General features: G+C 40.3%; 7 protein-coding genes across 14 annotated transcripts; 2 read left to right on the forward strand and 5 right to left on the reverse strand.

Moving 5' to 3' along the window:
• Positions 1–35,000: 35,000 nt before the first annotated feature.
• LOC115764306 (sodium channel protein Nach) lies at positions 35,001–38,028 on the reverse strand. The gene is made up of 8 exons (XM_030707244.1): positions 37,606–38,028; positions 37,251–37,550; positions 37,114–37,195; positions 36,775–37,057; positions 35,994–36,132; positions 35,728–35,938; positions 35,472–35,660; positions 35,001–35,412 (listed from the first exon to the last, which is right to left on the reverse strand). The coding sequence occupies exons 1-8, from the start codon at positions 38,013–38,015 to the stop codon at positions 35,299–35,301; spliced, it is 1,728 nt and encodes a 575-aa protein (XP_030563104.1). The 5' UTR covers positions 38,016–38,028; the 3' UTR covers positions 35,001–35,298.
• Positions 38,029–41,662: 3,634 nt separating this feature from the next.
• On the reverse strand, positions 41,663–42,905 carry LOC115764318 (malate dehydrogenase-like). The gene is made up of 2 exons (XM_030707258.1): positions 42,748–42,905; positions 41,663–42,668 (listed from the first exon to the last, which is right to left on the reverse strand). The coding sequence occupies exons 1-2, from the start codon at positions 42,835–42,837 to the stop codon at positions 41,727–41,729; spliced, it is 1,032 nt and encodes a 343-aa protein (XP_030563118.1). The 5' UTR covers positions 42,838–42,905; the 3' UTR covers positions 41,663–41,726.
• A 986-nt stretch (positions 42,906–43,891) lies between these two features.
• LOC115764403 lies at positions 43,892–52,147 on the reverse strand. 2 transcript variants are annotated; one of them, XM_030707394.1, is made up of 9 exons: positions 51,999–52,147; positions 51,652–51,827; positions 48,710–48,889; positions 47,887–48,626; positions 47,456–47,608; positions 45,860–47,392; positions 45,673–45,794; positions 44,616–44,747; positions 43,892–44,546 (listed from the first exon to the last, which is right to left on the reverse strand). In XM_030707394.1, the coding sequence occupies exons 2-9, from the start codon at positions 51,812–51,814 to the stop codon at positions 44,012–44,014; spliced, it is 3,558 nt and encodes a 1,185-aa protein (XP_030563254.1). In that variant the 5' UTR covers positions 51,815–51,827; positions 51,999–52,147; the 3' UTR covers positions 43,892–44,011. The 2 variants fall into 2 exon arrangements, with proteins under 2 accessions (XP_030563254.1, XP_030563255.1); XM_030707395.1 differs by lacking the exons at positions 51,652–51,827; positions 51,999–52,147 and adding an exon at positions 50,226–50,357.
• Positions 52,148–52,422: 275 nt separating this feature from the next.
• On the reverse strand, positions 52,423–84,044 carry LOC115764407 (integumentary mucin C.1). Of its 3 annotated transcripts, none has more exons than XM_030707403.1 (8): positions 83,899–84,044; positions 83,321–83,412; positions 67,378–67,477; positions 55,063–55,154; positions 54,482–55,004; positions 53,924–54,422; positions 53,678–53,857; positions 52,423–53,597 (listed from the first exon to the last, which is right to left on the reverse strand). In XM_030707403.1, exons 4-8 carry the CDS (start codon positions 55,109–55,111, stop codon positions 53,487–53,489), a joined length of 1,362 nt encoding a protein of 453 aa, XP_030563263.1. In that variant the 5' UTR covers positions 55,112–55,154; positions 67,378–67,477; positions 83,321–83,412; positions 83,899–84,044; the 3' UTR covers positions 52,423–53,486. The 3 variants fall into 3 exon arrangements, with proteins under 3 accessions (XP_030563263.1, XP_030563264.1, XP_030563265.1); XM_030707405.1 differs by having other exon boundaries at positions 52,424–53,597; positions 53,684–53,857; XM_030707404.1 differs by lacking the exon at positions 83,321–83,412.
• LOC115764406 lies at positions 60,344–62,558 on the forward strand. Of its 2 annotated transcripts, none has more exons than XM_030707400.1 (2): positions 60,344–61,742; positions 62,187–62,558. In XM_030707400.1, the coding sequence occupies exons 1-2, from the start codon at positions 60,462–60,464 to the stop codon at positions 62,301–62,303; spliced, it is 1,398 nt and encodes a 465-aa protein (XP_030563260.1). In that variant the 5' UTR covers positions 60,344–60,461; the 3' UTR covers positions 62,304–62,558. The 2 variants fall into 2 exon arrangements, with proteins under 2 accessions (XP_030563260.1, XP_030563261.1); XM_030707401.1 differs by lacking the exon at positions 62,187–62,558 and adding an exon at positions 61,800–62,059.
• Positions 64,477–66,623, reverse strand: LOC115764408. Its single transcript, XM_030707406.1, has 2 exons — positions 66,194–66,623; positions 64,477–66,123 (listed from the first exon to the last, which is right to left on the reverse strand). Exons 1-2 carry the CDS (start codon positions 66,557–66,559, stop codon positions 65,164–65,166), a joined length of 1,326 nt encoding a protein of 441 aa, XP_030563266.1. The 5' UTR covers positions 66,560–66,623; the 3' UTR covers positions 64,477–65,163.
• Positions 84,045–84,221: 177 nt separating the features above from the next.
• On the forward strand, positions 84,222–94,291 carry LOC115764404. 4 transcript variants are annotated; one of them, XM_030707396.1, is made up of 11 exons: positions 84,222–84,278; positions 85,664–86,173; positions 86,235–86,765; positions 86,827–86,946; positions 87,606–88,568; positions 88,638–88,950; positions 90,439–90,578; positions 90,743–90,748; positions 90,843–91,709; positions 92,244–92,384; positions 92,453–94,291. In XM_030707396.1, exons 2-11 carry the CDS (start codon positions 85,784–85,786, stop codon positions 92,522–92,524), a joined length of 3,543 nt encoding a protein of 1,180 aa, XP_030563256.1. In that variant the 5' UTR covers positions 84,222–84,278; positions 85,664–85,783; the 3' UTR covers positions 92,525–94,291. The 4 variants fall into 4 exon arrangements, with proteins under 4 accessions (XP_030563256.1, XP_030563258.1, XP_030563257.1 ...); XM_030707398.1 differs by having other exon boundaries at positions 90,457–90,578; XM_030707397.1 differs by lacking the exon at positions 90,743–90,748.
• Positions 94,292–103,419: the final 9,128 nt, after the last annotated feature.

Consider the following 103,419-nt stretch of genomic DNA (forward strand, 5'->3'; position numbering starts at 1 on the left):
GATTCGTATATAGACATGGGTCAAAAATGACCACCCCCATATCTCGTTCAAATCTCATCCGATTTTCACGAAGTTTGGCTTTTTCTTCATGGTTTTCCCTCTAGATTAATGTGGCATTCAAATCTCGACACCGATTTTTTGGTCGAAATTCATGTCCAAATCTTACCCGAAAATTCGTATATAGACATGGGTCAACAATTACCACCCCCATAACTCTGTCAAATCTCATCAAATTTCCACGAAGTTTGGATTTTTCTTCATGGTTTTCCCTCTAGATTAATGTGGCATTCAAATCTCGACACCGATTTTTTGGTCGAAATTCATGTCCAAATCTTACCCCAAAATTCGTATATAGACATGGGTCAACAATTACCACCCCCATAGCTCGGTCAAATCTCATCAGATTTCCACGAAGTTTGGATTTTTCTTCATGGTTTTCCCTCTAGATTAATGTGACATTCAAATCTCGACACCGATTTTTTGGTCGAAATTCATGTCCAAATCTTACCCCAATATTCGTATATAGACATGGGTCAAAAATGACCACCCCCATATCTCGGTCAAATCTCATCCGATTTTCACAAAGTTTGGATTTTTCTTCATGGTTTTCCCTCTAGATTAATCTGGCATTCAAATCTCGACATCGATGTTTTGGTCGAAATTCATGTCCAAATCTTACCCCAAAATTCGTATACAGACATGGGTCAACAATTACCACCCCCATAACTCGGTCAAATCTCATCAGATTTCCACGAAGTTTGGATTTTTCTTCATGGTTTTCCCTCTAGATTAATGTGGCATTCAAATCTCGACACCGATATTTTGGTCGAAATTCATGTCCAAATCTTACCCCAATATTCGTATATAGACATGGGTCAACAATTACCACCCCCATATCTCGGTCAAATCTCATCCGATTTTCACAAAGTTTGGATTTTTCTTCATGGTTTTCCCTCTAGATTAATGTGGCATTCAAATCTCGACACCGATTTTTTGGTCGAAATTCATGTCCAAATCTTACCCCAAAATTCGTATATAGACATGGGTCAACAATTACCAACCCCATAACTCGGTCAAATCTCATCAGATATCCACGAAGTTTGGATTTTTCTTCATGGTTTTCCCTCTAGATTAATGTGGAATTCAAATCTCGACACCGATTTTTTGTTCGAAATTCATGTCCAAAACTTACCCCAATATTCGTATATAGACATGGGTCAACAATTACCACCCCCATAACTCGGTCAAATCTCATCCGATTTTCACGAAGCTTGGCTTTTTCTTCATGGTTTTCCCTCTTGATTCATCTGGCATTCAAATTTCGACACTGATTTTTTGGTCGAAATTCATGTCCAAATCTTACCCCACGATTCGTAAATAGACATGGGTCAAAAATGACCACCCCCATATCTCGGCCAAGTCTCATCCGATTTTCACGAAGTTTGGCCTTTTCTTCATGGTTTTCCCTCTAGATTAATCTGGCATTCAAATCTCGACACCGATTTTTTGGTCGAAATTCATGTCCAAATCTTACCCCAAAATTCGTATATAGACATGGGTCAAAAATGACCACCCCCATATCTCGGTCAAATCTCATCAGATTTCCACGAAGTTTGGATTTTTCTTCATGGTTTTCCCTCTAGATTAATGTGGCATTCAAATCTCGACACCGATTTTTTGGTCGAAATTCATGTCCAAATCTTACCCCAAGATTCGTATATAGACATGGGTCAAAAATGACCACCCCATATCTCGGCCAAGTCTCATCCGATTTTCACGAAGTTTGTCTTTTTCTTCATTGCATTCCCTCTAGATTAATGTGGCATTCAAATCTCGACACCGATTTTTTGGTCGAAATTCATGTCCAAAACTTACCCCAAGATTCGTATATAGACATGGGTCAAAAATTACCACCCCCATAACTTGTTCAAATCTCATCCGCTTCTCACGAAGTTTGGATTTTTCTTCATGGTTTTCCCTCTAGATTAATCTGGCATTCAAATCTGAACACCGATTTTTTAGTCGAAATGCATGTCCAAATCTTACCCCAAGATTCGTACATGGACATGGGTCAACAATTACCAACCCCATAACTCGGTCAAATCTCATCAGATTTCCACGAAGTTTGGATTTTTCTTCATGGTTTTCCCTCTAGATTAATGTGGCATTCAAATCTCGACACCGATTTTTTAGTCGAAATTCATGTCCAAATCTTACCCCAAAATTCGTATATAGACATGGGTCAAAAATGACCACCCCCATAACTCGGTCAAATCACATCAGATTTCCATGAAGTTTGGATATTTCTTCATGGTTTTCCCTCTAGATTAATGTGGCATTCAAATCTAGACACCGATTTTTTGGTCGAAATTCATGTCCAAATCTTACCCCAAGATTCGTACATGGACATGGGTCAAAAATGACCACCCCCATATCTCGGTCAAATCTCATCAGATTTCCACGAAGTTTGGATTTTTCTTCATGGTTTTCCCTCTAGATTAATGTGGCATTCAAATCTCAACACCGATTTTTTGGTCGAAATTCATGTCCAAATCTTACCCCAAAATTCGTATATAGACATGGGTCAACAATTACCACCCCCATAACTCGGTCAAATCTCATCAGATTTCCACGAAGTTTGGATTTTTCTTCATGGTTTTCCCTCTAGATTAATGTGGCATTCAAATCTGAACACCGATTTTTTAGTCGAAATGCATGTCCAAATCTTACCCCAAGATTCGTACATTGACATGGGTCAAAAATGACCACCCCCATATCTCGGTCAAATCTCATCAGATTTCCACGAAGTTTGGATTTTTCTTCATGGTTTTCCCTCTAGATTAATGTGGCATTCAAATCTCGACACCGATTTTTTGGTCGAAATTCATGTCCAAATCTTACCCCAAGATTCGTATATAGACATGGGTCAAAAATGACCACCCCATATCTCGGCCAAGTCTCATCCGATTTTCACGAAGTTTGTCTTTTTCTTCATGGCATTCCCTCTAGATTAATGTGGCATTCAAATCTCGACACCGATTTTTTGGTCGAAATTCATGTCCAAAACTTACCCCAAGATTCGTATATAGACATGGGTCAAAAATTACCACCCCCATAACTTGTTCAAATCTCATCCGCTTCTCACGAAGTTTGGATTTTTCTTCATGGTTTTCCCTCTAGATTAATCTGGCATTCAAATCTGAACACCGATTTTTTAGTCGAAATGCATGTCCAAATCTTACCCCAAGATTCGTACATGGACATGGGTCAACAATTACCAACCCCATAACTCGGTCAAATCTCATCAGATTTCCACGAAGTTTGGATTTTTCTTCATGGTTTTCCCTCTAGATTAATGTGGCATTCAAATCTCGACACCGATTTTTTGGTCGAAATTCATGTCCAAATCTTACCCCAAAATTCGTATATAGACATGGGTCAAAAATGACCACCCCCATAACTCGGTCAAATCACATCAGATTTCCATGAAGTTTGGATATTTCTTCATGGTTTTCCCTCTAGATTAATGTGGCATTCAAATCTAGACACCGATTTTTTGGTCGAAATTCATGTCCAAATCTTACCCCAAGATTCGTATATAAACATGGGTCAAAAATGACCACCCCCATATCTCGGCCAAATCTCATCCGATTTTCACGAAGTTTGGCGTTTTCTTCATGGTTTACCCTCTAGATTAATCTGGCATTCAAATCTCGACACCGATTTTTTTGTCGAAATTCATGTCCAAATCTTACCCCAAGATTCGTACATGGACATGGGTCAAAAATGACCACCCCCATATCTCGGTCAAATCTCATCAGATTTCCACGAAGTTTGGATTTTTCTTCATGGTTTTCCCTCTAGATTAATGTGGCATTCAAATCTCAACACCGATTTTTTGGTCGAAATTCATGTCCAAATCTTACCCCAAAATTCGTATATAGACATGGGTCAACAATTACCACCCCCATAACTCGGTCAAATCTCATCAGATTTCCACGAAGTTTGGATTTTTCTTCATGGTGTTCCCTCTAGATTAATGTGGCATTCAAATCTGAACACCGATTTTTTAGTCGAAATGCATGTCCAAATCTTACCCCAAGATTCGTACATTGACATGGGTCAAAAATGACCACCCCTATATCTCGGTCAAATCTCATCAGATTTCCACGAAGTTTGGATTTTTCTTCATGGTTTTCCCTCTAGATTAATGTGGCATTCAAATCTCGACACCGATTTTTTGGTCGAAATTCATGTCCAAATCTTACCCCAAAATTCGTATATAGACATGGGTCAACAATTACCACCCCCATAACTCGGTCAAATCTCATCAGATTTCCACGAAGTTTGGATTTTTCTTCATGGTTTTCCCTCTAGATTAATGTGGCATTCAAATCTCGACACCGATTTTTTGGTCGAAATTCATGTCCAAATCTTACCCCAAGATTCGTATATAGACATGTGTCAAAAATGACCACCCCCATAACTCGGCCAAATCTCATCCGATTTTCAAGAAGTTTGCCTTTTTCTTCGTGGTTTTCCCTCTAGATTAATGTGGCATTCAAATCTCGACACCGATTTTTTGGTCGAAATTCATGTCCAAATCTTACCCCAAGATTCGTATATAGACATGTGTCAAAAATGACCACCCCCATAACTCGGCCAAATCTCATCCGATTTTCAAGAAGTTTGCCTTTTTCTTCATGGTTTTCCCTCTAGATTAATGTGGCATTCAAATCTCGACACCGATTTTTTGGTCGAAATTCATGTCCAAATCTTACCCCAAGATTCGTATATAGACATGGGTCAAAAATTACCACCCCCATAACTCGTTCAAATCTCATCCGCTTCTCACGAAGTTTGGATTTTTCTTCATGGTTTTCCCTCTAGATTAATGTGGCATTCAAATCTCGACACCGATTTTTTGGTCGAAATTCATGTCCAAATCTTACCCCAAGATTCATATATAGACATGGGTCAACAATTACCACCCCCATATCTCGGCCAAATCTCATCCGATTTTCAAGAAGTTTGGCTTTGTCCTCATGGTTTTCCCTCTAGATTAATCTGGCATTCAAATCTGAGCACCGATTTTTTAGTCGAAATGCATGTCCGAATCTTACCCCAAGATTCGTATATAGACATGGGTCAAAAATGACCACCCCCATATCTCGGCCAAATCTCATCCGATTTTCACGAAGTTTGGCTTTTTCTTCATGGTTTTCCCTCTAGATTAATGTGGCATTCAAATCTCGACACTGATTTTTTGGTCGAAATTCATAGACATGGGTCAACATTTACCAACCCCATAACTCGGTCAAATCTCATCAGATTTCCACGAAGTTTGGATTTTTCTTCATGGTTTTCCCTCTAGATTAATGTGGCATTCAAATCTTGACACCGATTTTTTGGTCGAAATTCATGTCCAAATCTTACCCCAAGATTCGTATATAGACATGGGTCAAAAATGACCCCCATATCTCGGCCAAATCTCATCCGATTTTCACGAAGTTTGGCTTTTTCTTCATGGTTTTCCCTCTAGATTAATCTGGCATTCAAATCTCGACACGGATTTTTTGGTCGAAATTCATGTCCAAATCTTACCCCAAGATTCGTATATAGACATGGGTCAAAAATTACCACCCCCTTAACTAGTTTAAATCTCATCCGCTTCTCACGAAGCTTGGCTTTTTCTTCATGGTTTTCCCTCTAGATTAATCTGGCATTCAAATCTGAACACCGATTTTTTAGTCGGAATGCATGTCCGAATCTTACCCCAAGATTCGTATATAGACATGGGTCAAAATTTACCACCCCCATATCTCGGCCAAATCTCATCCGATTTTCACGAAGTTTGGCTTTTTATACCCTGAACTCATTAAAAATGGGTGTAAGGGTATATTGTATTTTTGCGAAAGCCAAATGTATGTAACAGGCAGAAGGAAGCAACTTCGACCCCATAAAGTATATATATTCTTGATCAGCATAAATAGCTGAGTCGATCTAGCCATGTCCGTCTGTCTGCCCGTCCGTATGTATGAACGCAAGGATCTCAGAACCTATAAGAGCTAAAAAATTGAAATTAGATGTAGATGCTCCTAGTTCCCGCGCAGATCGAGTTTGTTTCCGATAATCGATAACTTACTCCGTTTCCAAGCAATCGATAAAAATCGATATCGATATCCTTTTTTTTTTGGCAATTTTGGTAAAAAATAAGAACTAGAGTCACCAAACTTGACATATAGCTTCTAAAATAGAATATATATATGCATTTGATGTTGGAAGAAGAGGGTTCTGGGTATCCCCTAGTCGAGAGCTCCCGACTAGAACCTCTTACTTGTTTATATTTCTTTTTTCCGCTACACAAACTCGATTGCCGCCAGCAGCAGCAGTAGTCATACTGCAATTGAATATGTCAGAAAATGCTGCAACAAATCGGAGCCAAGTTTTGTAGCGTCATCTTGAAGCGTTTGCGGCAGTTGTTAGATGCAGTGTCAAAGTCATCGCCAGGAGCGATCATTAAACATAAAGTCTGCCAGTTGAGGTTGGCTGACTCTTCAGCTGTCTGCGCGGCGCAGCTACTGGGCAAAGTGTTTATTAAAATTCTTAAAGGCGGCAGTGAAATTATGGTAATTGTATGGAAATTGCGCATGCGCCGCGTTGCACGCGAATGACAATGACAAATTGTTTGGCTTATGGCAGTGTGGCCAGCCAACTGGTTAAATGTCTAACTGCTTGACTGCTGGCCAAGTTGGCCCATTGCCAAACACCTAATGCCAATTATGTAGCTGTGCGGGCAACAACGGCCAGGTGAATACTTATGAAATGCAAAGGCGCCCAAAATCATCAACATTGCTTTCCCACAAGCGCATTTTGGTTGCAACATCGCCTTTGTTGCAACGTTATTGTTGCCCAAGCCGGTCACATAAATTAGCAAACGCTAAGCGAGTCAATTTCACTGCACATTATGGCCCAAATTATCAATGCCCATAAAGTATTTCCTCTTGAGCCGCAAGCAAAAAGAAAGAAAAACCAAAACAACAAAAAACAAATATCAAAGAAATAAAGGTGCTCAACTCGGGTTTACCCTGTCTGCCTACAGGGTAGCTAAAAATCCTGCGTATCAATACCTTAATGGGGACAGACGTACTTAATATCATACTCAAATATTGATAGTACGTATATATGCATGTATATATTTTTACAAATAATAAAAATATGAAGATTAGCTAATGAAGCTACATGATTTTCTTTTCATCGTCCTTCAAAATCGTTATGTTTTCTTATTTCACCGAGTTTTGGGGTTTTCCGCTATTCTCTTTCTTTTTGATATAATTCCTAATCTGGTTACTTCCACTGCCGAGCACAACTTTATTTTGTCACACCAGTCTACCCACTTAGAGTTTGTACAGGGTATAATAAGATGCAGAACCGCTTGAGAGGCGCACAAAATGCGTTCATCACGTTTCTGGCCGTTTAGTACAAAATAAATTTAAAGCCAGTTTCAGGCAGACGGTTCCTAAAGACCGCGATGGGCACAAATGCTAAAATAATAAAGTACGAGCTGCGCCGGTGTAGCAACAAACGCCCACAAAATGCTAACAAGTAAGGAGGGTAACTGCAACACACACACACACACACACTCACACACACACACACACACACACATACATGTTACTAAACGCATCCCAGGGCCCAGGTATTCGGAACTGGACTTGGACTTCGAGTGAAGTGAAGACTTTAGCTGCATGTTGCCAATGTTGCAGATGCATTGCGGCTCTGGCTAAATAAAATCCGTTATAAATAAATGCACGTATTGCCATTACATTTCATTGTCTGGCAGCCAGCCACCCGGTCACAGCTGGGCCCCCTCGCCCTCTGCACCACTGGCATCGCTTACACAAACGCCAGCGGTCACAACAACAACAACAACTACAACAAAAGCGAACGCTGGGTTTGGGGCTAGAACTGAGACTCGGCACTGGTTGGATTTGGAGTTTGGGCATCCAGCTGCCTAAATGGCGTTAAATAAGGCGTTGATGATCATTATCAGGGGAACGACTCGGCGAATGAGACGAGGATCGCGTCCAGCATGTCCACAGCCGAGTCGACATCGAAGCTGGACTTCCACGACGAACGCGTCTGTAATCCAATAGCCACATCACGTCGGCGTCGTCATCGTCATCGTCGTTGCGAGGAGGTGTTAAATTTGCCAGGCGCTAATGAAGTCGGCCCCGGCGTTCACAATTCAAATCGCAACAAACGAAAGCTGCCATACAAAACAAAACAAAAACACAAGCACAAAAAAAAAAATTAAGTAACTTTCTGCCAGATATCATCCTCACGAATTAATATTTGCAATGCAGGGAACCCGCTTACCCCGCCCGCCATGCAGACGACCTCATCGGCACAATCCTCGCCAGCATCTCTCGCTCTGAGTCTAATGAATGCCTCCAACGCCTCCTCGTATTGCTGCGGCTGCTTCATTCGCTTCGATATTGGGCAACGCCTACCCAAAAGTCATTTATAATTTTACGCGAATTGCCCCAGCCCCCATACTCAGTCAATGTTGTAGTCGTAGTCGCATCCTCCAATTGCCATGTGCTGGTGGTGCTTGGCTTCGATCTTTCCCAGTTTACCAGTTGCCAGTTGTCAGTTGCCTCTGCCAAGTTCACGATCGTGCTGCACGTTTTGCGGCATTATTTACGGGCACACAGCCTCAATCGTTGCCTTCTGCCACTCTCTTGGTCCCTTCCCTTTCACAGTTGCCTGCTTCCGTCTCTAAGAGGCATCTTGTGCCCACTAACAAGTTACCGATTGGTCGCTGCCTGCTGCATGCCCCTCTTCCTCTTCATATTCCACTCCGCAGCCCAAGCCCCCACCACAGCGCATTCTTGTTGCTCTTGCACATTCACTCCTTTGCCAATAATCATAATAATTTACGACCACCCAACAGTGGTTGGGGGCAGAGCGCTCGGATGTGGAAGCTGACAGCATTTTGTAAGCATTTTGTATTGTTTTATAACACTGTTGTTGTTGCCACAAGTGTTCTGTTCCGTTCCGTTTCGTTTCGTTCCGTTGACCGGTGCGTGAGTCAATTCCGTTTACGCGCTCTTCCAGGACAGCGCTAGAGCCCCTTGAGCCTAGCCAAAAACTAAAATCAAACCCTGCAAATTCAATTCAGGACGTAGTTTTGCCTGGCCGAGAGGGGGCGAGGGGCACCGTCTAGACGTGTAGCACATTGAGAGTTTGCCGGCCACAAACTTTCGCCAATTTTTGATTAATTCATAGCAGTCTTGCGTTTATATTGCACAATTCTTGAAATACCTTATAGTGAATTTATCTTTTTATTTGTACATTGGACCTCATAGACAGCTCAGTTTGCGATGTAAGAAACTTGATTATAAGTACTATGATTGAATTTTTCGTTAATATTTAGATAAAATCGCTTAAGCCCTATCGATTCAATACAACGAAACACAAGAAGCAAAATCTTTATAAATATTTCACAGCCGAGACAACCCAGTCGCATGCGCCTATTCGCGTAGGGTATCTGCTACTCAAGCATTCTCTAGAGTAAAGCATTCGTAGTTGTGGTAAGTGGATATTGTTTGCTTTGGTGTGGAATAAATCGCTTCATTGGCTCTGCAGTCGGCTATGTTGTTAACGTTCAATGGGTCTATTAATATTATTTAAAACATGACCGCTTTGTTGTCCATATCACTAACATGAGTTTTCTCTTTGCTGCACACTTGTTTAATTGCGCATAATAAATGAAATTATGAAACCCTTCGGGACGATGCAATTACCATTGTTTATTGTTTGGTTTCGTTATACGATGCAGAAATAAGCTCGTGAATATATACTAGAATTTAAGTGCTGTAATGAAGAGATTTGACGACGACATACCTAGTAAACGTGTCAGGAGCTTATTAGAATATTTGCAATTGGTTGCATTTGTACACTTTTTTTTACATTTCCTTCTACACTGAAACGTAGATATAACGCATTCGCGCCTTACTATTCGATTCTCATATAATGTTCAGGATAGAAACGGCAAAGAAGTTTAGGTTTAATCAATCTGTTTACTAGGAAACTTATCCTAACCGTTTTACATAGTGTATATACCCTTTCTTCTGGCTCGGATACAAGCAAACCAAAACCGCAAAGTTAATTTCAATTTGTAATTGTCTGCGGTGTGCAATCCCCTCGGAGATATTGACTTTAGCTGCAACTGGGCGAAGGCATAACATGGCAGCAAGGTGCTTCGGATTTTGCCACAAATTGCGGTTAATTTCGAAGCTGTAATTAATACCAATTATGGGGGACAGGGAATAGCAAACATAATTGAATATTCTTTTCACGCGTCATTTAGACTCGCGGTCACTTGGGAGCTGAGGGAGTCTGAGCAGAAATCGCAAGGCAGCAGTTGATCCTCTAGAAATATGATACTACGCTATCTTTTGTTTATTGTTCGTAAATTTATCCAAAATATGGCGGAGTAAGCATTTAGGAATGCTGTTGTATATTGAATACTCTTGGATTGCATTTTTGTGAAAGTTTTTCAAATGTATTTTGCAGCAGTTACCCGCGCGTTTTCCGACAATTGGAGTGCATTTTTCAACTTGGCTAAAGAATATTTATTATTATTTTTCAAATATGGTTTTAAGGTCCATAGCATGAAACAATTTTGCACCGATTTTCCACGCTTGGGGGTGAAACTTCCCAAGCTTCCTGCGGATTGAGCTGTTAGTTCACCAATCGAATATAATATATTATCAACAATGAAAATATTGCTATTGAAAATTTAAAAAAATATCTTACAATTTCAAAAGTCCCTAGAATTTCTTTCTTTTTTTTTTTGGTAAGGGGCGTGATAATGGATCACAAACACCGCCTGGGCGGGCAAAGCCGTCGCGAATCGCTCCGCAGCAGAATTCATTTCAAATGCAACATTGTGGAGCAGTCATTGAACTGTCAAAGGAGCCAAAAAGCCGCCAGCTTGCTTTGTTGCCAAAAGAGTTTTAAGGCTGGACCAGCAAGAATTACAAACGAATTGTATGTGTCTGTGTATGTGTATGTGTGTATGTGTGTGTGTTCGTGGGTGAATACATGTCAGACCTACAATGAATTTTTTATTTCAATGTTTGTAATTCCCCGAGAACATGCTTAAAATGTACGAACCACAAACCAAAAGTTCGTTTAACAGTAAACGAAAAATAATGATATACCGAAGAGAACAGTTATCTGCGGGCAGCAGCAGCTAAAATACTTTAAAAAGTGTTTCAAATATTGGTTGAAAATTTAGACGTAAAAGAAATTGTGCACACTGAATAATGCTAAAATTCCAAATTGAAAAAAATATATGTTTTAAAAAATTCCACCTTCAAGGGTTGGATGGCAATTGGGCGAATGATTAATTTTTTGCAAGGATATTTAATTTTTGTACAGGGTATGAATGCACACAGATTTATGTATGTAATCGAATACATATAGTATGTATGCTAAATACATATGTATATTGTCTCCGAATGTATGCTATGCTATGCGAAAAGTGTTGACAAACAGGCTGATGATCACGAGGACAACGAGGACTCTTGCCAAAGGCGTTACGCGTAACAAACAGATGATAACATCGACAATAACAACATGCAGAGAGAAATCAAAATAAAACACGGCTTGCAACAAAAACACGAAGAGACGATTACATAAATTCATTAAAATGTTTGCAAAATGGAAGTCAAGCAAACAGCAGCCACAAACAGTAGCCAGGAGGCAGGCGGCAGGCGGCAGGAGCCGAGAGTGAAGAGTCGATATGGACGGTGACATGAAAGCGGCAGATAGACAGGACAGCGCTAGAGGCAAAGCAGAGGCCATAGCAGGCGGTAGAGGGCAAATGCTGGAGGCTCTATATATAGCCTGGTCAAACGTTGCCATATGCCAGATGTCAGTTGTCAGCGCAGGACAAGGATGAACGGCAACGGCAACAGCAATAGCATTGATTGCAATAATACCGCGTGTTTATACCCTGTAGCTGCTTCAAACAGGGGTTTATTCGTTTGCTGCTATAAAGATTTCAAGCTCTCGAATACTTTCAGTTAAATCATGCGTGCTTGTGTGCGTGTTGTGTATGTATGTATGTGTATAAAAGAAAGCTCGAATATATATATATATATATGCATGTTATGGCAGCTCGAAACCGAATACAGGGTGTCTTCTAGTCGTGAATATTCGACTAGAGCACTCTTACTTGTTTTTACTACAAAGGTTGATCATGCACACACATTGGACGTGCAACATGCACCATGTATGTCTCTCCTCATCTGCGTGTGTGTGCGCGTATATGTATGTGTGTGTGTGTGCGATTGTGTGTGTGTATGTGTATAAATCTGCGTACGTGGCGGCATTCGGGCAGAAGATTGCTTAGCCAGTCATCGTCATTCAGAAGGCAGTCACACAATGGCCAGCCTGAGATTGAGGCTGTTGCTGTTGCTGCTGCTGCTGCTCCTGCTGGTGATGGCTGACGATAATGTTGCATGACAATGCCAGCTAGGCTTATTGCAGCAGCAGCAGTGAAAAATAAAAAATAAAAACGGCAACAGCAGTAACAATAATACACAGAGAATGACAGACGGAGAAGTTCACAAGTTCAAACGCGGACGCAACGGTTTGGACGTGCACCAAATTGCTATGCCATGCCCACAGCCCAGCTCCAGCTGCGGACGCAGCTCGAGTCACCTTCGTTTCAAATGTTGCGTATAAAATGCGCATAAATAAAATGCTTGGTAGCTGGCGACCAGCTCCAGTCCACCACAAACGTGGCAAAAACCATCGAAAGCGAGCCACAACTCTAAACGGTACTTTTGTTTTTTGTTTTCTGTTTTTTTGTGTTTTTGCAAAAATGACTTCACCTTACTATATGCACACATGCACAACCCCTCGTCAACCAGCCCATCCCTTTACAGGATTGGACGCTGTGTGCATCGCTGCCGTTGCCGCTGCGCATGCGTGTCGGACCCTAAATGCCTTTGGCATACGCCAAGTGCAAGTCGAGTCTGTGCGTCTGTCTCCGCCTGTCCGTGTCCATGGCCATCAGCTGAAATGACGTCTTCTGTTAGCTTGGCTAAGAGTATCACAACTATCTCGCTATACTTGGACGCACTTGGACCACATTGTTATCCCTGATAATTGGTATTTTACCGTTCAATTAAATAGAATAGATATCATAATTGTAATTGGGTTATAATATGTGGCCAATTCTGCATTGCCTTAATATATAAAACGTATTTATATATCCGATATTTATATAAGATAAAAAGAACTTACCCAAAAATGCACATTCAATCGCACGTTTTTTTTATTTCCATCTATTTGTAGGACAGGGACAGTCTTTTATATATAAACATCACTAAAAGAGAGAAATAGAGAGCAGGTTAGAACAAAAGTAGGAGAAAGAAAAGGCAGACAAAGGAGAAAGCAAGAGATACAGAGAGAGAGAGAGAGAGAGAGAGAGAGAGAGAGAGAGAGAGAGAGAGAGAGAGAGAGAGCGAGAGAGAGAGAGAGAGAGAGAGGAGAGAGATATATTGCAAATAATATAGTAGTTTAAACAGTCGCAACATAAAAGACTTGAATTCATGAGAATCGCATAGTAGGGCAATTTTTTAAAATACGTTTTTCTTTTAATTTTCAACGCAGCGGGAAGTAAACTTTGTCCGTGCTTTGCAGAAAACATGCGAGCATGCATACATGCATACATACATGAAGGCATACATACATACATAAATGCATGCATACATACTTAAACACAAACATGCATACACACACAAAAAAAGTTAATTAGATTGCTTATAAAGCTTAAGGCATAAGACTTACATAAATTCATGAGAGTCGCTTAGTAAGGCAATATTTAAATTAAATATTTCTTTTTTTATTTTTAATTTGTAGCTCAGCGGGAGTTGTCAAAAACTTAATCTTGGGTTATGTATAAAGTAACATATTGAGCAGGGATATTACCCGGCCTTGCTCGGAAAAAGGTTTTTTCATTAAATTTAAGTCATCATCCGAAGAATCTCATTTTAAATAACATTTTACACACTTCAAAGCTCTAGATCTTGTAATTTCCAAGACCGATGCGTTTATACAGACAGGCGAGCTAGATTGAAGTTGTCCTGATTAGGATATATACACCATATAAGGTCGGAGATGCTACCCTCTGCGTGTTATATGTCATTTTTCTACACATGATTGCATCGTTTTCAAAAAATCAGTTTAAAAAATGCTTCTTTCCCAGTTTACATTCACATCTAGCAACAATATTAATGAACCGATGCTTTTTCAGCATTTTGTTGCATGAGAAGCTCGTGAAGTATTTGATGCACCTAGAATTTCTCTTGAATGCTTGCTAGACTTGCAATTGTCTTGAGTGGCATTGCATGTGGCAAATGCATTAATTAACACACTGCATGGCAGCAGCAGGAGTAGCTAAGCTTGCCACAATATCATTATTATTGTCAACATTATTAACATCAACAACATCAGCAGCAGCTGCAGCATTTGAAATGAAGCCATTGCCGTTGTTAATGATAATTTTGTCAGCCAAGCGACATCATCCACGCAATTTGATGATGATAATTTCATTAATTAAAACGCGCACATCAATTGACACCAACAGCAACAGCAACATAAACAGACGACTGGAATCTGTGTGCAAGTGTTGGAAATTGAGCGACGAATTGAAGTTTCATGGCGTTCCATACGGGTTGTACGGAATCTACTTGTCTCGACTTGAATTAAGTAACTAACTCGACTGGATGCTGTTGCTGCTGCTGCTGTTGTTGCTGCTGTCAATAAGCCGACTGCCAACAATAAAGCACCATTAAAATGCTGATGAAGTGGAAATGCAATCTGCCAGCCGCGCCTTTACGCCTCCTTTGCAAATGTGCCGGGAAGTTTTTATGGCGGAAATACGAGTAGTTGATTAATTTTGCATCCCCAGTACCCCAGGCGTCACCACCAGGCTCCACCAGGCTCCAGCATGCCGTCTCCCTAGCTAAACTCTTAAATGTTATTAGCCTAGCTGCTGCCAATGCTGGGATTAGATTGCCAGACGGTCCTCCAACGTGCCAACAACAGCAACAACAACAACAATGTTGTTACATAGCTAGTTTGGCATTAACAGAATTCGCAAATTGCCGGAGCTGTTGTTGTTGTTGGCCCATTTAATGGGTTCTATGACCAAGTACAAATTGATAATATCGATAGCAGGCATGACATAATCAGCTGACCCATAAAATGCTGGGTGCGGAGAGTGTGACGGTAAAGGAGTTCTAGCTAAAATGGCACTGCGAATAGATATGGTAATAGAAAATACAGCAGGGTGCAATATTTGTAAAGCAATTAAAGGCAACATTCGTAGAAAGACCAACAGCATCATATACGTAGATATACATAAAAATCAGCATAGAGTGTTCAACCTTGCGATACCCTTAACCAAATATTTATCTATATAAGTAATTGACTTTAATACATAGCTAGATGTCGTGAGAATTGCGTAGAAGGGCGATGTCTACGAGAGAGCAAGAAAGTTAGTTCAATATCAATACAAGCGTTTTTTTATCCAATATAAGTAAATAGTTAGGAAACGCACAGAAAGACGATGTTTACAATTGTGTAGCTTGATGTCACGAGAATCGCGTAGAAAGGAGACTAAACGTAAAAGAGCAAGTACGACGTATGACGCTAACGAATGGGATAAACTGAATAAATCAACTTAGCAGTCGTGAAATTATTATTTGATAACCAAGGAGAAAGTCTGATATTATATGACTACAATAACTACAATAACTCAGACTCTTCTCAAATATATTCATGTATCCTTTACATTGTCGGAGATGTCTACCTCTCTCCTTTTTGCATAGTTGATTATACCTTTTATACCCATCTATCGTGGATATAAGGTATTAAAAAACGAAAAGCGGAGAATGGAACGGCAGCGGCAAAGTAGTAATAAAAAGCCATACAAGTCAACTCTTGTGAAAAAGTCAAGAAACTACGGCAAAAAGCGACAACTTTTATTGCCGCTGTCCAAAGCCCGAAGCTAAGCCGAATGTCCCAACCCCTGCGACACAAACTTATGAATTAAGAGAGAAAGGTGGCTACGTTCCTTGACAGGTTACCCCCACAAAGGAAGTGCAGCAAACAAACTTTTGTTGCACGCATAAGTGGCACAAAGAAAAGTTAGGCATGCAACCTGAGCAACTACATTCAAGCAGAAGGGCATCCTGCGATTACAAAGCTGAAAAAAGGTGAAACCGATTACGGGCTTATTACTACTGCTACAGGGGAATCATCTAAGCAGAAGTAACAGCGGCAGTGGGCTAACTTAGCATTAACAAGCCAATCATAGGCTAAACAGTTACTTTTTTAATGTGACTTTTCAATGATTAGTTTATCGTGTTCAGGCAATTGCTGGGAGATGCAGCAACCCTTTGAATACCATCGCAAGCCTATGCACAGATTAACTATAACTATGCATGAAAATGCAAATGAAATTTAATGAAAATGGGAAATTTAATTGCTACTAGATTTGAGCCAGCGACCTACCGCTTGTCAGTTCTACGCTCAGGCATCTAAGAAACACGCAGAATATTATGATATTAAAAAAGCGATAGAAAAACTTCAATAAAGAATACTTGATAGATAAGCTGTCCAAATGATTCATTCATTTGATCAACATACCAGAAAGAATTCCATTTCAAAGTGTAAGTGTGTGCCTTAGTGGGCTTGCTCTTTAATTAAAGCCGATGTCCCATACTATATAATAATAAAAACAATCATAATAATAATTACAAAAGCTAACTCCAAATAGACAATTTCCAAATGAAGTAGTTAATGTCTTGTATAAATTACGCTTGAATGCATAAGGAAATACTTAAGCACTACATAAAAAAGGAATTTCATTTTCGATTAACATTAAACTCACCAGAAATTAATAAGGCCCAGGCATAGGGAAAGCTCTTCACTGGTTCGATTAAACTTGTTGAGGTTGGTTGAGGACTCCGCTTGTTTTGACGATGTGGGAGTTGCCGGCCGAATGGGGTTGGGGGGAGAGAGAGTGGAAATCGTCTATAGACCAGAGCAATTTAAATGCGTAATTAAACTGTATGCATTTAGCGTTGTCGCAGTTGATCTCTCCTGGGTATTAAAAACTTGACCTCTGCTGTTGTCATTGATATTTGGTGTGCACAGCGGGAGCATTAACAAACTTTTGACAGTTTGGCAGTTGTTGCTGGTATTGATTACAATTTTTGTTGCCAAACTAAGCCGTTGTTGTCTCTGTCGCTGTGAAATGCCCAACGGACTCCTGGTTTAGATTTCAGTTTGTTTTAGTTTCAAATAAATACGATTAGTTTTCAATGAGTTTATGTCATACTCAATCCAATAATAAACCAATTCACATATTTATATGGCACTTTGACAATTATTTAATAATTGCTCGTCGGATTCACTCTGTAAAGCATTTAGCTGCGCTGTGACAAGTGTCTATTTACCAGCATAACAGCATATACATGCATATTTAATTGCTCAATCCAACGAGTTGCGCTGCAATGATAAAATAATATGCTAACCGTGTTATCGATATTGGGTTCAATTTAATGCCTTTAATATACCGGTTCTGAGGTGTCAATGTTTCGGTCAAATTATTATCCCAAACATGCATAAAGATGTCGACTAAACTTAGTCGAGTTTTTATTTGAAATTTCAAGCTTAGCTTACAAAGAAGAACCGACGGACAAGGTTAGATCGACTCAGCTCGTCTTCGTAATCCAGAATAAATATATACTTTATGGAGTGGGAGATGCTTCCTTCTGACTGTTACATACATTAACACAAAGCTATTATACCCCTTTTACCTATTTGAAATGGATTCAGGGTATTAAAATGGCAATTGAATAGCCGAAGCGGCGGCGTTGATAAGACCACAACTTAAAAAACTTAAGGGCCACTTAAGCGTTTGAGTTTGCCACGCTGCAGCACGGACACGCCTACCGCCAAGCCGTTCGTCGGCTTTTAACAAATCAACATTGTAATTTTTCTTAGGGTTCAGTTAACAGCAACGCAAGGAAGAAGGCGCAGCAGCAGCAGCAGCAGCAGCAACAGCATCAAACGGCAACGATCCAAGTCGCCAAGTGAATCTCGAGAGCAAATTTTATTACGCCCAGGGTGTGAGGATGAGGCCAAACATAAGGACCCAAGTGCCTGTGAGAGGGCACAGGAGTATCCCGCAGCTGTGCCAAGCGCACTTTCACGGAGAGCAGCTGAAATAAAATGCGGCAGAAATAACTATGTTGAAATCACTTAGCTCACAAAATGCAATAATATGTATAACGTCGACGTCGCCGTCGACGTCGCAGTTGCCGTCGCAGTCGCCGTCGACATCCAATGCAACTGCAACATTAGTAAATTTTACTGCTTTGTTGCGGCTCTTGTGGTAGTTGCCTTGTAGCTGCTGTGTTCTGTGCTGTTGTCGTTGATGCCAAGCCGGAGCCAAAGGGCATGTGTATGCAAAAAAAAAAAACGAGAAGGAGCGCAGCCATCGGCGCTAGCTCGACTACGAGTATACCCTGTAGTCAAGTGTAAAGTTAATTTCAAATGATCTGTAATATATATTTATGCCCCTTGATAACTTAATAAAGTTAAGAAATGTATAACGCATAGAATTCATCAGGGTTATATAGTCCTGATTAGTAGGAATAACCGATTCGATTTATCTATATCTGTTCAACTGTTTCGAGTTACTCGCAAAATTTAACTCAATTTACTTTTACGAATCTATAGAGATGGGATTTCTTATAAATTGTAAAACCTATTCGGATTCGTATTAGAAATACAAATATACACAGTGAAAACATAAATTCATTTTTCAAGAGAAAACAATATGAGTGGACATGTTTCTATGCCGCTTGATTAAGTGCAGTGCATACCCGCCATAATATCAATTTGAACAGGGTATAAAACAGACTGCCTGTGCAGAAGTTGCGGAAATACAAAGCCATAGTTAAAGTTAAAGCCAAAGCGGATTGCCATTACTTGAGAGCGTTTGTGCGCTTTTTCAGCGCATTTCAAGCTTCATTGAGCCCCCTCTCCCCCTTCCCCTCCCCCTACACCAACCACTTCTGCCATATTAGAGTCGTTTCGAGGTTGAGGTGGAGCTGGGGTGTCACACTGTCTAGGGGAATTGTAATGAACAATTTCTGTAACAAATGCCAACAAGCATAAAACCGAAATTAACCGAACCGCTTCGAGCCCGCAATTCAAATATGTTGTTTGCCCTGCATCGAACCTCAAACGGGAGTACTTGGATAAGGCGCAGCTGAACCTCAACCTGAATCGAACCGTAGATTTTCATTATGTGCTTGTTGACAGTACTCTGAATATGAGAAATTAAAAGCCAAGTTCATAAAATGAACCTACAACATGTTGCTGCAGCCATGAATTATTAATGCATAGGAAAAGAAGAAGTAATCAGATTGACTTAATCTTATTCAATATAATAACAATTTCACCGAGGAAAGGTATTCATTGATCTATAGATTGACATATAGATATAACAATATTTGACTTATGTACAGGCAGGATGGCTAATTAACAGTTTCTATAGAGCATCTAATATGCGACTTTATGCGCTCGACAACTGCTACCGAGAGGTGGCGCATATATTTTGGCCTTAGGATGGCCCACAGTTGTAATAATGTCTGAGAGGTCGGTGTGTCCGTAACTTGGTAGGTGTTTTCTGCAGTTTTCCTTGTGTAAAAAGTCAAATGCGCTTATAACACTACAACTGCAAAGCTGCAAAACTACAGAGCCACAGCAATAGACAAAATACCGATGACAGCAAACGATGACAGCGACTGCAGTTGCATTCCTACATTGGACTTGTTAGTTACTGCTATTATATTCCGTTAATACCCTGTGCCCAAATGCGAATGGCCAAAAAGTGGGTCTTATAGCTTTGTGCAACAGGCAGACGAAGGCATCGTCAATATCGGAGTCGATCTAGCCATGTCTCTTTGCCTGTTTGTCGTTCCGTCTGTAACAGACTATACAGCTAGAGAAGCACGCACAGATCAAGATTGTTTTAAAATAATCGATAAATGTCAATCTACAGATTAGTTTTTCCGTATAATATATAAGCTGATAAGAGCTGGAGAGATCAAATTTAGTATGTAGACTCTTGCCTTCTATACACATATCCAGAATATTGAAGTTTTTGGGGTATCTCGCCAACAAAAAATGTGGTATAAAATTCAGACGCATAAACTTTAGACTTTACCCACATTTGGAGGCTATGCTAATGAGCTGAAAGTTTCATTAGGATCGGAAAATAAACACCGAAGTTATTCAAGGAGCTATTTTTCAAAGCTTGGCGCTTGGTGCAGGGCATCTCTGAGTCGGGCATTTCCGACTCTAACTCGTTCGTTGTGTATAGTTGTTACTGGCGTTGAAAACCCAACCGTGTGAGTCGAACAGGCTGACGACTAATTGGTTTATTTATGGCCTTTATGTTAGAGCTAGCCCAAAAGTCGCGGCCGGGTTGCAGAGCTGCGCCTGCATCGTTGTCGCTTGCCACTGACCTGTGGACGCTTTTGGCCATAATTGCTGGCAAGCTAATTAGGAGCCAGTTTGCTTGGCACACATGCTATACGCGATACCAATATTTGCCCAACAACATTTTGCCAACACACGAGTCAACAATCAATTATGTCGTCTGGCCAAAAAGGCAGCCCCCTTGGCCCAGCCCCGTTAAATCCCAATTGGGATTTCATCCGTGTCGCCGCTTTGTGGTGGCCCCGTCCAAATTCTTTTCCCATTGCAACAGCATCAACAATTGATTAGTTATTTAAAAACTCCATTAGAACATGCTCATTTGCATGGCAAGCGGGCGGGTGGGGCGGGGCGGGTAATACCAATGAAGGGGACCCGCTACGGGGCTGGCTAACTCATTTCTCATTTTCCCATTAACTTGGACAAATACCATGTCATCATCAAACAAGCCATGGCCAAAGCCGAAGTTTCAAGCCGGAAATGTACTTAGTCAATAAATAAAAAAAAAAAAAAAAAAAACAGGCGCCAGCAGCAGGAGCTGGAGAAAATTGAATTCAACTTGGCTACATTTTGTAGCGCGGAAATTAATTTTCGTGCACGGAGACGAAGGCTTAGATGGCTTTTGCCTTTTGGCTCAACGGCAAAGGGTTTTCATATTGTTTCCAGGCTGGACAGATCGCTGTGCCGTTGATGGATGCAATTAGTATTCCCTGTTTGCTTGTTTGCCAGAGCAAGCGCCAGTAGCGGGCAGCATTTTGGGCGCCTGGCGAATAAGCACAAAGAGGATCCTCAACTACAAGGACCATCAGCAGCAGAGCCGCGGAGCGTCAGCAACTGTGGCGCAGTTTATTAGCCAGCGGTCGACCCCAGACGGCGTCAACCAGACAGCACTTACCAAGCCTTGGAGTATGAACACCCTTTCACCGACACACTTGCATATCACTAGGATGGAGATGGGTTTCGCAAACTTTCTTGTTTTTCTCGCAGCTTGACGCGCTAATATTCGCAAATAGTTTAAGCTACGAACGCGTGGTAAGCAGTATTTGAAAACTTTAAGTCGATAGCATAGTTTGCTAATGATAGAACAGGAAATAAAAAATATCTGTGCAGGAATCTGTTCACTTTTTCGTGATGATATTGACCAACATGGATCTAACGCCCGCCAACTTCATATAAATATTGGTAATGCCAATAATACTTAGAGAAGTTCAATTAGAGTGAAATTATAATTAGACTGCTTTACAGTCAGATAATGTAGCACCTAAAATCAAAGCATGAAACACCATTAGGCTTAGTTGGATTCATGAGAATCGCAAAGTGGGGCACTGTGTAAAATACTTGTCTTTTTCTCTCAGCGTTGCGGGCAACACATTTTGTCTGTGATTGATATTACAGATATCGATACACCCATATATATGAAAGCAATCATATATTACTACTCAGTTTCCACCCATGAATGAATCTTAAAAAAACTGAAAAGTATTCGAGTATGTTGAGTAGAAAATCGAACATAAATTATTATCATATATGCTGTCTTAAAAGAAAGTTCAATTACTACGGTAGCTCGGCGGTAGGTACAGGGTATCCACCAGTCTACCCCACTTTCGACTCGAGCACGCTTACTTTATATACGTATGTATGCATATTAATGCCTCTACTTAATGCACAAATGAAATTGACATGTTCTATTTTGCGTGTTTACAGAGTATCTGTTTGTCGAGCATGCTCAATACAGGACTCTTATTGCCTTTTATTTGTGATTTGTGAGCTAGTCAGGCCCTAAGTGGTGCCTATGCAAGCGGCAGCGGGCGGCGGTAGCAAACAGCTTTAGACACTTTAACACATTCCACTGGGAATCCACACACTGAGGTACCAAAAGCTACACCAAAACACAAAACACAACACACACACACACACACACACACACACACACATACACATACAGTCAAATACGCACACTGGCATCAAGACATCCAGTCAACAGGCTGGGATAAGCATTTAGACGACTTTTGAGACCGGTTTTCGGCGCTATGAAATCACCAGCACCTAACTAGAACTTGCGTCCGAAAAGGCCAAGCTGCAGCTGGAGCAGCAGCCTTCCAGCCCAGGCCAGTCCAGGCCAGTCCAGGCCAGGCCAAGCGAGCCCCACTAGTGAGAGAGGCAGTCAGGCAGTCAGGCAGCCAAGAGGCGCTTCAATCCACATTGACAAGCATCAAATGGCAATGGCAGTCGAGCAGGGAGCTGGGGGTCAGTGCTAGCAGGAGCTTGACTTTGTGGAACCTGGCCTTGGCCAGCTCCTCTCAGCTATGTAGTTGTCTAATAGGCTAATTCGTTAATGGCCAGGGCCAAAATGTTTGTTGGCTAATCATTGTTTAGCCAAGTATTGCTAACATATAATAGCAACCAACAAAAAGTTCGAACCAGCTCCCTGTCTTGAGGTACGGTTCGTGAAGCTGGTTTGTCACATACATGAAGCCAGGTCTGGGGCTTAAAATCTGTATGCTTTGGGTTTGCGTACTATCCCTAAAAAGTTTTTGGTTTGAACCAAAATAATCTTTTAAGAAAATATGGTACGGAACTAGCAAATATTTATTTGGAATTCCGGTTGCGTACCGGTTCGGCTTAAAACCGGTTTGCAGCCTTTGTAGCAGCTACTGGACGCAGGGCAACAACCTGGTCAACATGGGCAACCCACTAAGAACAAGAAGGAGCCTGCAGCTGCTGCTGCTGCTGCCGCTTCTGGTCAACTGACATCCTTGACGTCGTCGTTCAAGTGACAGCTTCAAAATTGCAAGCAAACACAGCAGCGCGCACAGATGGGGGATGGCTGCCCAACGACGGACAACATTCACTCAACTTTCACACACACGAGCACAAGCACACGCTTATGGGATGAAACCAGGCGGCAAAATACATTTTATAGCGGATATTTGGTAACAAGAGCCCAGACCCCAGCAAGGCCTAAGTCAAGTCCAAAGTCAGAGCCTCAGTTTTTTCGCTTTGGTTTTTTTTTTTTTTTTTTTTTTGTGGCTCTTCCTCTGCCTGTGCCATATGTGCTCATGTATGTCACATGATTACCCAGCCGGCCAACAATAGCGTTGACTTTGAGTGGCGGCCATTCGCAGTGTTGGCGGATAAACAAAAAATATAAAAACAAACAAGAAAAAAAAAGCAATCAGAAACGTTAGCGCTTCGGCCTCTACGCCACGGATTTCAGACTCGACTTTGACGCGGCTTTTACTTTGAATCAGCCCTTTGTCTGTCACCCCTAACATTCGGTCACCGGAGTCGCCTACCGGGCGTATGCAAAGTGGGCGGTATTCATGGTTCCGGGCTGAACATAGGTTAGGATCAAATGGCTTCGGGCTTACGAATGGTGCGCATATCAACAATGTGTGCTCCCAATTGACCAAGTGTTCACAAAATGCTTATGAGGATCGGACTAGTGTCTAGACACCTAAAGAAAGCTTCCAGTGACTGACATCATGCCAGATAGTAAATATAGCATCTTTCTATATATATTCCTCTACGATCTATCCAGAAAAAACTACAACTTCAACTAAACCTTAAAGAGCCTTAACATTATAGAACAGCTCCATTTGGGTTAAACTTCAGCTTTATAATACATGCCAATATTTAGAAACTTAACTTTAACTGAAATGACTTTCAAATGGGGTTAAAATAGTAACTTGTTTGGCATGCTTTAGGCCATCTAATCACCCAATATTATCCTATTTGAAATGACTTTCAAATGGGGTTAAAATAGTAACATGTTTGGCATGCTTTAGGCCATCTAATCACCCAATATTATCCTTTAGCGGATACTTTGCGTCCACATTTCTTAGCAGCAGTTGAAATTTCGCATATATTATTTATGCATAAAGCAAAGAATAGATTGTACTTTAACATCCAAATAAGCCACCAAAACTTTATCTACAATTTATGTGCCTTATACCAAAATGTTAAACCTATTGCTACGAAAATATACGAATAGATTTATTTAATTACTCGCCTAAAATTCTCAAGAATAAGCAGCAATAATTATATCCCGAAATGGTTATGCAATCAAGAACTGAAAACTAAACTCCAAATTAATGGAAAGTTCTCCTTGATAAATTAAAGCTAACTTTAACTTAGACAAACGCTAGTTAGCAGCCGCGACAGACAAAACACATTGGCTCTCGACCCCAACCCTAGAACTGATTGCGACACATCCAGTGGATGCGACTCCTACGCCCAGGAAACCAAACAACAATGCAATGGAGCAGTTGCATTCGCAGAGCTAAACTGAGCTCAGTTGAGGCATTTACTGGGTGACAGTTATTATTTTATGACGACACTCGGAGCGGACACTCTGGCCGACGGACCAGACAGGCGGGCAGGCAGGATGGCAGGTTGGCAGGGTGGCAGGTTGGCAGGGTGGCAGGGTGGTCGCTAGCCAGCTGTCGCCATGTCTGTCTAGTTGGGCATGCCATCTGCCGCTTGCCGCAAAGTTTGCCCCAAAAATTATTATTCAAGTTTTGTTTGAGAATCTGCCACAGGGCCACACGTCCTGCGGCTGTCAAACTGATAAGCAACAGCAAAACGGCCAAGCTGTTGCCAGCCCGAAACAAAATGCGCTAAAAGCAAAAAAAAACAAGTAAGAGGTTCTAGTCAGGAGCTCCCGACTAGGGGATACCCTGAACCCTCTTCTTCCAACATCAAATGCATATAGATATTCTATTTTAGAAGTTATATGTCAAGTTTGGTGACTCTAGCTCTTATTATTTACCAAAATTGCCCAAAAAACAGGATATCGATATCGATTTGAATCGATTGCTTGGAAACGGAGTAAGTTATCGAGTAAGTTATCGATTATCGGAAACAAACTCGATCTGCGCGGGAACTTGGAGCACCTACATCTTAAATTTCAAGTCTCTAGCTCTTATAGGTTCTGAGATCCTTGCGTTCATACATACGTACGGACGGACGGACATGGCTAGATCGACTCGGCTATTGATGCTGATCAAGAATATATATACTTTATGGGGTCGGAGAAGCTTCCTTCTGCCTGTTACATACATTTGGCTTTCGCACAAATACAATATACCCTTATACCCATTTTTAATGGGTATAAAAAACGCGTGAAATAGGTGGGCGCCCAACTTCAAAGTCCTCTTTTGAAATTTGTCAACGTAGCATTAAGCTATTTTACTAGCTAGTTGATCGATCTGAGCACAGCCCGAGCTGTCTGCATCCATCCCGATTATGGACGTCAAAATTGTAGATAAGATAGATTAGGCTATGCATTCTTATAGGTTGAGTACATTTTTGAACAAAAACAACAACATTCTTAACCCATATCTATATCAACGCTATGTCAAATAGATATGTGATAGGATGGAGGGTATCCTGAGGTCCACATGTTCCAACCAACGGGTAGGGGCTTACCTTGCCGGACAAGCTAAGAATCTTCTGGCAGCATGATTTTGCATTGCTGTCTTTCTATCATTTTCTATTGAATTCTATTTTTATTCATATTTGCTTTCCACTGTTTCTCAATTTTTTTTTCCAGTCAGCAGCTTTTTAATGCTCTCTCATTTTGTCTTTCACTTTAAACCTTTATCAGAATACAGTTATAAATAATGAATATAGGCATAATGCATGTAATTAACTAGAATAATTTACTAACTTTTACTCTTAAGAATATTTCTTTCATTTCACCTTCTTCCTATTTACATGTCGATTCTACAGATTAAACAGTTAGGCCAGAACTAACTGAACGTGTTAAAAAAATTATCTCTCTCTCTCTCTCTCTCTCCCCCCCCCCCTCGCTCATTTACTGTTTTGATAATATTTAATGAGCTTTTAAGTGATTTCTCTAGACCTTTAGCTTCTAATTTATTTATTATAAATCGTCATTTACTTCTGTTGACACTCTTTGTGTACTTAGCCTGAATAAATAACTTAATAATTTTTACTTACATTGGCCTTTCCTAATTTTCGGCTCGTCTCTTGCTGCTGTTGCTTCGGTTCTCCTGCTGCTGCTGCTGCTGCTGGCGATTCTTGGGCGCAAGAGACGATTTTAACTCACGAGAGCCGATCAAACAGCATTTGCAAATTAGCTGCTGCACCGTCGGCAAGGCAAAAAATTCAATTAACTCGAAACTAGTTTGGCACATAAACAAAAATCGGGAGGGAAAAAAAAAAACAAAAAACAAGGAAAGCAGCAAGAGCATAAAATTGCAGCAGTTGTTGGCGGGCGGGGGTTAGCGGGAATACAGGCTAGTACACACACACGCACGCACGCACACGTACGCCACCGGGGGCGGTGGGGTGCAGAGGGGTAGGGCACAAAATTAAAATATAATATTTCACTTTATGCTAAGATGAAGCCGAAAGGCAATGCAAGCGCAACTGAAGAGAACGTTCGATGTTATTGGCGCTGCTGTCGCACGAAGATCGCGCCGATAGCGAAGCAGGCTCTGGCCCTAGATCTGGCCAAACTATGAGCCGAAACAAAAACAACACTTAACTACGAGTCTCGACTACACGAATACGACTGCGAGTGTTCGTACGATTACGACTTTGATTGCGTTTTCCGATTAGTGTGCGGCGGCTGGTTATGGCACGTCCTCACGCGAGCAGCACACAAATCCAACTGACTCCAACGAGGACGCCAGGCAGCAGCAGCAGCAGCAGCAGCAACAGCAGCAGTAGCAAGCATGCAATTCATTTGCCGCTGTGTTAGTGGCCAGGCTTGCTTCTATGTGTGTGCGTGTGACTGTGTAAGTGTGTACGAACAGAGTGCAAAAGGAACAAGAACAAGCAAACTAAAGCTAAAGCTGAAGCTGGCAAACAAACGAGCAAACGAACAAACAACATTAACGAGCTTGAAGAGAAGCCATCCGCTGAGCCAACGACTAGTTAGCTAGTGACGCGCGCGCGCTGCTCTCCTCGGCAAACAAAATGTGCCAGCCACGAGTGAAGCGTGAGAGAGCGAGAGAGAAATGGTGTGCAGCGGGGAGTGGGCGGCATATTACGTATACGTTTAACGCCGCCAAATGCAATACAACGTAAAAGTTAAACCGGCATTTTGTTAGGCGTATATTTTAGCCGCTGCAAGTCAACAGGAGCGGTTTAGCCTGCTGCGGTATTGGGCCAGGGCGTCCTACCAAATTAAGCATCAACCATTATGCTATGCTTTGCTATTTATTTTTAACAATGACTGAAGTTTCTAAAAAGCATTGAACGTTGTTACGTAAAGAATTAACTATTAATCATAGAATTAACTATAGAATCATAGAATTCTCTATAAATGTATGATTTTTGATTTTTTGTGATCCGCAAAAAAAATGTATGGCCAATAAACTTTTAGTTGAATGGATTGATCAATCTAAAATTTAGATATCTAAACTCCCTTACGTTTTTTGAGTACCCGCAGTAGATCTGAAACATCACTGAATTTTAGGCATGCTCACGTTTAGCTTTGGCCTGGGGGCGGGACAGGGGACGTGCCAATGTTACGTTACAACAACCCCACCAAATGTAACGTGCTCCTGTATGCGGCTGTGTGCATCACAGAGTGAAAGAAAGAGCGAAAGAGAGTATGTGGGTGTGTGCGTGTGTCTGTGTGTGGATGACTGTGTGTATATTGCAGCTGGCAACGCTTCCTACTTTATTACTGGTTTCCAACTTCATAAAATATGTTAAGCGTCGTCGTCGTCGTTGGCGTCGGACTCAATGTTGATGTCGCCTGCTTGATTTACCTTCAATGCACAAGGCGCAGCAAACAGTGCCAACTCTCTCTCTCTCTCTCTCTCGCTCTGTCTCGCTCTCCTTTGGCTGCCAATGCCAGCTGTTTGTGCGATTTTCGCGCCTTTTGTGTTTCCCGCGAATTCGCCGGCTTTATCATTTGTAACTCTTGCTCTCTCCCTACCCATTCGCTCTTACAGCTGTTTCCAGCCTCATTGCCGAAACAGCTCTAATGCAGCCTAACAGTCTATGATGGAAAGCATGCTAATCAGCCTGCGATCATGCATAATAGGGCCAAAGCTAAATTAGCAAACAACATTTAGGCAATCCTTGCCACAGCGGCAAATGTTAGATTAGACTTAGTTCAATATTGAATCAGTTCAGTGGAACGAAAATCTGGTTCATCCCAGTTCATTCGTGCGCCTTACAAAACTACACTCTAATCTAAATTATGTTTGGGTCTTGAGTGAACATTTAAAATTACATTGAATTTACTTTGTATTTGCCAGACAACAATTTGAACAGTTTTAAACCGCGCTTAAAACTGGCCTCAAACTGGATTTTAAATTGAAAATGTTATCAGATTCACAACAAGTTTAATAATTATATTTTAAAAGTGACTTCAATAAACTGTAAAATGTTTGCCAAAAAATTAATATGAAACTTAATTTATATTAAATGTAATTATATGCATTCGATGCTTATTTACATATATTAATATTTGTCAATATATAATTCCGATTTAAAGGAATTTATGATTTGAATATTTGTCTTGAATCTGATATGTAATTAATTTTGTGAATGACAACTGAAAACTCACAAATTACTGCCGCAGAAAATGCTCTCTGATCGATTTGTTTTTTTTTTTTTTCGGTGCATAACGCTTGCAATTCTCAACAAGTTAATGCTTCAAAAATACAACAAAGCGTTTGCAGTCACAGGGTCGGAAGCTTCGCTACAGATGAGATAAAAGATACCAAGATATTAACTAAAATATCAGCATGAATTATATATTTAATTAAAGAAATGCATTTAAAAGCGCATTTCAAGCTTGGCTAACTTCTATTATTTTAGAACATGATGAACTTTCGGCTTAAGTTCCAGCCTGTTAGCCAAAGACTATGGCAGCAAGGTTCATGTCGTTGTCGTTGTAGTTTATTGCAATTTCTTATTAATAAGCGCCTTTTATGTGGAGCTGGTAGTCGCAAGTTGCAAGCTGCAAGTTGCAAGTTGCAAGTCGGTTGCCGGGAGCCGCCGCCAGTTGGCAGCGGGCGTCAGAGCCGTCCCATGGGCGACATTAACGTTAATAATAATAAAATGTGTAATTGCATAGAACGAGAACTGCGCAGCATGTCCAACTCCCGAGACAGTCCAGGTCTGTCCGGGCCTGTGCCCGGTCTGCGCTGGCCAGTCGATGCCGTCGAAGCCGTCGAAACCGACGAAGCCTCTCTGCCGCTTGCCGCAGCCGCCTGTTTCCAGCATACCAAAAGGTGTAAATCATTTTCTAATCGCAGCAAGCAGATCACATGCACGCACACACGCACACTCGCACACACGCACACACCATTTACTTTTGTTTTTAGCATTCGCATTCGGCTTTTGGCATTGCATTGCAGTTTATTCTGTTGCAATGGTCAAAAAGACAATGTGCGTCGTCGTGGCCGACGTGGCGTCGCAGCCAATCAATGCATGAAAGGCAATAGAGAAATCATTGGTCACGTCCTCGTCCTCGTCCTCGTCCTCCTTCTCCTTCTCGTTCTCTTTCTCGTCCTCGTCTTCCGCATCGGATGCATGGCATCCATAGCAACTTGGCCCCCAGTGCCGTCTCGGCACCAGCCTCTTGCCCGCACTCTCGGCCAGCCACGGATGCGAGGCACTTGCCATGTTGTCTGTTCCAAATGGATTTTGTTGGCTTTGTCTGGACGCTGCTTGCAGTTGCCGGCCGCAGCACGAGGGTCGTTTTTGTGCATCCTAAGCGGCTCATGTTAACACATTTTTTTTTTATTTATATTTAGTTAAGTTGGTTTATCATCCATAGTTAAAGCGTTTTTATGCAACTATTGTGGTCTTTGGCAATAAGTCGTACTGTTTCCATCTAACTTTAAGCATATTTAATGAGCGTGTACATTTAATGACGTAAACACATTCATCCCATTACAATATCCAAAGGAATTTGAATATCCAATCAAAAATGCGAATCGCCCTTCTATGCGATTTTCATTATTCATTCATAGCAGATAGGCTGATGCCTTGTTTGATGCTTATGTCTTTGACATTCTCTCCGTCTTACTCGCTACTTTTCATAATCCTTTTTCTCTCTCCCTCTCTGTCTCTCATTCCATCTATCTCTTCCTCTCTCTGACTTACTTTCATTCTTTCTTACGCGCATGATCACTCACCAAAATGTATGAAAATCGCACAGAAGGGCGATAGCTAATATACTTTTGATACACAATGGGCAAGCCATTTGAGTAATTTTATGGATGTGTCTATATGGACAATCGAGAGCTGGAATAAGAGAGAGTATTCACCAGTTTCTCTTACATAGCAGCATAAAAACCTAATGCATGTACATTTCAGGCTGCCCTCGCAAATGCTATTGATGCTGTTGTTGCAGTTACAGTTGATACAATAGTTGTTGTTGTTGTTGTTGCTGTTGACTTTGAGCTGACTTCAGATTGTGCTAGTCTCTCGCTCTGCTTGTGGCTTTATTGCTGCACAAAATTTAATTCAATAAAATCAACGAAAATTATGTGCACTTTTTGGGCTGCTGTGGCAGTCGCAGCAGCGATTGGCATTCGTGTAACCAAAGTGTGCATAATATAATACGGAACTGACCCATTATTGAATGCACTTGGAGGCAAGGCAAAAAAAAAGGAGCATAACTTTTGCCAGATTTTATGGAAAGTTGTGGAAACTTTTAAGTTTCTTGCGTCTTAATTTGCGCATTATCCTTGTAATCTTAATTAAGCTGTCTATCAGGCAAGGCAATCCCTTATCAGCCCTACCAGCCCTACCAGCCCTTGCCTGTGAGCCACATCCGCAGTCGCTTGTGGTTTGCTCATCTGTTAGTCGCCATTTTCTTGCATTTTCCTTTGTTGTTGTTGTTGTTGTTGCTTTTGCTGAGTGTTTCACACAAGTGCAATTTTTTTCATACCCACTGCACACTGTATTCAACATCCGTGCCGTTTCCGCATCCGTTAACACTTATGCCGGCAACGCGTATACGCCCCGTCGGCCGGGCGCGGGAAAAATGAAAACCACCAAATGGAGTGAACGCTCGCAACTTCCTTGAGCAACAGCGTAGCATGGGCAAGGCTTGTGGCATATTACCATTGTCATTGCCACAAGTTGCAAGTTCATTTGCCAAACAACGCAATACCCGCACCCAGATCGAGGCATTACATTTATTACAGATGTACAGAAGGCACTCATCCTAGACTTTACAAGATTCCCTTTTATATTGAAAAATTAAGTTCTTTTAAAGTGTGTGAAATAATCCAGAAGTCTATCTTTTTATTGTTTTTGTTTCTAAGCATTCGAGCTCTTCTTTTAAATATGTAAAAACCTTGAGGTGGGAAGTTGAGATTAAAGCTTCTAGCTTTAGCCTTAATCCAATCAAAGAGCAAATACTATAAAAAATATTTCTAAGAAAAGATCAAATTCAAGATATACAAAAGCTGGGTGTCTTGATAGCCGGGCGAATTTGCGACATGTTCTTTTTATACTCATTAACAAGATAAAAACAGGTATATTGGTCTCGTGCAACGTTCATCAGTCTGTTCATATGAAGTTAGAGACTTGAACTGGGCATATCCCGCGAGTAATATAAATTGTTATGACTTTATGGCATAAATCGGGAAAATCGACACAGTTCATGAACTTTTCTAGAGATCGACCGAGAATCATTTTGACTAATCAATTTTGTTTTTAGCTGTTATTGGACGGTGCGCGAGTATTATGCAGTCGGTTGCATGCGACTACAACATTCCCACTCTATTTTTTATACCCTTGCAGAGGGTATTATAAATTTGTCGTGAAATGTGTAATGCATAGAAGGAGACATCTCCGACCCCATAAAGTATATATATTCTTGATCAGCATCAACAGCCGTGTCGATATAGCCATGTCCGTCTGTCCGTCTGTCTGTTTCTATGCGAACTAGTCCCTCAGTTTTAAAGCTATCTTAATGAAACTTTGCAGAACTCCCTCTTTCTGTTGCACGCAGCATATATGTGAAAACCAGCTGGATCGGACCACTATATCATATAGCTGCCATAGGAAAGATCGGTCGAAAATGAAGTTTTTGTATGAATAAAAATTTGATTAAAAACCTTTTTTTGTTTTTCAAGATATCTTGCCCAAAATCGGCATTAACTACTTATTTTTTATGGGCTTTTTAGATACGGGCAAATCACTATAAGCATTATGAAAAGGTTGGGTCTGCAAGGGTATTAGATCTTCGGCATGCCGAAGATAGCCTTTCTTTCTCTTTTTTTTTTATTGTTGTGTGCAGCCACAGACACTCGGCACTCGGAACAACGAACTGAACCAGAACCAAACGTAATTATTTCAATTAACTTTGCTAAATTTATTTATGCATGCGTTTGCCCCTGTGCGTGTGTGTTTGTGTGCGGGGGCGTCTACATGCTTCTGACGGGGGGGCGTGTGCACATTGTCAACATGCCCGTTAACATCCTTTAATTGTTGTCGTTTGCAGACGCAATTGCTCCATTGGATTTTGTTTGTGCTCTGAAATGCTTTTAACCCTTCTGCATAGCGGATGATGTGCACTTAAGGTAAAGGTATTTCGAATCATCAACAGACGAGCCCGGCCGGAGCGAGCCTCTCTCTTACAGAGATGCTATAATAATCTTCAGCTGAAGATTGGGTTCTTCTAGTCGATTTTCAATCATTTTATATAGATTCTTATCTATTTATATGAGTGTGTGGTTCACAGAGATCGGACGCAAATTAAGAGCTTAGTTTTTAGTTATATTGACCCATCTTGACATTAACGAGCTTCTCTATGCAACTTACATATGACTTGGATCTTTCCGCATTCGAAAATTGGCTTTTATATGCAACATTTTTCTCTTTTCCAAGTTCTCAGAAATTACGCGCTTCATCAGCCTCACAACATGATTGCAAAACCAATCCAAAAGAATTTCTGAATTATATGAACAATTAACAATATAAAATCAGTTTTAGTGCCACCTGTCTGCAAGGGTATTCAATCTTCGGCGTGGCCAAGCAGCCGCTCCTACGTGTTTTGAGTTGTGAAAAGCTTTTGTTTTTCCAAAATTTGCAGCGCTTGGACTAAATACGAGATCGTGTCTTAGGGCCGCGGACTGGACCACTGCCGTTGCGGTCTGGCCCAGAGATTGGGATTGCGGGGCGGGTGTTGGCTTTAAGGGAGTGCGGCACGCGGAACTGTAAATAAGCCGCCATTCATGCACATATAAACAAATAAACTATGCGGCGACTTTGGCTTTCATTCATTCCCAGGCATGCTATTGCGACAGCAGAGCCAGTGGGCAGAAGGGGGGCGGCTGGCATGCAATTGAATGCCAGGCCGGGTACGTCAACGTCAACGTCGACGGCGACGTCGACGTCAACGCTGGCGTACAGTGAGTACTACGCGACTTACAACTGCAATTACAACTACAACCGAACGTTGCCCCGCTGCCCGCTGCCCCTCCACCTGTTGGCGCTACTCTGTGTGCAGCCGGCAGGCACAGAAGGGCATTGCCTGGCAGGGGTGGGGAAAGGGGTTTGTGTTGGGGGTGGTTGGAGGTTTGCGTACAATGAGCCAGCAACGATGTTAACTGAAAAATGCTGTTCGCTTTGCCTGTTGACGGGAAGTTGGGTTAGCATTTGTGCCGGCGCTTGGGGTTGCCACACAGCAAAAAATAGCCTGGAGCCCACGTTAAATTCAATTTAAATTTAGCAGGAATATTATTTAATGTCTAATTAAAATTGGAAGCAAAAAAAAGTTGGCATTAAAATAAAACCGAAATAGCTATTACAATAAAACAAGTAGCGACTTTTTTTTTAAATATAAAAAGTTCAGAGCATAAAAATCGGTGTTTATTGTCCGATCATTTTGAAATTTGTAGGTCAAATGTGTTTTAACCATATTTAATTTTAGAGAAAACGCGGGAGATATCCAAAAAATGATGTATTCATAAAAAAATATATTAAAATGGTAGTTTAAATCATGTAACTCACCATTTTAGGCAAAAGAGAATATAAACTTGTAGAAACTATTCAAGTCTAGAAAAAAAGATTTTCTAAATACATAAATCAATTCCTTATAATATTAAATGGGAAATAAAATGTATAAAATCTAATTGATGAAATAAAATGTATTTTCATTCAATAATGGCATACAACTAAAGCCATGAGGAATTAAATGTACTGCGACACTTTTCACTGTGCATTTGGTGGCTTGGCGGGTTGTAGGGTCTGCGCTGGAGCTGCCGCTGCTGGTGGTGGTGGTAAGTTGTTGCTGTTGTTGCTGCCACCGCGGCACTGTGGGGGCACATAGTGCAGTGAACTTGCCACCAACTAAGTATGCTATACGAAACTCATTTAATTGGGAAAGCATACACCATAAGTAATTCATTAGACAAAAAAGAGAAAGGTTGTTGAATATTTATTGTTGTGGTGCACATAAGTATATAGAACCCATTTAAATATATATATGTATTGTATGTAAATCAATTCATGTAGCGGCTTGTACATTGGTATTTGGTAAACAGTTTTTAACTCGAAAGCATTTTGGGTAGTGCATTAACGCGCTTACATTAAATATATGTATGTTATATTGAATTTGGAAAATATTTTTGTGTTGGATTTTTGGATATCGTAATATCGTTTGCTCTACAATTCAGTTGTCGTTTAAACAATGTTATCGTGGGGTCGTCATTCGGTTTTGTTTCACTTTCATTTTCAATTTCAGGGTAAATATTGTCCATGATCATATTGCCAATTATCCTTCTTGCTTCCATAGCCATGGTCGGGCAGAACTTTCGGGGTGCGATACAAGCTTTTTGAGTAGTTCAAGTACTCCTGGAAAAAGTTAAAGACTTTAGCAGCTGCCTTTCTCACTTAGTTTAGATTCAGCGCACTTTCTCGTTTTTTCGCTGGCGCGACATATGGTACAGATCCAAGTTTTGCGTATCTGCCGGTTGCACCTGGAGCACGGCCGAGGAGGGCGAGCCATTCGTGGGCTTGGCGTGCGACTTGAGCTTCAGCTGTAGATCAATGGCCGGTGGCGGCTCGTGACGGATGCGCTGCTCAATCTCGTACAGCTCTTGCTAAATACAGAATGCGGACAGAGCTCAATGGTCAAAACGTATTGATTGTTCTGTTCGATCGCCCTACCCGATTCTTGTAGACCATGCAACAGGCGCGCAGCGTGAAATAGTATATGATCTCCACGCCGGAGAGCAGCGAGAAGCCCAGAAACAAACTGGCAATGCCGCCAAAGGATACAAGCAAATCCACCCAGCCAAAGAGAACCTCGCGCTTGTAGCGTATGATGGGCCATGTAAGGAACTCCACCAGCACGCCAGGAGTATCCGTGCGATCCAGGCTTTTGGTAAACAAATATTTGAAAAAGCAGAAAATCAAACGAATCTTTCGCTTACAATTTCATGAGCTTGTCTATGTTAAAGACGGTCTTCGAACAGCTCAGCTCGCACTGAAGGCAGTCCTTGATGTTGGTTATGTTCAGCCTGTATTCGTTGAGGCAGACGAAGTCCTTGACCGCGCACATGGGCACATTAGCTAATACGAATAGACGAACAAGCGAGATGTATTGCCGACGATTTAATACCCTTGCGAAAGCTGTTTTAGACCCCGACTTCCAATTTATTATTTACTATGATCCAAAAACAAACAAATTCAAAACACGAACAAGAAGGCAAACCAAAACCCAAACCGAACCATATTTTTTCTAAAATATAGTTCGAAAGCATTAATAGCTTGAAGCCCAACTGTTGGATTCATATAGCCAATTTTGGGTAAGAATCGGATTGTAAATTGATTTGTTTCTATGAAGTTTTTAAAATATATGAGAAACCTCTGTTTGAAAAGAGACTTGGTCTTATAATTATGGGAAACCAGGTGCACAAGCAGAGCTTAAAGGCAGGAAGCTGGTTCAAACTGAACTAGCTTGTTAAGGACTATAATAAAGATCTCACTTGGTGAGCTAGGTTAAGGTTTGTTGGCAGAAGAAATGTTTTCATCAAAAAAAATTCCTATGTTAGATATATCACAAGGCTCCCGATCCGGCCAACTTCGACTGTGTGCACCAAACAATGACGAATCTATGTAAAGTTACATAAAATATCTTTTAAAACTAGTTTGCATATAAAGCAAGGCGCAACTATAATAGCCAACCGGCATTAGCATATCGAAGGCACTTACCTATGGGCTTGTAGAAGGGCGGATTACACTTGCATAGCTTGATGGCCTTGTTCATGCGACACTGCTTCATGCAGGATGAGAAGGTATAGGCATCCGGAAAATAGTTCAACTTGACCTCATCGCTGAAGATGCACTTGCGCTGGCCAATTGAGAGCTGGCGTGCATCATCTGTGGTGTAGGTGTTCTTCTTGGAGATGCGCACTTCGACCAGTTGTTCCTCGGTCCAGTCGATTTGGGCATTGAAATCCGAGCCAAAGTACTCTTCGTTCGAGAAGATAAATATCTGCGTGGCAGCAACCATAGTATCCATGATGCATATATAAGGATTTACTGGCTTACCCGGGAGGTGCTGTTGGGCAGAAAGAAGAGAGCCCACTTCTTGTCCGTTTCGTAGAGATCGTGAGGTGCACCCGTCTTAGAGCTTAAACGCAGAGTTAATGGAATTGTTGAAGGTGTGTTTAATGTGGCTGACTTACTCCTCGGTTGCCGTCGACATGAAGCGACTGTTGAAGGCGTAACAAAATCCATGTTCCGTGTAAATCGGCTGAAAGTGATCACAGCAGACAATATCCTCGTCACGATACTTGCACGATATAAGCGTACTCTCGCATGGGATATGCGCCCGGAAGGCCCAATCCCGTATGCTGCGCTCCGAGAGCAGCTCGGTTGGTATTGCCTCCGCCAGCATTTCGGCATCCCGAATATTATCAAAGTTAAGTGACGTAAGCAGATCCAGAAAGGGGGTAAACAGCTGCGCCTTATCCGCATCATAGTTCCTGTGGTGGTGCAAATGACAATAGGAGCAAGCTGTAGACGACAGTTAACACTCACGCCAGGGACTTGTAGACCTCATTGTAGGATGTTTCATGATCAAAGGCTGCCTCTGGACAGACGACCGTGGTGGGAAAGACCACGTTTTGATTGTGAAAGTCTGTGTCCAGGCCGGTAATGGTCGGATTCGTTTGGAATTTCTCCCACAGGCTCATGATGATGACCAAGGCGGTCACCGCACCAATTGAGGTGAAGCAGAACCACATGAACTTCTCGCCAATGGGTCGACCCGTCTCCGCAATATAACGCACGCCATGCAGTGTGGAGTTTTGGAAGAACTCCTTCGTCTGGTAAATGAGACTGCGCCGAAAGATGACCAGCGTCTCAAGCAGCCGCTGCCGCCTGGTCATCACAACGATTGTCTGCTCTGGTTTCTCTTGCGGCATTTTCGTTTCAGGAACATAGCTCATGGAACAGTCCTGCAACGTGCCACGGAACTTTTGCAACTAATCATTAGGGGCTCAATGCAATCGCCATTGGTCACCGTCCAGCGCCTTCTGTTGTGGCCATTCGGGCCATTGTGGCACTAAAAGCCTTTCATTGTTTATGCATTAGTTACCCCCGACTTTGATTGAGACCCGGGATTGACCCCGTTGATGACAAAAGATAATTAAACGCAAACGCCGGCAAATGCTGGCCAGCGCTTATCTTGATGCCTCATTATCGTATAGCGTAATGTCCTGTTACCTATTACGTCTGGCCTGGGTTTGGTCTGGCCGCATCTGGTCACGGCATAGCTTGGTTGGCAGTCGAGCTGGTCGCGAGCCGGGGTTGTTTTATTTTTTCGAGCACGATACGAACACGCAACAAACTTTTTTCTGTACCTATAATTTATATATTGCCCATCATTTCATATAGAACTTAGTCCAGTTAAAAGAGACCTCAGCATATAAGAAGTCTAGTCGTTGACTAGCTGGCTCTGGACTGGTCCAAGCTTTGGAAACTTGATTAGGCGATCCGTAGTCCAGTCCAGAGTTCTACAGCACGGGTCTGTCGTGCCTCGGGGTTGAGCACGGCCCACGCCCACCTCTAGTTAGAAGGGTGGCTCAACGCCTGCGGCACGTTGGCTGCATTTTGTTGCTCCTTCAAAATGGCGCCAGCCGCTTTGGTCGCGATCGTGGTTAGTGCTTGGAACTGCTATTAGTGAGCCGCTAGAAGCAGCTGCCAGCTAATTGGTCGCTAGTCTGTACAATTTCCGGCGGCGCCGTAGTTTGCCAATCAAAGGCAAAAATAAAATAAAAACGAAAAACAAGTACGGTTTGAATGAATAAACTGAACTCAGCCAAACACTCGCACAGCAACCGGCAAGAAGTTCACAAGTTTTGTGTGAACTTCTGACACGGCGAATGGTACGACGCGACGGCGCTTTGTTTGCCTGGCCAAGTGGCTACAGCCAAAGCTCCGGCTCCAAGCAGAACAAATGAAGTGGTTTCAAGTTTCAAGTTGCCCAGCATCGCAGACAGGCGGCAGACTACCGAACGCTGAACGCCGAACAAAAGGGCTGGCGATCACGAGCTGATGCTGACCCCGATTCCATACACCAGATAAGTGCAACAGCCTGGCTGAAAAGGACCTCCGCATTTGCAATTCTCTGTCATCTTGAGTTTCAAGCTGGCGCCAGAGCGCAGCACTCCTCCTGCTCCTCCCGCTCCACAGTAGCGGTCCCAGTTTGTCCAACATTTTAAGCAATCATGTCCCTGGCGCTGCTGCTTCAACCACATCAATTATGCACTAATACCAATTTGCAATTTCCCAGCTCTATTACAGGTGCTGCAGGTGCTTCACTCGCGCTCTAGGACACTTCGACAAGCATGAACACCAATCTTTGCCTGCGTCTGCAACTGCCGACTGGCAAACGAATGCAATTGCGCGATCGCGACCCACTTAAACAGAATACCGCTACATACTCACATATAGCTATACTCTTGTAATGGGTATTGTCGCTTTGTTACCGACTATTCATTAGTAATACAGAGTATTACTATTATAAATATAGGATATAGTTAGAATTTATCAACCAAACTTGGCCTAGGGCTAAGACAAGACGACACTCACACGGAATACATAAAATATACGGAATCTATATTTTTCTAATGGCTTTTATAAATGTCATACTTCATAACTAGCGGATATTATCCGGCTTTTCTCGAGCATCATGTTTTTCTTAACTTTCCATACATGGGCGAGCACCATCAGAAAATTCAAAGCATATTCATAGCAAATTTTCACATAGTTCGATTTAAGAAAGAAATGAGTTTGCAGCTGATCTGCTGAGCATACTTTCATAGTACAGATGCCCACACATATTCCGAACTTTGTGGCGGACATATCATCTAATGGAAATATAGTTGGTGTGCTTTGCTGTAACACCTAATTCAATATCGAAATAACAAAATTGTACTATCCCATATACGAACTGTAAGCCCAATTTGATTAAAATCGAGCAACTAGTATATCATATGGCTTACAGCTCCAAGTTGACAAATATCAACATATAAGTTAATACTTAGACTCAATATTAATTAATTAAGTTGCTGCATAAAAGTCAGATAAATGTAAAGAGTGCATTGAATAATGAAAACTGATCTTAAGATTTGATCTTTACCCAAGTTGGGCATCTACCAAATATGATTAGATAAACTCAATGGCTGGGGCAAAAGTTATTGATGTTTTGGGACTGTTTCTCCCTCAAAAGTATTGTGCTTCAACTAAAATACCTTGAAGACAAATATGATTTGATCTCTTATCAAAATAGGCACCTAACAAATATGTTTAGATAAATGCCCAACAAATGCAGTCAAAGTTATTTAAGTTTTGGAACTGTGTCTCGTTCAGAAGCTGTCTTCTAATCAAACTACTTTGATGATGTTTTTGCAATAGGATAATAAATAATAGTATATAGGGTATAAAATCTTCGGCAACCCGTTTAGAACAGTTTTTGTATTTTCAAGTAATTTTTTTTGTTTAGTTTCTTTAGTTTTTTATTCAATGACTGAACTGTTTCTTATCAGCGATCGTTTGTCAAACCGTTGCGAGAGCCTGCCTGGCCACGAAGTTCCACGAGTAAAACTAAAAAGAAAAAAAGAGAACACACAAGACGACGTGGAGGGAAGGGCAATTGCAACAATTTGTTGGCTCCAGTGCCGCGTCGGTTGACAAAAATCAACGCCACCGCCATCTGCACGCTTATAAATAAGAAATCCAGAGTCCACGCAACTGAAACCGAATCCCGAGCCATTACCTTAAACCAAGTCCGAAGTCAAAGTCGAACCTGCCAAGTGAAATTCGTTGTAGCCTCGCAAGACGGGGGGCGAAGTTGCGAATACACGGCCAGAAAAAGTCAAGTGTAAGAATTCTACTTTTAAGTTACTTCTGAAGTGCGTAAAGAACTAAAATCAGGCTTTGCTTGATATTTTTTGCCGCCTAATTGAAAGCATAAGAGGAACAATAGATTTAAGATTTAATCACTCTTAAACTAAGCTCAACGATTACTTTCAACTGGAAAAAAGCTAATATCATTTTAAATTAAGCCCAATTTGTTCTTAAAACAATCTCTGTTTGGGCTTAAAACAAGCTTATATTTATATATTAAAAAAAGACGGTTTATAGCTTACGTATAATACTTAATTTAATTCTCTGCAGCTTGATACGCGCTTAAAACATTAAGAATTTGCAATTAACGCATTAAGTGCCCAATTTTTCTCTCTGTGTGCATATGCATACATGTGTGCAGCAAGAACAACATGAAGCTTCGCAGCCCAATTCTCCTTCTGTGAATGTTCTACACGATCCGGCTGAGAAATAAGCCCCTGCGTGTGTGCGTGCGCTTGTATGTGCATGTGTGTGTGTGTGTGTGTGTGTGATTAATGGTAATTGGTTTTATGGCTTACCGCCAGCAATTTGTTGTTGTAATTTCGCTTTTAGTCGGAAAAGCTGCCGCCGAGCAAAGTCTTAGTCACAGCCACCCAAACCCCTCCCCCCACCCGCTACACCGTCCTGCTTAACCCTGAGCTGTATGAAATATTTAACCCCGTTTATAGATATGTGCCCGTTCAGAGTTTATGTATATGCTTATATATTCGATATTCGAAATACACTATTAAAATCGGTGCTCTACTCAACTACACGAAGTTGATGCCCTTTTCAATGGACTTCTTTAAGTCCCTAACCGCCGACTTTAATGCCAGCATTTCCACGTCATTGAGCTCGGGTAGGCCATGGTTCTGCTCGATGCCCTTGGGGCCAAAGCTAAGCGGAGTGGCGAAAAAGCATGCCTCGGTCAAATCGGATTGCACATAGGCACTCTCGATCGGTGCTTTGTCGCCCTTCAGGCCCTTCAGAAGGGCATCTGCAAAACGATGGGTGGCATATGCTATCGAAAGGGTGGCCGACCCTTTGCCCTCTTTGGCCAAAACAATCTCATCGCCGGCCATCTGGATGCGCTGGACAAGAGCGGCTAGGCACTCCTTATTGGCATTTAAGGCGGGCTTGCACTGCGAAAGGATGGGCATTATGGTGAGACCAGAGTGTCCACCGATAACAGGGACTTTTACTTCCTTGGGATTAATGTTCAAATAATCGCCAATAAATCGTTCGGCACGCACACAATCCAATGTTGTGACACCAAACAAACGATTCGGATCATATACCTCATTCCTTTTGAGAACCTCGGCGGCCAAGGGCACCAGCGTATTAATTGGGTTCGTAACGATCGCAATTAGCGCATGCGCCGAGTTTTTGGCAATTGCATTAACCGTTTGGATAATAATGTTAGCATTTATCTCGAACAACTGTTCACGTTTCATGCCCGGTCCACGTCCCATTCCGGCTGTGATGATAACCAGATCGGATCCTTTGACAGCTTTCTCTAGCTGTTCGGGACCCTGCAAGCCTTTCACATCAATCGCTGTGGAAATGTGAGACAAATCGGCACGAACACCATTAATATTAACCACATCGTGCAGAACCAGCTCCGTAATCATCGAGTTATTCATTAGCAGCAGGGACAGCGGCTGACCAATGCCGCCGGCAGCTCCAACAAGGGATACCTTAAAGTTACGCCGCTGATCGATTCAAACCGGAGACATATATTATTATTATTATCATCGAAAGGCCTCTTTCCCATTCTATTAGCTGGCTTACCACTTGCAGGCGGCAGGCTAACGGACTAAGGCCAGCCCAACAGATGTGACGTGATGCTAATAATGAGCTCCTAATTTGGCCACCGAACATGATCAATTTTTAAAATGAACAAAATAAAACAAACTAAAATTTTAAAAATATTGTTAAAAATTTTAAAAACTGTCAACTTATGAAGTTTTTCGACTCTTCCCAGACATTACTTTGTTCTGTTTGTAAATGTATCCGTAAATGAGAAAAATAAATTTGAGCCCAGGAGATAAACAACAGATTTTTGCCTTAAAATACATGCGTTTAGAAGAAATTTTAAAATCCAAAATATTTGATTATTAAACAATTATAATAATTAATTAAAAGTAAGTAAAAGTAAAATTTGAAATTGTTTTATGAATAGTACACTTTTTATAGTTCCTTAGCCGAATAAATAGAATACGTTTCTAATTAACTTCGGTGTATTTTGACCAATCTTAGTGGAAATTGGCATTGAAAATTGTATTTGTATACAAGCCAAAACCATACACCGTCAGGAAATAATTACGTTTTCTTAATTTGAAGGGAAATGGGAGTGGTATCTACGTGGACCCTACATTCCAAATAGATCTATACTCTTATAAGCTTCGAGTTATGGTAAAAATAAGTAATCGAAAAATCTATACTTATCGACACCGAGAAACAATTTGAAATAAGATTGGGTTTCACAAAAAATAGTTCAAATAGTCCGAGTTTCTAGTTCATAGTCTCTAAGATTGACAAACAGTTCAAGTCTCTAAGATTGATGCATTTATACAAGCGGACGGACATACTGATAAAAAACATAGAGACCATAATGGCGGATATGCCTCAATGTTACAAATATTTCATGGCTACAGAGTATACAAATATTATAAAATAGTCTAGTATAATGGGGACCAAAATGAACTCAGAGGACTGCGATTAGAATTTATATGATAAGTTGTTTGCCATTGCAATCACAGTTTAAAAATGCGATGCTTATGATTTAAATACATTGTTTTATTTCACACATGATATAAAAAACTTTTTACTTAAGATTCATTTTCTTTTGCTTTTAAGAAACTCAAAAAAAAAAAGTAATACCTTAATAAATATATATATAATTTTTTTTTTTTTTTTACTTTGTTTTGTTAATTTAACACTTCATAATTGTTTTTTTTAAACAGGCAACATACAAGTTTAATAATAACATAATCATAATAGGCAGTTCAACATGCATCTGCTCGGGTGCTGCTTTTAAACCTTGTTCCAATTATCAGTCGCTCTCGTCCACGGAGAGCGACCGGCTGAGCCGACTACTGATGAAGTCCGGCGAGACTGGCATCGGACTGGCCTCCTGGCGCGTCTCGCGGTATTTGCTGAAAAGGCCGCGCATTTTGTTGAGCGGCGTTTGGAATGACTGCGATACAGCGGCCACAGTAAGTTTCTGATGCACGGTGGCCACAGCAAGAGATGTGAACGACGGAAGGGGGGACGCTGTTTGTTTTGGGGATGAGGTCGTCAATGGCCACGGATTATCTTGTACAACTCCATTTTGACCCGCAACCCGTTGCACACGTGTCGACTTCGGTGGCGTCGTCGGTGTTCCTGAGTGACGACGCAATGCTGCTGCGTTCAGCTTGGGCGTGGCAAATAGCCTTTTTGGATGCACCAGTGGAACGCTATCGGCAAGAATACTGCTGGAAGATTTATTTTGGCCAGCGCCGCTGGCGCTGCTTGGCGTTTTGGGTGTGCTGCCAACGAAGTACGCTGGCTTATGCGTCTTCTGTACGTTCTTCGGTGAGGGGAAGCTATTAACGAATAAGGTATTTGGATAAATTTGGTTTTGATGATCCTGTTAAACGCTGGCAGCTACTCACAGATCCATCTCGGCAGTAGAAAAGTTCTCCATGGCTGTCCGCCAGGCATGTACAAATGGCAATGATTCCTTCTCAGTGTCTACATGAAAAATAGCGTTCAGTACATCCAAATCCCGCTTTGTCGGCTCCTTGCTGCAATTGATTGGGCAACGCATTGAAGGAATTCGTTGAAATAAGATATTAATTCCCAGATTGCAAACAGATTTAAGCAATTATCCTACGCCTTGGTCAAGCACAAATATCCTCCACGGTCAATTCTGCAACTCGGTCGGACAAACAACACTGAACACACACTTTTGGCACGTTTACTTAAGAGCTTGCATATCTCTTACCGAAAGCCGGCTTCCTAACTTTTTGCAAGTCCCACCACAAAAAAAGAAAAAGAAAAAACAAAGCCAAAACCACTTTCTAAAAGCAGTTAATCACCTGCTATAACCTTTAGCATATCTTCAGCAGATTAAATACTCTTGAGGAAATATGGCTTCGAGGTGCCTTTATGCAAAAGCTTTATTTCCAATTGATTGCTTCCATAGGAAAATATTTTGGAATGATAATAAGATCAATTGGTCAGATTTGTTCAGATATGTTGAAAAACGGAAACAGTTTTCAATTTAAAAACCAATCTTCCTATATAGTTATGTACATATGTGTAGGAAGCATGGAAAAATTCGCAAATGCCAAATGTGGTCAAGATATATTGAAAAGCTAAAAAGTATTTCATATAAAAACACATTTTCCGATAGCTTCTGCCTGACAGCTTCTGCCTGAAATAAAAAGACGAACCTATGCAAAAAGCTATAAAACTGAGAGCTATACCGACTCGGCCGTTAATACTGATCAAGAATAAAGGTACAAAGAAGTCCCTTCCTATGTCGTGACCAAATTCTCATACCCTCTACAAGGATACTCAATTAGGATTTTAAATGATATACGTTATGTTGAACGTACAATAATGTTTACTTATTGATCTATGATATGCCCTAGAATTCATTCCCAAACAAGACATGGCTGTACGCAATTTGTAAGCAAATAAATAAATTTATTTTTGATGACGTACCCGAAAATAAATAGTTCGTAACGAGGATCCAAATCACACGACAACCTTGGTGAACGGCTCTCTGGTGGGGTCATGAATATCTCCTCATCTTCGCTGCTGTCGCTACCACCGCCGCAGTCGAACTGCAAGAGAATTGAGAAGTTTGGTTAGCACATATATACATATGTATATGTGTATGGACACTTACAAAGAAGGATTCATCGTCGCTGTCCTCATCGTCATCGTCGCTCTGATTTTCGTTGCTACGCCAGGCGTTAGCTTTGAGAATGGGCGTGACGACCGCAACATTGGAAGCGCCAGAGCTGCGTAAGGTAGCGGCGGCATTGGCCAAGTCTTGGGCCTGTGCCCGCATCGATTCGGTACGCTTGCGCCTACTCGTCTTGCGACTGAGATTTCCATCCCAAAGACAATTGCAGCACTGCTCCAATTCCCAGGCGGCTGAGCACAGTTCCTCGGTCTTGAGTGCGTCCGGCAGGCTAACAGTTGGTGCCTGCTCCAGCATATGCAGCATGCTGGCGCATACACAATATAAATGTTCTCGCCGTTCGCCATTCAGTTGCAACATCTTGCGCATCATTTGCATCAGCTGATTGCGCAGTACGGCGCTAACCTCCTGTGAGTGTGCAATGTAGCTGGCCACAAGATGGGCGATGCGTGAGTGCACTCTACTAAAGTCCACACTAATGAAGCGTGCATCATCCTTAAAGCTCACAATGAGAGATTTCAGTCTTTTGAGCTCGGAGAGCAGCGTATCGTTAATGGATACCATGTTGCCAATGTTATTCATGAGCGTCTTGGTAATGCGTTTCGCAAACACCTGCAGTGACTTCTCTACACATGTGTAGGGCGTCATTACCTGGGTGATGCCTCCACCAGAGGCTGACAAACTGTTGGATTTGCCTCGGTCGGCGACCAAATCGATATACTGATTCATTTGAGAAAAGTTCCATGCTTGATCTGATTTTTCTGCCAGCATCGAGGCCTGCGCCTTCTCGAACTTGGCAGACAGATAACTCTCCAGCCGCGTGAGTCCACTGATAGAGGCCATGTCCACAAAAGCATCGAGAAAATCCCAATATTCGCGCCACTCCAACTGCTCCTGCCGGGCCAGCTGACGACCCACCACCTCAAGGCCTTTTTCAATGTCCGAGTTCTTGATGTGGCGCTCACGGAAACTATCATTTAGGGTCGATACGGACATGTTTATGCTGAACTCCGACGACAAGTCGAACGATGTTTCGTCTAGAAGCGGCGATGAGCTGTTGCTGCGATATTTCAAAAACAAATCCGGCTTCATTTGACGCATGGGCGTTGTGGGCATATCCAGCATGCGCTTGGGCAAACACGATGGGAAATTATTGTTGTGCTCTATGTTATCCAATTCGGAATTGTGGAGCACCACCTCTTGCTGTGACTTGTGATTACCGTTGAGTTCGCTGAGCGATTTATTTGGCGTTGCTGCCCGCGGGCTGAATAGCGTGCGCCGCCCGCTCGACACATGACCTGTGCTCTTGTTGAAAACTGACTTGTTGTGTGTCTTCATGGGCGAGATGTAGGGCGAGCTGGCCAACGGTGACATCACATTGCTGCCAACACGCGGCGGCGTCTTCCAGCGACGAAAGAAACTCAGTGCCTGCTCACGTGGCATCGGGCCAGCCAAAGCGCTGATCTTAAGGTCCACATTTAGCCGATCTGATTCATCTGTCTTGTGCTGCAAAATCTAACAAATTCAAGCATGATTACCAACATGTTCTTAGCTGAAAAAAAAACCCATCTCACTTACCGGCGGATCGTTGGGCGTAAAGGGTTGTCCAATTTGCGGCGGCAGCTCGTTGCCCACAGCGCGTAGAACGGGCACATAGTGTGGCTCTGATAGCAACAGCTCTAACTTCTTAAACAGCTCCGGGCTGGCGTTGGGCGCTCGCTGGCATATTATCTGATTTGGGGAAGAAAAAACCAAGTTGAAACCAAGTAAGAGTGCTCTAGTCGGAAGTTACCGAAACAAAACATTCCAGCTTACTTAAAACTTACATAGTAAACTTAGGTAATTAGTTTTAAGCTCGGAAATATGATTGAAAAACTGGATTTCAGGTTCATACAAACGGGCAGAGGGACGGACGATATCTGACCGTCTCAATCAGTCTGATCTGAGCTACTGATCACTATCCAATCAAGCGGACAGACGGATGTTAGTTATCAATGAGCTGCACTTACATCCTTGGGATACATGCCCTCCGTGTTCTTTAGCGACTTGCATTGCGGATAGGAAATGAGGACTTCAACAACGGCTACGTGACCGTTCTTGGCTGCAAAATGGAGTGGCGTCTCGCCACGACCCTTATCGGGCATGTTTAGATAATAATCGAGCAGATTCACATTTAGGGCGGCGCACATTTCGCCGCTGCTCTTCTTGCCCGCATACAGCTGGGTAAATTCACGATCCGAGATTATCTTCAATATTAATTCGGCGACGCGTGCCTGATTGACCTGGGCGCAAATGTGCATGGCATTGTAGCGATAGCCTTCCTTCAAACTGGTGGGCGTGTCGCCGCTGCTGATCAGAAAACGCGGATTGTCCCAAACAACACGCTTGACCCGCTCATAATTGCCAGCTTCAATTTGTTTGCGAAATTCGACAAGCTCCTGTTTGGTGGGCGCCCGAAACGGCGGACGCTCTGCATTCAATGAATTTGTGCTGCCGCTGCTGCCGCTGCTGCAGCTGGCTGACATGCTGCCAACAGTGACGACACTGATGCTGCTGCTGCAGTTGTTGTTACTGTTGCTGTTGCTGTTGCTGCTCGGCATGGTTAATAACATATTTGACATGGACACAGTGAGTGTTGAACAGGGCGAGCCACTGACGTTGTTGGTGGGCGACGAGGAAAAGAGACTGTCAGTGGTGCCAGAGGTTGCCCTAAAGCCACCGCTCGGCGTCGTAGGTAATTGCACCGGCTCTGCAAAGGCAAATTAAAAGAGAATATATATATTTAATGCATCTTGTTGCTAAATATACATAGGTATGTATATAAGTACTTACTGCTGGCGGGTTTGGCCTTGCCGTAGCGTTTTAACGACTGGATGCTCTCAAAACCAAATTGTACATAACTTTCGGCCTGTTCGCGATTGGGAAACTCGCGCAGACGCGCCTCCTTATAATGGCGCAGCACGTCCAGCGCCTTGGCCTTTTCCTTGAATATCAACCAGAGCGGTGAGTCGGCTGCAAAGGATTGTGATAAATGAACAAATGAGTGAGCAGCTTGGCAAATGTGTGCGAGCGAATAGGACAGACACAACAGACTTGTCAGCAGTTGTCACTCGCTCGCTACTGGGCCGTCTGGTCACGCCATATGTGTGAATGGGGCGATGCCAGACAGCGCAAGAAAAGCGTTGAGCAAAACAAACAATATGCTAAAAGGCAAGAGAAACGACGAGGTCGCGTGCGGACAGCGGACGGCGGACAGTGAACAGTGGGCGGAAAAAGAACATAGCCAACAGTAAAGGGGGAGAACAACAGCAACAGCAGACGTGCGTATGACGCAGTTATTGGCACGCAATTTTTATTCGCTCGCTCGCTCGCTGGCTCTGTCCCTCTCTGAACTGGTGCTGGGCAAACGGATCGAGATGCTCAGAACAGCCGCCTAGGCTAGCCTGGTCGGTTTAAATATGGAAACAACAACACCGTTGCCACCGCGTACTCTTTCTGCTCTGCCCATGTCGGTCAAGTCGGCAGCTCATACTTATTTTAAATAGATATTTAAATAAATATATACAAGTGTACATGGTATACACATATGTGTATAGAATACAATAAATCAAAGCTATTCTGTGGGAACACACTTTATGCATTATCAAACATATAACTACTTTAAAATAAATCTATCACATATCCAGATATGTACTTTACCAAAGCATATTGTGTATGTTAAAAACTTACATGCGAGTCGGATAGATATTTGTTTTGCACAATTTGTTTATATTAGCCTATGTCAATTAACCTCTGACCGATAAAGTAAACTATTTTTTACTGACAAAAAAAAAAACCAGGAGGAAATATTTGTATTTGGACTTGAAGACATTGTTCATATAAACAATTCCAATGTCTATATAATTCAATTTTAACGGACAATTCTTGACAGAGGGGACAGAGTCAAGGGACTTTTTTGGAGAAAATATGAAAAATCCATGCCGGAGACAGGTTGGCTCAGAAGCATAGACGGATTAAAGTCGGACATGGCTCTATGTACTTGGCCTTTCATAGGGCGGTCCTTTAATGTGCACTGCCCATTCGGGGCCAACAACATCCTGTATATACTCTCCAGCTGATTGACAACTTGTAACGTGCATTGGTTGACTTATTTTCTTAAACGTATTCTATTTTTTATATATATTGTTTTTTATTTATGCAATTTGTTTCTATTTTGCGACCAACAAAGCGCATTTTAATTAGATTACGTTATGCCAGAGAGAGGTGCGGCAAAACCCATCCAATTCACGGCTGTAATCGTACGTTACCCGTATTTGTTTAGAACTCGTGCATCGATGACGCTACTAACCCCACGCCCACTGCCCGGTGCCCATTGTGGCCGCAGAATTGATGAGATGGCGATAATGCAGGCGGCATTCAACACTCGATTGCCGACATGAAATTGGATTTAGCCTTGTTTCTAATATGAATTTATGTAAGAGTCTGATCAATTTGATAGCTAACATTCATTTTATCACCTATGTTTTCATGGCCTACGGCGCAGGAGCAAAATGGAGCAGTGGCCCCTTTGATACGCCGACGATTTAATGCCCTTATATGGTGTTTTATATAGACGAAATCATTCCGACTTAATAAGGTTCTGCAATTGTGTTGGGAGAAACGTGAGGCTCGACAGAAACTGAGAGAGCGAAGATTGATCAAGATTTCTTGAAAATCAAACGATTTTCTCATTCAAGAACTCATTTTTTAATCCAATTTTCGGATAACGCTATATGATATTGTAAGCCGATATTAATAGGTTTCTGCTCACTAGGCTTGCTTAAACAAAGTTTAGTGAGGATAGCCTGAGAAACAAATGAATGTGTGAAGCATTTTAAAATAAAAAGCCAAAATGTTTATGACAAAATCTTTAAAATAAAGAACTATATCGAACCGGCTGTTTATACAGATCAAGATACATACAGTATGCACATACGTATATGCTCTATGGGGTCAGATACCTCTCTGCTATGCGCTGCACATTTCGTGACAATTAATAATACTCTTTACTCTTTACATAGGTACAAAATCAACAAGTCGAAGCAATTGTTTTTGGCCTGGCAACTAGTCAATACTCTTTCAGATTATCCAAAAAGTAGCTACTTTCAAAGCTAAACACTTATAATAACAATAAATATAATAGCAAAGTGTTTAGCTTTTCATAAACAAGTCTTTCATACACCACAAACGATAAGAGAGCAACAAGTAGGCGAATTATCTTTGGTTTGCCGAAAATTGAGTATGTTTGAATGCAATGCAATATGGGCGGAACTTTTAAAATGCAAATGAATAATGTGTAATATTGATTTTAATTTGTATAAGCACTGCTTTATTCAAGATCCAAGATATTTTCGACTTGCAATAAATCTTCGATGGATTCTCTCTCAACTCAGCTCGCCTTCTTCAATGAGTTACATATTTCTTGACAACTTGTGATACAATATGTATGTAAGTGTATAACAAACGGTAACTGCGATGCGCAACAAATGGCACTTCCTTGAAAAACGCGCGCTTTGATTACGTTATGGCATGAAACAACAAGCATGTGTTGAGTTTGTTGTTTCATGCCATAACAAAATCAAAGCGCGCCTTTTTCGAGGAAGCGTACATGCATGCGTGTATGTGTGTGCGTGTGCACATATTCGCAGGGCATGCTTGTATATACATGTATGTACGCATGTATATACGTATTCCGTTGTACAAATATGGCGACGCCTTACTCACACGCTACTTACGTGGATATTCGGGATCCTCATATTTGGATGCTTCCTCCGCCGCGCTGGCCGGATATTCTGGCGAAATCTTTATATTGTCTGCCGCTATGGAGCCCGCACATTGGGCCAAGGTGCCCTCAAAGCCTGCCTTAGACGGCGGTATATAGACGCCAAAGTAAGCCATGGATGCAGGAATACTAGCAAAACACACAAAAAAAAAGGAAGTTCTCAAATTGAATACACTGCATTGCAAATGTACATGTATGTATGTAGCTGAGCAAGACTCTGCGAATCGCAAACAAAATGACGTCGAACGCGCGACGGACCACGACGCCAATGGAGTTTAAGTGCTAGCACTGGCGTCTCACCTTTAACGAAACACTACGGGATACTCCTGACCTAATTTCACATTTAATTTTTAGTTTTTATTTTATTTATTTCACTATACACAGGGAATTTACATATAACTGCAGCGAATGAATGTGCTTATGTTTGCGTTCGAAATGCGATGCAGTGTCGTGTAGAGATGGCAAAAGGGAACGATATCAAAATATCGTATGCATGGTCAACGATGTAATCGATAAGAAAACAGATATTTTCCCATTCAATAGTGTGTTTCGATATATTGACAACCTAAAATAAATATATCATCGATTACAATGCTGCGCAACATTTTGTAACCGCGCCGACAATGCGTTATCGGCCATTTTTAAATTCTTTTATTCAAATACTTACGCATAAATATTCGAATACGAGTATCTTACGGATATACATATAAGATTGTATGATTATTACATTTTATTATTTCCAACGGATTGTCTACATTAAAAAGAAAAAATTTGTATTGTTTGTAATAGTGCGTAGAGTAAGAACTTAACAAAGTTAGGTACAGCTGCTTCAATGTTTGCAATTTTAGCCAATAAGCCGATGGCAACAGTTATTTGAAATGTTCGTTATATATTTACCATTCTAACGTTTAATAATGGGCATATTAGTTTAAGCTCGTGTCTTAACAAATTCGACGAGCAAAATTCGACAAAAAGTCTAGTGGCAGTAAACAGTCAATATTGTGTTAGAATCTTTAGTGGTATTATTTAATTTATTTTGTAATACAATAATTTCATATAAAGTTGCACTATATGCTAAACTGGAAGGAATGATTGCGTTTAATTGTTGGACAGACACAGATCTAATCATTTTATAAATATTAAATATTAATCACGAAAAAACGAACGAAACGAAATTATCTGACAAAATACTCAACAATATTAAAAATATAATTGCATAAATAGTAAAACATATATATAAGCTAAGTTGCTACAAAAACGAGTCACATAGAAAAATTCAAATAAAACTGAGTTCAATAGAATGGAATATATGGAAAGCTGCATACATAAATTCAGATACACCTATATATGTACGTATGTAGTTTTGTTGGTAGAACTGAATCGTGCTAAACCATCGCATTGCAGATAGTATCAACATTTAAATCTAGCAAATAAATTTGCGACCTTAAAATAGACTAAACATAATTTTGGTAGTTGGCTTAAACTAGTTGCTCGCTTGGTTGCATACAAGCCCTTTGAGCTGCACGAATGCCTATCAATTAGTAAATACATACAACTGGCCCCACTGAGGGGCCCCCACTTAAATGCTAAACTGCGCACTCTGGCGCCTACTTAATAATTATGATGTGTTTGTTTGTTGTTTCTGTGTGTGTTGTCTGTTGGGCTGGGCAAAAGGTTAGTTGTTGTGGGATGGGGTGTGCTACTCAATATAGTATATGGAAGGAATACTGAACATATGGTTAAATAACAGGGGGCTAGTTGGAATGCATCCGCAACAGACGTCAGAAATTAAAGCTTTGTATGTTTGACAGTGTCCGTCCAATAGTTCTGTATTGTCATCGCCTCCAGTGAGTTGAGAAACGAGTCATTGTCCAGGCTATACATCTCATCCGAGTTATCCTATAACCAAAACATAGACAACATTAATACAACTAGTTAATGCGGTTGTGCCCACAGTCAACTGGCCAACGAATCCTTACACTTACACGCATCGTGCTATCGTCAATGTAAACGCTCGAGTCGGGCTCGCTTAGCGCCTGCGGCTTATTCAGATACCGCCGTCGATACAGCACAATGCCAATGGTGCCCACAGTACAGCAAATACCAAAGACCGTAAAGCATATGGCTGAGATGGCGCCGGCATCCAGAAAATAGGTGCGCTATATTAAAAAACCATTAGATATTTGTATATATATATAACGGAACATTTAACAAACGCTGCTCACTTGAATTGCCAGCGCCTCGGAGGAAACGTTGCTCTCATCGGCTTCGTAGCCCGAAACACTGGGTGCTGCCGATGCGGAGCGTGTGAGCAGGCTCTTGGTGTCGCTGGAGAAATTGATGTAGCGATTAATGTGCTTATATTCAGCGGATAGCACTTTCGATTTGCGTGAACGATGTTCGCTTTCCGCACGACGCAACTCATCCTCCTTGTTGGCATTTTCCAAGGTAAAGGGCACACGCTGCAGCTCATCGGACAGCCATTCGGTGTTGATTTTTGGCGTTGAAGGCGTGGCGGGTGCTGCTGGACCTGTGCTATTTGTTGACGGACTCATTGTTGTTGTTGGTGTTCTTAATGATGTCGTTGTTATTATTGTTGTTGTTGTTGCGGGTGTTGCTGTTGTAGTGTTAACTTCCTGGCTACTGGTCTTGGCGGCAGCTGCTAGGCACGTGGAATTGCATACGCTGCTGCTGCTGCTGCTGTTGTTGTTGTTGGTATTTGTACTGCAAGGTGTGCTCAATTAGTAAAAGTAATTGAAGAGTGAGTCATGTGAAACGCTTACCTTGTGCTACGACTAAAATTCGTATAGTTGTTCAGCTGCTCGGACGGTACAATGGCAGCTCCCGCAAAGTCCGCCGAGCGCTTAAACTCGAACTGATTGTGAGAGAGTGTTAGCTTTATAGTTGCCTCGTCATTCTCATTGTCATCATCAATGTTTTCATTCTCGTTGCCGTCGTCGTCATCGACAGCGACATCATCATCATCATCATCATCGATGGCATCAGAGAAAGGAGCTTCGACCTCATCGTCAACACTCTCCTGCTGGATAACATCTGTATACGCGGCTGTTGTTCTTGACTCTGCCGTCGTCTTAATGGTCAAGTCCATGATATTCCGCTGCGTGACCGTCGCCCATGTTTGGCTGGACGTAGTCTGATACAGCTTCGTTGTTTGCCGACGGCCGTTAGTCTCATGGCCCGCTGCTTCCGTCTGTTCCACTAGACGCTCCTCCTGCTGTGTAGTTGATTCTGGGCTAATCTCATGGCTGGGGTATGTGTGCACATGCGTGATGGGCACCAGCAGCACTGCAAGAAGAAGAGTTTTAGTGGGATTATTTTCAAATTTAGCTCTCTCGATACTCACCACTTAGAGAGGTTATCCAGAACCAATGCGACCACCAGTAGAAAGTCATGATGCGGCACGTGATGTTCTGATCTCGGGCCGACTATGCGGCGCTGTAACATAAGGAAAGGAAATGCCAATATGTGAGCTCATGTGTTGACAAGCGCGCGATCGCATTAAGTATCGATTTAAGTACATCCCAAAGCACTCGTTGCTCATCCGCCGTGTGAGTCAGAAGCAGAGGCAACAACAAATACAACAACAACAACAACAAGTCAGAGAGTGAGGAGCGATATACTTGTAGCAGCTACAATGAAGTCATCGAGTCATTGAACAGTCGTGGAAGCGCTTTACATTCTGCCTAAAACAAGTTTCACTGGGCACTTCAGAGTGCGGAACATGACCAGGCCAGATCTGGCCAGGCCAGGCCGGGCCAGGCATTGCCAATTTTGGGGCCACTTTGCGATGCGCCGAAGGTCGACGACTCGTGCTGGCAGATGACACATAACCAAATGTCTGCTCTTCCCGTTCTAAATACAAGTATGTCGTGCCACCCACACCCATGCCCATGCCCACGCCCACGCCCACACTCACGCCCACGCTTAACGAGTTGTGAGCCCACAAATTGAAGTCACAAATAGCCGCCATTCGGACTCAATTGTTGTAGTTGCTTGTGCCCCAAAATTAGCATGCCATCTTTTGTTGTGCCAGAATCCAAACATCTTTCCATAAATTATTTTCGTTACGCTTTTTGGCTTCGATCAACTGTTTGCTTACTTAGTTGTATATACCCTGTAACCATGGTTTTCATGGCGGCAAGTTCGTACTAAAGTAAATAAAACAAACATTTATTGTTAAAAATATTTCAGCGTTTGCTCGAAAATGTTCAGTAGTTAAGTTATTTAGTTTTGTAATTTTTTGTGAACAATTTTATATGAATATTTTTTTATTTACTTGTTTTTTCTTTTTTATTGATTTCCAATATACATTTTTTTTACGCTCCTTAGTTTGAATTCTATATCCGATCTCAGTTTTATTTTCTTAAGCAAATATAGAGTATACAATAGTTGTATTCTATTATAACGCAACATCAGTAAGCATTGGTGTTTGTATTTTTTTCAATATAGGGCATTCCATAGTCTGGTCGACTCATTTATTGCGTTCTAACTTAATTTTGTGTGTGCTTGCGCTAAAAACGATGTGCGTAGTCCCATTTATTTTGGGGTTAGTTTCTACACAAACCAGGCCCGTTGAAAAATTGCTCTAATTTTGTGTCTGATAAGATAGTATAGAACTAATGTAACATAAACTTATGCATGTGCGTGTGTGTGGGTGTGTGTGTGTGTGTGTGTGTGTGTGCTTGTATTGATCTGGCACTGTGACCCACATCGCCCTTATTATTGGCCCGGGCCCAGTCGATGGCTCAGCCTTTGACGTCACAGGGCACGTGTCATGTTGCGGGCTTGACATGTGTGTACTACTGTTTGGGCCACATTGCGATATGGCATATATTACGTATACGCAGCGCGGTACATTAACCATTAAGCATTACGGGCGACACTTTATGCATAGCACGAGGCGTTAAAGGTCAGCCCGCTGTCATCAAATTCTACAGCAATTGAAACAAAGTCGTAAAGAATAATAAAAACAATTGTTGCCCAAAAACTATGAAGTATGTGTGTTTTTTGTGTGTCTGTGCATCTGTGCAAGCAAACAAAGCATAACAATACAAAGACCGCACACCGTAACGAATGACACCAAACGTGCACAGAGTTGGATGAGAAACTCTGGCGGAAAGGTGAAGCCGCACCAGAAGCGCAAAAGCGGAACGCGCATGAGCAACGCCCCTAGAAAAACAAGCAGCTGGCGCAGCAATAGAAGAAGGCCTTATGTAAATTCGATGCGTTTCTTTCCCCATCATCATCATCATCATCATGTGTGTATAATTAGACAAAACAGACGCGATGGCATCCGGAGTTAGCTCAAGTTTCCCGAGTTCTTCCGCTGTATGGGTCTCCGTAGACACAGAACGTAGACAATACCGTCTACGGAATTATAAGCGCATTTTATAATGGCCATAAAGTATCGCACAAGCTAACTGATTTTACGTTCATTCGTATAAACATAACTAGCTGCTCCCAGCTGATCTCAGCGTTGCCCGTTCCAAGTTTTTTGATTCAATTAATCTATTAAATCTGTTTAAGACTTAGCGTGCACCTAAAGTCAAAATTTCAGCTTTCCAGCTTATACGGCTTGGGCTGTGCGTTGATTAGTTAGTTAATCAGTCAATCAGTCAGTCAGTCAATTAGTCAGTTAATCAATCAGTCAGTCAGCCAATTAGTCAGTCAGTCAGTCAGTCAATCAGTCATGTCTGCAAGCTCAACAATCTAGCCAGTTTGGTTAGTATACATATAATATATATTACATGTAATTAAATATTTTGTTGATATCTCTGGCCCCATAAATTGTGCACCTATTATCAGACCATCAGCATTATTGCGTCAACTTGGCTGTAATCGCCTCGTGGAGTCAACAAATTTGATATATTGACTCTCAAACAATATAGGAAATTGATCAAAATCGATTTGCAACTTCCCAACCTTTTTAGGTAAAACAATACTAGTATGCATGCAAAGTTTAGCTACAGTTATATTTCTGAATGTCATTAAGGCACGTTATAAGAGTTTCTTATCCATTGTAGTAATTACTGTTATTACATACATATATAGTATATAGTTACAATAGAATAAAAAAGCCGCTGGCCTATTCGGGACGCTGTCAAGCAGCCTAACCTGACCCATGGAAATTTTATCTGAGGCTGAGAGCACTATCTAGTCTATCTATATGTCAAGCATATTATTAGAATTATAATAATTATAGTTATATCCCGGCCTTTAAAAGTGAAGCCTTGCCACTAGTATGTTTTGGCTTATTATAAAAGATTTTTTATCCCGGAGGGGGTAACATATCGCGTTCCTCAATTGTTGAGAGCTGCGTCTGCAGCGTGCAGGAAATTTACATAGAAGTTTCCTGTTCCTCTTCAAAGAAGTTGCATTGATTCGACCTTCGATAGTTTCAGTTCCTACAGGTTATATCTAAGGATACATTTTCCGATGAGAATGCCTGTTAGAATTCACACATCGTCCATTTGGGTAATCCATACTATCGAAAATAAGGAACATATTGAAACCTTTGTCAAGAATATAAAAGCGGATGTTGCCCACTAATTGCTGCATAAATAACCAATTCTTATCAGAATATTAAGATGTGTTGAACTAGTCATGATACAAATTAAGTTAAGAGTCTAACTAATATACATTTTAATTTGTAGTTCAACAAAAGAAAAAAAACGCTTAAAGCATATTGAAATAAATAATTCATGCAATTACGCAAAGCTGACCAATTGTTAACACAGGTGTGTGTGTGTGTGTGCTTGGCGCGGCCTATTATAGGGCCTAATGAGAGACTACTGACACCTAAGATTGAACTCAAGGCTGAGCACAGGTCAGTCCGAGCAGCTAAGCTCAGTGGAAGCCATTTCAAAATCGCATTGGGGCGCTGAGGGGGTGCTCTGGGAGCTGGGCTCAAGCAAAAAGCAAAAGCGATATAGCTGAAACAGATGCACTTTCATATGCGAAAGCAAAGTACAGCTCAAAACTGGCACAAGTGCAGTTCAGTCCGGGTGTGTGTGTGTGTGTGTGTGTGTGTGTGTGTGTGTGTATGTCTGGAACTGCAATTAAGAAAAGGGGCAAAAAAAAAAAAAACAAGTGCAACCTTCAAGAAACAACAAAGCAAATTGAAAAGGCGGCTGGCCAAATGGCAACAATTAAATGCTGGTTGGAATACATATTATGCAAATGCCAAAACAAGACATTGTGCGATGGGCGTGGCACAGCACACACACACACAAACACATGCGAACACAAACAGACACACTTGCACACCAATAGTGCAATGTCGTGTCTGCCAGCCACAACAAACAATGGGAAAGTTCACGCTCACTTTCTAATGTCAGCACCGCGGCACGCGATGTCACTCGCTGCAAAAGATTTGCGTTGCCACAGGAGAGGGGCTAAACTACTTACCTGAGCGGTGCATGCCAAAAGGTGCGAGTTGCGAGCAGGTACATGTATGTAGTACCATGGCACTCGCAACTCTAGGGCACAAGCCCGGGGACAAGGGCTAGATAGAGTGCTCTAGCTGGTTATGGATTTATTTCAATTCAATTTGTTTAATTATGTGCTGGAAGTCGAACCTACCCCCTGATCCTTGCCAAGCGAAAGACTATGAAAGTAGGGTATATTCACGCAGCTATAGTTATGCTATGCAGCTTATATGGTATTGACAATGAAGGGTTCTTACAGCGATGGGGTATTGATAATGAAAAGGATCGAGGACACTGCCTTACACTGTAGGCGGCTTAAATGCTACGCTTCGTTCGTAGTTGACAAGGTGACAGTTACCTTTGGAGACGCCTCTCTGTAATGGGGTCAGCCAAGAACCTGTTGAGGAAATTGATCTGAACTCTGAGCTTTGTAAGGCGGAGATCGCGTTCGGGTTTGGGTATATAACTTTTATCTAGTGCCGAGATGCTGTCACAAGCATTCGAATTATCTTCAATAGAAATACACGCACAGCCCCATTCTGCTATGCTTCTTCTTAACTCCCGAATAAGCGCTAGACTTACAGTCTGGTCTTTGTGAAATTTTCAGGACTTAAATTTTGCAGTCAAATATGTAATACATCAATTTTGGGTAGAACTTAAACGCAATAGGACAACATTGACATTACAAGTCACTTGATAAATGCATATTAAACGTACGGCTGTAACTTTCATTTGGGGAGATTCGACAAATAGACGGATAAGACTAGGAATATTTATATATACCATGGAGATGCTTCCATTTACAGCATGTATATAGAATATATGTATAAACACGTTTGATCTAACAACTCACAATACAACTATGTTGAAAATAATCCAAATGTTAGCTAAATTCTAAAGTCTATAAAAATGTGGCCTTTTAAATAATACAATTCTTGATGTTGAGTTTTGAAATATGTTGAAAAGGAAAATAAATGAAATGAATAAATTCAATGGCAGCTATTTTGTGTAAGAGTCGAGCGTCTAGCTCGTCAACTCGTCGTGCCAAATTTCTGTAATTTCTACACACTTTTAAAGGTAAATAGGGTATGCGAAAGTCGTAAACACTTATGGTCATATGCCGGCTGGTCGAAGCAGGCTGCGACGAGTGTCCAGTTTAGGCCGAGGCACATATTATATTGTATAAATTAATATATATTCAACAACAACAGACACAAGTAAACACGTGTAACTGACAATTCACAAAAATCTAAAAACTTTTTTTATTGGCTTTCGTGGTATTTGTCGCTGCAGTAGAAAGAAGGTAAATTTTTTGATGGAACTTGTTCAACAGTCAACGGCGCCGGCCGCTTCGAGCAGCGGCGGCGGCGGCGGCAAAAATGAGAAGAATTCACAATACCGCCAATTGCGTCAGCTTATAATCAAGCTATCGATGGGCGATCAGATTGTGCTCTATCGGAGCCATCAGGAGGTGCAGCAGGTCTGCGATAGCATCTGGCGGAGCACACATAAACGCTTGGACTTTCGACAGCTGGAGCAGGAGTTAAGCGGCGAACCATTGGGATATTTTCTAAACAATATGATGGATCATTTTCGTTATGTGTATTTCACAGCGGATCGCCTCCAGGAGAACCTAAATGTGCTGGAGCGTGCCGGCATCAAATCACTCAACAATGTACAGCACTGTGAGCTGCTCTTGTCCCAGGAGCCGGTGCCAAAGCAGAAGACGAAGCGACAACGTGAGGCGGGCGCTGGCGATGCTGGACTTGGACGGGTTGTTGGCATTGCTGCAGTTCTTGGCGGCTCAATGATGCCGCAATGGCCGTTGCATGCCTTGCCCAAAATGCTGCGCAATTTGCGCCGCCTCAAGGTGCACTGCGAGGTGCAGGTACATTTTATCGAACAGTTCCCACAGCTCGAGCTTCTGGTGCTAAATGGTGATGTTGCGCAATCGGCCCTCACGGGCATTTTAGAGCGCTGCAAACAGCTGAAACGGCTGTTCATCAAATGCAAGAAGGCGCCACCAAATCTGCACGGCATCTCCACCTGCCACCGTTTACAGGATATCTCGCTGCCGATGACACTATTCTTGCAGGCACGCGATCAGGTCTTGGCGCTGCCGGCATTGCATCTGCTGGAGCTAACCGTCGGCGGTCAGAAACCCGAAATGGCCATCGAGTGTTTGCGCTATGTGCTGGAGTTAAAGGCAAACATCATTGAGATTGTGCAAATGAACTGCGCCTGCTTTGAGGGACCATATTGGATGCGCGAGGCGGGTCTCGGACTTTGCGGCCGGCTGCAGGGCCTGGTGTTGAACAACTGCTATTTTCACGATCGCGAGATAAATGAACTGAACATGCCACGAGTAGAAAACTATTTGGTATTGAGCGGCTGTCCGGATCTCAAGGAATATCAGCTGCTTGATATGATCAAGAAATGCCCGACCCTTTCGGAGCTCTATTTAATCGACTGTCCGCTGCTTACTGGCAAAGTGCTGCATGGCATCTATCGCATACGATGCAGCGAGAAACTCGATTATCCCATCAGCATTATCCTTAGCCGCTGCGATACCATAAGCAAAGATTATCAGGACACGGTCGGTACTGAACATGTTAATAATTGACCAATAATACATATTTTAATACCCTTATAGAGGTTTCCATATAGTCATGTCCGTCTTTCTGTACCTATAGAAACCAGTATCTCAGCTTCTATTGTCACGAAATGTCGTAATTGACCGGATCGAACCACTATATCATATAACTGTCATAGGAATTATGAGTCAAAAGATATCTAGATTATGAGCACCACGAGCATGATCTATCCTTTCTCTATGAAGAGAAAAATCGTTTGAAAAACTAGATAAACTTTAAAAAGTCTGTCAGGTATTCAAGATATCTTGCCTACGCTCAGCATTTACAAGCTATATTATATGAATCCTATAGGATTAATATGTCGTATATATCTATCTATAAGGGTATTAAATCTTTCCTGTTATTTTATAATGCTTATTTCTATTATTTTTTTTTTTCGTTTTCAGTATGCAGATTATTGGTATTTTAAGCTTCCAGTTCTTAAGCTGGATCGCTTGCTAGAAGAGAATCGACCAATTGAAGATATGCAGTTATTCTTTTACAAGAGCCTCAGTACTGAATGAATTACTTTATTTATTTACTATTTGCATGGCATAACGCCCCCCGATTAGAGATAATATGTTCCGCAAAAATATTCAAAAGTCAACAAAAAAAAAATATATATATATGATTAGTGCGTCTTTATTGAAGGTAGCGCATCCTTCATGGAGTCCTCATTGATAATCGGGCTACGGTTAATTGGCCACAATTATTTCTGTTAATCGTTTCTGACGATAGTCATCTCCCTTCTTTGAAATGTGCAGATTTTCTGTTTAAATAAAGTAGTATACAAAAACACAATGTCGTACGTTATTCGCAGGCCAGAACAATGTGCCCGGTATCGGCTCAACCAATTGGCGGCTCTCTCAACGAAAGCAAACAAATTCCACATCAATGCCAAGTAATTGTTTTTTAGAGTATCTTGTGTTTGCATTCGGTTCGCGTGTCTTCGCCACCAAGATGAACAATAACAATTAACTCGTTTTATTATTTTGCGCACAACTTGCTTTTCGCATTTCCCAGCCAGATTTCTACATTTGTGGTGTGAGCGGAACTGCGGGTGTGTTGTCTGTAGCTGCAGGCGGCAAATCTGGGTATGTGATTTGACATTTCACTTACTTAACAAACAACTCGATTTTACTGCATGCAAATCGGAAAGTTTTGGGCCAGAGAACACAGCGAAATTTATGTGGCCGGATTTCACTTAACAGCGTAAAACGAAATGGCCGACGCTGGAAACACTGGCAAGGATTACACTGCCTGCAACTCCATGCTGCACCTGGCCATATCAATAATGGGCAAATGTGGTTTCTTTTATGAAAAATAACGTTTAAGTCAAGCGACTCTATGTGTGCCGGGATAAGTAACCCATAGCTCCAAGTCCAGCTTCTATCTGTAGACCCTTGCCGAAACAGTGCGATTTTAAATGCTTATAATACTTATTAACGCCGATTATTCCTGTGCAAGCTTCAGCATAAGATGCTAAGCAAGAGAATGCTTTAGTTGAAAGTTTCCGATAAGCAGATAACATGTACTTAGTTTTGAGCTGCCTTATGAAACATTCCAACATCTTCCCGAGACCCACACGAAAGCATTCTTGAATAACCTCGGTGCTTATAGTCCGATATGTTTTTTTACATTTTCAGTGCTTTAATATGGAATATTAAATGCGAGTATGATGCGCCGGAAATTCATTGCCGTGACGGGCAGAAGAGAACAAAAAGAGAAAGGTAATGTTCCGGATCTCTATATCCAACTTTTCTAATTTCCAATATTATGCAATATTATCCAATATTATACGAGCCAAGCAATTTATCACAATCGATACTTATCAATATTGTGAAAACAAGTGTATTAATATATATAGAGAACATATTCATATAAGATTTTAAGCCTGTTGCTCGTAAGGTTTTCAAGACCGACGTGTTCCAATAGATGGATATGGCCCTGATCAAGAATATATACGATATTCATACTTGATGCATTCTCTTACAAAACTATTATACAATTTTCCTAAATTTGTTATAGTTTTATTTGTATTGTAGTTTTTGTAGTTGTTACAAGCGTAATTGGACTGAAATTGGTGAAGATATGAAAGACATAAATTACGCATGCAAGAATTGAATTTCGACCAATATTTCCATTGTCGTCCCCCTGGCAACGACACTACTTAGCTTTCTTTGAGCGATTTTGTGTATTGCCAGGTATTCATCAGCATTTGTGCCAGAAATTTATCTTGTCTGTGTGCGCGTTGTGTTCGTAATATTTGGTAACATTAGAAAACGAAATTTTGCGCCAAACAAATGATACTGACAATAGATTTGCGAGCTGTCTTTTTTGTTCGGTGCGTACTTCTTTCACTTTTTTATTTGCTTTGTGCTGGCACTTTTCTTTATTATTTGCGAAAGTGAAATTATTTGGTTATAACTGAAAATGTTTTTCAATTAAAGGAACACAACACGACTGCGACAGGTGACTGCAATAATTAAGAAATGGTTCGTGGTTCATTTCCCGTGATTGTTTTGAAGCAGCTTTTAGATAGATGCTCCACAAATTATGGGGGAGACTGCAGCTGATATTTATTCGAGTACCGACTTTTATTTTAGTTTTGTTAATACTTATCTCAGAATTTATTCATTTTATTTGTGCTCGTTTCATCAATTTATAAGGAGTTCGTTTTATTCTATATTTTGTCATTAATATATCTATTTGCTGGAGCCAAATTTGTGTATATTCTATTTTCTATTTTATGTTCATTTTGGGAATCATTTGCAAAGCATGTTCATTTTGTATGGGGTTCATTTTGGTCCTTATTTTGTCGGTTTTAATGTGTATATTAGAACAATATGTCTGCTCTATGTATATTCAATAATATATTGTGTGATCTGTCAAATCTGTTTGATGTAGATCGATTTTTAAATATTCTATTTTTATTATATGTTCATTTTGGTATAAATTTACAACCGATGTTCCTTTTGAAAAGTGTAAAATTAAATGTTGGTCCTTATTTTATTATTTTTAATGTATTTACTTAACGAATGTGGGTTCTGGAATATCTCATTGATGGAGATAATTATTTTTTTCAAAATATATTTAATATTTAGTGTTCATTTTTAGATTCATTTGCAGCTGGAGTTCATTTTGTTAATTGTTCATGTTGGTCCTTATTTTATTGGTAATATTGTATATAGTTAATTATTATTTTTTATTATTAGTTATAATTTTTTTTAATTCGTTCTTTATATTGGATGTTCTTTTGGGTTCAGTTGCATTTAGATGTCAGGCTTATAGCAATTCTGTCTTCACCAATTCGATGCATAGCTAGCTATAACCGGGATCTATGACGATCTGTCAATTCTGGATGTTCATCTATTAACATTAATCCTAGAGTTCACTTGTTTCCAATGGCTGCTGGCCCTTCTTCAGTTTACTCCACTCGGAAAACACCATCGGCTGATAATTCCCATTTTGATCAAGTGCCATTATTGTGGAACCGACATTGATGTAGTTGTTAGCTTTTGCTTGTTTTACCGGGTTGCGCTTTTTGCGCACCGTCTGCCCACGGGGCACCTCGACTATATACGGCGGAGCGCATGGCATCGACATGGGCACAGACTTGGGGCTGCCGAAAAGTGGCGGATCAATGTAGTGAAATCTCATGGTGCCATAAGGCAGCGGTATTGGGGCTGGCACGAGACGAAGCCCGGCATTATGTAGCTTTTCGTGCTCTTCATACAGATCCTCCACGATGGGCAGCAGGGCATCGGCCAGCGGTACATTCTCCTGCATAATGGCCGCCTGCAGGCGCAGCTGCTGATGTGTGGTGAGCATATACGTTGGCGATATTTCCGCATCCATGACCAATCTGCCCGGCTCCTGGGACTGGCCCTCATCGACTTCTAGCTGCATCAAGCTGTAGCTCTGAAAGGCCACATTCAATGAGCTGCGCTTCAAGGGTGCAGCCCGAGCACAGCTCAACGGAACCACCTCAATGCTGTCCATGTTGTTTGGGTTAACGTTGTTGTTGTTGTCCTTGGGTATGACCTGTATGGTCGTGCTGGGCCCCATGCAGGGAGCGGGTGGATGATGCTCGGGAAATCTAAAGAAATCCATGGCATTCATCAGGGACGGCATGTCTGGAGTACTATTTCTGATGTTGGGCAACACGCCTGCCGGCAATTCCATGGTCACATGCGTGACTCCCGGTATGGCACGCACATCGACCAGCTCCCTGGGCTGTGGCACGGTTAGGCCAGTGTACATCATCTCAATGGTGGTGCCGTGCTTATGGACACGATTACTGAGCGCGTACCACTGATTTGCGGCGCCCGGCAGTGGTCCTTTCTTGGGAGGATAGGAGCACAAATGATAAAATGGATATCGTTTGTTACTGCTATTTCCACTGGCTGCTTACCTGACGCCGTTTTTTGGTTTCATTTTTTACATTTTGTTGTTGTTGCTGCTGTTGTTGTTGTGGCAGTGGTTGACTCTGGTCCTGGCGAAGTGACTGCTGTTGCGGCTGCTTGCATTTTGACAGCGGCACCGAACTGTTTCTGGTTTGCTTTTGGTAACGACTCCATGGAACTTCGGGCACCTCAGCGATTGTCGGCAGAGACGGCACTGCCACATTTCTTATAGTATTTCCATTGTTATTCTGCTTTCTCTGCTGCAGATTCATATTCAGAGCTGATGGACGAGTGTGCTCGTTGTTCTGGTTCCTATTAACTCCACTTGGGCTGGCTGGCTTCTTGCCACTGCGAATCTTGCCGGCGGTTAACATGCTAGCTGCGCTTCTTTTTTTCTTCTCACTTTTACAAAATAGCTTAATTTATTTGCCTTGAAGTTTTGAAAAGTTTGAGCTGTCAACACGAGATGAGCGCAAAGAGGCTCACATTTGACAGCTCATTCCAATGGCAAAGCCTACTGCAATTAATTGCGTGCTCGACGAATTAACAGCTCCAAAACTAAGTTAACAGCGAACTGAAAATTGCCCAATCATCGAATCGCTAAAACCTGAGTCCATTTCAGGCTACACTTCTCACAGTTAACTGCGTCTAGTAGAAACTCCCCTTAGATAGCAAGGTTTCTTGTAAACTTTATATATAATATATACCCATACATTTTATAAAAAGGATCAAGCGAAGCTATTTTCCAGCTTGTATAGCAAGGCAAAACATATTCCATTTCAACTTTCCCATTAATAAGCAGTAGAAATATTCATGTTTATGAGCAGGAATATGTGTTCGTGTACAGATTTAACCTGATTTAAGGGCATTTTCTAGTCGTTCACACTGCTGGGCGAGTTGTTGATTTGTTTCCGAAGTTGTGAGAATCTTAATTTTTCATACTTTTATGCAATTGCAGTCGTTGCCGTTTTTTGCATTGCCTGAAACTGACTGCGGCTGGCAACAATGGCAAAGGTCTGAATGGGCGTCGACTCATTTCGCAATTGAACTTATGGGTATTCAGCGGCGGCTTTTCCTACTGTTATTGTTATGGGTATGATTGTGGGTCTGACTATTGTCTTGCGTTTGAGGATTTGCAACTTGCGGATGTGCCACAGCCCCAAACAAATTCGTAACATGTTTATGTACTCACAGATTCGCTCCTGCGTTGCCACCGGCCGGAACTATAGATGTTGTGCTGCCTTTTCTTTTTTAAGATGCTGCAAATTGGGCTTCCGGCTTCGTTTTCACAACTGAAAGGACACAGAAAGATGTTTGCATAAGTCAAAATATACATATATATACAATGCTTGGGTTATGAAACGATTTAGATCTTTTCCTCGATATCGACTTGGACACACTCGGCTAAGCCGGCACTCGAGTGAAGCAGCACGGCATGGTGTTTAAGACTTAGCCGCGATTCCAAATAGAATAATTAAGTGTATTATTTTTGCTACTTTTTGGGTAATTCTGAACTAGTGCGTGGCGTACTTGGCCAGCTGTAGCTTATCATTGCCAACGCTCATTGTTTGAAATGTTCAACTTCAATTAAAAAAAAAAAAAAAACTCTAGCTCTGACTGCAGTGTACATAACGCATAACGTTCGTCGTATGCTTAATTATGCATACGCAACATTGGCTGGCAGTCTACAAAATTATACCCTACAGCATTTAAAAAGATGGGATGTTGTTACTAATGGGCAACAGACGCAACTATAAGAGAGTTAACCAATTAAAATGAACTCAAAGCGCGTAATAAAATGATGTAACGGCCAGAAGAGATATCTTCGACTTTATAAAATATAGGTTAATATAATTAAATATTAAATGAAAACTTTCAATCGAAGCTCTATGGGATTTGGGTAAGGAAACAGAGCTACAAAGCGGTTTAGAACCGAACTACACCTTTTTTTTTAACCTTTACCAAACCTTTAACCAAACTTGTCTAAGCCAAAACTTTAACCAAGCAATTGCCAAAGTAATATAAAACGTTTCAGAACTGCCCAGACCCAGTCCATAAATATCTTGGGATCTAGATGTCATTTGTATGCAGAGATCAAATTTAGCGCGCAGCTCGCATATAAAAATGGGAATGAAATGCAATATGTTTAGTAGTATACTAATAAAGAATAAAAAATGTAATTATTCTTTTTTTAATATATTGAGAGTATATGAACATAGCAAGGTTTCAATCAATGCAAGTGCCTAACCAGTTGCACGAGCTGAACCCAAAGGCAAACCTGGTCGAAAATGTAGTTACTTTACAAGTCTCAAATGCTAACTAACATTTCGTTGAAATGTTTAAATCAAATTATATTTAGCTTCCACAGCACCAAACGTTGTAAAGTCTTCGTCAATTATATTGCTGGAATTATTTTCAGTGTATCTGGTCGATTGTTTTTGCCATCTGATTGCCAAAGCGGTAGATCAATGAAATTGCATCAGCTGCCAGGTGCTAATACGGCATATGCATATTCGTGCAATTTAAATACAAACGTTTAACTGGTTTACTTTTATGGGCCTGAGCTGATTTACATGCCAAGCTGTCGATTGTGGCGTTTCAGCTGATGCTGGAAGCTAAAATTAGGCGGTAATTGGGCGGATGCATCAATGGAGAGTCAAAATCTAAAACGCAATTCAAAAATGGGCTGGGCAATAACGTTGCGGTGAGAACTCGACGGCCGCGCCCAAAAAAATACAAAAAAAAATAAATAAAACTGACTGAAATGGTGTATATGTGTGCGTATATTCAAATGTATTTAAACAAATCTTATTTACCTATATGGCAAAAGTCGAATCACATTTTTGGGCAGCTCAAATCGTTGGGAAAGTAAACATGCACCGCGACAACCACAATGACTCAAGTTGACCAATTTTGGTGGCGCTTGTCACTAACAGCGCCACAACATGCAAAACTAAATGCCGCACAGTGATGAGCAGAAGTCTAGGTGCAGTTTTTATAAGAAATTTCATAAGCTTAACCAAAGAGTGGGAAATGGAAAAACTTCGTTTGTGGACTAAATATAAAGAGTTTTCATTCAATCCAAATTTAACATAGAAGAACTTCAAGGTAACATATTGAAAAGTTCTTAAATAATTAATAATCAAGTCACATGAATGACCTTCAATGATTGAATTTTATTGAAAATTATTAAAAAACTGGCCGGCCACAGGCGAATGTTGGTCACTTTTTATACAAATAATAAACAACTAGATATAAAGACAAATGTTGTCTGTGTCGCTTTTTCACGAAGAGTAGACTTTACTCTACAATAGTTGACAAATTGAACCCCTTTACAAGCTTTAATGTGTTGGGAATTTCATGCGCAAACGAAAAAATCGAAAAAAAGCAAAACACACAGAACATGTGTGTTAATTTGTATTTTCTGGTGCTTTAGCATCTATCCCATTTAAACTAAACAAAACGTTAAAACATATTTGTTTTTTCTATACAACAAAGTAATACCATATCATTTTTTGTAAATTGTCTAAAATAGGTTACAACTCCCATAAAATCTAGTCCAATAATAGACCTAGAAAATGGTTCTAATATGCAGTGCCACATAAACCACTTCATTAATCGCACTTCGTCGTACCAAAAGCACTCAAACACAGCGCTGTATGTATATTTCTGTCCAACACTATAGCTTGCTGAGACGCTCATAAATACAGATGAGTGTGCGTGTGTGTGTGTGTGTGTGAGTGGGGTGCGTGCTTAGAATTAAAAGACAGTCTACACCCGCAACGTCAGCGTCGACATTCAACGAGGTCGCCTAAGTGACGGCAGTTGATTAAACCGACTAACTGACACACTTTTCCAACGGAATTGATAAGCCCAGCAGGTAAGCTACATATATATCAGGGAAAATCGGGGAATTGTGTTAGGCATCGAAAGCATTTGCACATTTGCAGCACGTTCAACGGCCTGCAGCCAGCACTTTGTGGCTACTTAGAGAAACGGCAAACGCCCGAACATCAGTCAAGTTGATTGCGGCGACTGGCAAATGGAGTCATTAAGCGTCTCGAATGTCATTACCACTTAATTGTTTTGTATCGTTCGTTGTTGGCAAATGATTTGCAGAGTTTGCGTTCGTTCAACTTCCAGCAACAACAGCGGCCCGAACATCATTTTCAGTTGGCTGTTTACATTTTGCAGGCCACACGCTAATGAAGCCTGCGCATCCGAATTGCAAATATCCGAACAGGCAAATTCCAAGACAAACTGCCAACACGAAATGAAGAAAAGCATAAAGCTGAAAATGTTCAACTAAGTATGTGCAAATGATAATGATGATGATGATGATGATGACCGAAGAGCATTTGGATTTGAATTTGGAATTGGACAACGACAACGACTTCCACATTTTGCTAATCACATTTGCCAAAAAATTTTAATAACGCTAATTAAGTGCTTAAGAGCTTAAGCTCAGGCACAAGCAATCCCATAAATAGACATACAGCAGCAAGTTATGCAATTTGCTTATTATTGCATTTGCAATCCAACAACTCACAGCACGCCCCAGCCTGAACGAGCGCTGGCCAGAACATTGCAGTCGAGTGTGAACGACTATCAAATACCCAGACCCTAAATGCATCTACTTGTGTTTGTGTTGTCCGAAGGAAAAGTGAATTGAGCTTCGAAAAGTGTTGTACAGCACTGTGTGCAATCATTACTATGTACATTAAATGTATATTAAAACGGAAATGACATCAAGTGTTTTTTCTATCTATGTAATTGTCATTTCTGGTGTTTGAAAAGTTTGGGAATTATCTGCTAAACGCTTAAATTGTTAGTGAATTCAATTTGCACACGTATTGATTAACACTGTGTTCTGTCTGTACTAATGAAATGTATTTTGCAGCACTTCAAATTAAAACATAAATTTTATAGTTTAATTTTTTTCGTTTTCAATTTTCTTCATTTTCCTCATGTCATTTCTGTTGTAAGGAAAGTTACGGAAATGTCAAAATTATCTGTCTAAATTGTTAGCGAATTTAATTTACAAAAGCGTTGTACAACACTGTGCGCTGATATGTTAATGTGATTTGCAACACTTCAAATAAAAACAGAAATGTCATCAAATCTTTTTTTTTAAGAGTGATGTAAAGAAAGTTTCGGAAATGTCAAAATTATCTGCGTCGTCTTAATTGTCTGCGAATTCAATTCACAAAAGCTGTGTACAACAAAGTGTGCTCTCTCTACTAAAGACTATTGTATGTAAATGTGTTTTGCAACACTCAAACTCAAAACGGAAATGGAGTCAAGCAAATTTTTTTAAGAATGCCCAATTCTTGTGTCGCGAAGATGTCAAAAATTTCTGCGTAATGTCAAAAAGTTTGTGAACTTCCGCTAGTGTTGCATAATTTGCAATCACTGCTCAACACTTTTATTTTTTTAAATCTTTTTGTGTACTTCAATTTAAGCAGAGATGTGAGCAAGATGTTGAATTTTCCGAATTAACGCCTAAATGTACTTATTATGTTGGCTTCTAAAAATGTTGAAATCGTAGAATTTGTTAAATTGCACAAAAAACATCTAAAGCTAGGTTTAAACACCATAAATATTACTGTAACCAACAAATCATGGCTAGTCCTATTTTTCAAGGACGCATACTAGGATATTATGGTAAAAAGTAAAAAGAAATACACGTGTATCTAATATGCATGCCTACTGACTAGGTGTGATCTTATATAGTGTAGCTTCCTTGTACCGCTACGCAGTGTATAGTTCGGCTGTCGTTATTACATGACCTGGCGCTCAGATTGCGCATACATCACGTAGAGCTACAGAACAAAGCCATTGGCGTCATAGTCAGCAGTAAGCTGTGAGCTGTGAGCTGTGAGCAGTGAGCAGTAAGCAGTCAGCAGTCAGCAGTCAGCAGTTAGCAGTCGCCAGCTAGCTAAATATGAGATTGAAGGTTAGCCAGCTCGCCATGGCTGGCAGTGACACATGATACTAAGACTGTAGCTGAAGCTGTCGCTCTTTAGCCAGTTCGGCTGAGGGCAGACACTGGCGCCAGCAGCATATCATGAGAATCAAGTCAATTCTCAAGGTGGCTGGCATCAACATGAACTGCACTCTCTCTCGGCTGCAACAATCATTGGCTCGATGAGAGACCATTGACTTGGCATGGAAACTACATAGTTTGCTATTGATTTGCACGCAAGCCAAATGGCAATTTAAGATATCATGGAACTGGTCACGTTATGCAAACGCCAACAGCTAATTGGCTACGCTGGCCCATTCAGTCGGAGCATTTGGCATACATGTATGTACATACATGCACACTATGGGCCAGCTGTATACCCTTCGAGCACTTTTGTATGCCCCTTTCCCCCTGCACACTTTTACTTTCGGCATTCGTTAATTGCACTACTTAAGCAGCGGGCGGGCCTGGGTTACTTTCCAAAAAAAAAAAAAAATACCAAGCTTTTCTCGAAAATTGCTAACAAAAGAAAATGATTATATTTCTAAGCATGCTGGCAATCAAATTGCCAGAGTGACATAATGAGCGACAGCGACAGCGACAGCAATGTTGCAGCTTCGCATTGTACTACAACTACGTAAAATGCAGCATAATTTATTATAATTAATTGTAATTAGCTTATTTAATATTTTTACCGTCTCGTTCATTTCGCCTTGGGCGGCGGAGAGAAAGATGCATAAATGCAACCCATCTATTTGCCAGACAACATGCAACCATCGACAGTTATATGAGCCGAAGTACGGATTACAATATGATTATCACAAGCCAAATGCAGGCTAAAATGTTAGTTCCGCTTTTCGGATCTGCCTTCGCATCTATGCGGATATTACCACTCGAAGCATTGTAAACATTTTGGGGGAAGTGCGCGTAATTGCATTCGTGAGATCAACGATCAGAAGACGTTGGTACCGCGTTACATATCATTTACAATGAAAATATGTTGGCAAGACTGTATTGAAATAAATAGAAAAAATATATATAAGGCTGGTTTTGAGGACCTTTGTATTTTTTAAAACCTTAATTTAGCCCCGAGCCAGCTAAACAAAGATTTATAAATAATATTTATACAATATAGAACCAGCTTGTTAGGTAAAACGTAATCCGAGCCACTTAGATTTGCCGCCCTGTTATTGATTAGTATAAAATATTTGTCAAGCTATTTATATTCAATTTAACTATAAACAATAACTTTAACCGATGCTGACGACTGTAAGATTGACAAACCTTGTGAAAGCGTCGAAGTTGTTCAACGCTTCTTTCGATGTGGTACCCGAGAAGGATATAAATGTACTTTCCGCTGAATGGTGTTGCAGGAATATGGGTTCTCTTACAGAGGAAGTCGCTTAATCGGCTTGCATAATTTGACAGGTAATTAAACGGGAGCCGGTTGAGACCTTTACCCATTTAAACGCAGTCCAACAGGCAGCTTCAAAAGAGTCTGCTCAATGTTCTGGCCAAGGTCGGTGTCTGAGTGGGAACAGGCTTATTCCTTGGGAAGCGGGTTCAATGACTGGGCAATATTGTTTACACACGTGCCGAGACGATGCTTCCATTTCAAATGGAAAGCCAAATGCTTGGTAACTATATTTACTTGGGGAAGCCAGCACAAACTGTTTGGTATATATGTACATACATGCATGTACATGATGTACATATATTTATATTTGCATTGTTGGCTGGAAATTTGGCTGTCAAAATGTAAATCTATGCCAAAAATTGAAATACTTATATGCCATCATGCTTATATGTATTCGGTTCATTGTATGTGTGTGTGTGTGTGTGTGTGTGTGTGAGCGGCGCCCACTTGCCCTGTTGGCAGATCTCCAAGCACGCAATGGCTAAGTAAATTCATGAGCCGCACATTAATCAATGCCAATGGGATGTGTAAAGGAATCCCATTGCATTGGGATTTCACGTGCCAACTTGTCTGTGGAAAAATTATGTGAAAAAACACTTTTCATCAGACATCATCGATTTGTTTAATTGCTGGAAATATGCAAGTGAAAGTGTTGTGTGGAAATAATATGCAAAATGCATATCAATAATAAAATCAACTCTAACAAATAGTGCAACAACTTAACTATTACAAAAAAAAAAAACAATTGGAGCAAGATTAAAAAGGTATTACGTGTAACTAAATATTTGTGAAACTAATGCCAAATGCTGGCGCGTCTGCACGAAATTAACGTCAATTTTGCGATTGTTGCAATAAAACACAAGCAAATATAACAAGACTGGTCTAGGCGGGAGTGCTCGACTTAAAGATACCCTGATCTCAGCGCCGAGCAGCCCTTACAAACATTTTAGCTTTTTACTCTTGATTATCCTGGACACCAAAATAATAATTTTAGCTAAATTTTGTTCAAAAGACAAGATGTCAATAACGATTGTGATAGATTATATGGACACAGGTTAATTTATCGATAATTACAAATAAACTTGAGCTTTTCGTGAGCTGGGAGAAAAAGTGTTTGCCATTTTAATCTCGAGACTTAAGTCTCCGTGATTCACGCATTTATACATATAGACAGACGGACACTAGATCTAGTCATCTTTTGATGCTGAACGAGAATATTTATAGTTCAATTGGTCGTATATGCTTCGTTCTGCCTGTTACATAATTTGCACAAAGCCGGCATATACCCTTTTTGCTAATTTTCAATGAGTTCAGAGCATGAAAACAACGCGCAAGCGAAAATCCAACAATGAAAACAAAGTAAAAATCAAATAAAGAGCATTCACTTAAATTGTCATAGCAGAGACGTATCTATGAAGCTTTCAATACCCTAACTTCGGGCATAGAGATTTTGTAGTAATCGATCGTTTTTTGTTACCAACTGTTCAATTTGAAATATCGGTACAGTTTCCTATTCAAGTTAAAAGAAGAACATTACGAAAATTCTTTGCAAAAATATGAAAAACATAATAATTATACATTTTGGTTATACTTACTATAACATGCTAGTAAATGTATACTAATAAATATATGCCAGTAAATAAATTGTCAATATTCCCAATCGTGAAATTCCGAAACTATTTATGAGCCTTGAGGAACGGCAAGTGTGTGTACGTTTCGGTGCGTTGCGTTTAGCTTTCTTCTGTTACAGCTGAAAGGGGTATTGGATGTGCACTAATTTGCACACAGGCACACACAGACAGACAATGAGACAGACAGACACACAATATACACGCACACACAAGCACACACACACACACACGCGACATCCGCACAACGGTACGTATGAGTAACGTCAATTGAATTGACGGCTCAACAGTAATTACGCAACATAGCGACAGGGCGACCGGGGGTTAGCCTTATTAAATGTTAAGAGTGAAATGTAATGCTAAGCTAATTTTTCCGCTGGCCCCGCCACTGTCTCAATCTCTCTCTCTCACACACACGCGCTTGTTGTAAGCACATTGTTGTATAAGCGGCATAGGATAAATTGTTGTTATTTGCCGTTTACAGTTAGCAGACATTATGTAGACATAGATGCTAATGTTGCCGTTGACTGATTCTCGGCCAGCGGAAATGCAAATGACACTGCACACAGATGGTGGAGCAGTAGAGCCCGTTAGTATCCTAACTAAAAGTTGTAACTGTATGACTGTATTCCGTATGACAACACGTAAAACAAATACCTGGCCCGGTAACTAAAGGAAAAACCAAGGCAAAAGCAATTAGCTAAAACTTTAAAACTGTATGAGCAATTACAGACTCTGTAAGCCCTCTCCGATGAATCAGCTGCGAATCGATATACACATACTTTTAAGCTAAGATATGACCAGGGTGTTTATCACAAAAGAAAACAAGACTCTTTTTAATTAGCAGAGCTGGGTTCTAGCTCAGCAGATGGGCTCTTCAAGTGCCTTAGTCATTTAGGCAGCTGAATGACAAGGATTGCGGGTAAGAATTCCGGGCTAGCTTATGAATGGCATTTGACTAAGACAATGGTAGTATGTGCAGTGTACAAAATGCCAATTATAACTAAGTTCTATAATAATAAAACAATGGTTGTCTGTATTGTCTAAAAAAATGTTAATTATAACTAAGTTCTATGCTTCATAATTATCATATTCTGATGTAACAAGACAATAGTTTTGGGGACAGTTGCTTTGCAAGACTCCTAAAATTGTGTCTATGAGAGATTGAATTTTCTATGAACCAGCTCTTTGTTAACGAAGCATTGTGACTGCCTTTGTGAGAGTCAAATAACGTCCTTAATTTGAATTTGAGTTGATAAATTCAATAAATAAAAATTTTCATAGATAGAGAGATGTTAACTTCTTTATGGTCGGATGGTTTTGGGGCGGTTTTGGTTATCAAGAATATAATTTTATTAACTCATTCGAAGGAAAAGCTCTATTTAGTGTAGGCAGAATAAACAGAAAATCAATAAAATGTTATTCCGTTCATTGGTTTTATAATAAACCAACTAAAAACCTTTTCGTCAAGGGTGTTTTTTGGACAAAATCAAATCTCTTGACAAGCCAAAGCAACCAGACAAAATGCCTGCGTCAACGAGAATCGGAATTGGGTAAGAATTCGATTGGAAGAGATTTCTGTGTCACATCCGATTAATTTTTGTATATATAAGAAGGCTCTCTTCTTCTTGTCTTTCAACGACCATTTCAAGCTAATAAATAAATGTTTACACAAATAAAAACACCTTTGACTTGAGACTATCAGAGCATAATTCAATTAGGCACCATTCATTGTTTAATATTTACACAACTTGACCCTGAGTTTCGGTTGATAAAATAATTAATTGATGTGCGATTAACATAAGTATATTTTGAGCCTGATGCATTTGGCAATCGAATTTGTATGCCATTTCGTAGGCGTCAAATGCGACAAATCTATACAAATATGAGCAAAATGACCGTAAACTTGTTGTGTCTCACATATTGTCCGACAGCAACAACAATAAAATTTGCATTACGCTGCATTTATGGACAGTCAGCGGCTGTTGCAATTGATAAGCTGCTGCAACGGCAACGTCAACGTCAACGGCAACACCTTTTTTCAAGGCGTTTGTTCCCATCATGAACACGATGAATTTGGACATCTGTGGCGACTTCCCCGCAGCCACTCGAACAGCCCGTCATGCCAGCGGTCACAGTCATCGTCATAATGATTGCCATCAGCAAACTTAATTATCATCGACGAGCGCCGATCCGTAAGCATTGGGGCTTCAAGTAGTAGGTGACTGCTGCTTGACTGCTGGCAGTGACATTGTCTTTGGGCATCACAGATAAAGATACGCACACAGTATTATGGCATCAATAACAACAACAATAACAACACTAACAACAACAACAATGGCGACAACAACAACAGTGCCAGCAGAAACAACAGCGACACGCTTGCAGTAACAATACAAAAATGTGAACACCAGGAAAGCTATATTTTAGCTGCTTTTTATGCAAAACTTTGAACACACTTTCCCATGGCCTGGGTTTAAGGAATGCATCGCCAAGCACAAAAGGAAATATTTTCAAAATTATTTTAGGTTTGAAATCTAGTTATGTGGTAATAATAATAATAAAATATAAATAATACTAGTAATAATAACGATAGTAATAATAATAATAATAATAATAATAATAAAAATATAAATAATACTATTAATAATAACGATAGTAATAATAATAATAATAATACTCATATTAGTAATAAAATTAATAAGACTATTTATAATGATTATAATAATAGAAAAACTAATATAGTAATAATATTAATATTAACAATAATGATAATACTAATAATTATATTAATATTAATTCAAATACTATTAATAATAAAACAAATAATAAGAATTATATAAAATATAATTAAATAGGTGCCTATCTTATATTGTCATAAAACTTCTCTTGTCATTGTTTAGTTTAGTATCAACAACTTAATCAACATTTTATGGATTTAGTTTACAGAAAAAATAATTGTTACGAACCCATTATATATAAAAATAAGTATAAAGTTCTTAAACAGATGTTCTTGTATTTACAAAGGTATACTGCTTTGTTTTCTTTAATAGTATTAACTATTTGATTGAAAACATAAATATTTAATAAAAAACTGAGTGCACTCAGTCTTAAAATCAAGTCATACATTTTTATAAGATGCTGCGTGCTATTCCTTTTTAATAAACAAACTCTTATATTCTCTTAAACCAGCCAAGGTTATCTTATTGAATGAACGTGATTACGGATACACGGTGCTCGTGTGTCATCAGATAAACAAAATATAAGTAAAAATATTAAAGAGTTTACATTAACACGTTTATATCCGCATATGATAGACCATTTCTGCAGAATATTTAACAAAGTAACCAAACACGGCAGTCGATATATGTGACATTATGTTCAGAAAGTTTTAGAAATATGAATATAGATTTAAGTGTTTGCCTCGACTGACTGATCTGTGATCGGTCAAATTTTCCCATTTGCAAAGATCTTTGTGAAAACTCATTTGCCGCATGTCTCAAACTTTTTGAAAATTCCGCCCTTGCTTGGCGGAAAAATGTGGTCAAAAACATAAGTACGAATCGAGCTATATGCTATATGCTTCAGTCGTTGCACCTTGCAGAAAAACTAGTCCATACCCCACCTTTACGTCGTATAACTTGGTAAGAGTATTTAATCAGCCAAGTTTTAGAATATTATATTGGCCATGCTTATCAATTTCCCATATAGTCTGAAGCTAGGTATATCTATATTTAGATATTGAATAATTGCCATTGTTGTTGTTGTTGTTGTATCTCTGTTGTGGCATACGGCTTTAATTATTAAACAATAGAAAATGTATCTATATGCATGTTTTATGTAAAGGCACGTGCTTTTGTTGCCGCTGACACAATTTATGCGGCTAAACAATTTCCATGCCTATTGCTTGGCCATTGTGAGTCTATAACTCGGCTTTTATTGTTTGCTGTTTGTTGTTTTTGCTGTTGCTTCGAATATTTGATGTGAGCCGCGCAAATTGTTGCTATTATTGCAGTTGTTGCATTTATTATGTGGCATTTGGGTCAGCGGGCTATACGGGCATAAATATTAGCACATAATTATTGTATATAATATATAAATGGAGTCTGTTTTCGGCAAGCTTGGCTGACAGGCAGCGCTGAAGATGAAGCCAAGCCTTAGGCTCGGGCGAAGGTCAAGGTCAAGCTACGTTCTCCAATTCTCCAACATCAACTTCAAGTCCAAGGCTTACCTCAATTCCCGCTCCAGCTCCAATTGCAAAACTGCCTCAGGCTAAAGTCAAGTTCAAAGTCAAATTAAGACAAGGAAACGTACAATGCGATAAACGGAAGAGTAATAAACAAATAAAATGGGTAAACAGACACCAAACTGTTGTTACTGTCAATAATTATTAATTTGTTTTCTTTCTTTTCTTATTATTATTTTGCTGGCACTTTTGCAAAGTACACAACCATTTGAGCTGACGGCAACCTTCAGCTATAGCTCGAGCTACGGTAAAGGCCTACCCATCTACTTGCAGATCTCTCCATATATATATAAATATATATATATATATATATATATATATATATATATATATACATATATACTTAGTTCGCTAAGTATCGAGCATGTCTTTAAAATGAATTGCTTAATTGACATACAAGTTTAAAATGCAAATTTATAATCAAAGTCCTTCAATTGTCATATCATACATTTTATTGAGAAGGGTCACGCGATTTGCCATCAAGTACACCTATAATCAATTTGTACGCCTTATTTATTTACTCTCTCTCTCTCTCTCTCCCTCTCTCTCTCTCTCTCTCTCTCTCTCTCTCTCTCTCTCTCCCTCTCTCTCTCTCTCTCTCTCTCTCTCTCTCTCTCTCTGTCTCCAACCATTCTCTTTCGCATTGTGTCTGATTTCATCTTAGTCTTTCTCTCTTCCTCACACACCCTCTAAGTTTCGTAGTCAGCTTCTTACTTGCATAACTCCTCGCAACTCTTCTAGCTATCGCCTTTCTATGCGCTTCTCATTGTCTCTAGTGAGGCTTACAGATCTTATTAAGACAGAGTACAGCCGCAAACTCTTTTAAGACTTACTCCAGATCAAAAATGAGTTGAAATATTTGAAACAAATATTAATATACATATTCAGCATTATATATGCAATTATTGCATCATATAATGTATTACGACTTCGCACAACGTTAACTTTAACTACCTCTCATAGATAAATCATTTATTAAGTGTTCGTTTAACGCAGGGTCTTTGCCTGTCAGCGACATTGGCGCAAATTTGATGTAGAGGGCACAAAGGAACGTTAAGCCCTGACTAAGTGCAACTTGGCCAAGAAGCAGTGGATCATATAAAAGGTCAATTCGGTAGCATTGCTCATAACTGGCTTTCCAATTAAATGCGTTTTCAATAAAATTTCAATCAACTTTTTTTCACAACATTTTTCTACGCGTTTGACTTTTGAAATTGCGCAGCGTGAAAAACATTGAATGAAAACGCGATGAGGAAGTTGCTGTTGTTACGCTTCCCAAATCCCAATCCCAACAGAATCTCTCTCTCTCTCTCTTTCTCGCTCTCCCTGCGCAGCATAGTGCCTAAACTGTTTTGATTCCACTTAACAGAGCCAAGTCCCAAACTGGTTTATCGACTTTTCGTTTGTTCTACACACACACACACACACACACACACACACACACACACACACACACACAGGCACACACCACAGGCCCAACACACAATAATAAAGAGAGGCAACAACTACACAGGTACTGGACTACGACATGGGAAACCGACTTGGCCATGTCCGGCCGAATGCTTGACGATCGCCAAGCTAGGTCAAGTCAACTAGAGTCGAGTCAAGTTATGATCAAGACGAATTTTATTTTTTTTTGTACTAGAACTTGTAAGTTTAGAACTAATAATTATTGAAGACCCGTTTTTAAAGTTTTCAACAAAAATTGTTTACTTTTTTTGAATTAGTTTAAAATTAGTTAAATTAATTTATACACATTTTCTTATTATTATTCCTTAGATAGAATTTGAATAAAAAATGCAATTAAAGACTTTAAAATATAGAGTTTTTAAACGAAAAATTATTTTACAAAATGGATTGCACTAGTTATATGTTATATGTGTTGTATCTGACTCTATCAAGATTTAACTGATATTTGGAATACGAGGTATTAAAAAATACTCTAGCAATCTGTACCTAGTTGTATTAAGATAGTTTTTTAACTAATATACTATAATTATTATGGGAAGTAACAGATGCTCAGGCACAAGTACATCGAGTCGCAAATTGATGCTAATCAGTAATGTACATATATATTTTTACTTGACTGTTTCTATGCCTAACACAGGCAGCACATTCAAATTGGATTTTTCGATATTAACATAACTATCATCCAATTAGAATCGCAATTGGAGGAGACGTATTCCACTTAGCGAGCGACTAATTTTTTTCACTTTTGCACTTGGCTACGATTTTTGCAACAGCGGTGACTCAGAGCCGAAGAGTCTACTACTCCGATTAGATAAAAGCCATTGGCATATGTCAGCTGATAGACAGCCGATGGCCCCGATAGCTGTTAGCTGATAGTTGATAGCTGTTGGCTGATATCTAATGTTAAAGATTGTTGAGTGCGTCTTTTGTTCTGAATCTGAATCTGAATCCCAATCAGAGCATGCCAGCCAAGCGTTAATTATTTAATACAATGTATTACTAAATTACCAGAGTGCAGTTAAGAACGGCTACGTCTAACTGTAAGGCCCGTTTTACTGCATTTTTAATTGCTGGCAAGAACAACAACAGCAACAATGAGAACAGTAAAAATTCAAGCATAAGGAACAGCAGACAAAATGCTAAAATTTAATAACTTTTTCAATTGTCGTTGTCAAACGTCGGCGAATGTTTTGGGCCAAGACAACGAGAAAACTGCAAAAAGCAATTAACAAGACCGACAAAAAGTGGCTAACAATGAAATTTAGCACTTGATCGCACTTGAAATGCCCTTACATAATTATTCCAAGGCAATTAAATTGTTAATCATTAATACGATCGATTGGGATGCTAAAGTTCAATAACAGCTTTTGTTTAAGAAGTTGTATCCATTATTTATCAAAATCAACTGCTTTTTATTTTATTAGTTTCTTAACAAGTAAAAGTGTTATTTGGTACCTTTGATATCCTTTACAGATCAAACAAGTAATATTCCATAGCAGGATTGAAGCTCGTAAAACTTATTGCATTTTTAGTCACATTTTAAGAGTCTCTACCTGCTTTCAGATGCTATCTCACGGTGAAAAGAGTATTGCGCAGTCGGTATATTCTTATCGGAATGTTAAGAAATTAATGTTAACGAAGGAATGTTAAAATATCCGTGAAAGCAAATACACCTTAGTTTGATGGAATGTATGTTATGGTTCCAAGGTTTTAAAGGGCGAAGATTGAAGTTGTTTCCGAAGCTGTGCAAGAAAAATTAATGATGATGGAAAATGTATACCCAAGATCGGAAAATGAGCAAAAATACAGTTTTATTTCAGCTTCAAACTTATCATCAAAGCTTTTTGCATTTTACGAATAAGTCTAAATTGAATCCCAAAATGCTTTTCATCGTTTTCACTTAGCTAATGTATTACAGAGAAATTTACAAATATAAAAACCTGCCAAAAATACTTGAATACATCTCCAAAGGAAGCTGTGGATATGCATTTGTTCTGCCAGCCTGGTAAATTCACCGGCTATCTGAGATGGTGTTCATTCATTTCCACTTGCCCAGTTATGTATATGGATTAATTTTCAAGGCAACACGGAGTTGCCAACTTTAAACAGGATAATACAGCAGCTGCCCAGGCAACAACGTTTGTTGTTGTTCATTGTCGTTGCCAAGTGCGTTTTCAATTGCGTTGTTTGCAATTGCCAGCTGCTACAACAACAAGAACTACTTACAACAACAACAGCAAGAACAACAACAGCAACGGGTTTTTAGTGCTTTGGTCACGCTCGACTAAGTAGGCGCGCGCATTTAACGGTGTTTTATTATTTTAACGCTTATTGTTGTTGTTGCTGCTGCTGCCGATGCACTGAGCGCAATAATTATATTATAACAATTACGAGCATGTGTGAAATTACCTGCAATTTCAATTGCACAAAGCGATGCGCATAATTGGCAAGTTTTCTAGCTGCTCCTCTTTTCTTTTTTTTTTTTCCTTTCAGCTGGCGTCCTTCTTGGCAACACAAGCACAAGCAAGCAGGAAAAAAAAAACAAAACAAAAAATAAGTAAATGAGCCAGAAAACTCACACGCACATGTGCGCCTATGTGTACTTGTGCAAGTGGAAGGGAAACAGGAGCAGGACAGGCACCGTTCCTTTGTTGTTTGACTTTTGCACGAGCGTGCTTTATTGATTTTTAGCACAGGTTCACAACCCACACAGGCACACGCACACACACACACACAGACACAGACACAGGCAAACAGGCACAGGCAGGAACACACCCTGCTGCTGCAGCAGCATTGGCATGTGTATCTGTATCCTGGGATACTGGGATCTGAACAGCAACAGCGCACGCTAATTAAGTTAGACACTGGCTCAATTCAAAAGGCGGCTTACATCTACACAAGTGTATATTATGGAATTTTGGGCGTAAGTTAATGAGCAAACAAATTTAGTTGGGACACATTGGCAAAAGCGCCTCAGTTTAACTCACTTTTGTTTATTGCATATTTGTTCAACAACAAACAATTTTACAAATATGCGCGCGCGTCGAATTGCACGTAAAACAACAACAACAAAAAATAACCACACACACTTTAAACGCGCGCAACGGGTCACGATCCGCAGTACGTCCGATTCGTTTGGTAGTGTGTTTTCTTCTGTAACTGACGGCGTTCGTTATCGAACATCGCATACTCAATCACATTAAATACCGATATATCGGTTCGCAACATCGATAAGTCTGTTCGTAGTTATTGACTCAGTACAAATTAATCGGAATGGCTGTCCACCACTAACGGCTTCTTGGTTTTTTTTTATCGAGTTGTAAATGCATTTACTAGCACGAAGAAAGTGAATAAAATGTATTAAATGGTAATTTGCCGTGTAAAACATGCAAAATACATGAGCGTTTGCAGAATCCATGTGTGACTATATCGGATATAGTTGTTTTATGCACAAATCGTAATGAAACACATTTATTGCGTGTCGACGGGCGAAACGCCACCCAAAAATATAGAAAATACGCATTGTTATGCTGCCCGTTGTTGTTGTTGTTGTTGTTGCTGCTGCTGCTTTTGCTGGCGGGCAGGTTAAGTGTTGTTGTTGTGAGCAGTGCGGATAACGTCGTCCACGCAAAACCTTGCCAAATATATTGATTTTTAACAATACTCTATGCCAATACGAGGCACACACACGCATAAACACACACTTTGGTGGAGCAACACACGCGCACGCACGCACTCACACATTTGCATGTACATAGCGCTTTTTTGGTGTCATCCAATTCGCCATTTCTGGGCCCCAAAAGATAAGTAGAAGACGGTGACAGATGCTCGCATTGCAATCGCGGGGGACGCCAGTGTTACCCAAAAACAAAACACCCGGCGGCCTGCTGCGTCCTTTGACGATTTGAGGACAGCTGTACAGTAAATATTTGCTATAGACAACCGTCATTTGCCATAAGCCCAAAACGTATTCTCTTGTATATTTGCTGGTCCAACTGACATTTGCGTTGCATGCACTACTATACAACAAAGTGCAAGAAAAACAAGCTAAGTGCTGGCTCAGTTTAAAAGCAACGAATGTGACGCCGTTCTTTGATAATGTGTTATTCATAGCGAGCGAACACTGTAGTTACATTGACTCATACATACGCATTGACTCTTACGCCTTTGTTTCTGCTGCAGCATCCTGTCGGCTGCACGAACAATTTTTGGAGGCCAAGTTTACGTGCGCAAATCCACAAAACATCACACACACACACACATACACTGAGCGGCATAAGTTTGCTCATACGTGTGTAATTTGATGCGCACAAACAGTGTTGTCAACTGCCGCCTTAAAAAAGTAGCTGTATCCAATGCTCAAAATAGCTAAAAATAACTGAATAAGCATTCTGAGCGCAAATTGGCTGCAACTACTTGTCATTGATATGCCAAAAATAGCTAAATCAGTAAAATGTCATAATTTTTCTGGCTAATGACCTCTGAAAATAGTCACATTTAGCTAGAATATAGCTGAATGGGCAACACTTCTGAGAAACATCAAAGTGCAGCCAATTTGTGCATTGATTTTTGTGCACAACTCCAAGCGCTTAACAAAAGCAACAATAACAACAACAACAACATTTGCATCAGCTGGGCCGCTGCATTTACAGTGATTCAGACAGTTTATAGTATTAGATCATCAAACACACAAAGGGAGGTGTGCACATATAATTTGATATGCTAATCTCCGACCTGTTTTATATTTTCCAGGCAACAGACTCCAAGCGTAGCATGCCAGCAGCAGTTGAGATTACCACCGGCTGCTGAAAGGTAGCCTTTACTCAAGCGCCACAAAGCGCTGCCAACTTCAGTTAACTAGCAGCGTTCGCGATGAACTCGTGCAGCGACAGCAGCAACGACTCCGTGGAGCCAAATGTGAATCATGTGGCTGGCGTTCATACGGAGCTGCACATGAACTTTAGTGCTGCTTGCAAGCCAGCTTCACAGGAGCGCTACGTTTGGGAGATGCGTACACGTAGCCCGAACGTGACGCCAGCCAGCACCGTGCTGAACTCACCGGATCTGAATGCTGAGCTTCAGTATGCGCCCATGCATCATCATCAGGCATTTGAGCAGGTGTCCCCGTCTAATCAGATGCCTGGAGGATACCTGGGGACACAGCAGCAACCGCAGCAGCAGTCGGCATACTATTACCAGCGGCCGCATCCACATCAGATACGCGTGGGCCGCAGTCCGGGCAGCAGCCAATTTGAACCGGAGGTAACTCTTGACAGCATTCTGCATAGCTTTGAACTGTATCCATTTTTGCTTACCTCCATAGGGCATAGCGAGTCCCGGCTCGCCAACAGATGTGGGCAAAGCCGATGGCCAGTGTTTACGGGATGGCGAGATTGTTGTGTTTGATGACATCGACACCAACTGGATTAACAAATCAGCGCCACTGGCCCCAGAAAGAGGCATCAACGAGGATGTGCTAAAGGTTACCAAAATGATTGGCCAACTGCCCATAGCCGAATATGAGGGCTCGCCGCGTCGTTTTGGCAATCAGCAAGCGTCCGCCAAGGGCGCTGGCATTCCGAAGCGACCGCCCGGCTTTCCGCAGCGTGTCTCACCTGTCAAGCAGCGCATGGATAATAATGTAAAGGCATCCGTTGGCAATCTGATTGATTTGCTCGATCATGAGGGTACGCCCACAACAACGGCAAACTCTAAGACGCCCACTTTTGACTATCTGTACGAGTTCTCTGAGACTCGCAAAGTGCTCGAGGAGTTCTTCAAAGGGAATCCCGAGGACGACGAGAAGCGGTTTACAGACTATGCAACGGAAAGTGGCGACGATGTGGCCAGTTCGGTGAGTTTATTACAATTTTTTTACCTTAGCTCGAGAGTAAAGTGTTTTTTTCTGCCCGTAGGACATACAGCCGCGTGTATGCGATGTGGATAAACATATCGAGCAAGCTTACATTGGCCAGCGTCTAGCTAGAATACCCAAAGACGAGCTCTACATGGTTCATCGCTCGCCCAGGATGCAGGTGAGTCGGCCGTCCACATTTATTAAAATACCAGTCAGTGTCCGTCTATATATATATATACTTTTCTTTTTCAAAATGTATTGAAAAAATATGCTCAAGAATATAGAGTATGCTATTGCAGTCATTGAAATATAATATAGCTATCTATATTAAGCTGTCATATCTTCTAATTATAATCTGAGTAAAAATGGCGATGACAGTCTTTGCGATATTCCATCAGTTCGCGGTTTGTCTGAAGGTCTGTTCACAAATAGCGTTCTTCAAAAAGCACCTTTCTATGCGATTATGACGTTATCACGTAGGGCTTATGTATTTAATATTCGTTCAATCTATGTCTCTCTCTCACTCCTAATGTGACTCACTCCTCCCGAAATGGGGTCTGTGCGATTTTCATAATCTCACGCTATATATGTATGTTACATAAAATGAATTTAAAATAGACGTTTCGTTTAAGTAATTAAAATATCGCCTTTCTAGGCGATTCTCATTGTCTCAAATAATATCCTTTAACAAGGTAAATTTCTATGCTTTTGATACCCTACGCATACGAGAGATAAATACCAATGTCTGTTAGGGTACTTGAGGCCAGGACATAGGGTATATTCCGCTTAACAATATTGTGGATATTCTTGTTTATGCCAATGAATATTTGTTCACAGTCAAACGAGCACAATGCCTACCAGGAGCACAACGACATCGAGCTGTATATCGATTCGAACAGCCGCAGCAGCGGCGACCTGGCCGACACAGAATTGGAAGCCAATCTGCGACGGCACTCGCGTAACTTTACGCTGTCGCCGGAGACAACAGATTATGACTCGAACTGTGGCGATTTAGACAGCCTATCGAATGATATAAATTGCACCACAACCGACTATGGTAAGCTCTACACCAGCATGCCGGTGCTGGAGGATGGACTCAGTAGTGGCCATGCCTCCGATACAGAAAACAATGTATCCGTCGTCTGCGACAAGCAACAGTCACAGGCACAGCCACAGCAACCTCAAACGCAGTTTCAGTCGCAGCAGCAGCCTCCGCAAATTAATCATGAGCACGAGCACAATGGCAACAGCGACAACGAGCGGCTGCAGAACGAATACAACGGCACCACAATCATAGCAACAGTAACAGCTATAAATGCCGCGCAGCCGAGTGACATTGTGAGCACGCCCTCGCCGCTGCCGGCAACGCCAACGGTCACGCCCTCGCCAGTGCCGTGCGAAGAGCCGGAACCGGAGCCGGAGCCAACGGCAGAGCTTGATCTGAGCGCTGGCAATAATGCTGATAGCGACAGTCCCGCAGAAACACACTACAGCCCAGTTTATGCGGCTGCCATGGCAGTGACAGCCAGCAGCAAGCCAGCTGCAGCAGCTGCAGCCCCAGTCGAGATACAAGAGGCAATGAAAGAGATACGCTCAGCACTGCAGCGCGCCAAAACACAGCCGGACAAGCTGAAGTTTTGCGACGAAGTGCTGCCGGTGGATCCAGATTCGCCGGTTTGGGTGCCGCGGAAAAGTGCAACAACGACGGCAACGGCTGCCACTCGGCACGAAGAGGAGGAAGCCGACACGGATCTGGAAACGGATCGGCTGCTGGGGCAGCAGGATTTCTTTGCAGAACAGGTATGCGCAAGCTGGCTTATAAAGATTCTCAGCAAAATTGATTGGACAATTTTATTTCATAATTTGTAGACAACGGCACTTGTGGGTGCCGCCGACAGCAATGCCAACGGCCTAGTCAATAACAACAGCGGCAGCGCAATCATCAGCGACAACAACAACAGCAATCCCAAGCTACAAACATATTCGTCAGCCACCATACGGCAGGGCATTGGCACCTCGTTGACGCCCAACTCACCGGACATTTGCCAGATTGTGGGCAATGCGGATGTATCGATAAGTTCGCCGGAGAAGCTGCAATATACAAAGAGTCCAACGGGCTCCATCAAATCGCTCAAGGAGACGGCCAACAGCGATAAGAAAACCCATTCACGGAACAAAGAGGGTATGTAGTGTATGTGTGTGCGTGTGTGTATGTCTGTATGTACTTGTGTATGTTGTGTGGTTGTGCGTTTTAAAACGCCCCCATCAAAAAGAGAAAAAAAGCGATCAATGATCAATCCATTTCGTTCTGTGTTCTCTTCTTAATCAAATTTTGACTTTCACATATTTCTGCTGCATATTGAAATTTTCATTTATGTGTTTAATGGTGTAATGCCTGCCATGTAAGTGGACGTGCTCTCTTTGTCTTCTATTTATCTGTCTTCCTTTCCTAGCCTAAGTTAATGTAGTTAGTCAAGTTATAGAAAATGTATATCAATATCATAAGAGAACTGTTGGGCCAGACAAAAGGTTTGGCAAGGATAAGGATTACTAAGGCTACAAGCGCCATAGATTGGTTTTGGTAAAAATAAAAAACATATCAAATTAAAAAATAGAGAGAGATTTGCTTCCTTCGACACGCCAAAAGTTAAATGCCCTTATAGACACATGAGAGTGAAGTAAGTGCTGTGTTTGGCCAGATATTTGATTGATGTGCTGATATTGATGATAGCTTTAATACTGAGAGGTTAGTTTGCTTAGAAACATATTCTAAAAAATAAAAAAATACAATTGTGTCAAAAACTGGGCAATTCCTATAAACAAAATAAAGAAACTCCTATAAGACATAACTTATATTAAATAAGTTCCCACAACATATTAGCTAAAACACATAGCTTATATACAACTAAGTAATTGTAACTCTTAAATGCGTAAGATCTTCGGAGATACGCGTCCAGTCTTATAAATAATATATATATGTATATATTCCTAATCAAGACGACGGGCTGAGTCTATATAGCAATGATTCCCTTTTCTGCCGTCAGAGCAAATGTCGCAGCGCGGTCTTAGCTTTATGGGAGTTTCTATTTCGAAATTTCGCTAAAAACATTTTCTTTTTGAAATGATTAACACCAAACTTAACAAACTGAACTGTATATATGCGCTTAACATATGAGCATTTAGGGCTACAAACAGAACATATTACAATTGAGGTATTTTGGAAAAGGGATAATCCGTATAGTTGTGTAATTGGTAGGCTTGATCAAGCATAAAAGGCCAAGTAGGTCGCAAAGTAGGAAGCTTTGAATATTAGTTACAGCGAACAGAAATTTTATTTGGCTACTTGAGCATTTATACATGTGTGCTGGGATATTATAATCTTTGGCTGGTCTGTTATAACTATTCTCTCATTTCGGGCTCGTATTCATGCCAAATCAGAATCACTGTCTCTTTACAGAATCACTGTCTTAATCTTGTGCCGGGCAGTTCTCTTTTGTCAACATCAGTTTATGAAATTAAATTAAGTGCACTTTATTATAAACAGCAACGCAAATTAAATTGAACCCGCTTTTTTTATTCGCATGCTTTATTTTTTTATCTAGTTCATTTATTTATCCGAAGTATGCCCAAAACTAAATGATTTTTTTTCTTTTTTGTTAACCTTGCGTAGGTTTCTTGGAACCCAAAGTGCTAATTGAGGGCGTTCTTTTTCGCGCCCGCTATCTGGGTTCCACGCAACTGGTGTGCGAGGGTCAGCCGACCAAGTCGACTCGCATGATGCAGGCCGAGGAGGCCGTATCTCGTATAAAGGTGTGTACCTTCAGCTCAGTGTCAATATATGTAGTTACGCTCCATTTAGAAAATGCTCGGTAAATTGTTGCTCTTTGTCTATAATGCGTCTTGCTTTTCTCGTCCATGCCCTTAAAAAAAAAAAACAAAAAAAACCCATGCTGCTCACTCCTCGATATATTTAGGCTTTGGTAAGCAACCAACACAAAATAAAAACCTAAAACCCATAACTTGGGTCTAGTCAGAGGTAAACTTATTAGCTTTTTTGTGTTTCTTTGTTTTCAGGCGCCAGAAGGCGAAAGTCAGCCAAGCACCGAGGTGGATCTGTTCATATCAACCGAGAAGATAATGGTGCTAAATACGGACCTCAAGGAAATCATGATGGATCATGCCCTGCGTACCATCTCCTACATAGCCGATATTGGTGATCTGGTGGTGCTAATGGCACGTCGACGTTTCTTACCCAATGGTGGCGGCGTAGTCGTTGATTCGCTCTCCACTCCGAGCCCTGCCGATACCATCGAGGGCGAGCCCGTAAAGGAGAACAACAGCAGCAGCAACAAGGAGGGCGGGGGCTCATCCAACAAGCACAACCGCACACCCAAAATGATATGTCATGTATTTGAGAGTGACGAGGCGCAGTTTATAGCACAGTCCATTGGGCAGGCCTTTCAGGTGGCCTACATGGAGTTCTTAAAAGCTAACGGCATTGAGAACGAGAATCTGGCCAAGGAAATGGACTATCAGGAGGTGCTTAACAGCCAGGAGATATTCGGAGATGAGCTCGAGATATTTGCAAAGAAAGAGCTGCAAAAGGAAGTGGTCGTGCCCAAGGCCAAGGGTGAAATTCTTGGTGTTGTTATCGTTGAGAGCGGTTGGGGTTCCATGCTGCCGACGGTGGTTATTGCTAACTTGATGTCTGGCGGCGCAGCCGCACGCTGTGGCCAATTAAACATTGGCGATCAGCTTATAGCCATCAACGGCATGAGCCTTGTCGGCTTGCCACTATCCACCTGCCAGAACTATATACGCAATGCCAAAAATCAAACTGCCGTCAAGTTTACGGTTGTGCCCTGTCCTCCTGTCGTTGAGGTTAAGATCCTGCGTCCCAAGGCGCTCTTTCAGCTGGGATTCAGCGTACAAAACGGCGTGGTATGTTTAAATAATTTAATAATAACATAATTTTTTTACTATAAGTATAAGCAACTGTTTGTGTACTGACTGAACCTCAGGAAATATCGAACATTGATGAACAAGATTAGGTGAAACACTTTCAAAAGATATTTTCTTAAATTCATTTGGGACGTGTTTCACAGTTTCAAAGTTTATTTGGGTGTAGTATTTATATTCGTCCGATCGACTTCTAACTGAGCAATCAAAGCTCTACATAAAAACTCAATGCCAACGTCTTTCAGTGACTTTGGATATTTCACCCGAATTCAAGGAAACTTGTTTTACCATACAATGCAGCTAAAACTGCCCAAAGATATTTATGAAAATCCACCCACGTCCTCCTGGGTATCCAAGAGTTACATGGACGACAGTTAACTTTTGGTTTGGTTACGTTTTTAATAATATCTTTTATTTTAAGAAATGGGTAGACAAGTGATGTCTCAATTTGCAGAAATAAACAGCTTTATCCAAAAAGTCATAAATAATATCATATGTATTCCGCATACTTCGCAGATTTGCAGCCTGCTGCGCGGCGGCATTGCGGAGCGCGGCGGTGTGCGGGTTGGCCATCGCATCATTGAGATTAACAACCAGAGTGTGGTGGCTGTGCCACACGATACGATTGTCAAGCTGCTATCCTCATCTGTGGGCGAGGTACGCCATAAGCACTCTCATATTATTTCACATTAAGCACAAGCTAAAAACTTTTAATTCGCTTACAGATTTTGATGAAAACCATGCCCACGTCCATGTTTCGTTTGCTAACCGGCCAGGAGACGCCAATTTATATCTAATTAAAGTGTTACATAAATATGCTCATGCACCTCCCAGCACACACATACACACACACACACACAAACACTAAGAAAATTCGTATGTCTGTTGTTTATCCAGAGCCCCAGCATACCTGGGTTAAATTATACAAATGGAGGACTTTCATTTAGGCAAGCAAAATACACTCAAACAAATGAAACTTTTTGAAATTACGAAAAAGGAAAGGAAAAAGGAACTACTCATATTTATATCTAATTAAACTAAGCACTCACAGAATAGAGCGTACTTACTTCAGCTTTGCTTTATTTACTTTTGTTCAATTGTTTATTTTCTCTATGTACATGAAAAAGACTGAATTTTAATTTTTGCGTATATGTGTGTGTGCGTGGGCGAGAATGGGTGCGAGTGTGCAGCAGACTTTTAACGAAAATTGTCAAAAACAAAATCAAATACTGGAATTTGAAGCGTATTTAATTTTGCAAATTTTGAACATTTACATCTAGAGCGAGATGCAGCAAGAGAAAGATCGAGAGCGAAAGAGAAAGGTGCAGGTGTGTGAGTGTGGAGTGTGAGCGAGAGAGTGAGAGTGAGAGTAGCTGATATAGGGAGATGGAGGCAATACTCTATAAGAATTTAATTTCAGTTGCCAACGCGTTAGACAGACAGCAATAATTTATGATATATGACTGTATAATTTAAAATTAATTTTATTAACTACATTTATAATTTGCAGTTATGCCAAAAATCAAATATTCGTTTTACGATTAAGATGCGATGAGATATCGTTGAATTGTTTCTTAATTTTTTTTTTTTTTATAAATTTATATATATGTATGTATAGTTAATACTATTAACGCATTATTGTACTGTATTTAAATGAATGTCAAATACTTATTATAGTTTAAGTGATGCCTGTTATAAGCAAACAGTAAACAAAACGAAATGCATTTAAGTAAACGTCGTCAAAATAATGTGTATACTTATACAATAAATGTGCAATGCGAAATTTGCAATGTTTTTCGATTTATGCCATTTAATGAACAAGCAACTGCAATACAAAATTTTTACAAAAATTAAAAGCAAAGAGTAACAGTAATATGAAGAACAATAAAATGTGCATTGAATAATTTCTGTTAAGCTAAACAAATAGATAACAAAACATAACATACATATATTAAAGAGAGCTTATTTTTGCTATAATTGACAAAACAGCACCAGATGAAAAAGTTAAACGCAACGTATTTAAGTATTATAACAAATGAAACCAGCATACAATTATGTATGCACATAATTATTAATTAATACAAATTGAAAGGTATATGAGAATATTTCAGATATTGCTAATAGTGCAGGTAATCACAAGTTCATATGTATACAAGTATATATATATATATATATACAACTATATATATATATAAATTTATAACTTTGTGGTTCGCAATGGCATTATTTTTGCAAACACACACAGCCAGCGTCGAGCAAGCAAGTTAAATATTAAATTTATAGATACAATTAACAAATAGCTCATGTATACAAAACACGTTATTGTAAAACTCTATTGCTATACGCCTAAACTAATTAACTATCACAGTGTATACTATCTCTAATACTATTTATTTATTTACACCAGATCGAAAAACAAGCCACACAATTTGAGTCCATCAACATAAACATTTCGAAATCGGTCTGAATGCCGTTCAGGTGAAGCGCAGCTTATTTTGCCATTTAAAAAAAAAAATGAAAAATATAATGCAAAAAACGGAATAATAACAAATTTAAATTGTAACTCGGCAAAAAGTGACATAAAATTAAATACATACAAAATACATTACATATTTATTAATTAAATGCAAATGAAGTGTATTTTTTTGCTGGTGGTCAAAAAGAGCGAGATTTACCAGAAAGTGTTTCGAAATGAATTTTGAATTTTGTATCGTTGTATCGATTAGTTTAGTATATTGTTGCTCTCTTTAATTGAGCTCTAATATAGAAGAAATGAAGTCATTAATTTGTTTTCCTAAAATTTAATTAAATCCTGTGCACAGAAAAAATATCAGTCTTAAGTTAAGTCTCTGAACTTTGTTGTTTGTGAGAAAGTTATGTCACACGCAGACCAAATCTTACTTGGGGCCATTTCCATTTGCTGCTATCCACGTTGGAATTGAATAAGGGAAAAGTACGCAGAGGAGTTAGTTCATGTAGAAATTTAACATGCAAATTCTCATGTTTACGAATTTGTGTAACTTATGCCAGGCGCAAGGCTGTCAATGCGGCCCTTTACCCAAGTGACAGTTGCTGCAGTGGGGCATTCGGAAGGTATACCACGTTCTGCATCAGCAGCTGGCCTTAAGTTGATTACCGGCAATAGACTCGCATGAGGCTGATGCAAATTTTTGTAGGAAACTTGTAACCCGTTTCAACACTCGATACCTATTAAAACAAGTAAGAAGTGCTCTAGTCGGCAGTGCCCGAATGGGAGATACCCTAAACGTACTCAAAAACACAAGCTGTCTTTCTTTGCGCTTCTTTTTCCCTTGCCCCAAACTATATAAGGGAAATGTATTCTTAAATAACTTCGATTTTTATCGTTCGACCTTTATGATATTATTGGAGTCTAAGTATGGCATACAAATGTGGGTGCATATCTAAGCGCAAGGCTCTACATTTAAGAAGGAATTGTTTGATTCGGTTCTTCTATAACAAACGCAGATCAAATTTTCCTAAAAAGTTCCTTACATTTACTATTTTAAAGGTTTTCAGATTTGAAATAAACCTTCCTTTTCTACATTACACAAATTAATAGATAGAAAAATTGATCTCGCAATCTCAATAAATATGTTTCAGCAGGATAATTAATTTATCTTCAAAGTGTAACTACAGAGTCCACCAGAGTATAGAGCATCTCCTAGCTGAGCAGTCTCGTTTATAGCAATTTTACTTGTTTTTTGCGCTTTCAATTTTGTAGCTGGGCGAAAATTGTAAAACTTGTTCTGGATTGCAGAGAGCTACATACGTGTCGGACATCGTGGACTTAAAAATTGCAAACGTTTTGTATGCTCCCAACCAAAAAAAAAATAAAAACAAACACCTGTGTGTGTGCGGAGGTAAGCGCGGGCGTGCGAATATCGAAGTAAATGTCTGGCCAAGGCGAAATCGCAGTAGCGTTTTTTTTATAGTCACCAACTTGGCACATGTCGCATTTCTTTGTCGGTGTTGTAAGTTTTGATTTACGATGGCCGAAAAGTTAAAAATTGTTTTCTTGTAATTCTGTAGCTTTTTAGATATCAAGTTGCTTTCAACATAAGTTCTGGTCCACAATGTGGCAGCCTGAGCCTACAAATAAATTAATACAATTTTATTATTTTGAATGAGAATTTCAGCTCTGTCGCAAGCTTCTATATTAACCTTCTATGCAATTTTCATGATTTTTATATAATGTTTAGTAACATATTTTTACAGTAAGATATATTTGCTTTGAAAAAGCTGATAGGCCTCACTATCCTCCTATTTTCTCTACACTCTGTCTATCTATCGCCTTTCTATGCGATTTTCATGGCGTTTTTCTTAAGGTTCTTCACATTTTTGCAAACTCTTAAGACCCATTCAGGAGGTGCTTCAATTAAAGCCGATATAATGATATAGATGCCTATACTTGCAGAGGTGGGATTAATTGTAAAACATAAAGAATACATTTAAGTACATGAACGAATATTGTACATATTTGCCGTATTTTTTATGCATATTCACAATTCATATTTGCGGCATTTTTGAAACTCGCCGCTGGCTTTTTATGGCTATTATCGTTACTGTTGCTTTTGGGATTATAAAATGACAACAGCAACAGCATTGCCCCATCAGTTATTATATATCATTATGGGACAAATCGTCAGATCTCTGGAAGAAATGCTCAAAAAACTCTGAATTTGCAATGGCAAATGATTCATTATGCCAGCTTTACACAAGTAGATCTAATTTTTGTTTTCTTTCATTTTATAATTTACATCAATTTTAGTTTTGAATATCTACAAATCTGAAAGTAAATACTGTGCATATTGTATATCAAATTTGATTTCTCAGAGGTTTCTTAAATGTGCTTAAAAGCGCAAGGTTTTCTGGGTTCGACTAGTCACAACTTAACATGTTTATTTACTTTTGACAAACTTTAATATATGTGAGGAGGCTTGTCAAGCTCATAATTGTGTTAGATATTTTGAAACAAAAGAAAAGCCTTTAACACAAAAACTCAATTTATATAATATAGTATTTCGATGTTTAGAAGAGTTTGCATATGTATACAGAAGTATCCAGAAAGTAAGAGTTTTTCTAAATATTTTGAATAACAAGCCAGATTATGAAACAAGAACTCGATTTTTGACCAATTCGAACACAGCTAAGTGATAGTGTTCCGATCTGACCGCTTCGACATATGTGCTGCCATAACAAAAAGATCTATCCAAAATGTCATGATGATAGCTTCAAAATTGAGAGCAGCATCGACTCGCCTGTTGATATTATATATACTTCATTATGTCTACTTTGGGTTAGACATTTAATGACAAATTTTAATACCCATTAACAGGGCATACTGTATAAATCAGATTTGAATATATACAATGCATTGATTGATTATAAAAAATAACTATATGCGCCAAAATGTGTACATATATTCCATGGTACAGCAGCTGCCGTTAGCCTTTTTATTGCATACTTTTCAGCGCAGCCATTTCACACGCACACACACGCCTACAGACACACACATACACACACAACAGTCACAGAGCCAGCCATACATATGGCGCTTTTAGCATTACATTTGGTTTGCAAGTAGTTTTCGTTCTGTTGCTCTTTTGCTTTTGGCTGTTGCCACAAAATGTAATTTAATACAGGCTCGCATTGTTAGTCTCTTTTGCTCTATCTCTGTCTTGTTTTCTCTTGTTGATGTTGCTGTTGTTATTATTGTTGCTGTCGTTGCTGTTTTTCATGGCGTATAACGGGCACTTGTCACATTTTTGTTGGTTTTTGTTAATTTTCGGGGTTTTAAAATGTTTATGGCACATTCGAGTGCCTGAAAAATGAGAACAATTTGTATTTTTTTGACAAAATCACTCGAAAGCGACTGCCAAATTCAGGCGAAGGCCCATTAAAATCAGCTATAATGCATTTAAAATTCTCTCCAGGCATGTCAACTGCACATTTCGAAAGTGTCATCAAGCTTTTGACCGTTGCCATTCATGTAGGCAAGTGACAAACTCATATGCAAACGGTGTAGTGCATATCAATCAGAGAACGAGAATTCAGGTTTGAGTCTTAGTGTATTTTTCTACCCAAAGGACAAGGTCTGTTAGCACTCCTTCGACAACTATAAACTATGCTGATGATAATATTATTATTTAAAGCTTAATAGTTTGCAACTATAATCTAAATGCAAAATCACTACATTAAAATTTTAATAACTATAATCTTGTTATAACAAAAACAAGATCGAACTAAATAATTAATTTATCAAGTCGCTTTTGCTTCTGTTTATCATGTCATGTCATGTTCTCATGTCCCTTAATTTTGTGATTTGCCTTGGCCTGGCCTGCTGTTGGGCATCCTTTAGTTTTCGCAGCGCCCTTTCCTTTTTGGCCCTGTTGTCCTTGCTTCAGTGTAGCTTTTAACTCAGCGAAATTTTTATAAAAAGTTGCTCCAACGCAACACCCTAAATATCATTTTGTAAAATGCAACTTTGAACTTATGCTCATTGCAGGTGAGTTTCGAATTACAACAAAATGCTCAAAACCCTTTTAAAATAATTAACGGGACGAAATGCTTAAACAGTTTTGTTTATACATAAACAGAAATTCAGTTAAACATTGTTAAAGCGACTCGGACTTCGATACTGATTGAAAATATATAATATATTTTCTTTGCTAAGTCTAGGTCAGGTTTGCATATTTTGATTTATATATTCCACCCACAATTATCTAAATAAGAGCAGGGAAGATAAGCAGTAAAAAAAAAATAGAGAGAAAGAGAAGCACAGCTCAGTTGCATAGTGTGATCAAAGCATGACAGACTGTAAGGCTGACTTAAGTTCATGAAAATCACATAGAAAGGCAATAGCTACAAATTTGTTATTCTGAATTGTGAAACCTTTTTAAATAAATTTTCATTAAGATCTATGGAGTCGCATTTGAGCTTGTTAGTAGAAAACCGTCAGGTTTCATGCAAACGTTTTTCACGACTTTTCCACATTTACAGGTGGAATTGACGTAAACCCCTTTTCAGCACTTACACATCGCATAAGTGAAAATTGTAGATTCCAAACACCATGGCTTGGGCTATATGTTAATCAACAATCAGTTAGTCAGTCAGTCAATCAGGACCGTTTCTTATATGCATGTGGTTGGTGTGGGAAATGTCTCCGTCAAAAATAAGAGGCCCTCTGTTAATATATAAGACGACTTGGTATCTTTAATAAATAACGTTGAAACTTATGCGGTTAAGCAGCTGTCAAGTTTCGCGCCCAACAGGGTATGATTTCGGTTAAGGTTATGCGGCCACAAATTTTAGTTTTTCACCACACACACACAAACACACAAACAGTTAAAAGGAACTGCGTGTTCTTATTAAATTCCAACAGTCTCTGCTTTGTGTCCTTCTGTTGTGCGCTGTCCGTGCCATTTTAAAAGTAGATATCCGGTTAACTGCAGCCCCCATTCCCATTTCCGCTTCCGCTTAATGTTGCTAGTTACGAATCGTTCTATCCAAGCCCAATGCAGTCAAAATGGCAAATGAAATATTTGTTATTTTTTTGAGTATGCCGCTGCAAACCTTTATAGTATATTGACTAGTATATCTCTCCATTTCTTATATAGCTTCAATTCTTTATTCCCACGTTTCAATCTAAAAGCTGCTTTACTAAATGAGCTGCAAAATCCATAAATTAAAATTGTTATTATTTTCAAAGCCTAAGCGTTAGCTTCACAGCGGACAAGTTTCGGCGAAAAGAAAAAATTAATAACTAAGGGATCGATACGGAACATGAAATGATATATCGGACACATAGAACTAAAGTTCACCTATATCAAATTCGAGCATTTTTGGCAAAAGCTGTCGCACTTGCGATAACACATCTGGTATTTTATACTCTTTTTTTGCTCTTAACAAGGGTATAAGAAAGCTGTATAAATGTGTGTATAAGTAATTCATTTTTCGGCTCTGTAAATCATGCAAAAGCCAATCTAAATTTTCATATTATTCCAAACTATTGTTCCAAACTTCCAAAGCTCCACAAACGCGAAATGTCGAAGTTTTTATTAATAAGAATGAAAGTGAATTATTATAATGATCGTGAAAAGCCAACGAAAGCACCGATTTATGTTACGGCCAATCGAAGCTGGGTATCTTTAAGTCGGTGCTATAATATTTTTGCCCTTTATTTATATTTTTTCTTGGTACTTGTCCCTGTTTGGGTGCTGTTCTTTAGTGTTGGGAGCTGCAGTTATGAGGCGCTATATTGTCGCTATAAGTGCGGCGAACCCATAGTACTCCCTTCCCCCCTCGGGCACTGATGGGGCCCACATATGGCAGCCAGCATTCGAAGTTTATTATTTTAAGTGAAATATTTTCGGTGCGGTTAACACAACGCACACAAAACGCCAACCGAAATGGCGTCTAGAATACAAGTACACACATACATGCATACATATGTACATGGAATGTGTGTGCTATATATATTTACATATATATGGCCGCAAAGTGTGCATAAATAAAGCGCAGTAATATTTAGATTACTAATATAACAGTACTGCATATACCTTATTTATGGCCGATGCTGTCGCGTTAACTGAGAATATTTGATGTGCGACCGTACGGCTCTATGTGTATGTGTGCGCGCGTGTGTGTATGTGTGCGCGCGTGTGTGTATGTGTGTGCGCACTTATATCTAGAAGTGTGCAGTTGGCCGTGGCCGAGGTGGGTCAGTCATCCACATAAATTGTCATACATAGCTCGACGAACATCTGTGACGACAAGAGCATGCGAATAGTGCACGTGGGTCGTACATTGCTTATCCAGTCGATTTATGACCTTCTCGGTGTGCACATTACTGTAAGAATAATTTAGGTTAGTTCAGCATGGCTGCCAATTGTCCCACCTGGATAGAGATGCTTGGCTCGCCTCATTGAATTGTGTTGGAAGCAGTTAAAAGCTCTGTTCTCATTTTGAAAATGAACGCAATGACAGTTCTTAACAAATATAAAATACGAAAGAACAGCTGTCTTCCGTGCGCACATGTGCAAGGATAATTGTGCAACACGTAATTGCTGAGATTGAACAAATTATCTGAAGAAAACATGACAATTTTCCATACAAAAACTATTTTGATAAGATTTTGCTCATATGAAAGTGCATGGTGGAGCTCATAAAAGTTTGCCTAAGATGTCTCTGCATATATATTAGGAGCATAGTGAAACTTTAAGCCATAAAGTTATACATACAAGAGTCTACTTTTCGACCGATCGTTCCTATGGCAGCTACATCATATCGTGGTCCGCTGTTGATACGTTTTTCCATACACATGAAAAGCATTATTAAACTAATAAATGCCGAGTTTGATTGGGTTTAGTTTTTCATACAACTACTTCATTCTGCAGCGATCTTTCCTTTTACAGCTATATAATATAGGGAACCGATGTCGATAAGATTTTGTATATATGTATAAAGAGCATAGTTAAAGTAACAAATGGTAACAATATCTTGAGAAACAAAAAAGTTGTTCACAGAAGTACTAAATATTCGACCGATCGTTCCTATGGCAGCTATATGATATGGTGGTTCGATGTTTATTAGAATTCGCCAATGTGTAAAGAGCTTAGTCAAATTAATAAGTGCACAGTGAAGTCAAGATATCTTGAAAACAAAAAAGTTTTTCTATACAAAAACCTAATCTTCGACCGATAATTCCAATATATATATTGAAGTCAATTTGAAGTTAAGCAAGGTTCCAAAATTTAATACGATATGTTTTTTTTCTTTCATGCAGGGTTCAAACATTTCCTGATTAAACTGATTACCCATAAACTGATTAAATATTATTAATGCATTTTCCACAGATCCATAACAACAAACAAAGTGATTTTCTTAAAGAAATACACAAGTTTTGAAAGGATTTATAGAGCACAATTAAGGAGAAATGCCCGAAATAAAGAGGAGGATTTTTGGGCATATTTTGTGGAAAGATCATGTCGCGATGTACACTCAGAGAAAAACACAGCTTAAAATGTAAGTTCGTTTTTTTTATTGCCCTTTATGCTCTAAGACTAATACGTAATCTATCGGATTTAAATTAGGAATGTTTCAAGAACATTTGGAATATTAACCAGCCTAGGCTAAAAATCGAAATAAATTCTGTACTTGATTCGGAAACAAAAAGGCTTACAAATGGGAACGAAACATTATTATCTCTAACAACTTTGAGATAAAAAAATTATAATTTAAGTACAGGGGCATATGTATTTAAATAAGCAAAGCTCAAAAATCTTTGAAGTCTGTCACAAATTTATATTTGTTGCCTTCGCAGAGCAACTTTGGGACCAAGAAATTGTTGAAGCTGGCCAAAATTAAGATGTGTAGTTTTGTCAAAGCTATGTGTGATATCTGCACATGTCATAAAAGTTATAAGCAGCCAGGGGGTCATAAAGAAGACCAGTAACTTAAATAAACTTCCTCAAGCCTTTGATGTAAAGCATTCTGGCAGCACGGCAGGAGAAGATAGTTAACTAACTTGGCTAGCATGCGATTATCCTATTGCTTTAACTAAACGCAAGCTGAAATACGGCATGAGAAGATAGTCCTAGCTATGCTTAACCAAGAAGAAGCTGAAATATGGATTGAGAGATAGTTGGGCAGCTTGTTATCTAGTATGCGATTATCCTTAAGCTTTAACTAAGAGGAAGAAAATATCAGCTTCAGGGCAAGGCTGCAACAGACTTTGAATCGAAGAGAAAAACCATTTGAGGAAGTCGCAGACTCACAGCATGAATAGCTTGGGCCTTAACAAATGCTTTATTCTAAACATATTTGGTAAATGCCAATTTTGGGTAAAAATAAAAAAAGTGCGCTACTTCTATATGGAAATATTTCGCTTCTATCAGGCAATTATATACTAATTTATTTCATTAAAATATTGCGTCTGCGTCGCAAGTTATTCCATTGTCTCCTTAGCCAACTAGCAGATAAATATTTGGACTATTTTACGTGTGCATTCAAATCGACACCTAAGCCGGCGGATTGCGGAGCTCAGCGTCTATTTCAATATTAGTGCTATGCTAGGTTCATGTCACTGAACCCAAGGCTGGAGGCCGGGGCTAAGAGAGTGTGGCCAGCGGGGCAAGCGGCACACGTCAGGTTTAAAGAACTTGATACGCAAAGCAGGCATAGGTTGCCTCAAAACTGTACCCAGCGGCATGAGTAGTACTCGTGAAATTCATTTCATTCATAAATCGCACACGAGTCGCGAAAAGTCGTGGAGAAGTTTATCCGCGCAGGCGCACTCAGAACTGTGCCCAGCTGGGGTAACTGCCATGCACAGGGGCTAAAAGCTGGGCACAGCTTCGAATACTGGGCACAGCCCTTAAAACAACGGGCTGGAGCATAGACTTGCCGACTTAAGAGAGTGCGCACTCTTAAATAAAAACTGGGTACAGAGTGTCTGTGTAAGCGTGGGCAAGGGACGCTATATGCAATCAATTGTATGAAGATTTAACACCCTGATACCCGCATTTCTCTAGGCTTCATATGCAATTTAATAATAGTTAAGTATTATATGGGAAGAAGCAGTTGACAATTATTATCATACTCATCCACTTCTTTGATTTGATTACAACTTAAACTTCACGGATTAAATAAATTGCCATGAGCAAAGTATGGA

This window comes from Drosophila novamexicana, unplaced genomic scaffold, assembly GCF_003285875.2.
Source record: "Drosophila novamexicana strain 15010-1031.04,08,12 unplaced genomic scaffold, DnovRS2.1 tig00000820-arrow-pilon, whole genome shotgun sequence".
Classification (NCBI taxonomy): Eukaryota; Metazoa; Arthropoda; class Insecta; order Diptera; family Drosophilidae; genus Drosophila; species Drosophila novamexicana.

What these genes read in the sequence shown, in the direction of transcription:
- LOC115764306 (XM_030707244.1), bottom strand. Translation starts at nt 38,015, where the DNA reads ATGAGCTATGTTCCTGAAACGAAAATGCCGCAAGAGAAACCAGAGCAG. An exon ending in ATAGACAAGCTCATGAAATT is followed by an intron (nt 35,939 to 35,993) that starts GTAAGCGAAAGA and finishes GTTTACCAAAAG; the next exon opens with CCTGGATCGCACGGATACTC. An exon ending in GCATGGTCTACAAGAATCGG is followed by an intron (nt 35,661 to 35,727) that starts GTAGGGCGATCG and finishes TTCTGTATTTAG; the next exon opens with CAAGAGCTGTACGAGATTGA.
- LOC115764318 (XM_030707258.1), bottom strand. Translation starts at nt 42,837, where the DNA reads ATGTTCGGTGGCCAAATTAGGAGCTCATTATTAGCATCACGTCACATC. An exon ending in TAGCCTGCCGCCTGCAAGTG is followed by an intron (nt 42,669 to 42,747) that starts GTAAGCCAGCTA and finishes TGAATCGATCAG; the next exon opens with CGGCGTAACTTTAAGGTATC.
- LOC115764403 (XM_030707394.1), bottom strand. Translation starts at nt 51,814, where the DNA reads ATGGCTTACTTTGGCGTCTATATACCGCCGTCTAAGGCAGGCTTTGAG. An exon ending in TGAGGATCCCGAATATCCAC is followed by an intron (nt 48,890 to 51,651) that starts GTAAGTAGCGTG and finishes AATCCTTTGCAG; the next exon opens with CCGACTCACCGCTCTGGTTG. An exon ending in CAAGGCCAAACCCGCCAGCA is followed by an intron (nt 48,627 to 48,709) that starts GTAAGTACTTAT and finishes TTGCCTTTGCAG; the next exon opens with AGCCGGTGCAATTACCTACG.
- LOC115764407 (XM_030707404.1), bottom strand. Translation starts at nt 55,111, where the DNA reads ATGACTTTCTACTGGTGGTCGCATTGGTTCTGGATAACCTCTCTAAGT. An exon ending in AATTTTAGTCGTAGCACAAG is followed by an intron (nt 54,423 to 54,481) that starts GTAAGCGTTTCA and finishes CACACCTTGCAG; the next exon opens with TACAAATACCAACAACAACA. An exon ending in CCGAGGCGCTGGCAATTCAA is followed by an intron (nt 53,858 to 53,923) that starts GTGAGCAGCGTT and finishes TTTTTAATATAG; the next exon opens with CGCACCTATTTTCTGGATGC.
- LOC115764406 (XM_030707400.1), top strand. Translation starts at nt 60,462, where the DNA reads ATGGAACTTGTTCAACAGTCAACGGCGCCGGCCGCTTCGAGCAGCGGC. An exon ending in GCAAAGATTATCAGGACACG is followed by an intron (nt 61,743 to 62,186) that starts GTCGGTACTGAA and finishes TTTCGTTTTCAG; the next exon opens with TATGCAGATTATTGGTATTT.
- LOC115764408 (XM_030707406.1), bottom strand. Translation starts at nt 66,559, where the DNA reads ATGTTAACCGCCGGCAAGATTCGCAGTGGCAAGAAGCCAGCCAGCCCA. An exon ending in AAACCAAAAAACGGCGTCAG is followed by an intron (nt 66,124 to 66,193) that starts GTAAGCAGCCAG and finishes TATCCTCCCAAG; the next exon opens with AAAGGACCACTGCCGGGCGC.
- LOC115764404 (XM_030707396.1), top strand. Translation starts at nt 85,784, where the DNA reads ATGAACTCGTGCAGCGACAGCAGCAACGACTCCGTGGAGCCAAATGTG. An exon ending in CCATTCACGGAACAAAGAGG is followed by an intron (nt 88,951 to 90,438) that starts GTATGTAGTGTA and finishes AACCTTGCGTAG; the next exon opens with GTTTCTTGGAACCCAAAGTG. An exon ending in TCAGCGTACAAAACGGCGTG is followed by an intron (nt 91,710 to 92,243) that starts GTATGTTTAAAT and finishes CATACTTCGCAG; the next exon opens with ATTTGCAGCCTGCTGCGCGG.